The 136,486-nt window shown below is 44.7% G+C and overlaps 3 protein-coding genes across 11 annotated transcripts; all 3 read right to left on the bottom strand.

Moving 5' to 3' along the window:
* Nucleotides 1–3,931: 3,931 nt before the first annotated feature.
* Nucleotides 3,932–4,951, bottom strand: LOC137761996 (large ribosomal subunit protein uL18-like). The gene has a single exon (XM_068539229.1). It carries the CDS (start codon nt 4,894–4,896, stop codon nt 4,006–4,008), a length of 891 nt encoding a protein of 296 aa, XP_068395330.1. The 5' UTR covers nt 4,897–4,951; the 3' UTR covers nt 3,932–4,005.
* A 6,410-nt stretch (nt 4,952–11,361) lies between these two features.
* PIGV (phosphatidylinositol glycan anchor biosynthesis class V) lies at nt 11,362–21,645 on the bottom strand. Of its 8 annotated transcripts, none has more exons than XM_068539235.1 (5): nt 21,595–21,645; nt 20,508–20,592; nt 18,320–18,454; nt 14,014–15,135; nt 11,362–12,185 (listed from the first exon to the last, which is right to left on the bottom strand). In XM_068539235.1, exons 3-5 carry the CDS (start codon nt 18,395–18,397, stop codon nt 11,904–11,906), a joined length of 1,482 nt encoding a protein of 493 aa, XP_068395336.1. In that variant the 5' UTR covers nt 18,398–18,454; nt 20,508–20,592; nt 21,595–21,645; the 3' UTR covers nt 11,362–11,903. The 8 variants fall into 8 exon arrangements, with proteins under 8 accessions (XP_068395336.1, XP_068395335.1, XP_068395331.1 ...); XM_068539234.1 differs by having other exon boundaries at nt 20,508–20,597; nt 21,595–21,621; XM_068539230.1 differs by lacking the exon at nt 21,595–21,645 and adding an exon at nt 21,115–21,570 and having other exon boundaries at nt 20,508–20,597.
* A 6,813-nt stretch (nt 21,646–28,458) lies between these two features.
* Nucleotides 28,459–97,862, bottom strand: ARID1A (AT-rich interaction domain 1A). 2 transcript variants are annotated; one of them, XM_068539228.1, is made up of 20 exons: nt 96,643–97,862; nt 71,699–71,911; nt 69,951–70,403; nt 68,826–68,942; nt 46,374–46,614; nt 46,019–46,108; nt 45,305–45,472; nt 44,253–44,565; nt 42,394–42,539; nt 42,197–42,306; nt 40,799–41,008; nt 37,940–38,147; nt 36,308–36,440; nt 35,958–36,130; nt 35,492–35,642; nt 35,259–35,405; nt 35,078–35,174; nt 33,711–34,602; nt 33,215–33,345; nt 28,459–31,458 (listed from the first exon to the last, which is right to left on the bottom strand). In XM_068539228.1, exons 1-20 carry the CDS (start codon nt 97,777–97,779, stop codon nt 29,728–29,730), a joined length of 6,861 nt encoding a protein of 2,286 aa, XP_068395329.1. In that variant the 5' UTR covers nt 97,780–97,862; the 3' UTR covers nt 28,459–29,727. The 2 variants fall into 2 exon arrangements, with proteins under 2 accessions (XP_068395329.1, XP_068395328.1); XM_068539227.1 differs by having other exon boundaries at nt 28,460–31,458; nt 35,958–36,133.
* Between the last annotated feature and the right edge of the window lie 38,624 nt (nt 97,863–136,486).

Below are 136,486 nucleotides of genomic sequence, written 5' to 3'. Positions count from 1 at the left end.
CCAGGGCCAGGCTTCACCCATCTCTGATGACCTACTGGACAGGCATTTTGGGGGGCCAGCAGGGGTGGGGATGGGGACACAATCTGCTTTGAAAGCCAGGGGCCTGTTAATTACTGTCTTGAAGTTCAAAGTGTCCAAGGGGTATGTGTGGCACATCCTCTGTCCTCCCTCACCCAGCTCTGTGACCTGGACCCAGACCCAAGCTTCCTATCACCTAATGCAAGGTTGATGCCACAGGGCCCCAGTGGTTTTTTGTTTGTTTGTTTGTTTTTTAATTTATTTTATTGATTTATTTTTGGCTGTGTTGGGTCTTTGCTGCGCGTGGGCTTTTTCTAGTTGCAGCGAGCGGGGGCTACTCTTTGTTGCAGTGCGCGGGCTTCTCATTGCGGTGGCTTCTCTTGTTGGGGAGCACGGGCTCTAGGCGCGCCGGCTCAGTAGTTGTGGCACACGGGCTTAGTTGCTCCACAGCATGTGGGATCTTCCCGGACCAGGGATTGAACCTCTGTCCCCTGCATTGGCAGGCGGACTCTTAACCACTGAGCCACCAGGGAAGCCCCAGCCCCAGTGTTTTTCAGGAATTCTGGGTGTATTAGTTTTCTATTGCTGTGTAACAAATCACCACAAATTTAGTGACTTAAAACAACACACGTTATATCGCGCAGGTTCCAGGTCAGGAGCACTGGGACTGCTTAGCTGAGCCCTTTGCTTAGTCTCAGAAGGCTGCAATCAAGATGTCAGCAAGGCTGCATGCTCGTCTGGGGACTCAACTGGGGAAGAAAATACCTGCAAACCCACTCAGGCTTTGTGGGCAGAACTTATTTCCTTGTGACTGTCTGACTGAGGGCCTGGCTGTCACCTGGAGGCCTCCCTGAGTTTTCAGAGGCCATCTGCAGTTCCTTGAGGTTACCACAGTTTCTTGCCACATGGGCTTCTACAACATGGCCTCTTACTTCATCAAGCCCACAAGGAGAATCTCTAGCCCCAGTCTGCTAACACAGAGTTTTACATAACGTAACATATATGTAATGGGAGTGGCAGTCCAACACCTTCACCATATTTTATAGGTTAGAAGCAAATCACAGGTCCCACTTGAACTCAAGAGGATCACACAAAGGTGTGAATACCAGGAGAGAGGAATCACTGAGGCTCACTTTAGGGTCTGTCCACCACACTGAGGTTACTGGAAAACCTAAGGAAAAGTATAGGAAAAGAGAGAGCTGGAGACTAGGATAGGAGAGAGTAAGAAAAGAAGTCAGAATACACGATGCAGAGGGGTAGAAAGACAGCAACAATGACCTCAAGGTTCTGTAATTTTTACACATGACAAAGGCCACAGAACCACGCCCTTGGTGCCAAAGATTCTGGATTTGATGAGTCCCACCTTGGAATGAACCATATTGTGGACCTCCTCCCCTCTTGCTCTTTGGCTGTGGAACAAATCCACAAAACTAGGACATACTGGTTCAAATACAGATTGCTGCCCCACCTCAACTGGATCTTCTTGCAACCCTAATTCTTGCTCCTTGTCACTTTATAGAAACCAAAACTATCCTGCTTGACTGTTAGCTACCCTCCTCTTGACCTCATAATTTCTCTCTATTTGTATCAATCCTTTCCTCTCATCTTAAAGATGTGGGCCTCATTCTGTCCATGGCCAACCCTCCACTCATGTCCTATCTCTCTTCCTGTTCTCTGAGACTACAAATGCATCTCAATTCTCCTCTATCAATTAAAATGCAAAACTAAACTAAAAAACCAACAACAGAAACTGCTTTCCGTGTTTGGCTACCTCCTCACTCTAGCTTCAGGTTTATCTTTTTCTCTCTCATTAGCCACTCTTATTAAAAAGTAGCTACCACTTCCCTGTCACTTAATCATTTCTTAACTTTTTACAACTTGGCCTCTGTCTACATCACCCCCTTAAGAATTCTATCTTAAATGTCACTAGTGACCCATTTAGTGTGGCATACACAACCCATTCTCACCAAAACCCACAGTTCCCAGCCTCTCTTACAGAGAGGTACTGAATCCTGGCTAATGGAATGTGAGTGGAAGTGACAGACTGTCCCATAAAACTCTCAAGTGCTGATCTCCACTCTCCTTTCCATCTGCTGGCGGAATGGAGGAGACTCTGAGAACCTAGAAAAGAGTCAAACCACATGTCTCCATTCCAAGTTTTAGGGTCCCACTTCTTCTCAATCACAGGAAAGGCTTAGTTAGACTGAATTCAACTGATGAAATTCTACAACATGCACCATATTTTTGTTTTACTTGTAGCAAATAAGGCTGGTGGCCACAAGAAATAAGAGATTCTTTTATGGCTATCATGGAAGCTCTGTGACTCTCTGACCATGTCTTGAGCCGAGAGTTTAAAGACCCAAGCTTGGGACTTCCGTGGCAGCCCAGTGGTTAAGCCTTCGCCTTCCAATGCAAGGGGTGTGGGTTTGATCCCTGGTCGGGGAGCTAAGATCCCACATGCCTCGCAGCCAAAAAAACCCAAAACATAAGACAGAAGCAATATTGTAACAAATTCAATAAAGACTTTAAAAAAATTGTCCACATCAAAAAAATCTAAAGACCCAAGCTTGTCATTTTCTTTCTGCAAGGACTCTGATGCACTCAGAAGAATCCCTCCCATACAAAGCCCCTGTAGTCATCATCACTGCCATAACAGTCAAGTGCAACAACCACCTGGGCCCCCAAGGCACTTGCTTTAGCTGGCACTTCATCACAAATAACCACAGGTGATAATTTAATTAATCATGTCGCCACGGCATGCCATGGCTTAGCAGCATCACGCTTCTCATTGACAAGCAGCTTTAGCACATTCAAACCCAATGACACAACCGAACCAGTTCCCTAATCCCATCTTTTGAGGTCTGTTTCCTGGGATCCCTCCTAGCGCCAATTTCTGTGTCAGTCAGTGTCCCGCCAATGAGACAGAAACCACACCAGTCATTGGAGGAAATTTAACATAGAGAATGGTTAGAATGGTTAACTAGGTATAAAGTTGTTAACTAGACAACTGAAAGGGTGAAAAGAAAACTGAGATACCATGGAGGCAGCAACAGCAGGAAGCATCTATAACTCCTAGGGCTAGGAGAACAAAGGAAAGAGTTTGGAATTACTAAAACTTAGAAACTTAGAAGACGGGCCCTGGACTTCCCTGGCGGTCCAGTGGTTAAGACTCTGCTTCCACTGCAGGGGGTGCAGGTTTGATCCCTGGTTGGGGAACTAAGATCCCGCATGCTGTGTGGCGCGGCCAAAAAAAAGAAGAAGAAGAAGAAGAAGAAGAAGAAGAAGAAGAAGAAGAAGAAGAAGAAGAAGAAAAAGAGGGGCCCTACAGAGCTGAAACTCAGACCTCTAAGTCTAGTGCTGGTGTCTGGTGTCTCTGAACTTAGAGGAGCGACCAACACTTCTCAGAAAAAGGTGCTATCCAGATGGTGCTGGTGTCTCTGACTGGGACACCATGAAGCTGGGTTTGTAATTCTTGGAAAAAACTGCAAAGTGGATTCAGCTGTTGCTATAAAGGCGCTGCTGCTGCTGGGGTGAAGGAGCATTGCTAGGGTGACCTCACACGAACAGGAAGCAGAAGAAAGGAGTCCTTTCTTCCTCCTGTGACCTCACTATCTCCCTCTAGTGGCCCCTATTGGCAGAGCCAAAAGTAGAGTCAGCTGACAGCAGAAAAGTGATTTGCAGAGTCCCAGCTCCACTATCTCATAGTAGAAAGTAGAAGGGTGGATTTGGAGCTGAGACAATAACTTAATAACTAGCACAGGTGTCTTTATAAAGTATTAGAAGAAAGAGGTGAAATTAGGTGAGAATTAGCTGATTTTCAAGCAGAGGTGGAAGGGAAATGGAGAAAGTCCAAAAATGATAGGCCTTTCAGGGTCAGAAAAGATGACTGCTTCTTTTTTTTTGTTTGTTTGTTTGTTTTTTACTTGTTCAATAAGTTTATTACTGTCGTTATCTGAAAAATCTTCATATAAATTGTGGTTTGGTTTATTAACTCTCAGCAGCCCGTTCCTGAGCTCTAAGGAAGCTTGCCTTCTTCTGAGCTACCCGATCTTTCTTCTGGGCAAGTGACATTTTGGCACGGTTCCACCTCTTCTTTTTAACTTCTCTCTTAGGCTTCTTCTCATACACTGGATTCTCTCGTATTGCAGCATGAGCTTTCTTATACATCTCCTCCATCATGTCTGCAGTTACGTTGTTCTTTATGTATTGAGAGAATTGTTTTTTGTAAGCATCTTCATCTTTGTCAATCAGGTAACGCATATAATCTGCAACGTTCTGCCCCATGATGTGCTTTCGGTGTACCTCAGCATTAAATTCTTTGCTTTCTGAATCATAACCAGGGAACCGTTTTGTACTGTGAGGGATAGACAAGCCTCCATCGACAGCTCCCTTCAGGGCCCCAAAAACTTTATTCCCAGTAGTCCTGGCAAGCCCTGCATCCAAGTAACAGGTGAAGGCACCAGGTTGACCATCAATGCTTTCCACATTGTATTCATCTCCAGTCACCTCGACTTGGCCTTCATAAATTTTGTCCATACCAAACCTATTAAGAAGCCTGCGTGCCAGCAGCAGGCCAGTACAATATGCTGCAGCATAATTTGTCAGGCCAACCTTCACACCATACTTCGGGAGTTCGTGAGCATAAGCTGCAGAAACTATCATATCTCCTTCTATACGGGCATAAGCAATCTGACAAATGATATCTCTGTTAGTTACACGAGCTATCATTCTGTATTTGGGTGTGTTGTACTTATTTTTATCTTGAATTACCAATCGTTTCCGAGCATAGTAGTCAGTTTTGCCCTCTCGCCGTCTTCTAAATTTCACTTGGTATCTCTTGAAGTAGGCCTTATTCTTGACAACTTTAACAAACCCCATCCTGTAGAACAGAAGCTCTAGCCGCCACTGAGCTGCAGAACCAGCACGGCTCCGGGGGTGGGGGGTGGGGGTGGAAAGCAGATGACTGCTTCTTGACTACAAATTGTGTAAGATCGAAAAAGGTCTTGAACAACATGAGGTGAAAGATGTGATCACCTCTAAGGCAAATAGCAGGTGAAGAGTGTGGCCTTTCCACTTACTTCATATGACTTCAATGTAGCCACCATTACGTTGAGAGTGAGGCAAGGGGGTGATGAGGATATAAATATATCAGCTTGAGAATTCTATCTATGAAAGAACTTGAGTGTGGTTAGTGTCACATGGATCTGACTAGAAGCAGATAGAGCAGAAATCTGTTGTGTTAATTATGTGTGTCAACTCAGCTAGGCCATAGTACACGGATACTTGGTCAAATAATCTAGATGTTTCTGTGAAGGTTTTTCTTCAGATGAGAGTAACATTTAAAACAGTAGACTTGAGTAAAAGCAGATTATCCTCCATAAATTGAGTGGGTCTCATCCAATCAGTTGAAGGCCTTAATAGAAAAAAGACTGACTTTCCCTGAGAAAGAGGTAATTCTGCCAGTAGACTGCCTTCAGACTCAAATTATAACATCAGCTCTTCCACTGGGTCTCCAGCTGCTGGCCTATTCAGCAGATTGTGGACTTGCCAGCCTCCACAATCATATGAGCCAATTCATTAAAATCTCTCTCTCTCTCTCTGTACGTATATAGATACATACATACATATAGATATAGATACACACACATGTACATCCTATTGGTTATGTTTCTCTGGAGAATTCTGACTTATATACCAAAAATATATATATATTTTTAAAGCTTGTGTCTCATTACTTCTTTTTTTTTTTAATTTAATGTTTATTTATTTTTTATACATTTATTTATTTATTTATTTTTGGCTGCGTTGGGTCTCTGTTGCTGCACGTGGGCTTTCTCTAGTTGCGGCGAGCAGGGGCTACTCTTTGTTGCAGTGTGTGGGCTTCTCATTGTGGTGGCTTCTCTTCTTGCGGAGCACGGGCTCTAGGTGCGTGGGCTTCAGTAGATGTGGCGCTCAGGCTCAGTAGTTGTGGCTCGTGGGCTCTAGAGAGCAGGCTCAGTAGTTGTGGTGCACGGGCTTAGTTGCTCCATGACATGTGGGATCTTCCTGGTCCAGGGCTTGAAGCCGTATCCCCTGCATTGGCAGGTGGATTCTTAACCACTGCGCCACCAGGGAAGTCCCTACTGTCTATTTTTTATTGAAGTAAAGTTCATTTACAATGTTGTCTCTTTTTAAAAAATATTTTTATTATTTATTTATTTATTTATTTGGTTGCGCCGGGTCTTAGTTGCAGCGGGGGGCTCCTTAGTTGTGGCATGCGAACTCTTAGTTGTGGCATGCCTGTGGTATCTAGTGCCCTGACCAGGGATCGAACCCGGGCCCTCTGCATTGGGAGTGCGGAGCCTGAACAACTGCGCCACCAGGGAAGCCCCTCCAAAAATACTTTGAGGTAATTGTATTGCCAAAGAAATTATGAGCCCAAAAGAAAAAAGAAAAAAGCTTTGACTACCTAAATTTAATATGAAATCTCAAGGGACCCTGAATAGCCAAAACAGTTTTGTACAAGAAGAATAAAATTGGAGGTCTCATACCTCCTGTTTTCAAAACTTACTACAAACCTACAGTAATCAAAACAGTGTAGTATTGGCATAAAGAAAGGCATATAGATCAATGGAATAGAATAGAGAGCCTAGAAATAAACCCTTGCATATACAGTCAAAAGATTCTGACAAGACCTCCAAGACCTTTCAATGGGGAAAGGACAGTCTTTTCAATAAATGGTGCTGGGAAAACTGGATATTCACATGTATAAGAATGTTAGACCTTTACCTTACACCACATAGAAAATTTACCCCAAATGGATAAAAGACATGAACATAAGAGCTAAAACTATAAAACTCTTGGAAGAAAACATAAGGCAAAATCTTCATGATTGGATTTGGTGATGATTTCTTGCATATGACACTGAAGGCATAGGCAACAAGAGAAAAATAGATAAATTGGACTTCAAAATTAAAAACTTTTGTGCATTGAAGGGCACTATCAACAGAGTGAAAAGGCAACACATGAAATGGGAGAAAATATCTGTAAATCATATATCTGATTAATATCCAAAATATATAAGGAACTCCAACAATTCAACAACAAACAAACAACCCAATTTAAAAATGGGCAGGGACTTCCCTGGTGGCACAGTGGTTAAGAATCCACCTGCCAATGCAGGGGACACGGGTTCGATCCCTGGTCTGGGAAGATCCCACATGACACAGAGCAACTAAGCCCGTGCACCACAACTACTGAGCCCGTGCCCTAGAGCCCGTGAGCCACAACTACTGAGCCCATGAGCCACAACTACTGACCCCACGTGCCACAACTACTGAAGCCCAAGCGCCCAGAGCCCACGCTCCGCAACAAGAGAAGCCACCGCAATGAGAAGCCTGCGCACCGCAATGAAGAGTAGCCCCTGCTTACCACAACTAGAGAAAGCCTGCGTGCAGCAGTGAAGACCCAAAGCAGCCAAAAAAACAAAGGGCAAAGGGGGACTTCCCTGGCAGTCCAGTGGTTAAGATTCCGCACTTCCACTGCAGGGGGCGCAGGTTCATCCCGGCCAGGGAACTAAGCTCCTGCATGTCACGTGGTGTGGCCAAAATAAATAAATAAATAAAGGGCAAAGGATCTGAATAGACATTTCTCCAAAGGTATACAAATGGCCAATAAGCACATAAAAAGATGCTCAACATCACTAATCATTAGGGAAATGCAAGTCAAAACCACAGTGAGATACAACTTCACACCCACTAGGATGGCTAGTATTTAAAAAAAAAGAGAAGAAGAAGAAAAAAAAAGGAAAATAAGTGTTGGTGAGGATGTGGAGAAATTTGGATCCTTGTGCATTGCTACTGGGAATACAAAATGATGCAAATGCTGTGGAAAACAATATGGCAGTTCCTAAAAAACAACAACAACATAGAATTAACATATGATCCAGCAATATATACTTCTGGGTATATACCCCAAAGAATTGAAAACAGGGACTTGAACAGGTATTGGTACACCAATGTTCATAGCAGCATTATTCGCAATAGCCAAAAGGTGGAGCTATCCAAGTATATCCCTCAACAGATGAATGGATAAACAAAATGTGGTGTATACATACAATGGAATATTATTCAGCCTTAAAAAGAAAGGCAATTAAAAAAAAATTTTTTTTTATTGAAGTATAGTTGGTTTACAATGTTGTGTACAGCAGATAATATTTGTTTCTGGTTTTTTAATGACGACAATAACGATGATGATGATGATAAAAATAAGCTACCATTCATTAAGTTCTTACTATGTACTACGTGCTATGCTAGTGTTTTATCTAGTGCTTTATCTCATTTAATCTTCATAACTACTCTGTGTGGTAAGTGATGTCACCCCCCATTTTAGAGATGAGAAAACAGGTTTAGAGAAGTTGAGTCACTTGCCCAAGGTTTTACAGGCCCTCCTTCTCTCTCTACATTTTTTCTTTTTGACAATCCCATCCAATATCATGGCTGCTATAATTATCATGTCTGTGTGGATGGCTCCCTGACCCCTCTCCTTGTCTCCTGGTCCACATTTCCTGGCATATGAATGTGCTGATGGCATTGTAAACTCAACATGTCCAAAATGCAGCTATTCTTGTGTTAGTACTGTTCTAAACATTTTTCATTTAATTCACATAACTCTGAGAGAGATAATATTATTATTCATATCTATGAGGTAGATAGTGTTATCCATGTTTTACAGATGAGTAAACAGAGGCCTAGAGATTCAGTATCTGGCTCACCTTTACACAGCTAGTACACAGTGGAGCTGGGCTTGGGGCTGATTTCAATGCTTAGACCACAATAATGACAATACCTCAGTTCCACTCAAACTGAGCTCTCCCTGTCCTGTTCTGTTTCCTGCTTCCTATATTCATTCTCTGCCCTTAACTTCAAATCCTACTGTTCTTCAAAGTCCAACTCAAAGGCCATTCCCTACAAAGTCTTTTCAAGTATTCCAAGCTGGGAGGGATCTCCATCTTGTGTGAATTTACAGAGAACTTACTCTGTACCACACTTACCTTTTCCAAAGCATACAAGTAAAATTTTAATTCATCCTCACCATAAAAAGTTCAAGTAGAGAATATTGAGCAAGAAGTTTAAGTATTTCTTCATTCCCCAGAATTTATTAGTTTTTTCCTTGACTAACGTTCCTGTGTTTCTGCTAGAAACTCTTATCAGGCAGCTATTTGAGGACAGGAGGCAGGGCGAGTCTTCTTTAGTCCCCTAAAACAGGCCTTACTAAACAATTGCTGAAAGAATCAATCAGTTGCAAATCCCATGAGCCTGCACACACTACATTTTTTGGATGAGGGTGAGAGGGTCTGTTTAAGAAAAGTGATTTTTTTTTTCCAGGGGGACTGGTAAAGCCATGTCAAAGGCTCCCTCTCCTCCCACCTTCATTAAAGAACAAAAAAGCATCTACTTCTAGGTACATAAAGCGTCTGGTTTCTGTTTTAGCTGGGTCTCAGAAGGAAATGACTTTTCTCTGAAATTGTAGCCGCCCAACCCAGCTGCAGCATTGTTAGACCTCAGGGTAAACAGGAAGCTTCCTGCCTTGGGCCCTTCATATCCCTCTCGCAGGCTATTAAAGACTGTTAATAGGATAGTAAAAGGACAGCTGCTGGCCATAAAATCAGCCCATTCCTTAGATCCTTAGAGAACTAGACCCCTCCAAGGTCAGAGAGAAAACTGTGTCCATCTCCAGGTCACACCAGGTATGTCCACCTAGCTGGGGTCCTCACTTAACTCCTCTATGATCAGCTGTAACTGATCTTTGCAAAATACCAGAGTGATTTAGTTCCTTGTTATTCGTTGAGAAATGAGAGGTTCGCACTTATAGGGTTTCCGGTCCTTGAAATCATTCGTTTCTGGGGGTGACGAGGTCTAGTGTGAACGTTAAGCTGAGACTGCCAAAGCAGTGAAATCACCCCCTACCCTGCGGAGTTTGAGTCACCTCTTCCAGTAGGGAAACAATCAGTCCTGATTATCCCCCCAAAAGAGGCAAAGAGGTCAATCCATGAGAGCAAACAGTCTAGTACTCCTACCTCTGCAATAAAGAGCTGAATCAGGCTCTCAACTCTTCCTGCACACAGGGTGGAAGTCCCCAGATTTGCAGCTGTGGGTGAGGAGGGAGGGAACAGTTTCTGCCAACTGGAGGGACACTAGGGCAGGGGTGATCATCTTTTGCCAAGAAGGGCACTCGGGTGTCTTGGCAGAAGGCAGAGGGCTGTCCCGATCTGTGTGTACATTTTCAGAAGCATTTGACTCTGGACCAAATTCTCTCAGCTGTGCTAAAGCTGGGGCGATGGATGGGAAATGCTTATTGGCCAGGCTGACTAGGAGCTCCAACAGAGGGTGCTGGGGCTCAGCCAGGAGCTTCCCTTCAGCTGGCAAGTTTAGCTTTCAGTCATGGTCAGAGGGAGCGTGTCAATCCATCTATTTCCAAGTTTCTGCTTGTTGGAATTTTTGGCTCAAACGGGGAAAGAGTGGTGATGAGGCAGAGCCTCTTACCTGGCTCAAAGAATGAGAAAAAATAGCTCAGCAGGGGTCAAGATTTCACTACAATTATAGAGACAAGCCCATTACCAAATGGGGACCAGGAAGATACCATTTCATTCAACCCTGGACTTACCTACAATTTATCAATTCCTGCTGCTGTGTTGGCTCATCTGACCCTTACCTACCAATCAAGAAAGCACAGGCACTCGGGCAGGGCAGGAAAACCAGTCACTGCTCACACATTGAACATTTAGTTGCCCCTGGGCAAGCTTACTTACACAGGACAGGGAGCCTTATTTGCCAAGTGTCACTGCTTTCCCTCATTCAAAGGAAACATCACTGAAGTTACTCCTCGGAGTGCTGAAAAGAGGAGAACTGGATATTTTTTCCAGTAGGATAATGTAATTTTCCCCTAGTTTCAGGAGAGGTAACTAAGGCTCTGAAAACTCTCCCAAGGTCACACAGCTGGTAAGTGGGGCTTTACGGGGAGGACCAGAATCCAGGCCTCCTGCCTCCTCATGCAACGTTCTTCTTACCATGACTTTTTTCCCCCAAGTAACTTGTATTAATTTTTTTTGCATCAATTGACCTTTAATATCCAAATGAAGTGTGGATGCAGAGTATGTGGCAGGGTCTCAGCCCTTAATTTGTATTATTTTTTTAAAAAGGTAATTTATGGGAATTCACTGGTGCTTGCTCCAGCTCGGTGCTTTCACTGCTGTGGACCGGGTTTAATCCCTGGTCAGGGAACTAAGCTCCTGCAAGCCGTGCAGCCAATAAAATAAAATAAAATAATTTAAAAAATAAAAATAAAAAGGTAATTAATCGCAGATATAATCAAAAGTTGTTTAATTTGCATATCTTTGTAAGGTTTTTCATATAAATAAGTGAACAAATCATGAAAAAAGTCATCAGAAACAATGTCCCATTTAGGAAAGATGGTCCCATCTTACTTAGGCTACACTGTCCAGGCCTCCACCATCACTGCGTGGATGACCAGCTTGTCACCTAGAGCCTTTGATGAAATTCACATTTAAATAATTTACATTTAAATTTACGTGTGGGTGGGTGGTAAGTTTAAGACTATCTCTGCTATGGTTGATTGACAAGACAGATCCAGGTATGCTTTAGACCTGGAAGAATATTTCTTCATTTACAGAGAAAATAGTTACTACCTTAAAATCTGCCATAGCCAGGACCAGAAGGGGCTCTCTAGAGGCTCACACTTCTCCCATTCCTAACCAACCTTCAAGGAGAGAGAGGTTCTAACAGGGCAGAGTAAGGGTTCCAGGGCAGCTCAGGCAGCCCCAGCATGTATCTGTACTTTCAGACCCTGGTTAAGTCTGCTTCAAGCCTGTCCCCTAAGTCTCCAGGTCATGTCCAAGGTAGGAAGTTGCAATGCAGGAGTAGTCCCAGGAGCCAGTAAGTCAGGAAGTAGCCTAGAATGCATCGTGTGACCAGAGAACAAGTTTTCCAGTTGTACAAGAGTCCCATGATAGAGTTTCTGGGGACCTTTTGTCCTGGTGGGGAGTCCCCTGAAAGAGGCTTCCAAGGCACAGTCTCTAGGGATCTCAGCAGCGGTTCTTGATCCTGAAGCAAGTGAGCTGAAAACCAGTACACGATAGGAGTGGAGGAGCATAAAAACCTGGTGAGAACCTGGAAATCATAAGAGGGGGAAAACCCACACAATTACTGGAATGTTACTGCCTCAAACTGGATGAGCCTGGGACTTCCCTGCTGCTGGGTGAGCTATAGCTCTAAGACTAGAAATGTATTACACTGGAAAAGATATTCATTCAGCAGAGCTTAGGATCTGCCTTATAAAGAAAGCTGTGCATGACACCAGCCAGGTGCTGCAATGTTACAAATAAACATGGCTACACACTAATTACCACAATAATGGGCCAATTGATACTAAAAATTCTATGGGGGTTGTGGTCAGGGGACTTCTCTGGCGGTCCAGTGGTTAAGATTCCGCGCTTCCAACGCAGGGGGCGTGGATAAGATCCCTGGTTGGGGAACTAAGATCCCACATGCCACGCGGCATGGCCAAAAAAAAAAAAAAAAAAAAAAAAAAAAGTCTGTGGGGTCCACTTTTAGCCCAGGGCCAGGACTCTTATCCCCTGCCCCGTGAAACGGTTCCCTCATCCCACGGGGATGGCAAAGCAGAGAGAAAGGGGGCAGGGGATCCTGTGGTTCAACACTGTCCCTCTAGGGAAAGTCAGAGCCAGGTCTCCAAATGGTCTCCCTCATCTATCCTTGAAACTCTAAGCTTCACTGGCATTCACGCTACTAGCTCATCCAGCTACAAACACAGAGTGCTCCTTTCTATTTCCCCTGTGCCTCTTAGTCACACAGCTCAGAGAACTGCACAAACAGCCAATGTGCGCCTCCAAGAGGCAGCAACTGCTGAGGGGTGGCCAGCATGGAGACAAAAAGACTTCCTCAGGGGCTTCCCTGGTGGTGCAGTGGTTGAGAATCTGCCTGCCAATGCAGGGGACACGGGTTCGAGCCCTGGTCTGGGAAGATCCCACATGCCGCGGGGCAACTGGGCCCGTGAGCCACAACTGCTGAGACTGCGCGTCTGGAGGCTGTGCTCCACAACAAGAGAGGCCGCGACGGTGAGAGGCCCGCGCACCGCGATGAAGAGTGGCCCCCACTCGCCGCAACTAGAGAAAGCCCTCGCACAGAAACGAAGACCCAACACAGCCAAAAATAAATAAATAAAAAAAATAAATTAAAAAAAAAAAAAAAGACTTCCTCAGGGTTTATGGTGGACCTGGGGCCACAACCAGGAACCAAAAAAAATCGAATGTATGATCAAACCCTTCCCATGCCTCTCTATCCTCCCCACCAACCGAACATTGCACAAGATCGCTCCTCTGAAAATGGAGCACCTGCCAGAGCTCAGAGTACCTCAGAAAGTCGACATTCAAGCAGACATTCTGGGTATAGTTGTATGTTAGGGGAAGGTCCCAGAGATACCCTCTGTGCTATTCCTGTAACTTAGTCAGATCAGGTCCTTTCACAACTCTCGTTGTCTTCGCACGTGCCCTTCCATTTGCCCAGAATGTTCTTCCTCTGCTTCTTAAATGGAATTCCTTCTTACTCTTCAGGACCCAGCCTAAATATGATGCCCTCCTCACCTCCTTCAGCCAGTTAGCCACTTATTCCTCTGTGCTTTCACAATACTTTACCTCAAAAGTATCTCCAATTCCATCCCACTATACTATAATTTAAGCTGTTAAATGTCTGTCTCTCCATTTTGACCACAAGACCTACTAGGGCAGCAATCTTAGCTTATTTATGTTCTACCCTCAGTGATCTGACCCAGGAACTCACACTAAAAACATCCCCAAATAGTTGTTGAATGAATAAATTAGGTACAGGTCACTCAAAGGGGAGAAGTTAAATGTCCTCCCTGTCCCTGACTAAGGGGTTTGGCCTGTGTTCCCACCTTTTCCCAGCCAGGAGTCCACCTCACCTGAACATGCATGCACAGACTGCCGAACAGCAGCAGCACTGCAGCGTGGACTAGGTACACAAACACCCGAGGACTGAGGAATCCAGGACCAGGCTTCTCTGGGGTCTCTTTGTTCTTGCTCCTTTGCATCCCAAGTGTAAGGCAGAGCCAAGGATGGGTGGTCACATATGTCCAAGTTGCCCAGGCAACCAGTATAGCCATTGGTGCAGCCAGTAGAAAATTGGGCACCTGCTTGAGTTCATAGTATCTCAAAAAGCCAACATTCCAATAGATATCCTGGATGTAGCTGTATATTAGGGGAAGTTCCCAGGAGCACCAAGGCGGCTCATTTCCCTCTATGATTCGGTAGCCCTTGTCCACAGCTAGTTGCAGCAAGGGCTCAGGAATGGGGTAGGCTGAGCCTGGCAGACAGAACTGGGTATAGGCGTAATATTGAAAGAGGGCAAAGGGAAGGCTAAGTGTGAGCACTGACAGGAACACAGAGCCCATCAGCTTCAAGAGCTGTCTCAGGGGATTCCGCACCACGAGAGAAGAGAAAAAGGCTCGGCACTGAGAATGCACGAGGAAGCCAACGTTGACCAGCCCGTTGGAGCGCACGCCAGTGGCAAGGGCAAAGAGGAGTCCACTAGTCCAGCTTCGGCCCCTTTCCAGCTGCCCCAGGGCGCTGAATGTCAGGAGGGCAAACAAAGCTTCTGAGTAGCCAGCCGCCAGGAAGACATTGGCGGGGCTGAGGCAGAAGAGCAGCGCTCCATAAAAAGCCTGGCGGGGACAGCGCAAAACCAGACAGCCCAGGTCATGAAGCGCAAGTGCGGCCAGCACGGAGAACAAGGAATTGAGCGATGCTACTGAGAGTAGCAGGCAACTCCGCAGGCTCAGTAACCCCCACAGGGGTCTCAGCAATTCAGTCCCCACAAACAGGACCAGGGGGAAACCAGGGAAGAAGGCAAAGTTGTGCTCATACAGGTAGCCATGCTCAGCAATGAACAGGAAGTGTTCAGCATCCCAGTGAGATAGGCCGCCCAGGAGGCTTTCCACAAGTTGGTCCACAGAGCCGGAGGGGGTGAGGCGAGGAGGAGAGAAGGCTTCTGCATGATGGTCTGGGATGATGGCATTGAAGAGAGCCTGTGGGATGAAGGAGAACTAGGATTTTGGTTGAGCCAGTGGAAGAATTACCATTTAATAAAATGAGGAGGAACAGACATGTTGGGGAAGAATCACAAGTTAAGTTTGAGATGGACATTCCAGTGCAGAGGTCAACGAGACAGTGAGATGAGTCTGAGGGTCAGGAGAGCAATCAGGGCTAGAGATACAAATTTGGGAGTCATAAGTGTATGGATGATATTAAAAGGTGTGAGACTGAATGAGATCACCCAGGGAAGAAGTGCAGATAGAGAAAAGAAGAGATCCGAGGACTGGGCCTCAGACATGTCAACATTTAGAGGCTCGAAAGAGAGTGAGGATCTAGCAATAAAGGTAAAGAAGGAAGGTCAGTGAGGTAGGGAGGAAACCAGGAGAGCATGGTGTCATAGAACCAAGTAAAGCAAAGGAGTGATCGGCTCTTAAATGTTGCTGATAGGTCAAGTAAGATGGGGACTGAAAACTGACTGCTGGCTTTAGCAATGGGAATGTCATTGGTGACTTTGACAAGAGCTACTTCAGTGGAGTGGAGGAGAGAGAAGACTGCCTGGACTGGGTTCAGCAGAGAAGGGGAGAAGTGAGACAGCAATACAGACAACCGTTTGGAGGAGTTTTCCTGTAAAGGGAAGCAGAGAAATGGGGTAGTAGGTGAATGACATTGTGGGGTCAAAAGAAATCTTGTTGTTTTTTTTCCAAAGGTGGGAGGTAAGTATTTGTTTGCCAGTGGGAATATCCAGTGGAAAGGAAACCACTGAGTATGCAGGCGAGAAAGGGAAGAATTGCTGGAGCAGGCAAAAGGGGATGGAATCTGCTGTGGAGGTGGAACTGGCCTTAGAGAGGAGACAGACAGTTCATCCACCCTTCAGTAGTGAAGGCACAGAGGTGCAGATGTAGGTATGCTGATGGCTGTGGTGGAAGTATTCAGAAGGTTACTTCTTCTTGCTTCTACTTCTGAATTTTCACTCAGGAAAACAAGCTGGGGAAAAGGTGCTAGAGACTTGAGAAAAGAGGAAAATGTGTAAAATAAGTCATCTATGACCCTAGTTCTCAAAATAGGCTGTGCACTGGAATCGCCCAAGGAGTTTCAAAAATACTGATGCCTGAGTTTCCCTCCTGCCACAACATTGATGACTTAACCAATATGGGGTACAGCCTGGGCGTTTAGATTGTTTTTAGCTCTCCCAGCTGATTCTGATGTGCAGAAAAATTTGAGAGAATGGGTGAGCAACTGGACCAGGGAAATACACTAAGATTGCCAGGTAGCACTAAGGACTCACTTGGGTTAATGATATTGAATACAAAGAGACTAGTTAACACAGTTGTGTGCTTTTCTCTGGGCAGATGCACGCGTGGAGTAGACACAGAATTGAATTTAACCAAGGTTGGGCTTTTGTCTTGTGATTAAGACATAGGGAGAAGGGAGCGAGTGAGTTGTACGTGTATGCATGGTGGACCATGGAATCTAAGCTGGGTAAGAAGTGGAGCTGAAGCCATGAGGTAGGTGAGGGACAGTGAAACCGTGGTAGAATCAATGGATAAGTCCTGAGGGAGTGGAAGAATCGTTAGAACTGGGGTAGTGGAGGGAGTGAACTGGAAAGATAGGAGATAGTGGTTAGATGTATCAGCTTTATTAATACTGAAACCACCAAGAAATATACAGTAGTGCTGGAAAGAGCAACAGTGAATCAGGAGCTAAAACCTTCAAGGAATGAGGAGGAATGAGTTGTAGCTAACAGAGATGACAGCAACAACAAAGGGTAACTGGGGTATAACCTGATGGCATGAGCTTTAAAGCTGGAAGGGGGGGAGGGGAGGATAATGAAATAGCATTATTATTAAATGTCTTTTTGCCCCATTAGATTTGGTCAGCTACTTAAGGGAAAAGAGATCGTGACTTTTTATACTCCCACCTAGCATAGTTCTTTGACCAGAGCAGGAACTTAATAAAATTTGGTTGTTGAGCAAACAGTATAGAGGAAACATATTTGTTTCCAAATCACCATCTGAATTAGAACCCAGCTGTCCTGGTACCCTATCCCAGATGCCGAGTCACAGTATTGCTCCCTTAGTTCTGTCAATCATTCAGCTGATGCTGGTTCAAAGACATCATCAAGTCAGTTTTCCAGCCTAGCAACAGGAGTATAACCTCATTTTTAAGGCTCTTTCCTTTTTCGGTCAGTTTCTTTATCAGGCCACTTCAAACAGTGAAAACAAGTGGGAAAGGAGTGACAGTCACAGGTAACAGCCCTAGTCTCCAAGCTGAAGACACTTCTAACTAAACCTGGGACCCAGCAGAGGCTGTTATGCCTCATATAGTGGGGGAGGAGAGAAAAAAGGAGTTTTCCACAAAGGAACCACCGATGAGCCTCAGAGAGAATGTGCTTGTGATGAAAGGCACATATAATATGCTAATAGAACATCCCTAGGGTGTTGACATACATTCAACAATAACAGATACTGAAGACCTACTAAGCACTGGGCACTGTGCTAGGCACCATACATAGTTCATATATACCTGAAATTTGATTAAAATATGTATCAAGGGAAGCCTTGGAGGGGAAAGGGAGTTGCAAAATGCATTCTGGGGGTTGTGTGTGGGTGAGACAGCAAGGGGACACAGCTGGGGGAAGAGTAGGAGACACTGCTGACTAAACAAATATACACAGATGGTCTCAGGACAGTGCCACCTCTCTCCCACTCAACTGACTGATGCAACGCTCAGTCTCCTGGTCAGGGGACCCAGGGCAACGCTTTGAGCTGTCACACCCTAAACCAGAACACACCTGTTCTGGTTACAGAACATCATGGTCTGCTGGAAAGACCACTAGCCCAAGAGTAAGGAAACCTGGGGTCTGATTCTGGTCCTTCTCTAACTTGCCTTGTGACTTTAAGGAAGCCATTTATCCTTTCTGGGCCTCAGCTACTTCATATGTAAAATAAGAGATTAATAGATCAAAATAAATAAATAAATAAATATAAAATAAGAGATTAATAGGTCATATCTAAGAGTCCTGTCCACTTTTCAGCTATGTGGTCTAGGTCTCTATAGTTCTAACCACATGGTCGGGGGGGGCGCATCTGGGAAAGGGAAAGAAGATGAGGCCTATTCTTAACATCTAGCCCAGTCATGTGGCAATAGCATGTTCAGGACAAAAGATCAGAGACTGACCTGCAGCACCAGAGTCAGGACACGGCAGCTGACTGCAAACCCCAGGACCTCTTTCCGGGATGTGTCCAGGGGCCACATCCTCTCACCACCAGGAATTCAGGGGGGCTGCTGCCAGAGCTGAACTCCCTCAGGCTTCTAAACTCCAAAACCCAAGGAGGAAATGTCACACATGGGCAGAAAGTAAATTCTTGAAAGCATTTTTCATGAAAACATCACCCCTGCTTCAGGACTACTATGGCAAACTTAACCACCTTACTTTCCAGATGAGGGAAAAGCATCTTAAAGGCAGATGGAACCTCTTGGTGTCACTCTGAAGCACTGTATTGTTGTAGGGGAAGTTCCACACAGGTAGGCATGAAGCTGGACAGCTAAGCTCACAGAAAACCTTTAAAAGCCTGTTGAGTGCCCCTATCCAGGAACTAAAGACCTGGGTTCAAGTCCTGACTTTGTCATTCATAAGTTCTCATTTTGTTCTTCTAAGCCTCAGTTCTCTGTGTATAAAATGAGATCGGGGGACTTTCCTGGTGGCACAGTGGTTAAGAATCCGCCTGCCAATGCAGAGGACACAGGTTCGAGCCCTGGTCCGGGAAGATCCCACATGCCGTGGAGCAACTAAGCCCACGCGCCCTAACTACTGAGCCTGCGCTCTAGAGCCCGTGAGCCACAGCTACTGAGCCCGTGTGCCACAACTACTGAAGCCCACGCGTCTAGAGCCCCTGCTCTGCAACATGAGAAGCCACCACAATAAGAAGCCCGCGCACTGCAAAGAAGAGTAGCCCCTGCTCACAGCAACTAGATAAAGCCCGCGCGCAGCAACAGAGACCAATGCAGCCAAAGATAAATAAATAAATTTATAATAAATAAATAAATTAATTAAAAAAAAATGAGATCGGACTATTTTGCCTGTCTCATGAAATTGTCACGGTGGTGAAATGGACTGAAGTGTGAAGAAGTACTACCAAATCTATATTGTGGTTGCTGTTATTTAGTGTGTGCCCTTTCTCTGTTGCCCAGAATAATAAACTAGGTCCCAAACCAGAGTCCCAAAAGTGGGGCATAGAACTGAACTGGAAGACCATAATGACTACACACTCTAGTTAAGCTCTCTGATGTGTGTTCAGCTGGTCTGTTAAATTAAGTGGAGAAGGAAAAGAAAACCACCACTCAGCAGGACTTCAGCCAGCTCACATTGCTAAAACAAACTTAGGGGGACGACAGAGTCGACTACTAGGGATGGGGAAAACTGTTATTTCCCATCTCTTTGTTGGAATGGCAGCAATGTATAAACAACTGCAAAGCCACTCTGAGGGAAGGAATGCACATTAAGGCTTTTTTTTTTTTTTTTTTTAACAATTCCTTGTGCTAAAAGAAGTAGCAATGGCTCCTACGGAACCAGTTGGAAATCAGAAGGAAGGGCAAGAGCATCAGAGGCAGCTCCACAACTCGGGGTGAAGAACTAACCCTAAAGGAAAAACTACTAGAACTGAGAAATTAACAGGGAGGCCTGGAAGACTTTTCTTTCTTCTCTTATCTGGCTAACACCTATCAAACCTTTAGGTCATCACTTGTTTCTGGAATTCTCTGACTCTCACTAGACTATGTGATATGCTCTCATTACACTCTGCCTTGTCGTCTTTATAGCTATTGCTTATTTAGGTTGTTTATGAGGGCAGGGCCTAGCACTACAAACAGGCATTTTAAGCCTGTGTTCTAATTGAGTGGAAGTAGCAAGCACTGGATATGGCTTCACCAGTTCATTGGCTCTGGATATAAAATCCCTGCTCCGGGTACTCCTCCCAGCATATCTCATGTTGAGAGCAAAACGACAAAGTCACAGAAGCCACAGGAAAACAGTTTCTCCAGAAAACTGGCCATAAGCAACAGTTCTCTTTCCTCTCAGCACAAGGGGGCGCCTGTTGCTTACTCCATCACCAGGAAGCCTGGAGGAAGGGAGGGGCCACAAACGCCACACCGGTTTGCTCATCAAAATTCAGTTCAAAGGCAAGCTTTTGAAATCCCCCCAACACTGCCAACATCTGACTCGCCGAATCGAGAGGAATCGTAGAAACAAGCACAGCCAACCTTACACGGCCGCTAGTTCTCCATCCTAGGGTGAATTCACTTTTTCCCTTCCTTCATTTCCCACCCACATGCAGAAGAGTTGGAAAAAGAAAAGCACGGAACCCACCTCTGCCTCTTCACCAGGCTTCCATTCTTCCTTTCCTTTCTCCAGAGTCACGCTCTAGACCCAGCGATCACAGAAGACTTGTAGCCTACACTTAGTTTACAGGTAAACCATGTGAAAACAAAAATAAAGCCAGTGAGCTCTCCCTGTCAGCTAATTGCGGGCATCACTTCCCAACAACCCGTTTACGAAATCACGGACCCTCTGAACTGGCAGGACACTTACAGAGCAACTAGTTTTACCCTATTATCCCGTGAGATAAATATGCCCCAGAGAGGTGAGTAATAAAACTCTCCAGAGTTTTTACATCAGAGATCTCATTAGACCCTGTGTAATTACCATCGCCATTTTATGGATGTGGAAACTGAGGCTCACTGGGGTCAAGTGGGACTCCCAAGGCTATATTTAAGGAGAATGTCTTTTTTTCTTTTGTCTGAAACATCAATCTTTCCACCAGCCGTCACTCCTGCCAAAGGGGATGCGCTCTTTCAGAGCCAGAATTACAACCTGGGTCTCCCAACTCCCAGCCCAGGACTTGTCCAATGACAGCGCATGCTCTTGCTGGCTATGCTTAGGTCAGGGAGGGCCCTATCTGAGCAGATAGGAAAACCTGTTGAATCGGAGCCCAGGACTCTCTGGGTAAGACTAACATCCTCGGGGGCGGGCGGGGGGTGGGTGGTGGTGTTCGGACCCAGGGTCCTCAGGACCAGAGGTCTTGTTGGCCGCCGCGAGGCAGGGGCCGCCTTCTGCCAGCCTAGCCGGGTCCGAAGCCCGTTCTAGCCCTTTCCTTTCGGACACAGTCCCAAGCGGGGATTGGGCATCTCCTCTCCCCAAAGGGGCCACGGCTCAGAGGTTACTCTCGAGGGGCCCAGCGAGGCCCGGCCCGGCCTAGGGCCGGAAGGCAGGGGAGGGCGGGAGGCTGTAACGGAAGAGGCGGCACTGGGAGGCCGCTATGGTGGAGGGGCGGGGCTCCTCGCTTCTCGGCGGCCTCCGCCTCATTTCCCTCGGCCTCCGTTTGACAACTTCCCTCCCCCCAGAACTCCGAGGCTCCCAAGCTGGCGCCGGATCCCCAGCGCCCGCCGGTCTCTACCTCCCAGGCGGGGCCCGAACCATACTTCCTCCATCCGGGCCCCCGAGCGGCCGCGCCTGCGTACTGGCTCCGCTGATGGCGGCCCCGCCCCGCTCCTGCCGGGACTCGGAGCTGCCCCGCCCCCCGCCGCGGCGGCCATGTTGAGTCCTGGCGAGCGGGGTGTGGACGGCGTAACCTGGAGGCTCCGCACCCCTCCGCCTTGGCACTTTCCCGCTTTGGTGACACCAGGGGTTCCTCAGCCCCTTCCCCCCGCCTTCAGTTAGTCCGCCGGGACTGCTGTCTCCGAGTCGGTGCTCTTGCCCCAGTTGCACCCCACAAACATCCACTGAGTTCCCGTGTGGGCCAAGGCCCTGGGAGCTGGGGGCTGCCCCGCGGCCTCTTAACGGAAGGCAGAGCCGCACTTTCCCTGCTGTCAGGCAACAACAGCTCAGTACAGGGCCTGGCACACAATAGCTGTTCTCTGAAGGGAAAGAAAAGACTGCTTGGGGCTTCTGTGGCCAGGAGCGGCCCCCTGCGTCCTGGGCGTGAAGAAAGTGGGGTTTCCCCCCGACTTTCCCCTCCTCCGGCTGCCCGGGACCTTCGCTCCCGCTGCAGCCCGCAGCCCCACCTCCCGTGGCTGACGAGGGCGATGAAGGAAACTTCAGAGAACGCCCCCCAGGACTCCTCTCTCCTTCCTTACTCAAGCAGTTTCTCTCTTGTAGAAAGTGGGCCCAAAAAAGCAGAAGAAAGAGAGAAGCTAACTCAACAGAACTGTCTGTTCGGGAGGAGCGGCCCGTTGGGACCCCTGTAACGGAAACTGTTAGAACAACTTTGCACCCTCCTTAAAGGAAATAGATAATAAATCCTTCTCCGTTGGTGGATTTCTCGTTTCTCAGGATTCCAAAGCCTTCTGTGGTTTCAGTTATCTGCCCTCCAAACGAAGCTAGGGTCTGGGTTAGCCTCCGGCCACAGCCCTGGCGGAGGGAGGGCTTTATCTTCCGCCACAGCTACTACTGTGGGTGGGAACAAAAGAGGTGGTTGCTCTCGCTCCAGGCGAAGACAGCGAGCCCACAGCAGTTCTCTGGGGGCCGGGGACTGTGCCTTTTGATTCTTTATAGCTCATTTCAGGCCCTGGGGCCTGAACTGCCCTCAGGTATTTGTTGTGTGTAAGGTGGATAAATCACGTTTTAGTTCTGGTGTGTTGGAGGAGAAGGGGAAAAATGGAGTTTAGAACCCCAGGTTTTCCGGTGACACACCCTTGTTCTCAGCTCCGGAGGGATGTGAGTGAATCGGCAGAGCCGTGGGGCACACTCGTGCCTGGGGCCTAAGGTTGTGGCTTGAATCTCTAGGAGTCTGTGAGGCTCCAAGCAGTACTGTGTTTGCAGAGACAAAACTGAGAAATGAACTATCCTTCCTTTGTGAATTCACAAGGGAAAAAGACATGCATTCTTAAGGTTCCCTCTGTTCACAGCAAATTCTCTCAAAAATCTGTTTGTAAAAAGGACAGGGGTCTCTTTTGACACATCAGAATGTTTTTTAAAAGCTCAACTGTCACCCTTTAGAGGTAGAACTTTGTCCAGCTCTTCAGCTCTACTTTCTTGCAATCTCTCCTTCCTTTCCTTCTCTACTACCCACCCCCCTTCTCTTCCGCTCTGTTTCCTGTTTCGTTTTCTGGCTGCTGCTCCAACTGGAAAACAAGGAAGCTGAATCTTGTGCTCTCAAAGCTCTGGCTTGTCAGAATGGAAGAGGACTAGGTGGGATGGGAGGGGTTCTGGGCCTTCAAGGCTGTGAGTAAGTAGTGGAGGAGGCAGCTCTCTCCAGTCTGCTTTTAGAGTCTGCAGCTAAAATGGAGCCTGCATCTACACAGGGAGCCAGCTGAGCGGCCAGCACTGTGGGAGAGCCGGAGAGACAGGGACGTATCCCAGGGCTCCCAAAAGATTCTACACCGCCCAGCCACTTCCATAAAGAAGCAAATATGCCACACCACCAAGAAACGGTTTCGTAATACAAATCCCAGACTAAATTAAACAATGTAAGCAGTGCATTGCTGTTTCTAGACTCCTAGAATGTAAGAGACTTACAGCATTTCTGTTTCTGAACTTGCCTGGCTCTGCTCTTGCTGTTTCCCCTGTTTGAAATGCTTCACTGCCGACGACTCTTTGGCCAACGCACTATATTCAGGTCTCAGCTGAAATGTCACCTCCTTGGAGAAGCTTTCTCTGTCTACCCAGCCACAACTGCCACCCTGTACTATTCCATCACCCTGTTCTGCTTTCTTCATAGCACTTATTATCACCTGGTTGTCCTGTCCATGAATTTTACTCATTTCATTGTTTTCCTCTTAGGGAATGTAAGCTCTATGAGAGCAGGGGCCTTGTTCACCAAAGTGTTACCAGCACCTAGAACAATGCCTTGCACATTGTGTGTACTCAGTAAGGAACTAGTGAATAAATCCGTTTGTTTAACCTGATACCTGCACTTTATGGATGAGGGAACTAAGGCTCGGAAAGAAGTGACTGGCCTGAAGTTACACAGCTAGGGGCAGAGGTGGGATTTGAATTCAGGTCTTCAGCCTCCCTGGCTGTTTTGTTTTGTTTTGTTTTTTACCACCCCACAGTATTTTAATCTGTCTCAGGTTTACCTCTTTCCCTCTCTTCCTTCTTTTTCCACACAACTAAGAGTCTTTACGGGCTATGCTGAGAATTCTACATAAGGCACACCAAGTCTTAACAGCTCCTACCTACTCTTTCCTCCATTAAATTAGAGTTTTATCTTTTTGATTTATTCAACGAAATAGGAGTGCCTACTATGTGACGGGGATGAGGCTGTAACACCAAGCAAGACAGACACAGTCCTTGTCCTCATGGAGATGATAATATCATCCACCTTATGGATTTTATAGTGCTTGGCACAAAGTGCTTGATAAACATCAGCTGTTAGGGACTTCCCTGGTGGTCCAGTGGTTAAGAATCCGCCTTCCAATGCAAGGGACACGGGTTGAATCCCTGATTGGGGAACTAAGATCCCACATGCCGCGGGGCAACTAAGCCCGTGCACCACAACTAGAGAGCCTGAGTGCCGCAACTACAGAGCCCACACGCTCTGAAGCATGCACGCCACAACAAGAGAGAAGCCTGTGCGCCGCAATGAAAGATCCGGCGTGCCACAACTAAGACCCGACGCAGCGAAAAATAAATAAATATTTAATTTTAAAAAAAGGTGGGCTGTTACAACTCCCTGAACAAAAAAGGGGAGCAAGTGATTTTTCCCACTGAAGATGTGAAGGAAGTTTGGGAGTTCTCATGGAGCACTCACTTTCCCTGGAGCAACCTGACGACTCATTTTTTTCTGTAGCTGCCTTGCTCTGCTGCCACATCTGGAGATGGCCTTGGCCATCTCTCAGTAACTCAGTTTCCAGACACCAAACTTTCCGTGGTCCTAATCCTAGGGGAATGACGGAGTAGCTGATCCTGATCTTGGCTTTGAGGCCAGGCCATTATGGGACAAAAGTGAGCACACTGGCCTCTGATTCTGTCACTGCCAGCTGTTGTTAGCAGGCAGGGCTAATGCCTGTGATGACAGGCAGCTGTACCTTACCCAAACTTTATGCTACTTCTTTTCGTGGGCATTCGTTGGCAGTTTCCAAGGATGCTAGATGACACTTAATCCATCCTGAAACTAGGGGTGGCACCAATCAGGTCTTGGACATTTACCAGAAGCATCCTTTTTGGCTCTGGCCATACATATCACTTGAGGATGCCCATCCACCCTGGGACAAGGACCCCGCCCTTCTTCCCAATTTCAGGAGCCAAATGCTGATCATTTAAAGGCCACGGATACTAGGTGTTTTTCACCCTTTCTTCGGTGTTTGCCTTTCGGTAGTTAGAAAACCTTGACCCCACCGAGAGGCCCAGTGGGAAGGGCCTTAGCCACTTGGGGGTGGTAGTGGCCGCAAGGCAAAAGAGCCAATGAGGTTGAGAGTATTGTTTAGGCTGGACTTGGCTGCTCTCCAGCCTTGAAAGAAGGTTACGGTCACTTGCGGGGCTGGGGAGGGAGGAGCCTGGGAAAAGAACTACTTACTGGCCACACCCCTGGGTTCTCTACTGGCGAGGTTCTATTTACTTCTCAAAAGCAAATTACTCACAGCTCAGTGGCTAGCAGCTCTTTCGGCCTGCGGTAACTCCAGTCAGAAACTGGACACCAGGCTAGGCTCCTCCTGCATTGCAGGAGAGCAGATGAAAAGAACCCAGGAAACCAAACTCCTAGGCAATGCTCCACACACAGCCCAGAAATGCAGTTTCTAGACTAGAAATTGGAGTTTCAGAAGCCCAGAGCAAAAATAGCCAATAGCAGTATTACTCACCAAAATATAGATATGAAAAGCTTGCCATTTAGTTTTTTCCAGAAGAGTCCTAGGAAGGCATCTTAGTTGACAAAGGTTAGCCAGTTGTCTCTATTTCCCCCTCTCTCAATGGAGAAGTATGAATTATTCATTCCTGTCCCTGACCCAAATATTAACAACCACACTTAGTTTGATGAACACTTGACTGAAATTCCTGGGACAATTTTACGTCATGCTAAACACAGCAAAAAACCAATCTTGCCTGCTGTGCTCCACAGCTGGGTCCAGTTACTCCTGGTTGTCCTTCAACCCAGGAAGGAGGTGGAGTGTGGTGTATTAGGAAGAACACGGGCCTTGGAGTCAGAGGGACCTTTGTGTTTGAGCTCAAACAAGCTGCTTTCCTCAGCTGTAAAATGGGAGCCAGAATACTGACCTCACAGGCATGGGACTGTTGTGGAATTATTTGATGTACTATGTCTGGTACACAACTAGGTACTTAATAGAAACCTTTTGTTTTGTTTTGCTTCTAAGTGTCCACAATAATAGCATTTTCTCTGTTACTGCTTCTGGTTTCTCCATTGTTTCCCTAAGGAAGGAGATGAATAGAGAAGCTATATATTGCAACATTAGCCTTATAAATGTAACTGCATCTGGCCAACATCTACCATTTCATTCAACAGCTTCTTAGTAAGTGGCTACTATGTGCCAGGCTGTTCTGTAGGACAGGGATATAGCAATGAACCAAACAAACCCCCTGCCCTCAGAGAACTTACATTAGTTACAGTGGAAGACAGTAGGTAAGTACAATATACAGTAAGCCAGATGGTAACAAGTGCTATAAAGAAAAATCAAGCAGAGAAGGGAAATGAGGCAGGGGAACAGATTGCTATTTTATTATTTTTTCTGGCCGCACCACGCGGCATGCAGAGCTTCCCCAACCAGGGATCGGACCCGTGCCCCATGCAGTGGAGGCGCAGAGTCTCAACCACTGGACCGCCAGGGAAGTCCCAGATTGCTATTTTAAATAAGGTGGCCAGGGAAAGATTCACTGAGCTGATATTTGAGCAAAGACCTGAAGGAGATGAGGACTTGAGCCATGCCGTTATCTGGTGAAAGAGTATTCTGGACAGAGGGAACAATAAGTGCAAAGGTCTCAAGGTGGAAACAGCTCTGTATGGTGGAACAAGCAATGGGGAAGAGAGAAGACCAAAGAGGTAACAGTAAGATAGGTAACTGAGGGCAACGTAGGTCATTACAAGGATCTGGACTTTTACTCAGAGTAAGGCTGAAGCACTGAACGATTCTGACCTTAGGTTTTAAAGGGAGCATTCTGGTTGCTATGTTGAAAATAGGTTCAAACACCAGGCAAAGCAGAAGCAGGGAGGCCAGTTTGGAGGATATTTTGAGTTCAAGAAAGATATGATGGTGTCTTGAATTACAGTGGTAGTAGCTGGACTGAGGATTATTTTTTGAAGAGAGCTAACAGACTGGATGTGGAAGTGAAAGGAGTCAAGGATGTTTTTGTCCAAGCGATGGAGTTGCCATTTCCTGAGAAAACTATGGGAGAAGCAGGTTTCTAGGGGAAGACAGGGCATCTTAGGCATATTCAAATTAAAAACTTTCAAGCAGAGATGTCAAGAAGGCAGCTGAGGGCTACCCTGGTGGCACAGTGGTTAGGAATCCGCCTGCCAATGCAGGGGACACGAATTCGAGCCCTGGTCCGGGAAGATCCCACATGCCATGGAGCAACTCGGCCCACACGCCACAACTACTGGGCCTGCACTCTAGAGCCCATGCGCCACAACTACTGAAGCCTGCGCGCCTACAGCCCATGCTGTGCAACAAGAGAAGCCACCGCAATGAGAAGCCCGCGCACCAAGATGAATAGTGGCCCCGGCCCCGCCGCAACTAGGCAACTAGTCCACACGCAGCAACAGACCCAACGCAGCCAAAAATAAATAAATAAATATTTTAAAGATTAAGGAAAAAAAAAAAAAGGGCAGCTGAATGCTCTAATCTGGAATCAGGGAAGAGAGCTGGTCTGGAGAAATAAATGGTTAAGTTGGAGGCTGACTCCAGATAATAGTCTTTTTAAGTATTTTTAAGAAAAACAGAGATCCTCCCTTTGCCAACTATTTCCAAAAGTTTTTTCCTAGAGTATCATCAATTTCTTTGGCTACTTAAACCCACTTTACTTCAAGAGGCTAACAAGCTTTTTATGCCTAGAACTTCTTCTTGCAGGTAAAATCATCTCTAGAGCTTTCTTAAAGTCAGACTTACACTGTGGAAGGTCAAGTGAATATGGTGCAGAAATGACAGGGCCCAGGATGCCACCATTTAGGGAGAGAGTATACCAAGGGGGACTCGCAAGAACAGGACTAGCTCCCCAACACCCCCAAAAAGGGTCAAGATTTTAAACAGTTTAAAAATAAAAAGCTTCACAAACGTCTTACCAAGATTTAATGTACATTTATTCTTAACACGTGGAACATATAGTATAAAGATTTCATACTGAATAAATGATATTCATTAAGCCAAAAAAGGAAAAAAGGAGGAATTTACATCAAGTTTTAGCTACATTGTTTGAAATACAAATATGCAGATTTTATCACTGAAAAAATCTCAATTGTGTTTCTTCATCAGGAACTTCAACTGAACCTAGAACTTTTTCACACCTCGATTAGAAAGAAAACAAAACAAAACAAAAACCCAGAAAAAAATAAACTATAAGTTGATTGGCTGCTGAGACAGCAAGGACTTTTTACAGAGACCTGTACAGCATCGCACCAAGAGGGGCGATGTCTGGCAAGAGATTAAATAGCTGTGTCTCGCTTTGTGCAGGTCACCAACTTGTTAACTCGTCATACTATAAAGGGGTAGCTGGGAGGGGGACCAAACTGTGGGGATCCAAGGGTATGTGCAATGTACAACGTCATATATATACACACGTGGCAGCGCAGCCGCTGCAGCTAAAGGTTAAAACCAGTTCTAAGAGGTGATCTCAGGGTTATTCATACAATCAAGGAGGAGAGAAAGAGGTCAGGGTGTTGTAGGTTCACACATGATACTTTGGGGGAAAAGCCTTTTTTTTTTTTTCTCCTCAACGTTTAACTAAAAACATTTTTAAAAACTACAGCTTGCTGCTGACCCAGCGTTTTCTCTTGTTTCCATGTGAGACATTATTATTACAGTATGTTTACAGTATCAGGTGTACAGTACAGTACATGAAAGGGTCTACACTCTACTGCACAGGCCTCTCCAGTGAACAGGGCTTGTCCACAACTGCGAACTTCTCGGTTCCTGCAAGATTGTGAATGTACAACGATAAACCATACACAGTTCAGCAGTCACCATTTTTGTCCTTCAGGGTTTTTTTTGTTTTTTTTTTTCCTTTTTTTTTTGTTTTTTTTTTTGTTTTTTTTAACCATTAAAAACATTATGAAATGTGGCATCCCCTTGATGCAAGGACTGGGAAAGCCATTTTTATTTTTTTTTCCCCAAACTCACTGTAAACAACAGTAACTTTGGTTAAAATAAAAAAAGTCTTCTATGTAGGCAGAGCTTTGTCTTTTCAAATAGGGCAGGGTCCTGAGGGGAGTAAAGTGAGGACGGGGAATAGAAAGATGGGGAGGAAGAAGGGGCGAGAAGGAAGAGGAAAGAGAAATAGGAGAGACTTTTTTTCCAAGGGAGAAGCTGGACAGCACAGGGTAAACTGGATTCTGAGGTGGTTTTGCATAAATAAAGGGCAACAGTCAGTTTCTAAGTTCTCCACACACGCACACGCACACAGGGAGGGAGGTGTCCCACGGCTGTCATGACTGGCCAATCAAAAACAGTACATCGCAAATGACTTGTGAAACCAATGAGTTCATCAACGGTGATACCGAGATGTCCAACAGCCGTGACTCGTACAGCGTGAACTCCGAGTGGTTCTCGTCCACCTTGGCCAGGGCCAGCAGCGCACGGGCAGCCCGTCGCATCATGTCCACACTAGTTGGCTCAAAGGGCGGGTTCTGCATGTGGAGCAGGCTGGCCTGGCTCTGCTGGAACTGTGTGGCAGCAAGGCTATCCTCCAGGAAGCCCAGGAGGTTGCCGATGCTGCCTTTCTGCACTGCAATGGCACGGGCTGCCAGGCTGTCACCCTGTGCCAGGTTGGCTAGCAGTACTACAGCCATCTCCCGGCACACCGGGTTCTTTCGGTCACTGAGGAAGCGCACCATGGTGCTATACAACTTCTCCAGGCGGCTGAAGGGGGGTGTGGCCAGGATCAGGTCCACATTGTTGTCCTGGATGCTGAGTTTGCTGAGGGTTTCCAAGACCAGTCTCTGGGGGGAGAGGACGGCGTTGGGGCCCAGGGTGGAGAAGGGGTCCTGGGCTTCAGCTGAAGGGCAGACTGCCCAGTGTAGGAGTCCATCCAGGACAGGCAGGCAAATGCTCTCGGGGTATGGGGAGAGGTCCAACTGCCCCGAAATGTTGGCGAGCGTGACCAAGGTGTTTTCCCGAAGCATCTCCAAGCAGTCCCACCACCACTCCACTTTGTTGCAGCTCACCCCTTGGTCCTGCTCCTCCTCCTTCTCGTAAGTCAGTGGCGCCTGCTTCCGTTCTGGGTGCTTGTGGTGCAGAAGGATGAGCTTGCCCAGGATCAGCAGCAGCCCCGGGTGTTTGGACATCTCGAAGTCGTTGCCTGGTACAAATGACAGACTTCGGATGGTATTGGAGACACAGACGCAGCGTTTGGCAAGGGAATCCTGCCAGTCCAGAAGGGTACACAGTGGGGTCTCATCTTTACTGTGGGGTTCATCCTCTAGGATCTTGATGTTCCGATGGCTCTGTGCTGGGCTGATGCCAAATGGGAACTTGCTGCTTTCCTTGGTGGCCTCTACACTCTTAGCTCCCTCCTCGGTCAACGTGCTAGACCGGGTGGACAACATGTCATCCATAGTGGCTGTGATCCGTTTTTCTGGAGGGCCATCGGTCGGGGGGCCCTCCTGCTCTGTTGTCCCTGGTGTACCCGCTACTGCTGTGACATACTTCCGAGTGACTGGTGGGCAGGGTACATGAGGCCGGGAAGGCAGCAGCTCTGTTTTGCTCTCAAAGTGGGTCTGGATATGCTCAGTGGTGTCCCCCCCACCAATCCGCCAGTGCAGCAAGCCACTGTCAAACTCCTGCACGCGCCCAAGCTTATCTGAGCAGTCCACCACAAACGGGTCATTCTTTTGCACGATCTTTACTGGAAGCCTGTCAAACTTACTAATCAGTTTCTCCTCACTATTCTCTGAGGCGGCTTTGTCCTTGCCCGCAAAGGCCATCTCCTCATCATTTTCAATTACTTCCTCCTCTTCTTCCTCCTCTAGTTTAGGACCTAGAAGGTCTTCCTCCTCCTCCCCCTCCACAGGAGCTGGACTAGATGCTTTGCTGAATCTCCCAGGGTCCAGTAGTGTTCTCTGTCCTGGGTCACCCACCTCATACTCCTTTAAAATGCCAAAGATCTCAATCAGGCAACGTCGGAAATATTCCACAAGGAGCTCTAGCAACCCTGGGAGCTAGAAGAGAAAGAATAGGAAATAAATTAAGGAAGAAAAGTGGGCTAAGAAGAGAATCCTTGACTTGAGAGGCCTGCCAAGGTTTTCTATCTAATCTCCCCTCTTCCCTTCTAGGTCAGATGTCTGTATCACTGGGAGAGTCAGAGTTCTCCTTTCCCAAAGGCCCTCCACAAAGCAAGTCACTTGAACTCTCCTCTGCTTAGCACAAAGTTCTTCCTTCTGCCCAAATAATCTTCACACAAGCCTGCCTCAGCAGATGGATCACTGACCAGCAACTCTGCACCTCACCTACCAGTGCCACCCACCTCTCAGCCTCACCTTTCTCAACCAATTTCTGCTTCTCTTCACCAGGCCCAGCTTCCTACCCGTTGGTCACTGCCACTGTCCCTCTTAGGACGCTCTCTACATTCCACTGCCAAGTGGAGCCCAAGGCTAGGCATGATGGGATAACACCTTCCAACACAATGCAGGGTGGACAGATGTTCATCTGCTCTCTTCCCCAAGCTCCCCAACTTTTCCAGGAGGCTGGACCTCTGTGCATCATGTAACATAATGAGTGGGATGAGGCTTATATTCTCTAAACACTGTTCCAAGCTGGTGCTAGACAGACCCAAATTTCAGCTTAGATCCTGTACAGGCCATTTACTACTCCTAGCAGAAAACATTAACCTCCAGTCAGATTAATCTCTTGGCTAAAGAGTATAGCAGAAAGGAAAAAACAGGGCTTTAGACTTAAAAAAAGATTCAGGTTTGAATTTTGGCTTTTCTAGGAACTATCTGTATGATTTAAACTCTCTGAGCTGTAGCTTTCCTATCTTTCCACTAAAAATGATGCACATTCCTAAAACTTTACAGGGTTGTTCTAACGTCTAAATGGAATATGTCAAGTGCCTGGCTTATGGAAATTGCTCAATCAATATTTGTTCCTTTTCCTTCTCATGGGAAGCAGGCTTTGGATTCAGAAAGACTGCTAACAGCTGTGAGAACCTGGGCAAAGATAAGACTCTGAGCCTATTTACTCATCTCTAAGAGGCCACATCTGCCTCAGAAGGCTGCAGTGAGGATAACACAAAAGAAAATATGAAGTACCTAGCACAAAGTGAGGGCACAGTAAATGGGAACTATTTAATAACAATGCCCCCCTAGTCAACTCCTTAACAGATGGGCTGAGTAGGTGCTGAGGATGATCAAAAGAAAGAGTAGGATATTGCAGCAGAAACCCTTCCCAGCTGAGAAAACTCCAGGTGCGTGTCTATGGAGAAAAGGTCTGGAAAACCACCTCTGCATTAACTGCCCCCCCCAGCCCCCGCCCAGCAGCGTGCACTTCTTTACACTTCCCATTCTACACCTTAGGAAAAATGGGATCAAGAAAGACCTCTTCTATTCGGAGTGGATGAAGAAAGAAAGGGAAAATAAAGAAACTGCTCTACTCACTGACAGAGACCATAGGTTCTTCTTGGTAGTCTAGAAAATATGGTGTCCTTACTGACATCAACAGAATCTGCATTTCTTACCAACACCAACAAGTTTCTCTCTCTAAAGTCAATCCTGATTGACTAAATTACACAAATTATTATTGTTCTCAGTATTCTAGGCCCATGGCTGGTGGCAAAGTACTGGCAGAGAAGGTATCAGACAGCAAGTGAGAGAAAGGAGACCATGTTGGCCAGGGTGGCTTAATTCCCTGGTCACTTAGCATCATCTACTTCAAGAAGATCTCAGGCCCTCCCAGTCTTCCCCGGGCTCCTGTACTCACCTGACTGAGGTTGAAAGTCATGATGCTGTTGTCATCATACAGCAGGATGTTAATGGTGTCTAATGCCCACGTGCTCTCTGCCAGCAGCCCAGACTTGAGGGACATCATTACCCGCCATGCCTCCGGGGTTCCTGAAATAAACCTCCACGTCGTCCATCCACCAAGCCCAGGTTGGCAGGAGGCGCCCCCCACCCCAGAGCTGGCTCATCAGTCAGGCTACTCTGAAGAGAACACATGGTGAGAGGCAGTTCCAATCTGGGAGATGACACGCATCTGCCCCTCATGGCTTCTAGGCTCTCTTAGGACATCACTGTGTGGCAATTCCTTTAGTAAAGCCTGACATCAGCTGATTTCTTCCTTACCCAAAGTTCTTTGGCTCTATTTTAGTCAACACTGGACCAGATTTTAATTCATCCAGAACATCAGGATGGAGACAGAACAATGAACAAGAGATAAAGAGGCAGATTAAGCAACCCAATCAAGGAGGTCTCCTTACCGATGTCTTTCATCGTGAGCCGCCTCCTCTGCTTCAACACAGGCTGTGTGGCTTCAATAGAGCCAGGTGGGAAGGTGATGTCCCGCCGAATCATAGGGGGCTGCACAGGGGCAGGTGCTATGTGTGAGGCAGGTACTGGGGGACCTGCCTTCTGCATCTTCATCCCAGAGTGCAGGAATGGAGACTTGCTAGGAGAGGTGCGGTTCTCCATTGGCCGGGGCAGGGGAGCAGGGCTGGATACCTGAGGAATGTGATTCTGCATGCTTGGTGGGGGCTGGTAGTTGGATGGAGGGGGCCTTGTCATGGGGGGCACGGGGGCAGAAGGACCATATGGGGGCTGGCGTGTGCCATGGGAAGGCCATGGGCCTTCATGGTTGGCTCTCTGATCCGTGTGCAGCATTTCCTCTGTTCGGTTCACGCCATGATAGGCAGCGCCTTGCGGGGCAGAGCCCGTGCTCTGCCTGTTGGCGTAATTGTAGGTCATGTCATTACGCCCCTGCCACATGGTGCCTTGCTGAGCAACCTCAGCCGATGCCTGTATGGGGCCGCCCATCATCTGCGGTGGCATGTTCTGTTGGGCACTGGAGCCAGGGGGTGCTGAGACACGGTCTCGGCCAAACTGGAATGGAAACTGGTTCTGGGGGCCGCCTGCTGGTCGGCGCTCGGTAGCAGCGGCGGCAGTGGCAGGATAGGCATTGCCATACTGGTTGTACACATCTTGCTGAGGGGAAGGCTGAGCAGCTTGTTGCTGGCTGGCAGGCTGGGGCTGGGCCGGGGGCAACTGCTGCTGCTGAGGCTGCCCCTGCCCCGTGCTGTATGGCACACTGTACATCTCCCCTTCGTGCCGCTTGGCAGGAGGGCCGTATGTGCCATCCATCGGCCGCTTGTAATTCTAAGACGGGGACAAGCAGAGGAAAGGTTAATACTCTGCACTCAGGGACACAAGACCCACCGCTGCCCAGATGCTACACCAGACACCTGCTGGGCTTACTTCTGCCCCTCTAGAAGAGAGGACACAGACTCCAAGGGAACAAAGGAATCACCTTTATGAGTTATCTTTTGAAGTTGTTTCTGAAAGCAAGAATCATTCTCTATTCCCTCTGGCTCTCCCTTGCTCTAAGTAGAAAAATGTGGAAAAGTTCAAAAATCAAAATAAGGCCTGTTTCTAACCCTTTTGGAGAACTAGAGACGGGACTAGACTCCAAACAGGGAAGACACTGAGGGCCTGGCTCTTCAGACAGAACTGGCCATCGGGGTGGGAGAAGAACACCAAAGAATCTAAAGTGGGCTTCACAGACTGCACAACTTAGCCTTCTAACTGGCTCTCGGGGGAACCTGTGTGTCAGCTCACCCGCTACCCTCCTCACCTGCTGCTGCTGCTGATACATTGTGGTCTGCTGGCTGGGGAAGGGGCTGCTGGAAGGGGTGCCTTGAGCGGAGAACTGATTGCCATAGGAATCATGTCTGGAGGAAGGAGAGAAACAGAGGATCAGGGTGGGAAGTGGGGAAGCCTGAGCCCCAGTGGCACTGAGACCAGGCTTTACTTACCGTTGCTGCTGCGGCTGCGGCTGCGGCTGCGGCTGCGCGGGGTAACGGCTAGGAGAATACATCCCCGAGTCTGGGTTGGAAGGCATGAGATTCGGCTGTGGGGCTGCAGTGCCCATGTTTCCCTCGGGTCCTATTCCGGGCTCCGTCCTAAACAAAATTGGAGAAGCAGGTTGAGTCCATGATAGCTGTGGGGTGCTGGTGCGGGATGGGGGTGGGAGGTGGGGCGTGCTTACCTCACTCTGTCATAAGGACCTCCATAGGGATAGTGCTGTCGCGGTCCCATTGCCACATTTCCCAGCCCAGGGCCGGCAGCTCGACTGTAGGGGTCCCCCATCCCGCCGTTAGGGCCCTGACCTGAGGACATGAAGGGATCACTCCCTGGAGCTAAGAGCAAAAGGGAAGACAGTGAGCAAACTGGTTGGTCAGTAGGTCTAGCAGCCTATACCTTGCCTGCCCCAAAGACCCAGGCCCTCTTCAGAGCTCAGGTTTGTTCCAACTAACAGGTCTTTAACAGAGATCTAAAAAGGCCCCAACCAGCAAAGAAGACATACTTATAAAGGGATGACAAGGTGAGGCCAGGGAGAGGGAGACAAGAAGAGAGGGTGGCTTGACAAGAAACCTTAAATCACTCTCAAGATTACCCCCCCCACCCACAATTCCCCTGTCCTCAAGGACATAAGGCCAACAGCAGTTGGTCACCTTTCCTCATGCTGCCATAAGGATCCTTATTTGGCTCGTAGGACATGCGCCCCATCATGTCAGAGGTATTCATACTGGGCTGGTACCCAGGGTTTGGAGTCATGGAATTCCGCTTTTGGAATGTGGGGTCACTTCCATCAGGAAAGGCATCCTGGATCCCGACCGAATTGCTCCTGCTCCAGAGTGAGGAAAGCCAATTAGACCCCAAATAAAGGAATTCCTCCGATAATGCAAGGCACATGGGAGTCACTGGTTGGACAGGCAGAGCGGGGACCGCCCTGGGCTGCACAGGAGCTCATGCACTTCTGTCCAGGGCCCCCCAAACCACCTGTCGCTGCTCCAGGCCTTACCTCATGCCTGGCAAGGGGGGGATCTGGCTGTGTGGTGTGGATGCTGGAGTTGGTGGCTTCAGGTCTCCCCCTTCTGCCATGGAACTGCTGGTTGACTGAGGTGTCTGTGGCCCCTGCATTGACCCTGATCCCGCTGTGGACAGAGATGCAGGGTGAGCAGGAAAGTGTTTAACTCTCACAGCAACACACAAATGCCCTAGGATCTCTTTGAAGCAGATCGTTATAAGGCTAGAACTAGGGTTCTTTAAGACCTAAATAACCCTTCTCAAGAGAGGATCTGCAAGGCCAGTAATAAAGAAGGAAATTGGAGAGCGCTATCGTTTTTTGCGGCTGTTCACATTTGGAGACCAGGAGTGGTGTGGCGATGCCATCAACATGCTGGTGATTCCTTGAGTCTGTCAGCTTCCCTGACTACTTTTCTTTACTTCCCCCAAGGACCCTACCTAACCTATTACACCTTGTAATGCTGGTACACAAGCTCCCAGTAAGAGGCCCTGGAATGCTGGGTGGGGAGGTTCCATCTTGCCCCAAACCTGCAGAACACTGTAGGAGCCCAGGAACTCCTATTCTCAAGCATCTAACCCAGTGTCACTGTGCAGTTTCAAATGTTCCCTTAAGCTGATGAGCACAGAACTACCCATAATTAATGCTTCCATTAGCTACCATTCCCAGCAGCAGATATCCCACTGCTTAGGCCTCCCCAGCTGATGAGTCATCTCAGGCACTCACTATACCCTCAGAGGTCAACACCAGGGCGCATGTGTTTACACCCACCTTCTAGGAGCCCTGGCCTTCTTCCCTCCCCATGCTTGTCCAGGCCCCATCCTCCTCTCAGAAAGGAGGGTGGGCAGAGGCACTCCCAGCAGAGAGCTCCATTCATGTTCCCTCCCCACCCCCTCCTTCCCATTCATTACCATCTCAGCTCCCTGGGGAATTCAGGGCTCTAGTCTGAGCTGCATTCTAAGGCGCTGACATCAGTGAGCCAAAGCTCCCAGATGGCCCTGCCTCACTGCTATTTGTCAGATTTCCCAACTCCTTTGGTGTCCCTCCCACTCACTAGTTTACAAACATTTGGCAAGGTGCCAGGTGCACAATGAAAATTAAAACTTAAGGGCTGCTGCAAACTATCTCCCAAGGGAGTCGCCACTGCCCGCTCTTTAGTCTGTCAACCTGTTAAGCTCTGTGGTAGGACAGGGCAAAGCACACATCCCTGGTGGCAGGCACTGGTGAATAAGGAACCTGGACCCTTGAATGCTACCCTTTTATTTTTTTCATTTTTTTTAAACATCTTTATTGGAGTATAATTGCTTTACAATGTTGTGTTAGTTGCTGCTGTATAACAAAGTGAATCAGCTATACATATACATATTTCCCCATATCCCCTCCCTCTTGTGTCTCCCTCCCACCCTCCCTCTCCCACCCCTCTAGGTGGTCACAAAGCACCGAGCTGATCTCCCTGTGCTATGCGGCTGCTTCCCACTAGCTATCTATTTTACATTTGGTAGTGTATATATGTCCATGCCACTCTCTCACTTTGTCCCAGCTTACCCTTCCCACTCCCCACGTCCTCAAGTCCACTGAATGCTACCCTTGAAGGGTGAGCCTTGGTGAGGCTGCTCACCCAATCCTTACCAGGAGAGGGAGGCTGGATCTTGGGCTGGGACTTCTTGGAATCAGCAGCTGCAAAGATGTCTGGGGGAGGGTCTTCTCCCCGTTCGATCTTGCACTCAAAGGCATAGAGACATTGGATGTACTGCTTTTTCAAGGAGCTGGCAGCACTGCTTGAGGTGCCGACATTGAGGTTGGTCGCAAGTTCCCGCCATTTTTTGTTCTTGTTGACCTGTACAACCAACCAGAAGAGTTGGGGTACATCTTCCATCTGGTCTTCCTGCCCACATACCCCAAACCCCATCAGGCTACCAGGTACTCATCCTGTGATATCACAGTTCTCAGTTAACCACAAAAGTTAACCTTGCTTGGTGGAGAGTCCACAATAAACATTAAATCCATGGCTTCCCTCTACCCTCAGCAGGTTTTATCCACAGATCACTGCAACTGTCAGACAGTGCTTATTCAAAATAGGGCAAACTTTACATCACTATTGGAGAGAACGGAATTCAGAAGGTATGGGCTTTCCTTTACACAAGTGTACTGATGAGAAATGATGTGCAAATCACCATCAGATCCAAATCATATTTTAAATGCTCTGATAAAAACTAACATTTTATAAAATGGAGACGTGTGGCAATATCAACGACCACCCTGCTTGACTTTTACTTTGTCAAACTGGGGGTTTTCATATCTGATTTTTTTTCTCAGTGTGGGGCTCCTTGCAAATTTGATATTCTTGCGTCACTGCTCCCTGCATCTCAATGACATAACTACAAGCCCCTTTCCCTCAGCACTGTCTTGATTGTCCGGGAGATGCTTCAGGCCCTATGACTTCTTTGCCCCTTCCCAGCGGCCGGCCTACAGTTCTGCCTCCTCTCCTCAGCTTCAGCACACACTGAGCAAGACCAGTCCCCCAGTCCCTACACTAGGTCTGTCTGCTTTAGCCAGGCAGGTCTCCTTCTTCACGTATTCTTTTTTTTTTTGGCCGCGCTACGCGACATGCGGGATCTTAGTTCCCCAACCAGGGATGGATCCCATGCTCCCTGCAATGGAAGCGCGGAGTCTTAACCACTGGACCGCCAGGGAAGTCCCCTTCATGTACTCTTATGTTTATTCATCCACCATGTGATAAGCCTGTCTCTCAAGGTTAGAAACACTGGCTTTCCAGTCCCAATCCACGAGGAGTTCAATATGTTTTGATACCTGCTGGTCTGGTACCTGTGACACCAGAGAAGAGTGATAAGGAAGCAAAGAAAGGAACAACCTAGATGAACACTTCCTAGAGCAGGCAATATCTGAGCAGAGTCTTGAAGGTTGGAGGTGGCACTGGTAGGGTATACTCCAGACTCTTTCCCATCAGCATGCCATCTGGGCCAGTCAACTGGAATGGCCCCCGCCTCTACCTAAACCCTACTGATCCTTCAGAAAAGCTCAGGGCTCATCTTTTGCCTTCTTGGAGCCTTCAGAAACTAACTTGTAACAGCACTCACTCTTTCTCCTCTGAACTCTGTCTTTAGAGTTCAATCACATCACTGCATCTAAAAGGCTGGCAACCTTCTGCAAACTGGAAGACAGACCCAGGCTTTGGGATTCCCTCTATACCTCATCTTAGGTCCAGTGAATCCAGAAGCCCACACAATCAACAGTTTGCCAAACCTAACCCAATGCCCCCTTTCCCTACAGGTAGAAGAGCCCTGACTACAAGAGCTCAATACCAGGGAGAATGGCAGGAATGAACCCAGGGTCACCTCAGAAGCCTGCTGTGGCTCGGCTTCCCACGCTCGTTATGTGGTGGTGTGCACGTGTCTTGTTTTATTTTGTTTTCCTTTTGTGGGGGAGGGGAATAAAGCCTGAGGGAGAAGGAATTCATAACTGACTGTTGGTTGGCTTCATTCCAATCATTTTCTTTTCTGCTGGTGACAGCTGTTTTCTCTTCTGATTTAGAAGGTTTGGAATACACCCCTCCCCACGACGCCTCCCCCTGAGCTCAGCCACACACTCAGATCCAATAGCAGGCTCCTGGTATGATGACTACAGAACATACATAGGAGGAAAGTTTGCAAGGCACAGTGGGCTGTCTGCCAGCGTTGCCTCACCTGTTTGACTCCTGGGTTGAGTGTAAAACAAAGATATAAGTTATTAGGGCAGGCCCAAGGCTCAAGGTGGTGCTCAGTTCAGAGGCTTCCAGTGGAGATTAACCCAATCACTTAAGTCTCCCATACAGAGTGACTAAACACAATTTCCCACCTACTTCTTCCTTCATAAACTATTTCTATTTAATAGCTCCTGAAATTCCATCTCCATTCGGAAGCTTTCTAGAATGAAAGAATCAGCAACTACTCTGGCTTCCCTTGTACCATCTTGTAGACCAATTTATGTGGCAGAAATCTTGCTGAAAGCTTTGTTTGATTACCCCCAGCTTTCGACAGTCTTAACAGGATACACACTGTCCCTACATTACAAATAAGAAAAACGAGGGCTCAGAGTAGTTTTACACCTTGATTAAGGTCACATGTATCGTAAGTGGCTAAGAAAGAATTCAAAACCAGACCCATCTCTGAACCTTGCCCTTGTCTACTACTCCAAACTGCCTGCCATGGAATCAGAATGCCCACAGACTTGCCCGATTTTTGCAACCCAGGGGGACTCCGGACACATGGTAAGTTAATGCTAATACTTTACACTACCCACGGAGGTCTCAGCCTCCTCCCTTTGCCTTATCTTCTGGAAGGCCCGAGCTCCCTGGTCTGTCAGTATGTGACTCAGAGAGCAGCAGGAGAGGGTGATGTGCCTGTGGGATGCATGGCACCAGTGATGCCACTGAGTACCTAGAGAGAGGCTTGTCAAAACCACAGGGGAAGCCAAGTGCCAGGCACTCACCTGAGTCAATCCACCAATTTCCTTCACAGACACATAGAGGCGGTACAGGTCCAGAGGTTTCCTACCCACAGCAGGCAGATTTGTCATGCCCATGGCCTTCTCCTCCGTGAAGGCCAGATAACGGTCCACCCACATCTTCCTCTCAGGCTCACCACCCAGCTCATACAACTTGGTGATCTTCTCATTGGTTGTAGTAGAAGAACTGGATTTCTGAAAGGGGCAGGTCAAGATTCTTAGGAACTGGTCAGATTCAAAGCCTATGCTAGGGGTCTTAGAAATCCCTTGATTAGGGCAGCGGTAAAGCTTCTCATTCTGGGGTGGTCACTAACATCTGCACTGCCTTCACAAAAACCAAAAGGGAGCTAGATGTTCCTGTAAAGAAAGAAAGCTAACACTGCTTATATATGTTATGTATTGAGTGCTGTGCTAGAGGCCTTTATACATTAGGTATTATAAATTATTCTTCTCTTAAAAGATAAGGTAGCAGGCATAAGGAGGCCATGCCTAAGATCTCATAGCTCTTAAGTAGCAGGACTGAGAGTCAAACCCTTGTCCACCTGACATCAATGTCACTACTCCCATACTACTACCCAGGAGCCTGGACACACTTTTACAGACTGTTTCAGAGAACTCAAGAAACACAAAACATGACCTTGAGACAGACAACTGACTAAACTGAAAATGAACTCTTCCTCCTCTCAAGAAAGGAAGGGTCCTGCTTGAATGGCTTTGGATATCCTATCCAAGACATGAGGATGACTAAAAGAGTCTGGAAGCCAGAGGTGAATGTCCACAAGAGGTGGCAGCTATGATTTTTATTTCCCCTACTTTATAAAGCTGGGGAAAGTGAGGTATGACAAAGGGCCGAAATATTTTAAATGACTTAAATACTGAGCAGGTCCCCAGAATGCCACACAGCCCAACCAATCGCACACTCAGGACCAACCTAAGAGAGGCCAAGGACCCAAACCCCACCTGCCTCGTCTCCCACTTTATAGAACGTAGGGCACCAACCATTCCTGCTGTTCTGAGTAAGGTCCAGGAAGAGAAGAACTAGTGCCCCATGGCATACACCATCTATCAGCGCATAAGGACAGGGGTCACAGTTTCAGAGAGAGCAGTGCAGAGAATTCTACTCTGCAGGTCTGGCACTTCCTCCATATCAGACAGCTGTGAGAACATGTTATTTACGTTAGGACCCCTTAGGCTAATTCAAACCTAATTCAGTGAACTATTATCCTGGGACCCTTCATGGTAAGAAGAGGCGACAGCACCCTTTTCCAAGATTATCTAGTTGGTGTCATAAAAGGCTGGAATCTAATCACCCTCTCTTCTTTTTCCTTCCTATCACTGAAAGGATGGGACAGAAAGTTGAGGGGTCAAGATATAAATCATTACCTTGGATTTAGATTCCGTCTTGGGTGTCCCATCTGCCTTGTTGTTCATTTTGGTGGCTGGAGTTAACTTGACATCCCCAAGACCCATCATCTCTGGGCTGGCTGCCATCCCTATAAAAGAGAAAAAAGTCCAATAGGTTGGTGACATGAAGATCACTTTGGAAGAAATCCCTGGGGTGAACAATGACTAGGACTTACCTGCTGAATTGTTGGCCATGGTTCCACCCATGGGATATGGGGGTCCCTGAGGGTTGATCATGCCAGCCATACTATTAATCCCTTGTCCATAGGGAGGTCCAGTTCCCATTATGCCCCCTTGATTCATATTGGGGTAGCCTGGTGGCCTGAGGAAGAAGATGCAAAGCGTGAGAGAGAGACAAGAGTTAGAGACACTAAGCTTTCAGATTTGGACTTGAGCTAAATAGGGCTGTGTGAGCCAAGATCATCTAGTTAGGCTTACAAGGAAAAAGTTTATGGCTCCCGCAAACCACAAACATGCACAGAGATATTCTTATCTTCTACCACCCACAAACGGTTCTAAGAGGGTTCAAGCTCCCAAAAGGAAATCATAGCTCAATTTTAAAGGATACACTCCTTGAAGAATGGAGTCTTACGGTGTCTCTTAAATACTGCCTCCTTTTAAGGCATCTCCAAAGTCAAGCTGTGTTTGCATTTAAGGGCCCTCACTATGGCAAAAGGCCTAGATTAAATGCTCAATTTTATTACTCTGTCATGTCACTCCAACCAAACTCACAGCATGGCACCTGTAGGGGCTTTGCATTCTTTCTATTTTATTTTATTTTAAAAATTATACCTCAAAAAACCCTTATTTATTTATTTTTTGGCCGCGTTGCACGGCTTGCGGGATGGATCTCAGTTCCCTGACCAGGGACTGAACCAGGGCCACGGCGGTGAAAGCCCAAAATCCTGAACACTAGGCCACCAGGGAACTCCCCTTTGTATTCTTTCTTGATGGGCCTACTGCAAACTTTGTGCTTCCCTCACTCTGAAGTACTACCAAATCCACCTTTTTATAGTCAATCACCCTATTCTACCGTGGTTCATCAACATCCCAGGAAGAGTCACTTTAAGAACTGTAGGCACCAACAATGGGGTACACAGACGGAGTCCTCAAAAACAGTAGAATCACAGTCACTGAAGTCAGTGGCCAAGGAAGAAGAGATGAATCTTGAAGTCATTAAACCAAATCACATGAGCCTTCTGCACTTTTGCACCAGAGTCAAATACACAGGACCACACATAAGAGCAGGAGAAGTGGCAAACCACAACCTCACCATCCTCCATTTCTTACATTGTAGATCCAAATCACGTGAATCATTAAAAATCCTTTTGGAGGGCTTCCCTAGTGGCGCAGTGGTTAAGAATCCGCCTGCCAGTGCAGGGGGCACGGGTTCAAGCCCTGGTCCGGGAAGATCCCACATGCTGCGGAGCAACTAAGCCTGTGCACCACAACTACTGAGCCTCCACTCTAGAGCCCGCAAGCCACAACTACTGAGCCCACGTGCCACAACTACTGAAGCCCGCGTGCCTAGAGCCCATGATCTGCAACAAGAGAAGCCAGCACAATGAGAAGCCCGGGCACCGCAACGAAGAGTAGCCCCCATTCGTCGCAATTAAGAGAAAGCCCGCGTGCAGCAACAAAGATCCAACGCAGCCAAAAATAAATAAACAAACAAAGAAATAAATAAATAAAATTGCATTAAAAAAAAATCCTTTTGGAAACCAAGAAGCTAGACTGGCAGAAGAAATAAACTCTGAAGGCTTATTTTACTAATCAAAATAATGTATACTTTATAAAGTTTTTTACATATGATATCTGGTCATGTGACATTTGATACCAATCTAAGATGCTTACGAATCAGCATTTCTGCTGTATTTTTCACTGTAAAGAAACCTGGTTTTCTAAAGAGCTCTCAATAAAATGCATATTTACCAAGATAACATGATTTAGGTCCAGAAGTATCTCAACAACCTAAATGACTCTACAATGAGTTTCCTAGCACTGATACCCTCCCTCTTCACTTCCCAGGCCTTACCTGTTCTGGATAGAGTTGGCAGCAACGTGCATGGCGACAGCAGTTTCTTGAGTTTTCCGGTTCATGCCCCCTGGTGGGGGACACATCCCTGACCCAACCTGAGGTGGCATATTGGCCATGTTAGGGCCATAAGGCCGGTTGCCCATGGAGGCATGACTCATTCTCCCTGGAGGGAGTGTGCCATAAGGTGGGATGCCAGGCTGCCCATGCATCTGACCTCCAGCACCCATAGGGTTCATGCTTCCAGCCATGCCTGCACTGGGGTAGTTAGCATTGGGCAAGGCATTATAGTTTGGCTGCCTGGGGTAGCCTCCTGGGAGGGGAAGGAGAGAAGATGCAGAGACTTGGTTAGTGACTCACTAGCAACTCACTAATAACACTCAACTCTAAAACTCCAAAGATAACAAACAATGGGAATCGTTCAATATTTGGTCTGGAAAGAGACCGATTTCATGGTCTCTTTAAACAACAACAACAACAACAACAACAACACAAAACTTCATGATCCATTTAAAAACAAAAAAGTGGGGGGGTTGGGGCGTGGGGCCAGGAGTATTTAAAGGCAGGCCTCGGTCGTCCCCTCATCTTAGGAAAGGACAGCACAGCACAGAGTAAGGCTGTCTGGCAGGCAAGGCTGGCTATGCTGCTATCCAGGCCCTTCAACTCCCAGAATTCTTTCCTTTCTACATACTCGTCTTCCATGCTCTGTGTAAGAAATTCAGCTTTAGATCCATCTAGGGCTGATTTTGAGCAAAGATCTACTCTAGTAGGACTAATTTACTCAAAAAAGTTTAATAACCAATAATTACCATTTACTAAGTGTCTGTGCTCAGTCTTGGGCTAAATACCTTATCCCCATTTTACAGATGAAACAGAGGCTCAGAGATAGTCAAGGACTTCCCCATGATGGCAGTCCTGCCCTACTTTAGGGCCTGGCCTTGGTGGATTTAAGGCAAAGGATAGTTCTACTCTAATAACCCAGATAGCAGCATATCAAACAAGGAACTCTTTTCTCGTCTCACCTCCATGTACTCCTACGGTAGTATACTCACCCTGTGGGCCGTACTGACTCCCCTGGGGACCATAGCTCCCCATGGAGTTCTGCTGGTAGGAGCCCATGCCTGTGTGCATCTGTCCTCCAGAAGGCTGACGTGGAGATAAGGCCGACCCGGGCTGGGGGGAACTGTACTGGGGCATCTGGGGGTTCCTCTGCATGTAACCTATTTGTGGGTAGTGTCCATACAGTTAGTACCTCAATACAATGGGAACAAATGCTCTCCCTTACCCTAGGACTTCACCATCTACGTTTTCTTTAGCAAATACTTGCACAGGGGCTCTTATTTGCTGTATAATTATGTGCTCTTTTAGGCACCCTCAAAAGTGACACAGCCATTAACCAGGGCATACCAACTGTTTCTACTAAATGGAGGTTTGAAAAAACAAACAGCAATGACCCCACTCTCCCCCCAAAAAGAGGTAGGATTTAAAGGGTAAAGATTCAGTGCTGAGTATTTAGTATTTGCTGACCAAATTAGGCACAATGTAGGGGGGAAATCCATCAAAACACATGACCAACAAAGAATGACTGTGGGGGCACATAATTCTGGAGCCACCAAGATGGCCAAGCCCATCCTAACTTCACAACCTGCTGCTGAGATTGTCCTAAGCTTCATGGCCATATAGTTCTCCAAAAGCTGTTGCACAGATAATCAATCAAAGGTCTGCCTCTGCCCTGCTCCCCCCTCCCTTGAAGCCCAGCCTCTCACCTCGATCTTGGGCAATGCTTGATTGGTTCATAGAAGGATGCATGATGCTGTCCGACTGGCCACTTGGTGGCCGAGGTGGCATCTGGTTGCCTGCTCCAGACAGAGAAAGAAGTAAGCCAATTATGGCTAAGCCTGGAAATTCTAGCCAGAAGGTCAAGTTAGAACTGGAAATGGCTTCTGAGAAGGCCAAGAACCTCCCAGCATCCCATTCACAAAAGGATCCAGCAAAGGGGCTCCCATCTCCCTTCTTCAAATGCTGAAGGGAAACTCTCTGCCAGTGGAAGGCTGGGGCTCCCTAATACTGCTGGGGGCCAGTCCTCTTTCCCTCTCCCCGAAGGTCAGCACCCGAGGGTACCTGGCACTGCAGCAGGCGAGAGTGGTCCTGAGCGAGACTGAGCAACACTGGCAGGAGAGCCGACTGGGGACGGGGAGGGGCCTCGGATGCCAGGCAGGTGAGGGGAGGTATGGGGAGAAAAAGGAGACTGAGCTGGATTACTCTGCTCCCCTTGGCTGCTTGAAATCCCTGATGTGCTCACTCCAGGGCTCAGAGCTCCTTCTGTCCCCATGGGGAGATCGTCTATTGAACCAGACAGATCCTGGAACATACACACAAGGACATGGATTAGCAGTATTAGGCAGAAAGATTCTTTTTTCAACAATCCTACTACATGATCAACATTTTTCTTAAACAACCCAAAGTAAATACACTGCACACATTTATGCAGTCGTGATACTATAGCTTACATACAGCAAACTCTCTATTAAGGGCCAGAGAGAAAATACTTTAGACTCTAAAGGCCACACAGTCTTTGTCACAACTATTCGACTCTGCCACCAGAGTGCAGAAGCAGTCACAGACAACACATAAACAAATGGATGTGACTGTGTTCTAACAAAACATTATTTATAAAAACAAGTAACTAGGGACTTGCCTGGTGGCGCAGTGGTTAAGAATACACCCGCCAATGCAGGGGACACGGGTTCGAGCCCTGGTCCGGGAAGATCCCACATGCTGCGAAGCAACTGAGCCCACGTGCCACAACTACTGAGCCCACGTGCCACAACTACTGAAGCCCGCGCGCCCAGAGCCCGTGCTCCGCAACGAGAAGCCACCGCAATGAGAAGCCTGTGCACCGCAACGAAGAGTAGCCCCGGCTCACCGCAACTAGAGAAAGCCCGCGTGCAGCAACGAAGACCCAACGCAGCCATTAATTAATTAATTAATTAATTTAAAAAAGTAACTAGCCCACAAGCTATAGTTTGCTGACCCCTGGTCTATCTACCAGAAGCACATCTAGTACTTTTCATCTTCTTTCCCAGCCCCAACTTCTACAGTCATAAGAGAGCAGCTCTTTCAGTGAGCCTTTAGTTCTTTTCCAACGGGGAAACTTAACAAAACACTGCCAGGACAGCATCAGGAGCTATAAGAAAATGTTAACAAGCTTGGGCAACGTTCACAGATCCCCTCTCCATCAAATTATTATAACCTACATTTACCAAGAACTCACTCCAAGTTACCATACTTTAAAACATAAGGGGTAGGAGGTAAGAAAGGGATATATTGCACAGACAATTCTTTAACTGCCAAGAGGGTCTGGAACTACATTCCTAACACCTGGCCAACAACAGGGATGAACAAATGTTTGCCAACTGAACAAACCCAGTTTTTTTCCCTAGTTTTAAGTGTTTCAATGAGAATTTGGTATTTATTTGGAGGTTGTGCTTGTCTTGAATTAATCGGTAAAGAGTTCACTCTAGGTCAGTAAACCCCAAGATTAGCAATCAGGAGCTCAATATGAAAAATATTTTAAAAAAGAAAAAGGGACTTCCCTGGCAGTCCAGTGGTTAAGATTCTGCACTTCCACTGCAGGGGGCGCGGGTTCGATCCCTGGTCAGGGAACTAAGATCCCCTGTGCCGCGTGGCACGGCAAAAAAATAAAAAGAAAAAAAGAAAAGTACTCACCCCAGGAAATGCACCCCCAACCCACCCCCAGCCCCAAGTTCACTCTCTAGCAATACCATGGGCTCAACATCACGCATTAACTTCAGGCTGGGAACTAACTGTACCTTGAAGAAAGAATGAAAGCTTTGGGTATGGGCTCAGGTCTGTGAAAACCCTAATACTCAAATAGTTAAGAAAAGAGTTCTCTTAAAGAGACACATCTGAAGAGGAAGGAAATCCAAAATGGCCTGATTTGAGTCTATTCCTATTCCCACAACAAGCTCACCTTGGAAAGATCAGTTCGAGGTGATTCTGACCCTGGAGTCGGACAGTAACATTGGAGATCAAAGAGCACCTCTTAGGCTCTCCCCTAAGTATCCAGGTTGGTTGGACCTTTTGCAAACCGGTTGGTTATTTCGCTAGGCTGGGAGTATTTCTGCTGAGTTCTGTGGGAACAAAGCTTGCCTTGAAGGCAAGGCAGGTAGGTAGGTGTGCATTTGTGTCTGTGTTCAGCTCTCAGTGTTAGCTGAGAAGTCAGAAAATGCTAGCTTTCCTACAGGAAGCAGACCCAGTACACCATAGCATGCTTTCAAACTGCAACTAGAATTAGTCCCAGCATGGAAGAGAACTCAAGAAGCCCTCCTCTAGGTAACACCAGAGGGCCTCTTTCCTCTCAAAGGACTAAAGTACCTGGAGCTATGAAGAACCCTGAGTTCATCCCGAGAGAGGAGGATTCCTTCCCCACGTTGAGGGCTAAGCTGTACCAGGAACACCTAGCTTCTGAACCAAGGAGAGTAAACTCAAACAGGCAGCAAGATGACAAGAGGAGCCAACTGTGTAGGCCAGAAAAGGCCTTGAAAGCCACTTGTTAAGCCCTGGTTTATAACAGAAACCACAGCCCAATGCTCTGTTTTAGGGACCAGTAGCTTTCCTCAGCATTCCCTCCTGCTGTCTCCATTCCTTACCAAACCACCAGCTTCTAGTAATAAGAGCTACTTGCTTAGAGGAAAAAGAAATCAGCATATTTTGGAACAGAACAGGAATTGAAGGTCTATCCATAAGACAAGAACTCTTCAAATGGCCTTGAAAAATTAAGTGTTTTAAACATTTCTGTTTTTGATTAAACAAGTAAAACATGAACATTCTCATGGTAAAAACAGTTCAGATAGTATAGGTAAACTTAAAGTCCCCTTTGCTCTCTCTCTGCTGCCTTCAATAGAGGAACCCCTATGCCATCTGGTGTACGTCCTTGGAGACCTCCTGAGGAACTGAGGAAGAAAAAAAAAGAGGATGTTCAACCTCACTAACCATCAGGAAAATGCAATTCAAAACCACAATAAGCCTCACGTCTGTTAGGATGGCTATTAACAAAAAGACGAAAAGAAACAAGTATTGTCAAGGATGTGGAAAAAAGGGAACCCTCATGCACTGCTGGTGGGAATACAAATTGGTGCAGCCACTATGGAAAACAGTATGGCGGTCCCTCAAAAAAAAAAAAAAAAAAGGAACTACCACATGATCCAGCAATTCCACTTCTGGGTATTTATCCGAAGAAAACCAAAACACTAACTCGAAAAGATACATGCACCCCCATGTTCACTGCAGCATTATTTACGATAGCCAAGGCATGAAAGCACCCTAATTGTCCACTGACAGATGAATGGATAAACAAAATGTGGTGTACACATACACACACACACATACACAGACGAATATTATTATTCAGTCATAAAAAAGAATGAAATCTTGCCATTTGTGACAGCATGGATGAACCTTGAGTGCACTATGCTAAGTGAAATAAGTCAAACAGAGAAAGATAAGTACCGTATGATCTCACTTACATGTGGAATCTAAAACAAAACAGAACAAAAACCAAGCTCACAGAGAAGATTGGTGGTGGCCAGAGGTTGGGGGGAGAAATCAGAGAAGGGGGTTAAAAGGTACAAACTTCCTGTTATAAAATAAATAAGCCATGGGGGTGTAATGTACAGTATGGTGACTAAAGTTAATAATACTGTATATCTGAAATCTTTAAAAAGTTCTCATCACAAGAAAAAAAAATTCTGTAACTATACAGGTGATGATGTTAACTAGACTCACTGTGTTCCTCATTTCGCAATATATACAAATAATGAATCGTTATACTGTACACCTGAAACTAATATCATGTTGTATATCGAATATATATCAATAAAAAAAAAACAAAAGGAAAAAACCCCACCAACCCACCAACCACTGCTATGGGGTCAGGGCGGGGCCTACAGATGCTCCTTCAGCCACACGTCTGTTAAAAACCAGGCTCTCCACAGATACACAAGCAAACGTCCTAGCCCAGCTGAGGGACCCCAGGAGCCTGAAAATAACACTGGCAGCCCCTGGGGTTGGGCTTTCAGGACCCTGGAGGCACCTGTGGTGGCAATGTGGTAGCTTCCTTCACAGAGGCATTCTGAGGAGAGCTGTCAGTTTTGGAAAAGTGCCCTGAGCCTCATAGAGAAAAAGTACTAAGTAAACCACTGTCAACAGCAGTCCACGTGGGCTGGGATGCCTGGGCACAGAATAACCGGAGGGGAAGAATCAGCATTAATCTTCTTATCTCTCTCATTTGGTTGGTGTGAAGCCAGTCTCTCAAACTGTCATTTTCATCAGATGGCAACTGGTTAGCATGGGGGGAGTTGATTTAAAAAAATATTAAGAACCAGAATGTTAGCATAGGAAGTAACAGATCATTTATATTAATACTAACAGTAACTATCATTTGAGCATCTACGATGTGTCAGGCATTTTATGGAGTTACTTAATTTTCTACAATTCTTGGAAGTAGGTACTACCACCACTAACATGTTGAAAAGGAGCAAGCGGATGCTGAGAGACGGGGTTACATGCCCAAGCCATCCAGCCAGTAAGTGGCAGAAATTAGACTTTGAACCCAGATCTGCTGAACCCCAAAGCCTATGTTCTTTCTCTTTCCACTATGCTGTGATACTATATAGACTGAGGAAAAAGCATCATAACCTTGAGTTAGGAGACCAAAGCCCAGCTCTTGGTACTTATCAGTTGTGACCTCGGGCAAGCTAGCAACAAGCTGGGCTTCAGTTTTCTCACTTATACGACAAAAGGACTGGACAAATCTGAGTCTGTTGACGCCCCTGTGGCATCTGCAAGAAACTCTACCGGCACCATATAGTCAGGGCCATATGGAAAATGCAATACCAGCAGCAATACCCCGAATGAGAGATACAACTGCACATAGCAGTATAAGATGTAAGACATACCCATCAATTTGAGCGGCTAATCACAGTAAATGTTTTTATTGGGAAATGAGAGGGAGTGGTAAAGGCAGAAGACTCCAAAAGAAGTCTCCCTCCTCTATCTACATGAACAGATATTGCTCTGAACTCCACGTCCTTTTATTGCACAGGACACACCTCTGCTTTCTACCCTACAAAAAGCCAGTTTTTCAGGTCTTTTGTTCCACAAAAAGCCGGATGTCTGGTTGTTGAGTCAGACTTCAATGTGCCTAACAAGTACAGCTTTCTACAGCACACATATCACACAGACAAAGTTCAATCAATCCAAGCCCCTCCTCTCTCTCCCTGGTGGGGCGACCTTTAGCATTTCAGGACTCAGGTTCTCAGTTCTCCCAAAAGAGCCCACCTAACAGGTGTCTTCTAGGAGGACTGCTGAAAGAATTGTAGCAATGCCCTGTAAGTGGAAAGATCTCTTTTCCCGGGCTTGCATTCCTCCAAGCATAATCCTGCTGAGAGATAGGAGGTGAGGATCAGCCCACTCAGTGCCCTGCCAGTTCCAAGGAAGCAGCAGGGCCAGGGAGAATTTCCTCACGTGTTTCCAACGTGTTTCATGCATTTTATTGCTCATCTACCATGCAGATCAAAAGCGCTGGAGCAGGTCCAACTATTTCACACAGAATCTCACACTCCAGGCTGGCTACAGCCCCGAAAGCCTTCGTTTCTTCACTTGAAATACTGCCCAATGTTATTTTGGGATGTGACCTGATAGAGGAAGCCCATAGGGATTCCATGACGATAACTGTTCCAGCTGTGATTGGTTGCCCAGCCCCAGCGAGTGCCAGCATGGGTCTGTCAGGCTCTGCTGACAAGGAGAACTCAGCAGCTAACACCTCTTCACACCACAACAAAACCATGCCCGAAATCACACAGTCCATACACCTCACTGGGGGTGTGTGGGGTGGGGGGTGGGGGTGGGGGGGGTGTTTGTAGTGCTCTCACAGGAAGAGCTACAAATTCTAACACGAACTGGCTGCCTGATTAAGTACATTTTCAAGCAGGAAGATACCAGATCACGGTTACAGAAGGGGGGGGTTAAACAGTCTTCTGACAGAGACTCACAAGGATGACATCAGCTCATTTTGCTGAGCAGATTAAGCAACATCAATAAGGAAGTCTAAAGAACGAGCTCATGGCGATGCTCAGATTCAGGGTTTTCTCATAAATTTGGCTGAATCCTCGAGAAATAGAGCTTTTGTTAACCCCCAGATGGAGTCCTCATATTCCTTCAGTTGTGAAGAGCTTTTGCAAAGTTGTGCTGACTACTGGCAGGGAAACCATCCACCCCAGGTAAATTCTACACACATACTTGCTTAGCCTAACAGATCCACGGTCACTGTGGGAGGCTGCTCCCAGGCTGGAGAATGGGAGGAAATCCTGAAGGACACAGAAGAGGTTGGGAAACTTAACCTTTGATGAAAGGCAGATGGTAGGAAAGGAGGCAACAGTTTTAACAAACTTCAAGGAAAAAGACAAACTTAATTACTTCAGAACTACTTAAGGCAAATAAATTTTGGGGAGAGCTGATTTTTTTTCATAAAGCCTTCTTTAAAGCAACATATTTGTCAAGGGTCAGGGGAGGAAGAGGCTACCTCTATCAAACACTCACAAAAAATATTCAGTACAATAATTCTCTCTTTCTTCTCCTCAGTCTTTGCTAAATGGAAAGATGGGCGATCTGACCCACCCAGGCTAGAAGGGACTCCAGAGTTACAGGACTGCTGCTCTGTTGTTCTAATACGTGGTCTTAGTCCAAGAGACCAAATGCCATCCCTCCCTTGAGAGCAGGCTAGCGGTGCTGGCGGAAATGCCAAGAACGAATCAACACACAGAAGAGGCTGCCTCTTACTTCCAAGTCAGGATTTAAGCAGGTGGTAAGGAAGGGGACAGAAAAGACACAGAGGCTGGCAACTATCCTTGCAGCTTCGGACCAAGCGCCATCTCCTGCCTGGACTACACTCACCGTGTGGGAGAGAAGAAACTGCTCTGGGAGAGGCTCAGAGAACTCGTATTTCTTAACCCCCCACCCCAAGTTCCCAAAAACCCCTCACCAAACTCCCACTTCTCTTTTTCTACAAGCTTTTATTTTGGCGATGATGAATCATTTCTTCTTGGTACCTTCTGGCTGCCTGGTGGGAAATGCACAGTAGAGAAAGGTCAGACTCTTCTTGTCTCTAGAATGCTTTTCAGGGGCCCACTTGCAAGACGAAATCCCCTACACATACGCATCAAATTTCATAAAGAAAGCTCTGGGAGACCAAATCTCCAAATTCAAAGGATGTTGGAAAGAGGAATAAAGCAAGTCCCTTCGTGTCTCCCTCTTTAAGGGACTCAGAACTGACACGAATACGTGACTATCATGTGTTCAACCCTAAGGTACGTGGCTGTCTCACATTTCATTCTCACCATCTTCTGAAGTAGGTATCATCCCCATTTTAACAAAGCAGAAAGAGGCTCAGAAGTTAAATGACTTACCCAAGGAGAGAAAGCTATTAAACAGAAGAACTGGGTCTAAACCCATATTTTTGATTCCAAAGCCTGCACTCTTTCCACCATAAGGTGGAAGTTTGCCACTATCAAAGGCTAGGCTCCATGCTCCAAACAAGGTGAGGCAACAGTCAGTCTCCAGACACAGCAGGTGATTAGCTACATGACTCTAAGAGGCTAACCTCACTAGGCATCACTTAGTTCTTCTGCAGAAGGAAAGAATAAAACTAGATAATCCAACTCTACAAGTCTACAATGCTATGTGTTCCTCTCTTTCCTAGCCACTCTTCCTTATAAATCACTCTTCCTTTCTAAACTTTCTTTCATGGTTATTTCAAGTCAGCCCTGTCACCTATAACTCACTTAATCTAAACCTACTTTTTCTATACTAAAGGGTATAGTACTTTTCCTCACCTCTGGGTCCTTAGAAGGATACTTAATGTACAGGGGTGAGGAGGGAGGAGAGAGTGACTTAGAATCTAGGGAGATAAGCAGGAAGTTAAGTCCCATGAAAGTAGGTGTCTGATCTTTGCCGGTATTCCTGTGCCCTAATCTTATTACCAAGCATAAGGGTGTGGCCCAGAGAGAGAAGTCAAAACACTCCTAGCCTCTAGGCGGCCTCATCTTGGATAATTTCACACTTTCTTCCTCACCGGCAGCCACCGTTGCAAACTGCAGAACAACTGGGTCTTGTTTAGGAGCCCCAACTCCCGAACTACTCCTTTCCGGGGGCATGAGCCAAGCAAGCTTCAACCCCCTGCCCGGAGCCATGCTCCAACAATGGGGCAACAGAACTCTCCTCTAACACAACAGCGTAGCCCATTTCCCAGCTATCAAAGAGAACTGGGTGGGAAGAACAGTTGCTTGAAGTTGCACTATAGGTGTAGCAACTATAGATTAAAATTGTTTTCTGCCTTGGGATCTTCAAAGATGAGAACAGCTTTGTGGGGGCAAAGCCTCCACAATCACAGCATAACTACCCTGACCCCTCACCCTCGCTCCGCAGGCAGAGCCCAGAGTCCCTTCAAGATCCTCTAGACCCAATGTTCAGGACTGATGGTACTGTGCTGAATCTGCCTTTTTCCTCATTAGCCCGAGGAGCTATATTCTCCTATGTTGTTAGTGACCAGAAAAATGCTAGGCACACAAAAGACTATAAATGCTTGATAAATATTACTCAAAAGCATCCTCTTTAGACCCAATCTCTATTAGTCTCTTTCCTTTAATAGTCATTCCCCCACCCTAACCCTGCACACCTCCACTCTAGACCTCCACAATGAAGGAGGGACTCTTGGGTTTTGTCATCAAGGGAACTGACTCTCCTGCCTAGAACTGAGAAGTGCAATCCTGAAAGGGCCTCAGCCACTTGATAAGAGCTCTTGATAGAACTGCAGTGCAGGGAAGGAACGTCTGGCAAGGAGGCTGTCGGGAGGCGGGGCTCTGTGTCACTGGAGAAATTTCAATCTAATTACAAAAAACAAGAACCTGCTGTTCTAATCCACCTCAGCAAAATCTCTTGAGGTAGGTCTGACCCTTTGGGTGGAGGCTGAGGGCGCTGCTGAGGTAAAAAGCAGGGAGAAGAAAGAGTGCTGGGCTGCCGGCATTCCTGCAGTGGGCGCCCCTTCAAACAGCAGCTCGGCCACTGCAGCAGCCATTGATTTTCCAGGGGTCGATATTCTGCTCCCACAGATCTGCTCAGCTAGAGGTTTAATCACATTGAGTGCTTCTGCTCAACATCTCCCTTGCACTTCCCCCTCCCCAAGCCAATAAAACAAACACCAAAAACACAATAAGAGTTGGCAACAGATAGATGGTGTTTCCCACAGCTGGCCCCTAAACCCAGAAAAATTGTAAGCACCAGCTCAAGGGAACCAAAGCTACATGGGCAATCCACAAGAAGCTGCAGGGGCAGACCCACAAGCCTCAGAGAACCTTTTAATCCATTGCCCAGCATCCCCATACAGACCTTTCTAATAATTCAGATGTTTTACATAAAAAAATCCAGATTCCCAACTTGTGAAAAGAATAGATCCTAGAACTCCCAGAGGCGCTGATCGATTGAAACCTTGCTTTCTAGTTTGTCACAGACCCCACCAGGTCTGTATAATACCCATGTTACCTACCTGACCAGCCTTCTGACGCATACCCTTCCCCTGCCAAGGTTTCTCACTTAGGCATTTCTCATTAGAGAATGTCTCATTTAGCCAGAAACCACCTCTTGGCCAAAAGTGTACAGAGTGTTGTAAGGGTCACTAGCTGCTAAGACTCAAATCTGAAAAAAAATGAAACTAGGTCAGAGCTGGGCCTGAGTTAGAGCAGTCAAGATCAGTGCATATTTATGGAATAGGGCTATTCTAATCCCAGCAGGAAATGAGTACTGTAAAGCTAGAGAAGGCAAAGAAGTTAAGAACCCCCTACTTTCTCCAAGCTTGCATTCCCTGTTAGGAAGGCCAATCACACAGACCATGTTCCATCATGATCATCAGCTTGGATCCTAGAACTTGAGTAAGGAGAATAGGAAAAGGGGGAGAGGAAAGGAACACAGAAAAGACGGCAGAATTCTAGATCTGAGAAGTGTAAGGGGGAGGGGTACTGCCTTAGGCTTCACCTCATTTGGCTGCTCCTCAGAAATACAGCAACCAGAAAGCAAGGAGGACGTAATGTGCAAAAGTAGGGAAGGTAAAGTTGGCACTGTGCTGAACACAGCGCAGACCAAGGTCTAGGGGGCTGGATGGCCTCCTTGGTTTGATATTTAAAGCCCTAAATTTATATTTGCCAGTGGTCTTCCCTACCATGACCTATGGGTCTAGATAAAATCCAAAGATTTGGGGGGAGGGGGTGGGACAAACAAATCTGAGAGTGGGAAATGGATAGACTCCTAAACCAGAAAAGACAGCCCTGAAGGCCTTTAAAAACAAAAAAAAAACAACAAAAACAACAACAACTCTGTACACAGGGAAAGACATAGTCAAGTCCTAAAAGCAAAAGACGAGGAGGGAAAAAAACGAATATTCTTGATGACAGTTCTTCTGAATACAGATGCAGTGAATTTATTTGGAACTTGGTTTCTCTCCTACCTTCCCTCAAATATCAGGAAATTACCTTCACTCATCTCAGTAAACAACAGTCAATATTCCTCCCACAACACAGCTGGCCTTAAGGGACAGATTTGCTCTCAGTCTGAACCTTCAACCTCTAGTTCCCACCTTCAACAAGGCATGGCTTCTTAGCTCCCTTGGGAAAGGTCAATGGGAAGCAAGCTAACAGCTTGGAGATGAGAATCAGAGATGGTATCACAATACCAGCCAATTCCATGCTGACACCAGGTGGGGAGGAGAAATAGGTTCTGGCCACGGAAGTAGATGGAGCAAGAGATCAAGCACTGGCCCCCAAAGGGACAGCACTAGATCACATACCAGTTTCATCACAACTTTCAGGTAGAACACCAAATATCTTAGAAATATGAGAAAAAGACAACAGAGCTGATTCCATGCTTGATTTACCAAGTATGTTAACACAGTTCACACCATGGGCCCTCCTCTCTGGACCAAGATTCTCACTCTGGTGCAGGGGGGCCCTAGTGGTTTCTGTAAGTATAGCATTTCTGGGAGGACTTTGTTCAAAAAGCCCAAGCTACCCCTCACCCACCTTCCCCGGAAAGACAAGAAACAGCTGGGCAATCCCAAATCTAGGGGCTAGCTTTTGGATTTTGGTTGGTCTTCTTGGAGAAGGACAATGGCAGAACCAGGGCATGTACTTCACCAAGGTAGTCTCCCAGACAGCTCTGCAGGTTATAAAAGCACTAACAAGAGAGAAGGAGAAGGGGAGATAGATGGAGGAAAGCTACTGTCACCTAGGCAACTGAGTTCATCCATATGTTGACTCAGGAATTTCAAGAAATTCTAGCTTTTGAGGTTTCTTCCTTCCAGAGTAAATGCTTCCTACATCTTCCTATGGAGGAGACCCAAATCCAGAAGGTACAGTATCACTACCTTTGCCTAGAAGTCTCAACCCCACATCTCTCCATACCTCCTCCTTCCCTTTCCCCAAAGAGAAGAGAATATGGAAGACAAAGTCTGTTTTGTTTTTTTTCTTTAATTAATTATTTATTTATTTATTTATTTATTTTTTGGCTGCGTTGGGTCTTCGTTGCTGTCCACGGGCTTTCTCTAGTTGCGGCGAGCGGGGTCTACTCTTTGTTGCGGTGTGCGGGCTTCTCATTGCGGTGGCTTCTCTTTGTTGCGGAGCACAGGCTCTAGGCACGTGGGCTGCAGTAGCTGCGGCACGTGGGCTCAGTAGTTGTGGCTCATGGGCTCTAGAGCACAGGGTCAGTAGCTGTGGCGCACGGGCTTAGTTGCTCCGTGGTGTGTGGGATCTTCCCGGACCAGGGCTCGAACCCGTGTCCCCTGCACTGGCAGGCGGATTCTTAACCACTGTGCCACCAGGGAAGTCCCCAAAGTCTGTTTTCTGAATATGGCACTCTTCCTTCCCTTAAAGGAGCTTTTTACTCACCCTTTATAGGAGTTTGTCCTAGTAGTAAAAGCAATGGGCTTTCACTATTAGGGAAGCCCACGTTCTCATTTACTGAATGACCTTGGGCAAGTCCTTTAACCTTTCTGGGTCTTGGATTCCTCATATATGTAAAGAGTGGGGTGAGGGGGGATGGTGGTGTTTGTGTTAGTGTGGTGAATATGCTGTGGAGTAGCTCATGCTAACTTCATTCTACTCTTTTCCTAATTACAGAGGTTAAAAAGCTAAAAACTACATTTCCCAGAATCCCTGCAGATGGGTTTTGGCTATAATTCAGGTTCTGCTAATTAGAATCAGACTCAAGATTAGATCAAAGTATGGCAGTGATCATACTTCTATCTCCTTCACTTGTTTCTACAGGAGTATTTTGGTGTCATCTTCCAGTTAACTGGGTGCTGGTTCTGGTAGCAGCAGCTGCTGCTTCTTGATTCCAGCTTACTGACCCCCTAGATAGCAGATTTAGAGCACTCAGTCTGATAGTGACTCACAAGCAGGAGTTCCCTTGGTGGGTCAAATCTAGGTCTAGATCCCGATTCCTGGAGGACGAGCCTAGAGCATACTCCCCTCAATCCTCCTAACAATTTTTAAGTCCAATTCCCTATATTAAATCCTTCTCTATTAAACATACTTAGGGTTTAGCATGGCCTAGGTTCGGTGTAGAAACCACTCTATCTGACACAGTACTGTCAGATGATCCCAAGAGAGTAGTTGTGAAGGAGAAAGAAGAGAATTATTCACAAAGCATATTCCCTGAGTCAGAGTCTTCTGGGGAAAAATGGGCAAGATGGGGAAGCCTAGAACTTTAAAATACATTTGCCCAAGACAACCTCCTTCACTTCTTCCCTTTTTACAACCTTCCTGTACTTTCTCCCTCCCACTCTAAGCTCTGAGGGGTGTTGAACTGCTCACATAAGTAGGAAGGTTGAGTCAGCACATGCTTTCCTTTCCATCCCTATATTCTCTGTAAGCTTTTACTCTGCTGAGGATAGCATTACCTGCCCAAGCCCAAATAAGTATTCTCTGGGCTTGGGCTAGAAAGGGTACCAACTGTCTTCCTCAGCAGCAGGAAATATGTTTACATACTCCAGGTGGTAAAGAACCAGGGCACAACAGTCCTGACAGCCCTGCACTGCTAATGAGTGAAGACACATTTGGCCTACAAGATCCCAGTTTATCTTCTTATACCAATTTCTGGTTGAAGTAACGAACCACCAGCTTCCTGTAGCAGGACTGGGGACAAACTGAAAAACAAGGTCAAATCCAAGTGACATGCTTGGTGGGAATGGGGTACTTCCCACCAGTCCTCAGTAACGTTAACTGAGCCCAGGAGCCATCACACTAGACATAAGGCTCAGTTAGTTTTCAGAATGAAGTTGTTCCGAAGAAAACAAAAGGTTCCAGCGAGAGGAATCTGTGTGAGACACACAGGCAGGAAGCAGAGCTGAGCCACCAGCAACTAGAATAGAAACAGGAAACGGGCCCAGGAACAAGCATACAGTAATCTGCTGCAAGCAGCACAGGCTCCAGCAGGCGCCAGGCAGTATCAGGGCCAAAGCAGCGTGACTAAGATGGAGAAGCAGATTGGCTAGTCCTGCCAGAGAACCGGCGTTCCAGAGAAGGGACAGCTACTTGCACAGGGTACAAGCTGCTCTGAGCAGTCTGGGCAGATATGTGAGAGGGGGTGGGGATTTCCTTTCTGAGACTTTCTAAGAGCACCTGGATTACAGTTCAAGGGGAGCAAGCATAGATACACAGTCAGATTTAAAGAAAACAGGTCACCAACCTCAGAATGGCCCAGCTTCTCTGGGTACCAAAATTGCTAGTGACATTTTCTGTTATCCCTTTAAAAATAAGCCATCGAAAACCTAGGCAAAAACCGTTGGTCCTGCCTCCTTTTACCATGAAATGTGACGAAAGGAAACACTAACAGTGTAAAATTAAAATCCTTCAAACATTCCAGTTTTTTAAGCCTTTAGAGAATTTCTGTCACCTCCCCCGCCCCTCACCAATAAACCTAGACAACAAAAAGCTGGTGCCCAAGATCAGGTAGGTAGCAAGAACCCAGGGGCTAGTCAACAAAGGTTTACTAAGTATTTGCCTAACACAGGTATTAGACACAGGCCTGAGTGCTCAAGCAGAAGTATCAGCATAATGCTACGCCAACATGAAGAAAATGGGAAGAAGTCCCAGAGAAGGTATTTCACAGCTAGGTTTTGAAGCCAAAGTAGGAGTTTGCTGGGCATTAAAAAAAAAAAAAAAAAAAAGTGGGGCGGGGGGGTGGGAAGCAGAGATCACACACACACCTTAAGCAAAAGGACAATGGCAGGAAGGACCACGGCTTGTGAGGAGCTTAAGGCACACCCGAGTGGCCAGAGATGAGGTTGCAGAGGTATGCTGGGAGCTGCAGATGGCCCCATAATAGGGTCTGGACTGTAGGCACAGGGAGTCAGGGCCCCAGAGCACCCACAAAACAACTGGTTTACTAGACACGGTAAAACTTATTGTATTCCAAAGTCTCTGGCATGATATTTTATTTGAAAATATTACTCTCAGCTTTCAGGGCCTAACTCCTCCTTGCTTCAGAACCATAAGACACATGAATCACCTGGAGATCCTGTTAACAGTGTTGGATTCAATAAAGCTAGTGTGGGGCCCAAGAATCTGCAGTTCTTGCAAGCTCCCAGGTGATATCTGTGCTGCTAGATAATGGACCACATTTTCCCCAGTACCAAGGATCTAACTGATTAAAGTTTTAGCATTAATCAGGACACTGTTTTTATAAAAAGGCACAGGGACTTCCCTGGTGGCGCAGTGGTTAAGAATCCACCTGCCAATGCAGGGGACACGGGTTCTATCCCTGTTCCGGGAAGATCCCACATGCCGAGGAGCAACTAAGCCCATGAACCACAACTACTGAGCCTGCGCTCTAGAGCCCGTGAACCACAACTACTGAGCCTGCGTGCCTCAACTACTGAAGCCCACGTGCCTAGAGCCCGTGCTCCGCAACAAGAGAAGCCACCGCAATGAGAAGCCCACGCACCACAACGAAGAGTAGCCCCCGCTGGCCGCAACTAGAGAAAGCCCGTGCATAGCAACGAAGACCCAACGCAGCCAAAAATAAATAAATAAATAAATATTTTTTAAAAATAGATTTAAAAAAAATTTTAAAAGGCACAGAACAGGCTCCCATACAACACAAGGAAACCGAAGAACCACTTTTGTCAACTTTTCACTGTTTGAGGTGATTCCCTAGTTGGTTAGTTCCTCCAGCAGGCCTGACCTATAGATTTGGCCATCTTCCCTCCCCCACTCCTCCCTGTGCCTTCAGTTCACAATTCATCTATGCCTCCATCACAGGCAGGTCTGGGCAAAAAAGGGAAATGGAAATCCATTTATACTCTTCTTTTAGGACAAATCTAGTAAATGTTAAATGACAAAGGGTTGAGGCTTTTGGCTAAACATTAAGAGAGAATCAGATTGTCCATGCCTTTCCTCTGCTGGGTGGGATGCTAAAGGAAATATTTCATCTAAAATATCAGAGAAAGCTGGATTCAAATCCCAATTCCGAGCCTTAGTTTCTTCTTATGTAAAATAGAAGTGATTATTCAACTTAATACATTTCAATTCCTGCCCTTCCAGGAAGATTCGTTTTGGCTGTAGATCCTTTCCTGGCTTCACTCCTGCCCTCTAAGATTCAGATTCTACAAGAGTTCCCTCCCATTTCCTCTTTCCAGATCACTATAACCCAAGCTCTCAAGATTTGAGAACATCACAGTAGTAAAGCATGAGTGCTAATAGCTACTTTGTTGTTAAGTAGAAATCTAAAGAAGGGCTTGGAAATCCAAGCGATAACAACAATATCTTTAGATAATTTAACAGACATTAAAAATCCTACTCCTGTTCACCTCACTCCTGGCATCAACAACTTCCACTCCTATCTAACCAGAGCAAACAAATATGGTTGAGATCTTCAATGGCAGCCTCCGAGACTTTTTCAGTCAAGGATATAGTGTCCCTTTTAAGCTAACCCAGTGTCCCTGATTCCCTTCTCTCGCAACTCCTGGAAGACGTGCCTGTTTATACCTTCCCTCATGTTCTGCCAGCAACTTCACCATTCTATACCTATCTGCTTTACATACATGTGGGTCTTGAGATGAAGCTGAGGAATTCAGGCCGATTCAGCTGCCTCCTCCTTCCATGCCTTTCAAGAGTGCTCGCCACCCTTACACCTTTCCCTTGCTCATTTCCTTCCCTCCAGCCCTCAGAAATCAGGTCTTCTCCCTACCTCAGAAGGATCCCAATAACCTGCTTCATGACAAATCTAACTTTATATTCCTTGAAAATACTTTAGATGCACACCATCTTTGTCCCTTCCTTGGCTTCCAGAAATATGGAAATATGACACAATCCTGGTCCCCCTCCAATCTCTCCAGCTACGTGTTGGGCGCTTCTACTCAGTGACCGCAGGCATTGTCCAGGGCTCCATCTGGCTCCTCTCTCCATGCTGCATGGTCTGGGAGGTTTAACTATTCCATGGTTTAACTTCATTCCATGGTTTAACTATTAACCACTATGCAGACAACTCTCAAGTTCTATCCAGACTCAGCTCTTACCCAAGTTTCAGTCTCCTATTCTCCAACACTGTTAAATTTTCCAGCCAGTAGAATGCACTTATTCTCAGTTCTATAGATTCTTTCCCGTGCATCTCACAACTAAGACTAGGTGGTTATGTAAATGAGACAGAGGGGTAGAACTCCACTGAACACCAGAACTATTTCAACGGTTTAACTTATCCCCTTGCTTGCAGACTATCCCCTTTTCAAACTATGCTACACACCAATGGATCATTTTTGTAAAACATTAATTTCATCATGTTATTGCCCTAATTACATATCTGCAGGCCTATGAGATCAGATCCAAATGGCTCACTTATCCTACCAGGGCTCCAGCCCCTGTGATCTAGCTTTCCATCCTGTTTGTTACTCCCCACCCCAGGAAGCCTGATCCTGACCAGCCCCCCTAAGTGTTATCCACACTGCATCCCACCCCCACCTAGCCTCTGCTCAGGCTGTACTTTCCTTTCCAACCACCCCAATACATCTATACCTAGTTCATTCTAACTGAACTTCTGCCATGATGTCTTCCCTCTACTATTTAGACATAAATGGATCACTGAGTTCACCAAGCCCTGATAGCACTCATTGTAACATTCAGGCACACATTCTTCCATCTATTTTACTAATGAAACAGAGGAGGATCCTTGAGGGTTGCAACCATGTCATATTCAGAATCACCAACTTAAGAGTTCAGGTTACCTCAGAGGTCATCGAAGTTCAACCCTTGTCTAATGCTTATTCTGCCTCCTCTATGACAACCACAGCAAACAGGGTGCCAGGTTTTACAGGTAAGACAGGGAACTTACCTACTTTTTTCTTTTTAAAATATCCTCAATCCTCCAGATCACAAAGGAACTTGTATGTCACACTTGGGCTTAAACCTATAGGCAACAAGTACCCAGAGGTTTTAAAACAATAGTGTAACTTGCCAAGGTTGATTTTTTAAGATGATCACTCTGGTGATTATGTTGAGGACAGACTTGGAAGGAAAAGAAACAGGTCAGGACTCTAGCAAAACACCTGGTGAGAGATAATGGGGGCCTGAAAGAAAGGCAACGAGGAAGGACAAGGGATTTAAAAGCCATTTCTGAGGTAGACTAGGATTTGGTGAACAACTTATACAAGGGATCCAGCAATGAGTGCCACAGAGCTGAGAGCTCCCAGGGTGTGCTGGCAACGCAAGGGCTGCCCTAACCTCGGAATAAACTGCAGGGGGCACAGCTGCAGGCAGTCTGTCTCTCCCAAGTCTCTCTTCCTTCATTTTCAACCCACAGTCTTCCCTCCAGATCATCAAGAGTCAAACGACAGTGTAAGTCACCACTATTATTCAAGTTGCCACTGTGGCTTCCTAGTCTAGCCATTTTTTTCTTCCCTTTTCAAAGGACTACCAAAGCTCATTGTTATTCAAGTATGGTCTTTAGAACTACAGCACCACCTGAGAGCTTCTTAGAAATGCAAATTCTTGGGTCCTACCCCACAACTACTGAATCAGAATCTCTCTGGGTAGAGGTCAGTAATCTTGTTCTAATTGATCTCCAGATGATTCCTAATGCATGCTGAAGTTTGAGAAGCAGTGATATAGCTAACCTCTACCACATCAAGGCTTTTAATCCTATATCCATTTTGCACCACTGAATGGAAACTCTATCCCAGGTACACTTTCAAGACTAACATGTAAATTTACCAATGCGCTGCAGTAAGAAAAATTTGGGAAGCAGTCATTACTCCAAGGGAACCACATACACTTGAATGAATCACTTAAATCGAAGCTTTTCAAGATGCAACTCCGAGTCACTCTCAAAAATGACTATAATCAAAAGTCAGAAACCAATTTACAGATGACTCCCTTACAGATTTTGACCCAAAATAAAGAAAACTGAAGACTTAATGAAACACCTAGAGATTTGCTCACCCACCCCTTACAAGAACCTTCTTCCTTTCTTTCTTTCTTTTTTTTTGGCTGCACCGTGTGGCATGCAGGATCTTACTTCCCCTGACCAGGGATTGAACCGTGCCCCCTGCAATGGAAACACAGAGTCTTGACCACTGGACCGCCAGCAGGGAAGTCCCAAGAACCTTCTTAACATAAGGTGAAGTGGTAGCTATAAGATAATGACAAACCCCAACCCCACTTCTTCCTAAGGCCACTGTCAGGAAGCACAAATAAATTAATCTATCCTCTAAAATGAAGTTTGGGCATTCCCATAACAGTCTGTGATAACCGCCTTGCACTAGCAGTTAAAACAACAATCTGGCAATATGGTCATGCTGTCCCCTGTCAGCCATACACTTTTTGGATGATCAATGAATCTGCTCAGGTTTCTTTGTTCAATGAGTTGGAACCTACTATATGCCAGGCACTATGATGGCACTGAGCAAGACAAAGCAAGTCTACCCTCACTAAGCTTGGAATAAGTAATTGAAATTACCCTTGAGATAAGCACTGACAAGAAGCATGGGCACTAAGATGGTCTATTACAGTAAAGGAACCTGACATAGTTTGGACTAGTGGATCTCTACAGGGGCTGTAAATCAGAATCACCCAGGACAGCTTCTAAGCATACCAAAGCCCAAGCCTCACCCCATATCAAACAAATCAGAACTCTGTGAACCCTTGCCATTTGTTTTAAAGATCATTTGCTTCCCAGGTAATTCTAACATGCAGCCAAGGTAGAGAACCACTGGTTTTAGGTATAATGCGATAGGTGTTATGGGCACAGAGGTCAATAATACAATGCCTACCCTCCAGGAGCTTTCTGTCTAGTGGAAAAGACCCAACAACGTAGAAGTATCAGCAAAATACTCTAGCAAGATGGAGCAAAAAACGCTCAGATACAGGATAGTACTTCTCGGGGCACAAGGGTGGGGAAGTGATCCCATTGGGCTATATAAGGTGCTTTTACCTGTGTCAGCAAGGTTTGGTTTCTAAAGATGGGTACTCAGGCAACTAATTATTTTTTATACCTTTTCATATATCTTAAATATTGCAGGCTTTTAAAAAAATAAAATAAAAACTGCCTTTAGGGACTTCGCTGGTGGCACAGTGGTTAAGACTCCGTGCTCCCATTGCAGGGGGCCCAGATTCGATCCCTGGTCAGGGAACTAGATCTCACATGCATGCTGCAACTAAGAGTTCACATGCCACAACGAAGGAGCCTGCCTGCCGCAACTAAGACCCAGCACAACCAAATTAATTAATTAATTAATTTTTAAAAAACTGTCTTTAGTCAGTGAAGGCATCATAGAAGTTATTTAAGCTGAGTTTTGAAGCTTGATTAGGAAGGAGTTTTCTGAGGAAATTATCTTGAAGATGTAGTCTGAAATATGAACGGGAAAAGTTAGGAGGAAAAGTGTATTAGGCAAAGGGAAGATTGTGTGCAAGGGGCTGGAAGCAGAAAAGGCATGGGGCCTTACAGAAACTGAGAGAGGGCAGACAGCAAAAAAGGATGAAGCAGAGGTTCTCAAAGTGCCATCCTTGGTCTAGCAGCATCAAGAATTTGTTAGAAATGCAAATTCTGAGACCTCACTCCAGACCTACTAAACCAGAAAGGGGGGGCGGGGAGGGGGGCGGAGAATAGCCTTCATAATAATAAGGATTTTGGATTTTATTCTAAGATTAATGAAAAATAATTGAGAGGTTTTAATAGAGGGATAACATAATCAGGATAACAGTAGCTAAATGGTTTGGCATTAATAGCTGAGCAAAAACTCCTCAAAATCTAATTTTTGTAATTATCAGGATCAGAAACCATACTGAGCCTTTAAGTCAAGGGTCACAATCGTAATGCCTTTAGGGCTAAGCCGGAAAGGCGAATGAGTGAAAAGAGGGATGTGGAACACTGATGGGGCTGCCCTCCAGTCAGCATAGCATCTGCTCTGGAGTCAAACAAACACGTGCTGAGTGGAGGGATTCACTGGCGAACTTAGGGCTCCCTTAACACACTTGCTTAAGAAAGGAGTGGGCCCCTTGCAGGGAATCCAGCCTTCTCCCTTCTTCAGATGTGACTATTTCCCCAGCCTGGTTAGGCAAATCTGGCATCAAACCAAAATTTCGAAGAGTAAACCACCTTTTGTTTCTTTGTCCAAGTAGCAGAGGGATAAAAAGCAGTTCAACAAACAAGATGCCAATAACCCAGCCAGCTCACCTCTCACACGGAGCTTCTACTACAAAGCAAATGAACCATTTGTATGAATCTACAGTAGAAGCCTGAACCTGGGAATGCTCCTTGTGATAGGCTAACCCAGGAACAACCCTCTCCTGGGCCCAAGAGGCTACCAGTGTCTTCACTTCGGAAGGTCAAATCAAGCTCTTGGATTCAACAGTATAAGGCTCTCAACCCTTAAAAGACACACTACATGTTTGTATGCTAGGTTTCTCAGGACTGAAAACTATCAAATACAGTTCAATCAAAAGGTCACTAGAAACAAGCAGAAACTTTTTGATGAGGAGCAACTTACAGCACTGGTAGAAATCCACCGATCTGGATTCTTGCCACAATAGTACCTCACCCAGATTCAGCCACAGACCATAGATGATGAGGGAGTGGTTACACAGTTCTGACTGAATCAGGTTAAAAAGCACATTCCAGTGAAGTTCAGGATGCAGAAAAGGATTGCAACAGACATTAATGAGAAGGGAACAAAGAGTGATTGCCTTATTCAGACACTTCCTCCCCCAATTCCTCAGCTGAGAAAGTCAACAGTCTCAGAAGTCCCATCTGACAATAGCTATTCATCCTGGCCTGGGAAGCCTGAATTACAGGTGCTGAGGGACTCCACAGACCTTGCCCTACCAAGGTTATGGCTCACAGATCTTCAGGGGAAGCCATGGAGGCTTCATGATGAAGTGAGTTCCTGCCTCCCACCTATTCCTTAAAGATCCCAAAACCATTTTCTCCAAGGTCAGGATAAATGAAGAGACAAGCTTCAAATCCAAGTAGAATCAAAATTTCAAAAGAATCTTATTTGCACCTGTGGCTGAATTTCCATTTCCTAAACTGAAGCCAGATTTGTAATGAAGGGTTTGCTACCTGCAGTCTTACTAGATTTCAGAACATCCCATTTTATTCCTGTGCCCAGCCTAAGTGACTTGCCCACGTGTAGTGGCAGAGCTAAGACCAAAGGTAAATGTTCCCAGAACCAGCCTACTATTAAATAGTTGGTGTTAACTGCCTTTGAGTATCAAGTATAGTCCCTCTAAGATGATGATGATAACAGCTGACATTTATGGAGCACCTACAAGCACCAGTACTCTCTTTATATTAACTTATTTAATATTAACCTCTCCATGAAGTGGGTACTTAAGAGTTTCATTTTACAGATGCAAAAACTAAGGCATGGAGAGGTTAACTGACTTGCTCAAGGATCCAGAGTTAGCGGCAGAGTCAAAATGCAGACCCAGGAACTCTGACTCTAGAGCCCAAGCTCTTAATCAGCAGACCACACTGTCTTTCTCAGGATACTGTCAGTCCATTCTGTAAACACTAATCAAGCATCTGGGCACCAAAAACTCTACTGGACAAAAGCACCTATTCACACAAAACAACTAGAAAATTTGCTTTTACTCCGCCATGCTCAATGTGACAATCCATGCTGAATGCACCCCAGATCCTACCTCCTAGCTTACCGCTCAGACAAACACCTAAAAATTAAGCCCTCAAAAGTAAGATGAACAAACAAAAAAACTTTAAAACAGTGTTTAGATCTCTAAACAGAGATCACACACATATTCTTCCCTGGGCAGGCAACCAAAACAGACATTCTATAAGGTCAGTCCATAAATTCCTATTCAGAATTTTGAGCCTGAATTCAAGGAATAGCTCGTCATTCATTTAGCTCAATACCACCAAAACATCCAATCAGAAACTGGTTTTCTTTGCTTTTCTCTCTGCCCCCATCATCTTTTAGAGGGTGGCAGAAATACTCACAGGCAAGCTTGAAGGTCTTGACTGAAGACTCAGGTTCATATCTTCTTGCCCTCCCTTACTGGAGGTCATTGAGGGGGCTGAGGATGCCTGAGACCCAAATGAATCTTGAGATAACTCCTAAAACAAGAAAAACAAAAGCCGTGAGAGCCTGGTATTGATAAACCAGGCAAGCTTGCTTCATGATGAAAGGCCTATGGGACTCTCTCAAACAGGGGAAGCTAGGTGTGAGAGACTGCCCAATCACACACAATATTATCCAAAGGCAGAAAAAAACAAGTTGTGGCTCTTAAGAATGTCAACAGTGGACATAAGACTCTCTGATGGCACTCTTGACCATTTATCACCACCCACAGAAAGCTGTTACTTGGGGATAAATGCTAAAGTCTAGCTAACTACAAGTTATATCTAACAAGGAATGAGACCACCTGATTCAAAAACACCAACAAAACACTCACACTAGGACCTCTGCATTAAAATGAGTACTGCTTCCTTTAAAGAAATTTATTCCAACAATGCCACCAATGCACAAAATCTTTAATGGACCTGTCATCACTCAGTCATTCTCCTTTTTTTGCTCCTTAAAGAATAAAGCCCAAATTGTTATTTTTAGACTTTATCACCTACCTTGCTCATAGACATGGCTACAAATGAATTTTAGCTATTTCCCAAAATCAAATCCACTCTCAAAAAAATAAAAGGATTTGCTACCACTGAGAATATTCTAAAGAATGTGATGTCAGCTCTGACAGCAATTTCAAATGAAGGGCTCCAAAATATTTTGAGCAATAGCAGAATGGAATGGCAGTTGGATGAATGTACAGTACAGCCTCCCAAAGCGACTGTTTTAAAAAAGACCAAACTAACTTGGATGCTCAAGTTCTGAATTCTGAGTTAAAAAAAAAAAGAAAAAAAAAAAAAAATCAGTCCCGTTATCTTTATTTCTTTTCTGCCTATGCAACTTTCCATTGCCCTATTTCATGAGTATGGAGAGCTACAGGTTTTTATGCAGTTATATCTTAATTAGTTCAATCAGAGAACCAATTCTGTATGGCAAAGTTCTCATGACACCAACCCCCAAAGTCTGCGGTCACACGTAGGGAAGGGCATGAGGAAGAGGCATCTTACCTGTGGTGGAGGGAAGCGCTGCTGAGAATAGGCAGTTTGCTGTGACTGCTGAGACTGGGGCTGAGGGTACGCAGCCTGCTGGGAAAGCGTCGAGGATGCTGGCTGCTGAGGTGGCGGCTGCTGGTAAGGAGACTGTGCCTGCGGCTGTGAGTAGGGGGGCTGGCTCTGGGGGTGCTGCTGGGTGGTGGACTGCTGGGTGGGGTACGGGGTTGGGGACTGCTGATGGGGGGGCTGGGATGGCTGCTGGGAATACGGAGGCTGAGAGGACTGGAGCTGCGGTGGCTGAGACTGAGGCTGCTGCTGATATGAAGGCTGGGCGTGAGGGGTCTGGGATGGTGGCTGCTGGGAGTAGGGCTGCTGCTGCTGCTGGGGGTGAGGGCTTTGCTGGTTGTAATACGGAGCCTGGCCCTGCTGACCATACCCGCTGGGGCCTGGCTGTCCATAAGGTGGAATCTGTAAAAGGAAAGGATACTTTTAGCACTGACCCTTCTGGATGAAGAAAGGTGATTATGTCAGAAGCCATGCCCTGAAGGTGGGTATACAAAGCCAGCAAGCCAAGCCTCACAGTTAGAAGGCCCAGGGTTTTTCTACCAACCCTGTTAAACTGAGCCAGGAAGGACAGCCAGGCTGGGTTCCTAGTTGGTTTGTTCTGAAGTGGACTACATTCATTCGCAGAAAATTTACACTATTTAATAAAAATCTGGTCAACTTACAAGAGTTCAAGAACAGCTGTTTTCACCAATGAGTCTACTCTTTTTATCATGGCCTAGACTGTTTTTATAAGCGCTAGGAATCTGTATCCCAGCCCCAACGAAGAGTCAAGAGCAGGCTGGCTCAGCCGACTGAAAACCTAGGGTTTAGAATCCAGATGGTATGCCAATCACTAAACTACCCTGGTGCTCTTTTTCATTTAGTCTTCATTCAAAAAGTATCTGACAGCCTACTTGCTTACTTGTACCAGGCACTACTCTAGGCACCAGGGATACATCTGACAAGGAGGGGGGGAAAAAAGACCAATAATATCCTTCCCAACTCTCCTCCATTTTCTCATTGAAAAAAAAAAGTGATTTTATATAAGGGCATACTTTGCTTTCAAGTATTAGAAGTAAAGTTACGTCTTATATTCTATCCCTCACCATTTTCAGTATGAATATCACTCACATATAAATGGTAGAAAATGCTGTCAAAACAAAAAATGGCCATAAAAAGATGATGGTGCGGATGGTCAGATAAAAGGAGATGAGTAAAATCTTAACATCTGCAATAGCACTGTTAGCATCTTTACTGCTCAATCTTCCCTTTTCCTGCTACTCCCAGTCCCTTCTAAACATTCACTTTAAACCAGACAGCTGTATGTTGAAGGCCTTGAGAACATGAAGGGCCTCTTCTCTCCCCAGGGCACATGGTATGAGTGGTTTTTCTTGGTAGCAGTGGATTGGTGCTCAGCCACTGCCTTTTTCTTTCTTCCCACTTCCCTCAGAGATCGCCATTCAGTGGGTACAAGCAGGCCAGCCAGGTCAAAGAAGACAGATACGTATAGCAGGTGGCCAGGGAGCAGTTTTCCTTCAAGCATACATGCGATGGCGACCACAACCTTGGCCTTGTACGTAGCACAGTGAAACTAACTGAGTCAGTTGGCCTATGTTCCTTTCAAGAGGTTTGGAAACCAAAGACACATTCTGATTCTACAGCTGAAGACCACATCTTGGACAGCAACAAGGATTAAGGTAATCGGAGTCAACATCTACCTGCTGTGCGTAAGAGAGGCCGCCCATGGTACTCTGCGCTCGGCCCTGCATGGTCATCGGGTACCGCTGCGGGGTCTGGGACCCATATGGCTGCCCTGGGTACCCATGTCCTTGCTGCGGTCCTGATGGAGGTCCCTGTTGTTGCGAGTATGGGTTAGTCCCGCCGTATGGCTGAGGTCTCATCTTGCCCATCTGATCCATTGGACTGGATGGCTACAAAATAAAGAGCATTTCATTAACCTGAAGCTTTGATGTCCTCTAGCCAATATGAACACAAACCTTGGCATACAGGTCTGTATGCCATAAAGGAAAACAGTTACTATGAAATAAAGTAATGGTACAGACCTAGTAACCCTTGAGCAAGTCATTTAACCTTCCTCAGAACCTTGATTTTGTCATATGTAAAATGGAAACACCACCAGTTTGTGAAAGCATCTTCTAAGCTATATACTACTTTATAAGTGTGGTACTACTTGAGATCCAAGGAACGGGCCAGGTGTGGAGCAATGAATACACGTACTCTATGGTACAGAAAAATGAGAACAAAGGCCCTTCAGTTGGGAGGGGATGGTGCTACTATACTCTGCCATGATCCTGTTCAATAACACCAAAACTGATGCTTTAATACTGTGGTAGGGAATTCAAATACACAAGCATCTAGATGTTTTTATTCTTTAAATAGTGGAAACTTATTTCCTTGCACATCCAGAGCCCAGTTGTGCTATGGCACGAGGACTTAAATTTATGCTTTCTTCCAATTGGGTATCATAGCTAAGTTACAGCTGTTGAGGGAATTGTGACCTTGAATTTATTTAGAGCCTTGTACAACTCAACTGAAAAGCTCACCTCCTTTAATATTCAAGAACTTGAGGGTGTAAGGCGGGTAGAGATTATGTCTCTCTGAAAGACAAGATACAGAGGTACCAATAATGGAACCTCAAAGCTCATAGGTATTTGGCTACAAACATAACTTCCAGCTCTTTGTGGTGCAACAGGATCAGTCAACTCATTCACTTTCTGACATAATTTTATCTTACTGGAGCTACGTAGAACAGAGGCCCAGCACACTTTCCCCTCCCAGAGATGCCTACCTATATCTATTGGTGGTGAGAAGGGAAGGAGGGAGTATCTCTAAGTACTTAAATAGATACACCCAAGTTGCCGAGTAGGCCTGGACCTCACGTAAAACTTGAAAACTGAATTTTAAATTGGGGATAGGGAGTAGATATTAAGGAATTCAGTGGTTCTCAAACTTCAGAATACGTCAGAATCAGCCGGAAGGCTTGTTAAAACGCACACTGCTGGGACCCATCCCCAGAGTATGACTCTGTAGGTTGAGGGGGGTGCCTAAGATATGCGTTTACAGCAGTTCCCAGGTGATGTTGATGCTGCTGGTCCAGGGACCACCATACTTTAAGAACCACTGGCCTCGATTACACCTAGGGTCCCTTCTGGTTCTATCATTCTGTAATTAATAAATTATTCTAACCTTAAAGAAACAACAACACAAACCCCTCCAAAATAAGGGGAGGGGGACACTCAAACAATTGGTTCTCTGTATGTGTGCGTATATATATATATATATATATATACACACACACACACACACACTTTTTTTTTTTTTTTGCAGCACACTACCTAAGTGTTTTATAATAATGAGGAAGTCGAGCTGTCATGAGGAAAATGGATAAGATAAAAAGCCACAGAGACTATTCTTCTAAATACTAACAGAAAAAAAGCAGAAACGAAGTTCTCTCTTAGGCTGCAGCTGAAATCACACCTTAAAAGGTTAACACTGAAACCTCCAAGTTTCTAAACTACGAGAATCATAGTAAAACCGTGTCCCAAATCACTACTACATGTCAATATTATTAAAGTGCTATTTCCAACAATCATAACTAAACAATTTTTGCCCAGACCTGCCTCTGTATCAGAAGCTCCAATAACATTCCCGATCATAACTTTGGAGTCACGTGGATTCTTTTGGGCCTGTTTAGGAAGTTCAAATTCAACAACCGAACTAGTGAGTAATAAATAGCATGTGGTCTTCCCCAGATACACCTGGCAATGGAGCCAAAACATCACCATTCTCTCCTACAAAAAACTCAGGGGCTTACACGGCCACATCATGCCGCAAATAACAAGGAGATTCTCATCTTGTCCTAGACTGCAGCTGCTGCCCATGTGGCCCCCAGGTGAAGAGACTACATTTGCTGAACAGAGACCAGCCCACTCTGGGTATCTCTGTCAGTCTAGATCTCCTCAACACACAAGGGGCAGTCATTACCATGGTTACTACGGAGCTTCTAGAGCAGCAGCTATTAACCACGGCTACAGATCAGATGTGAGAAGCTTCACAAATGCCCGGGCCTCTCCCTAGAGATTCCAATTTAGTGGGTCTAGAAAGGCTTGGGCTCCCTCCCCCTAAACCCCTTAAGATCCTTGGATGATTTGTTTGTGTGTGTGTGTGTGTGTGGCAATGCATGGCTTGCGGGAATCTTAGTTCTTAGTTCCCCAACCAGGGATTGAACCCAGGCCACGGCAGTGAAAGCGCCGAGTCCTAACCACTGGACTGCCAGGAAATTCCCTAGTTCTAATGTATATTACTAGCTGAGAACCAGTGATCTAGAGAAACACTGCCCAATAAAATGTTCTGTGTTGTGTGACTATTAAGTACTTGAAATATGGCTAGTGTGACTGAGGAACTGAATTCTTTTTATTTACTTTTAATTAAATTCAAATAACCACATGTAGCTGGTGGTTATATTGGATTGCACACTTCTAGAGCAATATTCACAAATCATTTTCACCTCTCCCTGCTCAACAACAGCCCCAAACTTCGTACCTACTACATTATGTACAGTATCAAATAGAAAGAGCAAAGAAAGTAATAAATCGATAGACTTGGGTTCAAATCCTAACTGTCTGACCTTGAGCACATCAATTCTTTAACTAAAATGCACATAACTGGGGCCTCCCAGGTGACGCAGTGGTTAAGAATCCACCTGCCAATGCAGGGGACACGGGTTCGAGCCCTGGTCCAGGAAGATCCCACATGCTGCGGAGCAACTAAGCCCGTGCACCACAACTACTGAGCCTGTGCTCTAGAGCCCGTGTGCCACAACTACTAAAGCCCGCGCGCCTAGAGCCCGTGCTCTGCAACAAGAGAAGCCACCACAATGAGAAGCCCACGCACCGCGACGAAGAGTACCCCCAGTAACCCCCGCTCACCGCAACTAGAGAAAGCCCACGCACACCATCAAAGACCCAACGCAGCCAAAAAACAAAAACAAAAAAAACATAAAACGCACATAACACACTTCACACAGTGCCTGGTACTTAAACGCCCAATGAATAGTAGCTATTATCAATAATGATAAATAGTGCTTCTGCCTGGCTCTAAAGTCTGCCACAGTGCTCCGGTTCTACGCATTTTTCAGCCTCATGCCAGACTTCCCACATGTCCAGCTCTACGCAATAGTACCCTGCCCTGCCCTCCTGTCCACAATGGCTTCCACCAGCAGAAACCCAACCCTTCAACATGAAGCCACTTCCCACTTCTTTAGCACATTCTGTTCTTTCACACTTCTAAATGTCCTATTGTAAAATCAGTCAGAATCATAGGTTTAGCACTTAGTTGTCCAGCTAACTGACTGCATCTCTCGAGACTAAGTTCTCGGAAATCGGAGATCAGGTATTTTATCTTCAAAGTGCCCCCAAAGACCCCAAGTGCAGAACTAGGGCTCAGGAACTTCACTGTGCCAGGCTGCCCTACTTTAAGAAGTGGGTAGGGGATACTATGGGAAGAAAGCCTAGATTAAACCACCTAGCCAAAGGGCCAGGGACACCCCTAAACCAGGTTATGACTTTGAGGGTAGAAAAAAATGGGGACTGAACTGAAAAAGCAAAGGGGAGGGTAGAACAAACAGTCAAGGAAGAATGAGCACACCTCTGAGGAGAATCTTAAGCGCCATCCTTAAGTGCCTCTCTCCTATAACCAGAGAGGTCGTCAAACCACACAGGCATCCACAAACACACTGCTTAAAAACAAAAGGCTAAAGGCAAGTTACTCCCCCCTACCAGCCACCCCCGCCCCATCTCTCACATCAGGATGCCTGCACTCCCTATTGAGGACAGCTACTAAAGGGTTCAAGGATTCTTCCATTAACTTTAGAAATTCCTTGCAGACTAAAAATAAACTCAAGTTAAAAAAATTCTTATTCTAAAAAATGAAATTAAGACATTTCCCTTTCCTGGACATCAGATTTCTGACCCCTTCCCTTCACTAAAGGGTTATAATAAACGGAATACACAGCTTAGCAACTAAAATATATTCAGTTCAACCAGATTACTCTGGTCTCATGTCAAAGTTAAACATCTGCTCATATCAGAAGGGGAGGTAGGCAGGGACTGAACTCACACTTCTGACACTTAAAACCGCTGTGAAAGATTTGTGATTTGCAGTTATAGATGAAATGTCATCTTCCAATCTTTCATAACAGAGAAGGGGCCTTAAATCTTCACTAATCAGTTTTTTTGGAAAGTAGCAATTTCAGACCAGAAAAATCCCTACTACATACAAGACAGAAAAACCAGTATCAGCAGTCTGCAGGCACCAAGGAAGAGGCAGAGGATGGGAAACACCAAAGAGCCAGAGATTCCACTCTGGGAAAGACAGAGAGGAAATCCCTTCAATGGGAAACCACAGGAGTAGATTACTGTGATTACACTTCAAAAGCAAAGGCTCTGCCACAAAGACACATAATTGAGAGGAAAATGCTGCCCCCTTGATCAGGGAAGTCGGGCCCCCTGCTATATACTCTCCTGCATTCATAAAAAATAAAAATAAAAAAGAGGAAAAGAGCCATAAGAAAACCCCCATCTCTATTCACCACTTATCTCTTTCCAGATCACTGGACGTGTTACAAACTGCCTGCCAAATGAAATGCATCAAAAGTTGCAGTTTCCCTAGGCATCAAAGGCAAGGATGCCTAGCAGGCTGGTCCCTTTGAATATATTCAGAACAAACAGCTTACAGACTAACCACTTGCACAGAGTTTCCCTGCTCTAAGCAAATGGAATTAAAAGCCCCTCCAGATCAGAGGGCTAATGGAATCCCTTACAACTTCTTATTGCACCAAGGAAAGCCATAACGACCTAAGGGGTTGCTGAGATATAACACACTGGACTTCAAATTCTCCAACGTCTGATCACAGCTGATTGAGAAGAGAGCAGAGAAGACGGGGCCAGGGACTCCAACCTCAAAATGAGAGATACTGTTCATCAAAACGCACCACACCACATGCAGTGGCACCAGGAAAGAGAAACTTCTTAATTTTCTTGAAATAAAAGTCCAACTGAGGAAAGTTCCAGGCTTCAGTCCCAATCCAAAGATGCAGAAAGGAAGTGACCGTGTAGCAAACCAAAGGAGCCAGATTTGGTACCCAAGGACCAGCAAGAACATGACTGGAGAGAGATGGACTGGGCTGCCAAAAATGTGTCCATCAGAAAGCAGAAGTCTTGACTACCACTTGTCCTGTCACCCTAAATGCCAACTAGTTGAGGCCAGTAGAAATCTAGAATGTTATTTCTTACTCATTGCGCTTTCAATTTATTCCTGGCCAGATTTGTTGTATGACTTTTAATAATAACAATTAAAAAAAGCAACCCTGGCTCTTTAACCAAAAGAACCACCTAATTGATTCCCACAGTAATTAACCTGCATTTTACCTCAGAGAGCGGTAGTTAAGGAAGTCGGCACTGCTATTTATAACTCATCTCAAATTGAGGGCAGACTGCCTAAAATCTAACACATCCCAGCTGTACTCCTGTTTGAACTGGGGCCAAGGGAATTTTTTAAAGCAATCTTGGCACCGAATGAATGACACCAACAGTATGAGAGCTCGAGCGGTTGTGTTGTGGTGACGTAGCACTGGAGGTGGAATGGGAGGGGGCCAGTGTACTGTGATCCCTCTCGTGCACGCCTGCTGCTTGCTGAGTCCCAGTACAGTACGCTGGGAACCGCCCACTGAGAGCCAAACACAGGAAAAGGCTTTTCCTGTGGAACGCCTTGAAGTGAGAAACACATGGCTAATCTGCATAAACGCGAAGCCACACCACCCCTGCCAGGAAGGTTAGTGCTCGTAATCTCTGGCCATGAAGCTGGCTGCCTGGGAGGACTTGGACTGGCGCCTGATAACCCAGAAAGAGCCGAAAGAACAGATGGGTAAGGACCCCGGCAGAAAACAGCCCCAGGTCACGTGACTCGCCACATGGCCCCGCCAGCACAAACTATTGTCTGGCTGTGGAGCTCCCATACAAAGGCACCCGGCCTTGGCTTCCTGTGATTACAGGGACAGGCGGCAGCTGTTGATCCAGTTCCCCTATGCGACGCTCCCCTATTGAGGAGCATTCCAGGGAGGGATAAATTAGTAAAGTTAAGGCCTCTCCCAACCAACGTGCTCTCAGCTTCCTGCAAGCTCCACGTGGCCCCACACTCAGTCTGAGGAAGGACAGAGTAGATTCCATAGAGAGAACCACCCTTTGCACCCCGATACACGTGAGCTGACCAGCATAAATCATTCTCATAGTGCCCCCCTCCCCAGCCACACAGACATCTGTATCCTCATCCTGTTTTTTCTCACTCCTCCAGTACACTTCATGGCTTTGAAGACTGGTCTAGGGGCCCAACCCCAATCAAGGAAAAACTGCCCAGAAACCTGCGTTTAGTTCTATCCCAGACCCTGCCTCCTAAAATAAGGAGATTCCTTCCCTTCATTTTGTTTTGCATTTAAACAGTCATGTGCCCACTGTTTATGTGACCCAGGATAATAAGAGATTCTTCACTTCCTATTTGGCCTCACCAGAGACATCACTAACGATCTCCTGAAGCTATACTAATGATAAGAAAATAAAAATCTCTCATCAGATGTACCAACACCTGACCCAGGAGATCAACCCACTCAGCCTATGTTTCTTATCATTCATAACCTGAGAATAACACCCCATTTTTCTACTTCACAAGAGACTGAAAACAATTCTTTCATTTTAGTTCTAGTTCATTCCAGTTCTCAACAAACTGGTCATATGCCTGTGGTGAGAGAGGAATTACCAACAACTAGTTTACAACTACCACCCGAAAGAGTTTTTTAAAAAATTCTTTCAACGTTCCGTAAGTGTCCAAGTTGAATATAAATAAAAAATCCAAAGTCAATTAAAAGTTCTATCTACCCCATTCTGTTTACAGAAATGATTCTTGAAGATCAGGGCACATTCCCCTTTGCAGCCTTAAGTAAGAGCCCATTTCAAAGACATTACCTGAAGCATCAAGCTGACCGAACTCCTAGGAGGGGCTGCAACCTGACAACAGACTCAGGACCTTCCAACCCACACTGTCTCTAAAGTGATAGAGAACAAGACAAGATGCCTGGCTCTCTCCCTGGCTCAGAGATATTTAGGCTACTGTGCTCCATCCTTCCAGACCAGAAAGTCAGAAAAAAACTCACTAAGGGTAGAAAAAAGAGACCAAAGGGGGAAAAGTCACTGAATCGTCCACAAAACTCAAACAAATGATGAGAGCCAACCGTAATAACCACCTCGCAGCTGTCCGCCCAGAAGAGGCGTGACAGAAAAACCACAACCAGGTGGCTGGCATTTCTTTATTTCTTCGTTGGGTCCTGAAAGAGCTCTTCAAATAAAGCAAGTAGAGCACTAAAGTAATAAATTCCCCAACAAATGATAAAGTTCTTCTCATCCAGAGCACGTTCATTAGCCACCTTTCAAAGAGAAAGTGCTCTTCCAAAAATGATGATCACTTTTTTGGAAGACCAAACTTAGCTAACCAATTTTTCCCGATTTCCAATGAATTACAAAAGCCTCTAAAAAAGACACATACCTTCTTGAGAAAGAATTCTTCAGGTACTACTTAAAACCCAGGGATATAATATATAAAACAGTAAGGCCCCAAGACAATGATTAAACAAGAATGAAATGCCACTTGATAAAATTAAACATCCCCTTGTTTACAGCTTTTTAATCTCAAGAGTAAGGCCGCATTACAACATGGTGAAAAGAGTACACTAGACTGAGAGAATGCCTGGGTTTCAATCCCAGTTCTCTGACCAGCTGGGGAGAGAGGGGTAGGCACTAACCAGGTTGTACCTTAACCTCCTCAGCTACACACTTGAATCCCGCCCTCTAGATTCTGAATCAGCAGCTCTGGGATGGGGCCAGGAATCTCCTCAGGCAATTCTCATGTCCAGTCTGGGAGCATTTGGGCTGCATGGCCTCCCTCCAAATCTCCTCCCATCTCCAGCACAGAATGACTCTAGAACTCAGATGCACGTTCAGCTTCCTTAGCCAAACTATGGTCTGAAGAGGGCAGTGCCTGGCCAATAGAGAAAAACCAGGAATGGACCTCAGATTCCCAAATAAGCAGCATTCTCAAAGCCAAGATTTCCCAAATTCTTATACTTAATCCCCGACTGTCTTGTTCACCTGACCACCTATTACTAACAATACTATATGCTTTACTTATTTACCTTGTTCACTGTCTGTATCCTAGACTAGAACATAAACTCCGGGAAGGTAGACATCCGTGTGTAAAACAAACTTTCCTACTTTAAAAGAGGAAAAGAAAGGGGACTGTGAAAGAGAAAGTGGAATTCTAGAGGTCTTGGCAATTCCTAACCTCTTTCATGCTGAGAGGAAATGCTTTGGTTCAACACAGTAAGTCCTAAGAGCTCTGCCTCCACAATGCCTTCAACTTCTCTGTCCCTCAGTTTCTACATCAACAGAATAGAGACGGCAGTAGTAGCACCCTCAGGGTTGAATGAAGTAAGTTAATACATTAAAACGAAACAAAACATTGTTCTTCAAACCCGCTGGACATGCTCCAGCCTCAGAGTCTTTGTATTCACTGATCTCTCCACCTGGAATACTCTTTCTTCTCTCAGGTATTAGTATAGCTCTCTCACATCAAATATCACTTCAATTTGGCCTCCCCTGGTGTACCCATTTAAGATTTCAATCCTGCACACTTCTTACAGTTGATCCCTGATTAACTTTGCTCCTGAGCACATATCACTAAGCATACTACTATATGCTAAAGTTTACCTATTTATCTCATTTAATGTCTATATCCTAGACTAGAATATATAAGCTGCAAGGCTAGAATACAAGGTATGTGTCTGTGTTTGATCGCTATATCCTCCAGCACCCAAAATGTTAGCTATTATCATCCTACACAAGTCCCAAATTTCTAAGCAATAAAGCTTAGAAACCAGACCAAGGTCTGGTCCCACACACTCAAGACCAGAAACCCAAAGTGGTCAACTAGAAGTTAACTAACAAATAAATTACTTCCCCCTCTCCATACTCAATAGGAGAAAAAGCAGAATGGAGCTGAAAGAAGTTTCAAAATACCCACTTAAAAAACAAGAATACAGGACTTCCCTGGTGGCGCAGTGGTTAAGAATCTGCCTGCCAATGCAGGGGACATGGGTTCGAGCCCTGGTCCAGGAAGATCCCACTTGCCGCGGAGCAACGAAGCCTGTGTGCCACAACTACTGAGCCCGTGAACCACAACTACTGAGCCTGTGTGCCTAGAGCCTGTGCTCTGCAACAAAGAGAAGCCACCACAATGAGAAGACCGTGCACTGCAACGAAGAGTAGCCCCCATGTGCAGCAACGAAGACCCAACGCAGCCAAAAATAAATAAATATTTTTTAAAAATAAAGAAGACTTAAACACAAACACACTCACACACACACACACACACACACACACACAAGTTAGACACCAAAAGGGTTGACCAGTCCAGTTCTCAAGCTCTACCTACTTTCAGTCTGTTCTCCCAAAGGAATCTGTTCAATAGCTCCTTCCAAGAATCCTGGCAGTAAAGCCCAATGGTTTTCAACCATGGCAATACTAGCCCTGAAAAGTGTTTGGAAACAAAGTACGAAAGTGCCTTTTTGGTTATCACAGCGATTCTGTGGTATTACTGGCATTTATTACCTGGGGAGCAGGATGCCAAATGTCCTGCAATGCATCTCCACACAAAGAAGAGCCTCACTGAGAAACAATGGACTCTAGCCCATTACAAGTCCAATCTGAGATGGAGAATTTCCTGTAACACTTGACCCTGGAGCAGTGATGGGAAAGGGAATCAGAACTGACTGGTACCTATCCCAAGAGCCCAACAGTACAAAGTCACCCACTAGCCAAGGTTAACCATAAATAAAATTTACTTTATAAAATAGTTGGAAAATAATTTACTGAAGGCAGTACTTCCCCAGTGCATTAATTACAATTATAATTATATAGTTATTTGCAATTATTTATTTATGTCTTTCCCTACTAGAAAGTACTCCATGGCATTATGAATCCTGTTGCCTGATACATTGTAGAAGCTCATTAAGTAGCTGTTACATTACTGTAAGCAACTGCCAAATGGTAGGTAGGTACTCATGTGTTTTTCAAAAAAAAGTTTTGCCACAAGACTTCTTACCAGACTGGCAAGTCCCAACTATTGTATGCTTTAAATTAGACAATATTTCAGTAACAGGACTGGACAATTAAGTGAGCTAAAAAAAAGTTCTTATCCTGAAAATTCTTGAGAAATGGGGCATATGATCAAAGTCCAAGAAAACTTGATGGTATACAAGGAAAATAGGTTGGTATACTGCCTTCCAGTATATGCTTAATAATTAAAAACTTAACAATATACAGACCTTACTACCCACACGAGGTGTTACGGGTTGACATCAGAAAAAAGTATTTCCTCCCGCAAACCATCCTTTGGTGCTTCTACTAGGGAAAGGACCTTATTGTGGATGGACCACAGCCCAACTGAGTAGGTTAAGAATGAAGCACTAAGTAGGTTTAGACATTTTCTTCCCTACCTATTTGTCATTAATCAGGAATTGATACGGTACACTTAAGGGATACATGGAGAGGCAAGGGTCACATAGCCTTTCAAACAGAGCTTTACCCAGGAGAGTATATATCAACTTTTCAGTAAAGACAACACTTCTAAATCACACCTAGTTCTTTTGACCTAGTTTCTAAAATACTACTCCCTCTTCCATATGTTAAATTGCTTTACAGATAACTGCTCAAAAATAGACAAAAAAGGCAAAGGCAAAAACTGCTTCTAGCCAAAAAACTTTAAGGCCTCCTTGCCTTCTCCTTTAAAAAGCTCTCTTTTCCCCCATTCCTTTTACTTTATCTATAATTCCAAACTTGGTCTGGCATGGGTCATATAAAAAGGTTCTAAATTTCTCTAAGTGCACAGTTCTACATTCTGCCAAAGTTTTTCCTTCTATACTAAAAAAGGTATCTGTGACACATCACTTAGCTGTAGGAACTAGATTTACATGCAGTAGGGGAATCTGTTTGCCATCATGCTTTGATTGTAATCAATCCAGTCAAGTACTATATTTTGATAAAGACACTGAGAAGCAGCAGCCATGGCACTTTCATTAATTCCTAGGTCTGCCCTGGACCACTTTCCAAAAATGCCAGCCTTTCCCTTGGTCCCCCTATGTCCACTATAACAGGCACAATAAAATACGTTAAAGAATGGCCAAGGGCACAGCCAACCTTGTTAAGATTATAGATGCTTCCAAATCCTCAGGTTTTTTTAAAGTCAGCAGTTCCCCGAATGAAAAGCCATAGAGTACTATAGATTCTCCTATTCTTTTCAGAGCTCCAAAAGTACATTGGTACCAACCTCCTCTACACCACTGTCCACACAAATGTGTACAGAAGAGCTGGCTTCATCATTTATACCAGAAATGCATGAGACTAGACCAAAGTCACCAGCTGTCTTTCCTGCTATCTCTGGCCAGTATAATCAAATTGGGATGAATACTTGGCACGCTAAGCTACGGAAATCTAGCTAATATTTATCCGTACCCCACCCCCAACCAAGTCTGTTTTGGCTCATACACTCTTCTGAGATTGCTGTGTTCACTCACCCAGACACATTTACCAAAGGGAAATTCTGTGTGCCTTGAATAAGGCAATCTCAATCTCATTTTATTTTAACCCAAAATACCATAATGAGACCACATATTGGTCACTTGAGGTTTTATGTAGGGGTTTTAAAGAAGCCAATTCAAAGCTGCACTGGGAAAGCAGAAGATTCAAATCACAGACTAGAAAGAAAAACAAGAATGTTACAAATCTGTCTTAGACCAACAGAACCCCCAAAACAGATTAAGGAGGGCTAAGAAAGTCTCCAGACCAAAGGCAATAAGGTGAGAAAAGAGAAGAGGGAGAGATCATCTAGGAAACTTCTGTTCCTGCCTCTTGTTAGCCAGGCCATTCCAACAGAGGTAAGCAGATACCAGGAATCTTCACTGAAACGATGTTGATCTGAAAGTGGTATAAATTGCCTCTCCGGTTCTCTTAAGACATTTTATCAGCTCTGGTGTGTTAAAGTTACTGAAGTCTCCATGTGCTTTGCATTCTACTAACAGAGTTAGAAACCAAAGGAAAGAATGAAAAAGGAAAGAAACAAGAACAGAGAGAAAATAAAGCTGAATGGCAGAGGGATGACAAAGTGAGTCTAGAACACAAAAACACACACACGGAACATATGACTACCAGAGTATTGTCTGTACATACAAATATCAAATCACAGATCAAACTGTCAGCATTCTGCCTCCTGGAAGCCTCTGCCTTCATCGCAGCCAGGTCACAGTGATCACAGCTTCCCTTCTCAGGCAGGAGGGAAAAGAGGTCTGGTACAGGAAACATGTTTTCAATGGGAAGGATTCAGAAACCACATCAGGTTTTCAGAAAGCCCCCATGAACTACAACACTGGTTCTCCACTTGGTCTTTGCATTATTAATGTTTATTATCTGACCATTTCTGTAACTTCCATTTCTGTGCCAAGCACAATCCTTATTAAGTCATACAACTAGGGACAGGTTTTGGCTCAAATGTCCATTCCTCAAAGAGACCTCATCCACTTGAGAGATGGGGTAACTTGTCAGGAGTCTTCTTAGAGGGTTTATTTACTAGGACTTCACAACAAAGGACACAAGGAAAGGAATCACAGCAAAACTCAAGGTGGCCACTGGGGCACTGAGGGGTGGGGGATGAGAGACAGAGGGAAGTCATTAAGAATGGTCTACTCAGAGACCACCAGATTCTCAGATCAGCTGGCCATCAACGAGCAGAAAGGATATCATGGCATTTAATTAAGGTTTCCAATACTAGCCTCTGAGGAGCATTTTCAAGAATGACTTTTTGGGCAGTTTTCTCAACTGGTCATACTTGGAGGCCACCACAGGCCATCATCCTAAAATGAGCTTTTCCACCTTCATCAAACCAGAACCATCCTCATGCCACGCCACCAAAGAGCTAAACGAAAGAGAAACAGAGGGCAAGGAGTCCCCAGGTCCTATAAACAAATAGAGTTTGTCATTACTGTATAGAAGATCCATCTCAAAAGTATTTTCTTTCTTCTCCCCCAACCCCTAGCACTTTTAACCTTTTCTCCAACCAATAACACACTTTCAACATCATGGGAAGGGCAGATACATCTGAAACATTAGCCTCTGGTATAATTTGGAAGAAACCCCTCAGGTATTTCAGATATATTCTGTAGCCTAGTTGAGCATAAATCCAGTAGTTCTCAAACTTGAGTGTGCATTATAGAGGCCTGGAGGTCTTGTTAAAACATACTGCCAGAGTTTTGGATTCAGTAGGTCTGGATGAGTATTTGCATTTCTAAACAGGGCCCAGGTAAAAATGCTATGGGCCCAAGTAAAAACTATGGGATAGGGCTTCCCTGGTGTCGCAGTGGTTGAGAATCTGCCTGCCAATGCAGGGGACATGGGTTAGAGCCCTGGTCTGGGAAGATCCCACATGCCGCGGAGCAACTAAGCCCGTGAGCCACAACTACTGAGCCTGCGCGTCTGGAGCCTGTGCTCCGCAACGGCAGAGGCCGCGACAGTGAGAGGCCCGCGCACCGCGATGAAGAGTGGCCCCCGCTCACCGCAACTGAAGAAAGCCCTCGCACAGAAACGAAGACCCAACACAACAACCAAAAATAAATAAATAAATTTATTTAAAAAAACAAAGAAAACAAAACTATGGGATAGCTTTTAATTCAGCACAGACTAATGTTGTCTGTCTTTTAACCACTCAATTCTATCCCCCTCTCAAGCACGGGCCTCTACCAACTAGGAGCTGTGTTCGAATTTTATTGGGTAACAAGTAATACTTTCATGTATGTTATTTAACGTTTACTACAGCTGCAAGTAGATATTTTTTCCTTATTATACAGTTGAGGATACAGATTCAGAGAAGTGACTTGCCTGAAGTCACACAGCCTAAGGGAACTTTAAACCTCGCTTTTAGAGCTGACTCTGACATGAAACTGTGTGAGGCACTTAACCTTTACGTGTTCACTTCCCTGAAGCGGAAAATTAAGACAATAATCCTCATCTCTCCAGTGAGTGCTCCAAGTTCTAGAAAGTAAAATCACTCTGCAAATATTTTCATAATGCAAGTTACTCTCATTTAGGCCACAGTGAAGGGCTCTATCTTTGAGCCTGAATCCTACCTCTATCCCCATTCTCAAAGAGAAAAGGGCCTAAGGACCAAATCCTGCCAATTCTTACCATTGGGATCATACAGACATTCATCAAAAACCTAAATAAAATTCTAAATGGAAGAGATGGATGGGACAGAAATCTAGGCATAATGTCAAACTGTAACTAAAGGCTTTTCAGTCTTTCACCCCATTTAAGAGTTCTAGGGACTTCCTTCGTGGTCCAGTGGCTAAGAATCTGAGCTCCCAATGCAGGGGGCCCGGGTTCCATCCCTGGTCGGGGAACTAGATCCCACATGCACGCTGCAACTAAAGATCTCGCATGCCGCAACGAAGACCCGGCACAGCCTAAATAAATAAATAAATAGTTTTTTAAAAAAAGAGTTCTAGACTATTGCAAAAAATAATGTCCCAACGAGGTCTAGTGCTTGAATAATTTATTTTGGAGAAGCAAACTTAGTATTGTATAATGTTTCACAGCTCTGGAGAATCAGACAAACCTTGATTCAAATCTGAACTCTACCTTTTACTAGTTTTTTGTCCTAGGGCGAATTTCTCATTCTTACTCTACTTCCTCATCTGTAAAGTGGGAGGAATAATTCTAGAACCCATCTCTCATGATTGTGAAGATTAAATAAAGAAATTCCTGGAGAGACCCAAGCTTAGTGCTTGGCACATAGCAAGTACTCAACTACATGGTAATTATCATTAATATTCACCCCCAACACACCATCACTTGAAAACAGGGAACTCAGTGAGGTCCTTGGCCTACCCCTGGCCCAGGACAAAGTTGTGGACAAACTACCTACAGAATTGATCCCCAAATCCTTATTAATATCTTTGGCAGCCCAGATTCCTAAACAGGTAAAAAGTTAGACGTCTGGAAACGAAAGGCAGGTTATCCAAATCTGAATCAAGAGTTTCACACTCCTAAACTAATGCCATGAAACTCCATCACCTTCCGACCAGAACAGAATCTTGTCCAAAAGGCAAGAGAGAAAGCCATCTGTATTCACCAGAAAAGATGTAGTAACAAAGAGCAACCAATTCCTAGCATTCTGCTCAGGTGATTTGTTCTCTAAGAACAACAGAAAGCTGTAATAAGGTCTACCCCAGAGAGAGGGGAAATCACTGGGCAAGAAGAGCCCAAAGACATATCTGTTTCCTCTAAAAGGAAGCACCCAGCACGATGTAGCCCTTAATCCTCTACCACGTGGCTGAACTCACACTCTTCTTAAAGTCAAAGTACACCAGGCACCAGTCAGTTGAGAATAAACAGCTGGACCCAGATGCACTCATGCAAGTTGTGACCTCAAGGAAAACAGGAGGCAAAATAAAAACACTAGGCACACAGCAAATGGGTTTTCAAATATCACACCAATCCCCAAACTCCCCTGCTGCCGTCATGCTGGTGCTAGATCTTGAGGGGGGAGTTCCTTTTAACAGAGATGTCTATAAACAAGCAAGCTGAAAGCTAACAAGTTTAAGAGGGAAAAGCATACAAAAATCTTGGCTGCTGGTGATGAGCCACAAAAAAAATCATGAATGTGCCAGTGCCAAGGGAGGAGGAAGTCTAATACCTAACATTGCAGACTTAGGAACCCAGAAGCAGTGAAGCCATAAGGAAGCCCAAATGCAAAAGAGAGAAAAAAAAGCACATGGCACATTTCCTCTTCATATTCAAGCAGCACTCTGGGCCTGCAGAGCACACAGCCCAGTGCCCAAAGCCCCTTCGTATTTCATACCAACATTAACTTCCTGGAGGACGACAAAAATCTGTCCTGGATTACTGAGTGATTTCTAATATGTACCATAACCAACACTAAGTCAACATTTTAGGGATCAAATTTCCTACTCTGCAGCATGTTGGAATGCATTCTTGGCATTAGACTTCTTCCCACTGCAGTCCACCCTTAGAAAATGCAGAAGCCACTGGGAAATACAGACTCAACCTGTCCCAAGACCATCTTCTAGTATGCACAAATGACTAACAAAAATAAAAGTTCACTCAGATGTCCCTTCAAATTCAATAAATACTAATGCCATCCATTTAAATAGGGGGAAGAGCAAGTTCAGGGAAGAATACTCAAGGCAGTTAAGTCAACATTCACCCCAACTTGGATTCTTAAAACCTGGACTGACTAAGGAGTTCATCTCAAGCCCCTACACACTTGCTGGTGAACCACTGTGCCCAATTCTGAGTTACTGGAAACTCACTTTTGCAAAATGCCAGAATGGCAAGGTAAAGATGGTGGAAGAGACATTTCCAAACTAGAATCTGCATTCAAGACTCCGTATGTTTATACTGGAACAGTGCAACCCACCCTCCTCTTCCAGGTGGAAGCGCTGCACTAGCCTGGTACTGGACACTCCATGCATCTTCAGCTGTTAAGCATCCACTTACCATTTGAAAAGGGCCAGAAACCACATGTGATCCAATCACACATGGACTAGCAGGTAAAGAGAAACCAAAATCACTACATTTCAGAGGCTCCCATAAGGAATAAGCATGTGTTTGCAGCATTTATGAGCTTCTTGGCCACAGGCAACCTAATCAAAAACAATATTAAAGGCCATTTCTGTGAACAGATGGGCAAACTGCATATGTGCAGGCTTACCCACCCAACAACCCTCAATATAAGGTCTGATCCAAGCAACTCAGCTTGAGCACAGCTCCCAAACCTTCAGAAACAGCAGCAGCCTGAGTCCAGACAGGTACCTCATGGCTCCTGTTTTAAGAAAGGTCAATTAACTTTGCCGGAAAAGAAAAAACTCAGGCTCTCTAACCAAAGTTGAACAACTGTCACTGTAGAGTTGTCCGGGGCACACAACTCTGAAGGTGACACAACCTTCCAAACCCAAAATTACTACAAAAGAGCCTCTGAACTAGCCAAGAACTTGGCAGGTTGTACTAAAGGCCCCACATAACCACAGGAACCACTAAGACCCTGAAACCACTCTCTTTCATGGAACTGGTTACAGTCCAAATTCTCAAAGTCACCAGAATGAGACAACTACAGGTCTCGGGGTGGATGTGTAATTTGAATTCTGTAAAGCCCATGAAACTCAGAGTAGCATTATGAAAAAGCAAATTAATATTTTAACTTTCCCCTTCTTGGACATTTAACTTCACAAATCACTGCCTCTGAAAAGCTGTCCCAGGTTTACTCTGCCCAAATGTGATTGCTCCTTATTCTCAGATTCCTTCAGCCCATACACTTAGTTTGGTCTGTATCCATTTGTAAAACCCTGCTTTGCAAGTTTTCCAAATGTGTACACATAAGCATGCTTCCCAAGAAAACTAAATTCCTCTGAAGCAGATATTGCCTCTATCTTTTAAGTCCCTCCCTAGTATCTAGTAGGTATGTTCACAAAGAGCTACTTCCCACCCCCCTTTGAATCTCCAGATCCCCCTGAGCAAGAAATCATGCTCTCAGCAACAAGCTTGAAATTCTAATACCCTCCCTACCACCATACTGGGGAAAGGCCTGGGCAATCAATGTCAGTGTCAACCCAAGTTTTTGTATCTTGTTTTAAAACAAGCTGATAGCCTTTGGTAAGTTAGCTGAACCTAACTAAAAATTATGGTCAGAGCCATAATTACATTCATACTCCCCTGCTACTATGCTGAGTCAAAAAGGCACTTCCAGGACTCTGGTCTAAAAGACATTTCTTGTGAAGAACACTGGTGTCAGAGTCAGTGGATTACGTTTAAAAAGAGACTTTGAGAAAGTAAATCCGGTCGTCTCACAAGGCTACCAAGGGAGAGTACGATAGGCAGACAGATAAAACACTTCTAAAATACCTCCTCCTCCATAAAAAGAATGTTTCACCAGAAGAACCAGAAACGTTTTTAATCCTAAAATGGCAATTTTAAAAACAAAGATTGAATCTACCCACATAACCCTTCAGGCAGGACTTAGCGAGTCCGCAAACACTGTACTGACCCAGGAACCTGGGGCATTAATTTTAATATAAAATTAAGTGATGCACAGGAGTCCAGTAAAAGCTATATAAATTAAACCCAGCCCGGGCTTCCCTGGTGGCACAGTGGTTAAAAATCGCCTGCCAATGAAGGAGGGGACACGGGTTCGAGCCCTGGTCCAGGAAGATCCCACATGCCGCGGAGCAACTAAGCCCGTGCCACAACTGCTAAAGCCCGCGTGCCTAGAGCCCATGCTCCCCAACAAGAGAAGCCGGCGCACCACAACGAAGAGTAGCCCCCTCTCACCACAACTAGAGAAAGCCCACACGCAGCAACGGAGACCCAACGCAGCCAAAAATAAATAAATTAATTAATTTTTTAAAAAAATTAAACCTGGCCCTTGGAGGAGTGGGCTTATAATCCTGAGAGCCAAAGCAGAACAGAGGCTGAGGACAGCACTGAAGTTGTAGTATCTTTTTTTTCCTTTTTGGTATTCCAAAAATGCAAACCCAACCCTAAAAACATCTCACCGAACTACAGAAACGTTCTGAAAGAACAATGCTTTAAATTTAAAACTCACAGTCTCATAAACCAAGCCTTAGGAGCACACTTACTTCACTAACTGAAACTTAGGAGCTTCTTTCCAAACTTCTGTTTATTTTCACTCTGAAACTGCAACCGATTTTAAACAGGGCTCCACGTGCCCTGAACTCAGCATGGAGCCAGAACCAGGGAGGTTTCTCTCCCAGGGCATCATCTTTTCACTTCAAACCTCTTTTAGATCATATCTTCTCATCTCCATGCTCTCCACCCCCACCTCTACCCCCCAGCGTTACCCTCTCTTCCCTACCCCCAAGTCTTTTTCTCCAATGTTATTTTATTCCACCACGTGAGAAGAAACGAGCATTATCTTTGCTTGAAAACTGTTTATTAATTTGCCTGTCAAACATTCTATAGAGCCGTTTACATCTTACTATAGAAACCTCCTGGGTACATATTGACAGCTCAGCAAGTATTTACACAAAGCTCTGAAACACTTGGTTCCTTCAGAGAGAAGAAGCTGCTGTGTCAAGCAGAGAATTATCAAACACCTTTCCCTCTACCTTTTTCCCTCTTTCATAAAGGGAAGCTTCCTTCTAACACACCTCTAAGAGATGCCTAAATTACACTTTTTAACTACTAAACCAGGAGGAGAAAAATTGGAAATTCTGGTATACTGGAGAACAGCTGAAAGAACAGCATTTCCAGGACCAACTGCAAACCACACAACACAGTTTAAAAAAAACAACAGGGGTATGAGAAATGGCCATACACCTATGAAGTTGACCCTGAGACGCTTAGCTTTTCCTGTTCCTGTTCCAGTCTCAGGAACTTTTGCTCCTCTCTCAGCAAAACTTACAGGGCAAGTTCAGGCACTCAGGTTACAACCAACTGCCCAAACCAGACCTAGACCTGCCCAAACACCAGAAGAGTCTGGAGAGCTTAATACTACCTCTCCCCACCTTCCTATTCACCCCCCACCAAAGAAACAGTGTTAATGTTGAATTTATGAATAGCCACTCCTCACCCCATCCCTAATCTACCCAAAATCCCCTCATGGAGATTCTGAAGGAACTATTTTTCAAGTCTTGCTCTAATGAAGTCTAATTTTTCAATTACTGTTTAGTGTATTAATACCACCAGCCAGGTGAAATGACTAATGACAAACAGACTAACAGTCTCAAAGCAAAACAATCTGGTAGGGCTTTTTCTGTGAAGGACCACAGACCACAGTGGCACCCAACTATTTAGAGCTTGTTCTTGTAAATCCTCAAGAGAAAACAGCCTTGAGTTCCTTGAGCCCAGGGAAAGAAAGATGGTCTCAGGATCCCTATTGAAGAAGGTACAGGAAGAAGCTGCCCTCCTAACAAGCCAGATATGGAAGCACAGACAGATGTGTAGCATCAGAGAAGGTTATGCAGTTCACCAGCTTCACTTTACCAACAAAGAGAAAATGAAACAGAGGAGGCAAATGCCCTGCCCAAAGTCACACAGCTTAATCCAGAGCTGCATGTGGAACCAAAGCTCCTCTTCCTTCTGAGTCCTGTGCTCTTTAGTGCTCACTACTATACCACACACAACTCGATGTACATCAGTAATGATAATGACCAACCTAAACAGGGAAAAACCCAGAAATGAAAGCCAAGGGAATCAGTACTCCATTTCAGAGACCAAGGTATCATCCCATCTCACTGGCAGGAAAGAACTATTCAGTGCCAATTTATTTTGAATACCATATTTTAGCCATATTTGCATGCTTCAATTGCTTCTAGAATTTTGGGATTTGAAGCCAATGAATACAAACTTTTAGGGGATGGGAATGGGAAAAGACCCTGACCATTACTTTCTTTGTTAGCTTATTTCCACGTTTTAAAAAAGGTTCACTGGGACTTCCCTGGGGTGCAGTGGTTAAGAATCCGCCTGCCAATGCAGGAGACATGGCTTCAATCCCTGGTCCAGGAAGATCCCACATGCCATGGGGCAACTAAGCTTGTGAGCCACAACTACTGAGCCTGCACTCTAGAGCCTGCGTGCTGCAACTACTGAAGCCCGAGCACCTAGAGCGTGTGCTCCACAACAAGAGATGCCACCGAAATGAGAAGCCCACACACCACAAGGAAGTGTAGCCCCTGCTTGCCACAACTAGAGAAAGACCGCACGCAGACCAACGCAGCCATAAATAAATACATACATACATACATACATACATACATACAATAAGGTTCGCTAACTTTGCAAAAGGGTGACTGTAGACTTCACACCCTACAGGAGTCAATCTAACATATGAATATTTAATGCAATCCAACTCATCTTGTTACAGCAGGTGCCACTTGTCATGGTTACTCTGTGTCACACACAAGGGAAGGAACCTTAAAAAGTCCCCACAGGGCCCAATACAAAGAAGCCAGCCTTGGTCCTGACTGCTTTCTCTCTTCTCTCACCATCATCCCAACCTTCATCACAGCAGTTCTCTCATGGAAAGCAGAGAAACATGAAGCCCTCACAACTAAGTGCCATCTCAGTGTGGTTTTCCTGATCCCTCCCCTACTTGAGAGAGCTCCAAGAGTCCTGTGTTTCAGCCAGCCCAGAATTTCTGCCAGTAGGAATTCCCATAAGCCCAGGATTCCTGTATTTGTTTCCCAGGAGTCGGAAATATCATTTGATATTTCCATAGCAGGAACTAACAGCCAAGCTTCTACAATCAAATCCACCTTGATCCTGAACTACATATTCCATTGGATTTTTTACTTTGATGAGCGTAGTCTACCAGCTCAAGGTACTACAGCTGAAAAAAAAAAAAGCTTTACACGAGGTTCAAGAACATAGGTGACTGAAAAGTATTTCATCAGTAGCAGGATTCAACACCTTGAGATACAATACTACTTATGGAAAGGCATAAAGAAAAAGTTTGTTTGATGGGATCCAACCAGCTCCTGTGAAAAAGACAGAGCCACAATACACACACATACCTAATCTTTATTCCATAAAGATTCAGAATCAAATGAACATTACCACCTTAGCTGTGTTAATCAAGTCCCTGCAAAAAACTTTTTTTTTAACATCTTTATTAGAGTATAATTGCTTTACAATGGTGTGTTAGTTTCTGCTTTATAACAAAGTGACACTTGCAAAAAACTCTCAATTCAAGACTGAGTTAGGGAAAGAAGAGGACAAAGCAAGATCTTATTATTTAAGAATGCTTAAGAATAGGGCATCATGGTCTGACAAGTAGTTTATCCTTAAGTAACAAAAAGGAATTCAGAACGAAATTTACCCACCTACAACCTTCATCTAGATGACACACCTGAAGCAACCCACAAAACTGGAAGTTGCACTGTCTCTTCTACAAGTGAATGCTCACCAGCCCATGCTCTGGGTCTCAGGAGAACAGGCAACTGAACTGAAATCCAACAGGAATCTATGTTGTGTGAAGTGCTAGGCCTGTTAACGTTAAAAGGGAATAAGAAAATTTGCACAAAGGCAGCACAGACAAGCTTCCAAACAGGGACTGTATCTACTTTCCTACCATTTATCCAGCACAGAACATAGTGCCTAGTACATAGAAAGTGCTCAAATATTTGTTTAATGACTGAAAAACAGAAAAAAAAAGAATTTGCTTGAATATCTCCAAGCTGAAAGAATTCAAATTAATTTTTGTTTTTAAATGAGCCATGACTTACCCCAAATTATTTCCTCTAATGGTTTAAGAAAAGTAAATTTCTTAGCCTCCTTTCCCCCTCACCCCCAAAAGGGAAAAAATGAGGGGAAAGAGATAAACTATAGAATGACCCAGAAAGAAGATGTTCTAAGACAAAATTTCTCCTCCAGACACTAGGAATCTAATTTAAAATTCCCCTATTTCTTGCCCAGATGTAGAACATCATGGAAGACATGGAGTCAAGGCACAGACCTCTAAACCTGCTACCTGACATAAATATTTTCAAAATTCCCAGCTCAATGTAAGAGTAGAAAAGCAGTTCTAAGATGGGGAGGGAATACATCTAATTAGGCCGCCGAAGTGAACAAAATGTGAACAAAATCTCATAGGACAAAGGTACAACTGGGTACTGCTGGGAGAGGGGCAGACATGAAGGAAGATTTTTTCCTGCTTTGAAAAGATAGATCACTCCAAAGAATACCCAATATTCCTGACCAAAGCACTGAACACAGAACATGATGAAGAGGAAGAGCAAAATAAAACAGAATGCATAAAAACACACCTAAAAGTTGTAATTTCTAAGCAAGTCTTAAGTATCATTGTAGGTCATATCTTTGTTATCCTGGAAGATAGAAATAAATGGAACTTAAAATGCAAAGAAAAAAACTGGTTGACCTCTATTTCAAAGCTGTAAAATGAATGACGACAAAATAGAAAACTAGGCTTTTTGATATTTCCGGGAACAAATGATAAATTTCACCAAGCCAAGCCTTTACAAAACAGCCCCTCTCAAGATCAAGAAAGATGTCCTTCCCTTTAAATTGAGCTGCTCTCCCAAAGTTCAATTAACAAAAGTGTTAACATGTAAACAAAGAATGAGGCCAGCCTTCCTTAAAACAGAACACCTAAATATGAAATTCTCTTTCAGAAAGCTTCCAGTTCTCAGAAAGTTTTTTCCTACCCCCTCTGATAAAGATCCCACATTTGCCACTCAATAAAAAGGTCAGTAAAATAATTTCAATTCTGCAAAGCAAACAGGGTCAAAATTACTCAAGACAAACGCATCTTCAGAGCCATCAAAGAAGTCATTTATACCATCAGGAAAGTCACAAAACCAAAACAAACAGCAAACCCATTGTAGAGAAAAACTCAGCTACTGTTCTGACAACACAGAATCTATTTCAGTCTGCATAAAACATAGCAAGCAAAATAAATCCAAGGTACAAGCAAAATGCCACTGCCTCCTCTTTTGTTTCGGACACAATGTAACAAGGGCAGCCTGTCTTGGGCTCTGCTCCTGCTGATACAGTATTGCTGCTTAAACCTCCCTCCTCAAGGTCACAGCCAATTTCAACTCTGGAATAAAAGGCAGATAGTGGCAGCGATGGTTTGGGTTATCACTGGCAGAAAAGCAGAGTGTAAAAGTTTATGAGCTCATCAGGATTGTTGTACCATTACATCAGAGGCAATTATAAATGGCCAAGAGCAGGAGATGGGGAGCCAATCAGATCACAGATAGGATGTCAACCTAAGACCAACTGTCTCCTGGCTTTGACAGAAGGATTTTACCTCCATAATTCAAATCCCAAACCAAAGCAATCTGCACTTACTACTCCAATCACTCAGCTGTTTACCAGCACTTCCAGGGAGAAGCCCAGGCCACTGGGCCGACGGAGACTAAGACAGGAGACGGCCCGGGCTGCCCTGGGTGGACCGCAGCCGGCCTCTAGCTGCTCCCAAGCAGGCCCCGGCCCTCCCTCGAGGTGCCCCCGAGCCCGAGGGGCCCCTCCTTGAAAACACAGATGGGGACCGGCCTAGAAGAAAGTGGGCGGGGGGGGGGGGGTGGAGCAGAGAGGAGCGGCAGGTGAGCAAAGAACTGTTCACTCAACTCCAGACCTCCTAGCACTGCCTATACCCCTAACCTGACCCCCCAGCACCCCGTCACCCCGGGCCGGGCCCTTTCCCGCACACTCTGCTCCGCACCCCCTGGAAGACTCCCAGGGCTGGAAGGGACCAGGGTAAAGGGAGAAGGGGAGCAGACACCTCAGGGAAAGCCCCACACAAAGGCTGAAGGAGGGAAAGAGAGGAAAGCAGACAGGCAGCCATTTTAAGAGAGAAGAGCGAGACAATGGCAGCTCCCCAGCAGTGGGGGCCCCGGACTGGGGGTAGCCCACGGCTGTGGCCTGCTCCCCGCCGCCGCCCCCCACTCCCAGGACCCCGCTCGCCCCAGCCCCCTCCCCACTCAGCCGTGTACCTGCGGGGTCCGGGCGAGCGGCTGACCCCCGCCGCCGCTGCTCCCGGGGCTCATGGGCGCGTGGTGGCTCCTTTGTTGGGCTCCTCCCGAGGCGGCCGCCGCCGCCGCCGCCGCCGCAGCAGCAGCCCCCCAGCACTGCGAGGCCATGTCCGCCGGGCCCTTGCCGGCGCCCCCGTCCTGGGGCCCGCCGCCGTAGTCGCCCCCGGGGTAGCCCTGGTAGCCCCGGGCCGAGCTGGGCGACGTGAGCAGTTGGTTGAGGGTGGGGGTGGCGGTGGGCTGGGGGGTTCCCCCTCCGGCCGCTGTGGGGCCGCCTCCCCCCATGGCCCCGAAGCGCTGCTGAGCGAAGGACGAAGACGACGAGGAGGCGGAGGCGCTGGAGGAGGGAGGCGGCTTGGAGCCGGCGGCCGCCGCCGCGCCGGACCCCGGAGTGCCACCTCTCGGGGAGCTCAGCGCGTAGGCCTGGGGGGGCGGGGGGTAGGCGCTGCGGTTGGGGTAGTAGGAGTTGTACTGGTGGTTGGGGAAGCCGTGGTCGTGCGAGTTCTGCTGGGGCCCCGCGTAGGGCTCCAGGCCCCCGCCGCCGCCGCCGCTCTGCAGCGCTGCCAGGCCAGGGCTTTGTTGTCCGCCATGTTGTTGGTGGAAGACGGCGGCCGCCGCGGCGGCGACGGCAGACGGGCTCCGGCCGTAGGGTTGCCCGAAGCCGTAGGCTGGGGGCGGCAAGGCGGCCGCGGCTGAGTGAGGAGGCGCCCCCACCCCGTCGCTGCTGCCGCCACCACCGCCGCCGGGCGGCTCCGTGAGGTTATTGTTCAGGGCGGGCCTAGGGCCTGCGTTCCCGTTCGAGTTCTTCAGGTCCGGCTCCGCGCCGGGCCCGCCACCGCCGCCGGCTCCGCCGCCGCCGCCACCCCCATTGCTCTCAGCCCCGTCCTGCAGCTCCTTTCCCAGTGGCTGCGGCGGCCCCACGGCGGGGCCCTCGCTTTCCTGCCCGGCGGCTGCCTTCATTTCCCCGCGCTCGGCCGCTACCGCCGCCGCCTCGCCCCCCGCCTCCTCCCGCTGCTGCTGCTCCGCTTTCTTCAGCTCCGAGGGCGGCGGCGGCGGGTTGCCCAGGCTGCTGGCGGCGGCGGGGGCGACCTGCGCGGCCATGATCCCCGCTGTCTCGTCCGCGGAGAGACCCGGCCCTGTCTTCGTCTTCTTCCCCCCTCCCACCCCGCCCCGGGGCCGAATCCCCCGGGCTGCCCTCCCCTCTCGCCCGGGCGGGCCTCGCGGGGCTCCGCTACTGCGCTGCGCTCGCTCGCTCCTCTCCCCCCCGCCCCGCCGGCTCAGGCTCCGGGCTGGCGGCGGCGGAGGAGGAGGAGGCGGCGGCGGCCGAGGCGCCGGCGGCTCAGCTGCTCCCGGCTCTGTAGGCTCGGGACCCGGCTCTCCCGGCTCATTCCCCCCAAGCCCTTGCCTGGGAATGAGGGGGGCGGTGGAGGCTCCGCTCCCCAGGGCCTGGCCCCGCTGTGACTCTCCGCTTTCTGCTGCCGGAGAAAGGAGGAGGGAGGGAGGGAGGGAGGGAGGGAGGCAGGCGAGGGGGAGGGGGCGGGGAGGGAGGGAGGGAGCGGGGGGAGGGGGACCCGGGACGGGCGGGCTGGAGGGCGCGCGGCAGCAGCCCAGGCGCCGGGAGGTAGAGTCGGAGCGTAGGCCGGGCCGGGCGCCCTGCCTCCCTTCCCCGGCCGCGGCGCGGGCTGAGGTTGCTGCGCGGCAGCGGGCGGGCGAGCGGGCGGGCGGCCGGACTGAGCGGCTAGAGCGCCCTACTCTCCTCCGAGTCCCCCTCACTCCGACACGAGGCTCAGCACTGCCATTTTACCCAGCGCCGTCGCGGCCGCCTGGCAAACCCGGAGCGGAGTGCGGAGCGGGCGCAGGCCGTGGAACGGACTCGCTCCCGTCCCTTCACAAAGGAGGAGGGGAGAGAACCAGCCGCGGCGGCGGCAGGCCCTCTGCCGCTTTCGCTCGGCAGCGCCGCCGCCGAAGGCTTCGGGGAAAACCCGGCCCGGAGCTCGCGCCTCTCCGGAGCCTGCGCCGCCTCCCTCCTGGCGTTCCTACGCAGGTCGGTCCCCTCCAGGCCGCGCGTAGGGGAGCGGGCAACCGTGAAGTTTACTCGGGGCTGCAAAACTGGCCTGAGCCCGAGACCGCGGCCGCCTCGGCCCAGGTCTGACCCCCTGGCAGCGGGCCTGGTCTCTTGGCTGCTACTTAGCACCTCTACAGCACTTTTCTTCTTCAAAACCTTTTACAAACCCGCTCCAAAGAACCAGCTGAGCCTTACAGTTTATCCCTTTGCAAGCTGCAAGGAATGACAGATCATTGTTTTAGACTTTCCGTTTTCCCACCCTTCTGCCCTCATTAGCCAGTCCTCACAAGGCCCTGGGGGCATGAGGTCTATTATCTCTATTTTACAGAATCAAGACAGAGTGTTAGGGGACTGCCCTGTCATTTAAAGTCAGAGCAGAGGAGGGTGGCTTTAAAAAGCAGCAGAGTCCCCACAGCTGCCCCTAACTACTTAGCATTAAAAACAAACAAAAAACAGTGGTCAAGGGCTTCCCTGGTGGCACAGTGGTTAAGAATCCACCTGCCAATGCAGGGGACACAGGTTTGAGCCCTGACCCGGGAAGATCACACATGCGGCGGAGCAACTACCCCCGTGGGCCACAACTACTGAAGCCCGCGTGCCTAGAACCCGTGCTCCACAACAGGAGAAGCCACAGCAATGAGAAGCCCGCGCACCGCAACAAAGAGTAGCTCCCACTCACGGCAACTAGAGAAAGCCCGCGCACAGCAACGAAGACCCAATGCAGACAAAAATTTAAAAATTAATTAATTAATTTTAAAAAAACAGTGGTCAAGTTGTGCCATATTCAACAATGTGATCAGAACATCAGAATGGGTTTGCGATCAAAGCTGGTCATCTCAACACTGACTTAAAATAGTCACCACTGAAGCTACTTTGAGGGCATATGACAGCCTTCTAGCGGGAGAACACAAGCCCCACCTTTGCCCACAATGACCAAGAGCCCCAGTCTCCAAAGACAGTACCTGTAAGACTGTAAACAGATCACAGAAGAGGCTTCAGGGACTGGAGGAACCTAAGTGTTCAAAGAAACCACTGCAGAAGAGGGATGACCAAATGGAGGAAACTGTTTTCTCCTTAAAGAGAGAAAAGGTGCAGTCTAACAGGTCACTTAGAAAATAGATGCAACCCAAATTTGTTTTCTGTCCTACACTGTAAAGAATCATCAAAGTTTACCATTACATTCTAAGAGATGCTGATTGAGCTGGAGGCATACATAGAAAATTCTAGATCCACAGGCCCCAAATCCCAGCAGCAGCCTTTTCCTCCCCTGGCTGACTTGGAATGCTCTGACATGACAGGCTTCAAAAGCCAGAGAGGATCCCAGCTCCTCACCAAGCCCAAGGCTGCCTTGGGAGAGGCCAAGCCAGCTAGTCACTAGACACCAGGGCCTTTTTCCCCCTTAGATTCTGTAAATGGAGACTTCATGGCCACAGAACCATTACCTTAGAACTTCCAGATTTTGCAGGCCCCTGGAGTTTTGGCCATGCCACTGGTCACTGTGAATAATTCCAAAAACCTGAACTCATTCTTACCCCCAAGAAAACCTAAGAGCATCTTACACTAAAAAAGCAAAAACTTCCTACTGGTGTTTTCTTTCCCCCCAAGCCAAGAACCAAACCGGCCTACCAGGATCTGACTGACTGGAATGGACCAGTGCCCTCCTTTCACTCACAGTCCTCAGGGGCAACAACTCGCCGAGTGCATTAGGTCCTAGAAACCAGATTATAGGCTGCCTCTTAACTGGAGCTTGGCTATTTAATCAACTGCCTCTGAGCTGGCAAACAGTCTTGAGTCCTGCGCACAAATGAGGAATTTTTTACATGCAATTACCCTGCCATTTCCCTCAGAGGTGGAGTATAATGAGAAACCTGGAGCCCAGTGAAAATCTGGAAGCCAGAATGAATTTGTCTCCAGAGGAAATCCCTCATCCCCTTTCTTCAATGGCTGTGAAATTTGGAAAGTGCCAATATCCCTGTCCGACACGTGGGCAGGCTGTTTTGAAAACAGCCACCATTTTTGTCTAGCAATAAAGTGCACAAAAAATCTCTCCACCTGGGTTGAAGGAGGTAGTAATGTCGGATTTCTCCTTTCCCACTTTTTTTTTTTTTTTTAATCTCAAATCCTTTAGGGTCCTCTTCCACCCCTACCCTTAGAGCCCCACATCGCTATCCCGAGTTGACGGGAACTTTCTCAGAAACTGGCCCATCAGCTTTCCCTAGGGGTAATGGCTGCGGGAAAGGGGGGGAGGGGAGGAACTGGGCACGTGGCTGGCCCGAGCTCCGAGACCCGGGTTTGGGGCTGTGGGTCCTCCCGTTGGTGGAGTTTTCTCCCCCACGGCCCCTGCCTTTTAACCCCACACCTAGGCAGCTCAGGAATCCCGGCGCCGATTGGAGAACTAGGACTAGGACAGCGCTACCCGCACGAAAGCTCCTTTGCCACCAACAGCCTGATGGCAAATATGGACCGAATCGTTGACATGGAAACCGGACTAAAGTCTCGCTCGCTCCGTCACAAGAGAGTTCTTATCGCCGTCCCCGACCGCACGGCACTTGGCAAACGTGGACTGGATCCCCGGCCCGGAGGATCAGGCGGAGTTTTCTGCGCGCAGCATTAACTCCCGCGGCTGCCGCAGCCAAGGAAGGGGGCAGGGCTGCCAGGACAAACCGACTGAAAATGGCAGAGAATGTGCTCTCATTTTATCTGGCTACACAGTGTGCATGGATTGGGCCCGAGAGTAAGGGAACAGCCTATTAAAATCCACGCAGTCAACTGCAAAATGTGGAACCGAGGCCTGGAGGGTTTGCTAAGAGAGGGAAACGTTTGCAGGGAGGACAGCCCTTCCTCTCTGGCAATTTGCTTCCCCTAAGTGTCCGAAATACAAAATTCAACAAACAAACAAAAGATCGGGCCCGGCTCCTTCCTTTCCCCACTCTTTTTGAAGGAAGACGTTTAAGCCCAGGGACCCAAGTGAAGGTTTGCCTCGGTTCTGCACTAGGGCGCGGCGAAATAGGTGGAGCGCCGGCTTGTAGCCTCACACGCGTCCCCGCCGCGCCGAAGCAAGCAGATACCCAGCGGAGCTCTCCCGAGTGCGAACTGGAGCTGCGAGTTTGAGCAAAAGGGCAACTATGTCAGTTGACGGAAGCCAGAAGCAGAGCTCAAAGCCTGGCGTGGATTTCCGTCTGGAGCTGTCTGTTTCTTAAAGTTTGTAACTCCGTGTTCTGAAACAGCCCCAGCGGAGGCTTTGGGAGCAGTGTGAAAGTCTAGCAGTACCATCTGACAGCGAGCTGCAAAACTTTGGACTGCATATTAAGCGAGGGAAGTGGATTGAAGCAAGAGTCAAGGCAATTCATTACATTACCGGCTTCCAGGCGGGAGCTGTAAGATACGAACTGGATCGCCACGGAGAAAAATGGAATGGAGTCCGAATGGCGCTCAACAGCCCTGGTAAAATTGCGCTTGCCCAGCACCTAGAATTCCAAAGGAGCAACCCCAGAGGTATCAAGCATGGTGGGCGCTCAACAACTGCTTGTCTAGATCCTTCTTCCACTCATCTCAGAGTTTTAAAATAAACAATTTGAAGGAATTTACATTTCAGAATAATAAGGAACACATTTTGAGAAATGTTAATTTCGGAATGAGGCTTTTTTTTTTCTTCACCAGAAGAGTAGCTCTGCAAAAAATCCCTTAGGTATAAATCAACTTGCTTTTTTTGTACCAAAATAAAATAAGAACTACCCTCACCATCACCTACCCCAAAACTGAAATCTAAAATAAAATTAAATAAATAAAGGTCCAGGCTAGTTTGGTTTGTGGTGGGTTTCAAACAAAGCAAGCACCCAGAGTCAATCTAACATGAGGGAAAAGGCACAAACTCTCTCACACTAATACACACATTTTCCTTATCCACTTATCTCATTGGTGAGCTTGTTGACGATTCTTTTGTAGAAGATAGAGTAAAACTATTAATAATATTTTAAAGACAAACCAACCAACCAAGACTGGAGTTTTATAAAACCACTGGGCAGATGAGGAATTTGGCATTTCTGCTGAGCCTCACTGAAGGTTTGTGTTCACCAACTGACACAAAAATAGTGCAGATATGAAAAACCTACTTACAAAGAAGCTTGAAAGCCACTTTACAGTCCATCAGAAGAGACAGGACAATTTTGTGTTTGGTACTTATTACACAAAGCTGTTTTTAGATTTGAAGAGCTAAACACTAACAACACTACCAAGGAAAGATAAGGTCACCAATCTTAATACTGAAGGTATTGCTCAGGAACAGTAAAAGTCTGTTTTCTTTGACTTCCCATATTAAACCAATACAGGCTGCTTTTGTTCTGCTTTATTCTTTAAAACCAATCTAGAAAATTTCACACATGTAAAATGATTGTAGGGGAAATTTTTGAAAGTTGAGAGTAGAGAAGAAAATCAGAAGGAAAATCAAATATTCTAGGTGGGTATTTCTTTCAGCCCTGATTGCATAGAGCTTTCTTACACTGCCATTTTACTGAGATAGGAAAAAAAGTCAGAGAGTGGGGAAGTTTCTCATAGTAACTCTGGAATGGATCTGGAATGGAGTCTTTTGCTCCAACACAAGTCTGTAGAAGAGAGGTGGAAAGAGAAGGAAAAACCCAGTGAGCACTGACAAAATGGAGGGAGGTAGGCATGCAGTCCTGTGAAACAGGATAGGAGCCTAAAACAGCAAGTGTGCAACGCAGCCGCCTCAAGAGAATACTCCAGCATGATCATCCCAGGCTTTTTATGTAAGCATCAAGGAAAATCCAAAGGAACTTATTAAGCATAAGGCAGGAAGTGAATGACCGTTAAGGGAAAGCATTCTGACTAGCTTTAATAGAGTGTAAATCCGTCTATCCCTACTGAAAAACGGCTTCTTCCAAAGATGAAAGTGGACCAAATGAAAAAGTCTGCTGAGGGGTACTGTAGTAGTAGTGGTGTGGTACTCCAGTGAAATGCAGAACTTACCAATGACACCAAGGGAAAGCTGCCAGGAAAAATTACAGTGGGTTTTGGCACTTTTCCAAATTATCACTTTCTGCACTGAAATTTAACAACACTGAAACTGGATTCAGAAGCTACCAGAGTGGCTGGGGGTGGGGACCAGCAGGTTGGTTCTAATTGGCCTACCCTTCCAAAGAGACTACTGGAGGCCTGGGTATAAGTGTGTTGTTCTTCCAGTCTTACTGTGGAGGGAGAGAACAGGAGACAAAGGTGAAATAACCTAACACATTTCATCAAGCCTACCCAACAGGCCATTTAAAAACAGCACTGAAACACACACACACACACACACACACACACACATTCCTCTCCACCACAGTGTGTTTTCATTAATAGAGTCCATCTACAAACTATGTTCAAACAAAAGAATACACAATATCACACTACATTAGGTACTATTTTTGCCCCAAACACCAAGATCAGGATATAGAATACACTTTTTTTTTTTTTAGAATACACATTTTTTAATGCGGTCCCTTTTGACCTCAGAACAAAGTCCAAGAGCCCATTTAAGTATTTTTTTTTCCCATAGTCAATCACGGTTACTTAAAAATATGGCACTCTGTCCAGAAAAACCTGGAGTTCATGGCTGATGTTGTTCCACTTTAGCCCAGCTAAAGTTGGAAGTCCAAAGTATCTAGAAAAGAAGGATTCTAGTTGACTCCGCACGTACTCTCTGGTTTTTTATGAACTAGCAGCCAGTATTTCCAAGATGCAATCATAGGAGAATTGAGATACTACATAGCCTTCATAAGATATTCTCTAGGAAGATGCTTAGAAGTAAGGAGGTCGCAACCTGATTGGCTACTGAGGATTTTTAGTAATCCATTATTAGCACAATTGGTAGCTATTACAGAGAGTTTAGGCAGAAACTGTTTTATAAACCTAACCAATGGCGCACAGTCTCCACGTTGAATATTCACCTTTCATGATGAAGCAACTTTATGCACCTGCCCTTCTTCAGCAATCCTTGAGTTGCATGTGCTGTTCTAACCCAATTTCCACCAAAATGAGTCTTCTACTTAGGCTCAGTACTCCTGTGAGCATGTTATTCTTTCAACTAGAAATTAATAGTATGACTATTGCCAATAAGATCAGTCCAAAGCCATATTTATAAACTTAATTAAGTAACTTGTTCCTTGCTCTAACTATCAACTGGAATACTTATTAATGCTATCCTTGGCAGTAGACATTTCTAAAGTCCCACAATAAAATTCATAGGGGAGCCCTGCAGTAGCAATAGTGCTAGGAGTAAATACAGTAGCAAACAGAAGCAGTCATGCTGAGCCATAACCATTCACTGACATCACCTTTTGACTGCCAGTGAGTGATTCATATCCTCAGTGATCTTCTAATTGAAGATTAATTAAATTTAGTAAATTCTTCACCACTGCACACATTGTACTATCTAACCTAGTCTTTCCCTCACCTCTACCTGCTCAACCCCCCACACACACCTCTGACATCATGTTTTGGTGTGTGATGCCAAAATATGAGAAATGCTTAACAGGAACAATACAAGAAACATTTTCTTTTTTTATTTTTAATTTATTTATTTATCTATTTTTGGCCACGTTGGGTCTTCGTTGCCGTGCGCGGGCTTTCTCTGGTTGCGGCAAGTGGGGACTGCTCTTCGTTGCGGTGCGCGGGCTTCTCATTGCAGTGGCTTCTCTTGTTGTGGAGCACGGGCTCTAGGCATGTGGGCTTCAGTAGTTGTGGCTCACGGGCTCTAGAGCGCAGGCTCAGTAGTTGTGGCGCACGGGCTTAGTTGCTCCACAGCATGTGGGATCTTCCTGGACCAGGGATCGAACCCGTGTCCCCTGAATTGTCAGGCCATTCTTAACCACTGTGCCACCAGGGAAGCCCTCTATTTTATTTAAAGTTTTTACTTCTAGGGAATTCCCTGGTGGTCCAGTGGTTAGGACTCTGTGCTTCCACTGCAGGGGGCAAAGGTTTGGTCCCTGGTCGGGGAGCTAAGATCCTGCATGCTGCACGGTGTGGCCTAAATAAATAAATAAATAAAGTTTTCAGTTCTATACTTTCAACCGCAGAACACACACACACACACACCCGTGTGTATATATATATATATATATATACATATTTTTATATATATTTATTTATATATTTATATATTTTTTTTTTTCTTTTTTTTTTTTTTTAAAGGGATGAAAAATGCTGGCCAGGACTAGGGTTATACCAAACATATCCTACACTGTCATTTTCCAAACTACATGAAACAGAACAAAAACATGGAGAAGAAGGAATTTACAGGAATGAGGTACTACAAAGACATTGCAAACTCTGTTAGAGATGTTCTTCTTGGGAGTGATTGGGGGTGGAGGATGAAGAAACGGAAGACAAGAGTTAAAGGAGGATAACCTACCTAATATTCAAGGCAAAGAGCCTACAATTTGATAGTCTCTCAACCTTTGAGACAAAGGTCCAGGCTTTCATTCTAAGTCAGACTTCCAAATGGCTATATCCATTTACAGACCGTAATGATCAAGATTTCAGATTTACAAAATCTAATCATATGGACTATGTATGCTCTGAAGCATCAGAGCAGAGGTTCTCCATGAGTCAAATGACTGTCCTTTCACTGTGATGCTTTGAAACCAGTCTAGAAGTTTCCACTTTTTGATTTTGGATGTCAATCCTCTCATTCAGTTTACTGTAAATGGAAGGTTCTCTGACAATTACCCTGCTGTGATGTACAACATTGTAATATACACTACTTTTGTACCTCCTATAAAGTACAGTGTAGGATGATGTCTAACTAACAGGAAAGATAGGCCTTTTTCCTTCAAAATTGATAAGTTCCTAACTCTCAGGGCAAGATCCCTCATTTTCTAAGAAAGTTGATGAATAAAGAGGAAAGAGGAACAGGGAAAAACTTAAGACATGGCAATTCCCATTCTATGGGACCTTAAAGAAATTTTGGTGAGTACAAAGAAAATAATGGATGTTAAAAGTACTTTGAGATCACTGGCCTAATTATCAAAGATATTATTATTAATATTACTAATGCTTTTACACTCAGGTTATATTTTAGTCATTTTCCCCCCTTGGGGAGAATAGAATTAAGATAACTTCTCTCCTCCTGTTCATCTTCTCCTACTCTCTTTCTGTTTGTGTCACATAGGCTCTCACGATGGGTAATTGTACTTGGACTAAATGGCACAAAAATGTCCACAAGGCACAATCTATGCCACACCGGCTGCTCTCAAAGCTCAGGCTCCTGTACATAACAGTGCTCATGCCAGGGATTCCTGCATAGACTAGAACCCAGTCCTCCTAAGGCAGCTATGTGGAATTATGAGATATTTGTTTTACCTATTTGGCTGACTCTGGGTTTAGAATGGTCTTTGGTCTTTATAACAAGAGAAACAACTGTCCACAAAAATGAATGGCTAAGATGCACCAAATGAAATAATGTCCTTAATTGGTCGGCTAAGAAAGGAAAGAACAAGCCGACTTAAGAGTCCACTTCATTGCAACTCTTCACCAGAATCCTGGTGCTAGATGAGGAGACAGGATACAGCCTTCCAACCTTTTGATCCTTGCTGTTGAAGAGAAGAATTTGATCTTTAAGATCAGTGTTTAGGGGGTTTTTCAAAATTAGTGACCTGGGAAGTCCCCAGCCAGCAGCTAGCACTTCCTCACTCCATGAACACGTGACTGTCCCTTTCAGGGGGCTGGTGTTTCCAGTCCAGCCTTTCTGAGGCCCTCATGCAGCAGTGACACAAAACAGAACAGTTAACAGAAGAAATCCTAAATATTCAAAGCTGCACTGAAGACATAGCACCTCTTGTTTCCTTCTTCAAATTTCAAAATATGTCTTCAACACAATTCTCCCTAAAACAAAATTTTTGATTTGTTTTTGCATCTCCAAAACCAGTTTTCTATTACAGTGTTTACAAAAGTTAGAGTGATGTTTACCTTAAATTCTAAACATTTACCAGCTGACAGCATTACAGTCTTCTATAATTTAAAAAACAAATAGAGAAGAAAACAAGTTCTTAAGTCTCCATACTGCTTAGGCCTTCATATAGCTAATGCTGAGTACACAGTGATAGAAAGGTGTTGGCAAGGGGTTAACTTTACAAAAGTGTTTAAAAAAAAAATTTTAAAAAAACACAAGAATGATTTAACAAGAAGGAAGAAATGAATTTCACTAATGCTGTATGCCAGGAACTTGCCAGTAACAATTAGTATTCGCTACATATTCTTCCAGAAACTAGGAAAATCAAGGAGATAAAGTCAGCCTAAAAGTCGAAAGAATATAGAAACAAAAGGAAGCAAATACATTGAGCAGCCCCTTGCAAGTCTACAACATTCAGACTGTAGCCTAAGTATAACATGGAGGAACAAGGCACCTGGGTGCTTGCCTAACACTGTAGTCCATGGACCTCCCAGGTCAGAGCACCACAAGAAGGAAGAAACAGCAGTCCTCACTCTAATCCAAGCTGTGTGCCTGTGATGTCCTGTCATTTGTGGCAGGAATCCCTCTTCCATGGGGAGCTATTGAGGAGTAGCCTTGTTCCAAAACAGGGTTTTCCAAATTGCCTCTCTCTGTAGGCTTCCCTGAGGGCCAGGCATTAGAAGAACTTGCCTGCTGTACCTGTAAAGGAAAAGGAAAATAGCAGAGGCCCTAAAGTGAAATTGAGTAACTCAGTTTGAAAATTTTTTTCAACAAAAATAAGTCATTGATGTTGAATTATTCCAGCTTAACACTAGAGAATCAGGGAGACCAAAATTCCTTATTAAATATCCTGCACTTTTTCTTTGAATCTCTTAATAAAAGAACAAATCCTCCCACAAAAAAGAAAGCACACATCTACGTATTAAAAATTATATTCCATATGGATTTTACTAGAGCTCCAAACAACGCCTTCTTTAGGCAGATAAAGAAAAATAATCTTAGAGAAGCATCTCCCACACAACCAAAATTTCAAGATCTAGGAGATTTTAAAGAAAATATGGAGTGATGCAGATGCGAGAAGGAAAGTGTGGTAGCTCTCCCACCTCACACAAATATGATGACAATAATAGTAGTTATCTCAAGAGTGAGTATAATGTGTGTGCCATGGTCTCCAGCACTCACAAAAATCCGCTGAGATAGGTATTAGTATCTCCATTCTATACACAAAGAAACTGAAACTCAGATAGTCCAAGGCCATGACATTGGTTAATGATAGAGCCAGGATTCAAACCCAGTTCTCTTACAATTCCAAATCCTGAACTTTTCAATAAAAATGGATAATAAATCCCATAATGTTAGTAATGTACTTTTTCAAGATACCTGTATTAACTGTTGTTAATAGAAGTTGTTGTTAATAGAACTGTTGTATATAGAAGCATCATATATATGTTAAGCCACTAGCAAGTCAAAACAAAAATATTTACTTGGCATTTTAACTTCAGTACAGAGCTGACATAATACTAATCCCAATCAAAGAATAAATATAATTTCAATGAGTCTCTTAGAGTCTCTCTATTCAAAGTGTAATTCTAGGACTAGCAGCTTCAAGATCACCTAGGAGTTTCTTAGAAATGAACAGTCTGGGCTTCCCTGGTGGAGCAGGGGTTGAGAATCTGCCTGCCAGTGCAGGGGACACGGGTTCGAGCCCTGGTCTGGGAAGATCCCACATGCCGCGGAGCAACTAGGCCCATGAGCCACAACTACTGAGCCTGCGCGTCTGGAGCCTGTGCTCCGCAACAAGAGAGGCCGCGATAGTGAGAAGCCTGCGCATCACGATGAAGAGTGGTGCCCGCTAGCCAAAAATAAATAATAAATAAATAATAATAATTTTTAAAAAAGAAATGCACAGTCTTAGGCTCCACTTTAGACCTTCTGAAACAGATTCTGCATTTTGACAAGATCCACAGGTGATCTGCATACAAATTAAAGTTTAAGAGGCATTGGCTTAGAGACGGGTGATTCCAGGAAAAGGCATGCCTCTCATCCCTATTGAAACCATCGGTATTCAAAGCACCAGGGAGGGAGAGAAGGGTTAAGAATGCACTCACGTTATAACCTTTCCTCTCTGGTTTTAACTAAATATTCATTTTTAAAAAAGTAACAGCTTTATTGAGGTTTCATTACAATTCCTCCATTAAAGTGCAAAATTCAATGGTTTTTAGCTTATTCAGAGTTGTGCAACCATCACCACAACCAATTTTAGAACATTTCATCAACCTAAAGAGAAACCCCATACACTTTAGCAGTCACCCCCTCTTTGTCCCCAGTCTCAAGCCCTAGGCAACCACTCACCTACGTTCTGTCTCTATAGATTTGCCTGTGCTGGACATTTCACGTAAGCAGAATTGTACAGTACACGTCTTTTGTGATTGGCTTCTTTCACTTACCATGTTTTCAAGATTCATCCATGTTGTTCATCTGTCCATCTTAATCCTTCCTCATAAGTGGCAGTTATTCCTTTAACAGACGTATGGGTGCCAGGCAATGTGACCTCATCACCCATTCCTCCCAGTGGAGCTCCTGGTGCCACTGCTCCCCCAGGAGAAGCCTTTTTCCTTCCATCACTAACTACCCTAATAAGGAGGTCTTTAACAGAGTTCCCCTTTTCCGTCTTTTCCCTGGGACTTAGCAGCTCAAGTACAGCTGGCCCTTGGCCAAGTTTCTCTCCACAACACCTGCAGGCACTACCAGTGCTGCCACCTTATGCCCATTTCTTGAAGTAGTGGACACTGGGTCAGGCACTGTCTTCCTCCCCGAGAGCCCAGCTCTTTGCTGTTTCCACAGCACTCAAGGTTGTGACTCATGACAGAGTGTGACCAGGAGAGGTCGAGGGTGTGCCATGTGGCAACGCATGCCTGGCACCTCCAAACAACCAAAAGGCAGAGAAAGAGGCAAATGCAAATGCACTTGGGGCTAAAGGGGGCATGTTTTGCAATCTCTCTTCCTGATTCTTGGCTGTTTCTTCAGCTCCCATTTCTCTTCCTCTCCTCAGTTCACTTTCATTTCCCTACGTTACTCTTCACAGAACAGGGAACCTAAACATCTTTTCCTGTTCATTTCTACCTGGATTGTTTTCTCTTGCCACCTCCAGCAGCATAACAGTTGTGTACTTAGACATTTGGGTATGCTAAGTTACTTCTATAAAAAAGAGAGTCGGTCTAAACATTCTGCCCTACTGAACAGCAAAACAAGGAAAACGGTTTTCTGTTCTCCAAAATCATGATGTTCTTCTTTAATAAATGAAGCTGCCCAAAGCCAAATTTCTGTTATGAAACATAAATTATCAGTCCCAAAGAAAAACTAGCATGGTAACAAAAACATTTTCCCTAGATGCCTGTGCCTGGATTTGGGACCTTGTCTGAGTTCATTTGGGGGCATATAGTTCCATTACAGATTGTTGTACACTGCACTGTACTCCTTGAGTAGCTTATATATCCCCAGGTCATGCCGTTATGCCTGGGAAATGCTTTCCAAATTAAGGTTCCAGTTACCTCAAGTTCTCATTGCCACTCTATCATGTTCATTTAGGAAATGGTTGGATACTACTACATGCCAGTCCTGTGCTGTACGCTGTACGTAAGACAGACAAGGTTCAGCTCTCGTGGGGTTTTGCCCTGGAGGGGATGGGAGGGAAGATATACAATGGTAGACTGCAGCCCTAACCAACCTGTCATGTGCTTGGCTGATTCTCTCAGTGTGTCTTGAAGAGTTCTGCTCTTCCTGAGTGAATCAGGCAAGAAAGACCCTGCTGTCTTGGACAGTAAGGAAGAAAAGCAGATAGATTCATGTGTTCCTGGCTGGTAGTCTTGCAGAACCTTCTGCTTTCAACTTACTTTGACCCTTGAATAACAAACAACCCCCTAAGAGCCACAGAGGTATCTCAAAAGGTGAGAACAATAGCATTAATGGACTTCAAGATATTATTGAATTCTTAAACAATAGCTTATATGTATTAGGAATTACTTAGAAATTGTTCTTATATATAATCTTTGTTCATTTATATAATTTCATATTATTCAACAGTATAAATAATTTACACTGTGGGTTTGTTCATATGATCATCCTTTAATCCTTGGGAACTCAGAACAAGGTGTTACATATCTTTCCTATTTTCTACTCTTTTTCTCTTCCACAGGTCTGGACATACCAATGGGAACTTGTTACACTTTTACCATTAGTCAGCTTGTAGAGGAATGCATTATTTATTCTCTCTTGCTTGGGGGTCAAAGCAACCAACCAGATCTAAAGACACATTTAGAAGACTTGTCAACATAAACAGGTGTGTATTTATTCTGACTTTGCTATTACAATTTAGAAAATCTTCATTTATCTAACACCTTTGAAGGACGTGAAAATTCTGAATTAGTTTTCTAATTAATCTAAACTAATCCCCTTAAGTATAAGATGTTTAAAAATCTGCCTTTAATGAAATATTATTTTAGGGACTTCCCTAGTGGTCCAATAGTTAAGACTCCACGCTTCCAATGCAGGGAACATGGGTTTGATCCCTGGTCAGGGAAATAGGATTCCACATGCCGCGCAGCGCGGTCCCCCCCCCCCCAAAAAAGTATTTTAAATAAAATAGATCCCTGCCTTCTTGAAACATATAGCAAATATACTTTAAACTCTTCTTATTTTCTTGGTCATTGTTAGCATTAAGAAATAGAGTGCAAAGTAATGCATTTTGGGAAATATCAAAATATACTAGGGACTTGCCTGGTGGAGCACTGGTTGAGAATCCGCCTGCCAATGCAGGGGACATGAGTTCGAGCCCTGGTCCAGGAAGATCCCACATGCCACGGAGCAACTAAGCCCGTGTGCCACAACTACTGAGCCTGCGTTCTAGAGGCCGCGAGCCACAACTACTGAAGCCTACGTGCCTAGAGCCCGTGCTCCGCGACAAGAGAAGCCACCGCGATGAGAAGCCCACGCACCACAACGAAGAGTAGCCCCCGCTCAATGCAACTAGAGAAAGCCCGCGTGCAGCAACGAAGACCCAATGCAGACAAAAATAAATTTAAAAAAAAAGTTTTAAATTAAAAAATAAATAAACAAAAATAAAATTGAGTGTCCACTATACGCCAGGTGTACATATTTTCTTTCCTATACCTTGAACAGTGCTGTGAAATATATAACAATCTTACTTTACACCTATGGAAAACTGAAGCTAATAGATATTAAAGGAACTTAACTGGGTCACAGGAGTGTTAAGTTTAAGAGCTGATATTCAAATCCAACCCTTAATCAAGAGTCTGTATTCTGACTAATAAGAACCTCCTGTATAAAAAAATAAATAAAATAAAGTTTAAAAATTCAAAAAAAAAAAGGAGTCTGTACTCTTTTTTTCTTTTTTAAAATGAGAAAACAGAAGTTTATTTCTCAAATAACAGTGTGGAAGATGCTGAGCAGCAGGTAGCTCTGCTGCACCTGGTCAATCAGAGACTTGGGTTCCTTTCATATTGTTGCTTTGACCTCTCTTAGGATTTCACCTCAATTGCATGGTCAAAACTCAGTCACATGCACATCTGGTCCAGCTTGCTCTGGAATGGCGGAGGTCAGACTGGAGTGGGTAAGGGACCCTTCAAGTCTTGTGTATTGAGGGAAAGGAGAGATAGGGAATCTGGGTGCCCCTGGGTAAATAAGGAGGGTTAAGGACTACGGGTGCCCATCTCTCCACCTCCACTCACCTCCCTCTCTCTGGTTCCCAGATCTAGAAAGCTACTCTCAAATTCTGCATCCTTTCTATTAAGTCAGGTTGTCTTCCTTATACTGTTGCTAAGAGGTAATAATAGAGTATTCAGCATGTATTCAGCAGGGTAATTGAGGCCAACTTGACCATGGACCTACTGGTAATAAATGTAACCAACCAGCTGTGTTTGTAATCATCAGTTATCATTAGAAGATAAAGTGGAAGTGGTTCTTCCCAGTTGCTAGAATCTCCCTCTGAGGGAGGGGTCAGGAGACCTGGACTAGCCCAGCTGGGTCCAAAGGCCAACTTGTTTAAAGGCCAAGGTTGGGTTCCATAAGAGCAGATCTAAAGCCACCTGATGGGGGACTTCACTGGTGGTCCACTGGGTAAGACTCTGGGCTCCCAATGCAGGGGGGCCGGGTTTGAACCCTAGTCGGGGAACTAGATCCTGCATGCATGCCACGCAACTAAGAGTCGGAGAGCCGCAACTGAGATCCCTGGTGCTGCAACTATGACCTGGCGCTGCAGCCTAAATAAATAAATAAATAAATAAATAAATTTTAAAAAGCCACTTGATAAAAACCAAATGGCCAAATATTAGGCAGTTAGGGATATGAACACCCCATCCAGAGTGCAAAGGCAAATGTTGAACTGATATAGTACAGCGTTTAGACTTTGGTGAGAACAAGTACAAGCGTAGTTCAATAAGAGGAAATCTTAGGCGATTTCCTAAAACAATTGTTATTGAAAGATATGTAGAGGGGTCAACCTTGCTTAAAGGGGACAAAATCTTCTGTGATGATACTAAGAGATGATTTGAATCGTAGGAGCCATTTACAAGCTTTGTCAGTCGGTCAGTGGCATAGTCCATAATGAATGAATGACAATGAGAACTGTGCTTTTCTGAGTTCTTATTTAATATTTACAGCAACTTTTAAAGTCTTTAATTCTTTAGTTTTTCTTCCTTTTTTCCCTTTAATTGTGACAAACACCAATTCTAGTGTGCCTCAATTAATTCATGGTCTTTCTTCCATTTTCTGTTTCTGCTTTAGGTTAGTTTTATGCTATAATTAGTTATCTATCAATATATATCTATGTCTACTGTATTAGAGTTTCTGCTCAAACTGCTTCTACCCAGTTGGCTATGCCATTCCATGATTCTCTGGCCAACTCCATCCTTGGGTGGGTTTTTTTACTACATTGGGTTCTTCTGAAAAGTCTGATTTCAGCAAGCTTGCATTTGAAGATTCATACATGTGGTAGTCAGCCTCCAAGATGGCCTTCAATGGTCCTTACCTCCTGGTATTCGTGCACCCCTCATGCTGATAGGGATGACCTCTGGAACCAGTAGGGTAGTGTGGAAATAAAGATATATGAGTTCTTTTTTAAAAAATATTAATTAATTAATTAATTTACTTATTTGGCTGCACCGGGTCTTAGTTGTGGTGTGGGGGATCTTCGGTGCCACGTGTGGGATCTTCGTTGCGCATGAGGAATCTTCAGTTGTGGCTTGTGAACTCTTAGTTGCAGCATGTGGGATCTAGTTCCCTGACCAGGGATCAAACCCTGGCCCCCTGCATTGGGAGTGCAGAGTCTTAGCCATTGGACCACCAGGGAAGTCCCAGGTATACGATTTCTGAGGCATAAAAGACTTGTGGCTTCTGCATTACTCTCTCGGATCACTCTCTTTAGAGGAAACTAGTGGCTATGTCTTGAAGACAAGCAACCCTATAAAGTAGTCCATGAGACAAAGAACTGAGGCCTCCTGCCAACAGCCAGGTGAATAAGCCATCTTGGAATTGGCTCTTTCTGCCTCAGTTAAGTCTCAGATGACTGCAGTCCCGACTGACACTTTGACTACAAAACTCATGAAAGTCTCAGAACCACAACACTTAGACATTCCTGAACTCCTGACCCGTAGAAACTATATGGAATAATAAATGTTTATTGTTGTCTGAAGCTTCTAATTTTGGAAATTATTTGTTATATAGCAATAGATAACATACAATATGCTTGGTGGCTTTCCTTCTTTTTTTAAAAAAATATTTATTTATTTATTTATTTATTTGGCTGTGCCAGGTCTTAGTTGCAGCATGCGGGATCTTTAGTTTCGGCATGTGGGATCTAGTTCCCTAACCAGGTACCAAACCTGGGCCCCCTGCATTGCGAGCACTAAGTCTTAGCCACTGGACCATCAGGGAAGTCCCGTTAGTGGCTTTCCTTCTATCTAAATTCCTTGTAGTTTTGCAGGACACCTTGAACTTCTCTTCTTAGCTTTGAAAAGATTGAATTCTACATTTTAAAATGTCTGTCTATCTCCTTCATTGGGGCAGAGACCACATGTAATTTTTCATCCAGCACAACTCCCAGCATACAGAAGGCATTAAAATATGTTTTAGTAAATATCTAAAAACAAACAAAACAAGGAATCCTAAACCCAAGAATGATTTGTTCCCAACATTTTGTATCCCTAAAATATATTATAGTGGTCTTTCCCAAAATCATTTTTCACATAATATTAAAACATTTATGTGCCTCTATTGTAGCATTATCACACATAGTAATAGTTGGCAGTCTGTGAGCTCCATGAGGGCAAGGACCTTAGCTTATTGCCTTTGTATTTCCAGCATTTGCAAGTGCCCGCCACAAGGGTGTTCAATAAATGCTACTGAGTGATAAATTAAGAGAAGCAAACGGGGACTTCCTTGGTGGTGCAGTGGTTAAGAATTTGCCTGCCAATGCTGGGGACACGGGTTCGAGCCCTGGTCCGGGAAGACCCCACATGCCGCGGAGCAACTAAGCCCGTGCGCCACAACTACTGAGCCTGCGCTCTAGAGCCAGCAAGTCACAACTACTGAGCCCATGCGCTACAACTACTGAAGCCCGCGCACCTAGAGCCCATGCTTCGCAATGAGAGAAGCCACCGCAATGAGAAGCCTGTGCATCGCAACGAAGATTAGCCCCCGCTCGCCGCAACTAGAGAAAGCCCGCACACAGCAACGAAAACCCAACACTGCCAAAAATAAATAAATAATAAAATAAATACATTTTTAAAAAATTTTTTTAAAAAAAGAGAAGTGATCAATCTGTGGAATGACTAAAGATGGACTTCCCATGATACTATTCAAGATTTGAAGGTATGCCATCTCACTCAATATTGCAGTTTTGGGGATTCTTTGCTTTGTTGTGGAATCATCACTTATACTGAATTTTTTCAAAAGCCTTATTAGAAAAAAAAAAGTCTTCTAATAATGCCCCTTGACCAAACCAAATTTAAGTAAGAGGTTCTATTCAGAGAGACAGTAAATCAGAGGAAGGATAGTAACATCTTCTGGTCCAAATGCTGCTCCAATTTGGCAGATGGCGAACACAGGAAATACACATTCCATAAGACATGTGGATCCATAGACTAATCAATTCATGTTCATGCTGAACCAGCAAATCCAAGGATACTAGGCACAGATTCTGCAATTAGAAGGGCTCCCTCGAGAGAGATTGCCATTCAAAATACTAGAAAGTCCAAGCGATAACTGGGGAGTTGGATGATTCATGATACATGGAATAGTAAAGCCCAGAGCAAAATGCCTTGAAACTGTATAGTATTTACAGTAATACTCATAAACAGCTATGGGTGCAAATACCATTATTACGGTGTCAACAAGTCAGCAGACACTTTTTAAACTAATTTTTATTTTATGTTGCTGTGGAAATTTACAGTAGAACTGTTAAAGTCATTCTCAGTGGAAAAAGTACATCTAGGGCTTCCCTGGTAGCGCAGTGGTTAAGAATCCGCCTGCCACTGCAGGGGACACGGGTTCGAGCCCTGGTCCGGGAAGATCCCACATGCTGCGGAGGAACTAAGCCCGTGCGCCACAACTACTGAGCTTGCGCTCTAGAGCCCGCGAGTCCCAGCTACTGAGCCCGCGTGCCACAACTACTGAAGCCCGTGCGCCTAGAGCCCGTGCTCCGCAACAAGAGAAGCCACGGCAATGAGAAGCCTGGGCACCACAACGAAGAGCAGCCCCTGCTCGCCGCAACTAGAGAAAGCCCACGCACAGCAATGAAGACCCAATGCAGCCAAATAAATAAATAAAATAAATAAATAAATTAAAAAAAAAAAAAGAAAGCCATTAAGAAAAGTTAAAAAAAAAAATGTACATCTAACGTATCATGTTAGGGACTTCCCTGGTGGTCCAGTAGCTAAGACTCTGTGCTCCCAACACAGGGGGCCTGGGTTCGATCTCTGGTCAGGGAACTAGATCCCACATGCCACAACTAAGAGTTCGCAAGCCGCAACTAAAGATTCCACATGCCGCAACAAAGATCCCGCACACCACAACTAAGACCCAGCGCAGCCAAATAAATATTAAGAAAGAAAGAAAGAAAGAAAGAAAAATAAAGTATCATGTTATACTAGAACATATCAAACATGATCTGTCCTGACTGCAACCAAAGCTGCTTATACAAATTATATAATAAGTATACTCACTAATTAAAACTAGCAACAGTATCAGTTGATTTAGGGATGACTGAGAGTTGAAACAGTTAATTTTCTTCTGTTACTTACAGTTCCTATTGCAATGACTACTAATATAACTTATTCATACTAATGTATCCATGTAGAGTTCTCATCAAAATAATGAGGTCATGTTTTTCACTAGTGGTCTTTCTTACTATTGATGACCTTCTCATCCCATGTACAAAGAATTGCCATAAAGCAATAACAAAAACAAATCTATCTTATATTGCCAAAGTATAATGACCAGCATGAAACACAGATCTTGGTTAAAAAAAAAAAAAAGCAAAGATAACATTTAAGCTGGTACTCCCATATTCAAACATTTTCGTTTAGATCATATTGTATTTAGCCAAAAAGAAGAGGCCATAGTAATGCCAGCAATGGATCACACAACTTTGAAGAGGATCTCTCAGCAAAGTCAGAGGAGCCACCAATGTACACATGGTGTTTAATGAAACATAAAAGCACAATGTTCTAGCACTGGGCTATGTTTACACGGTGTTGATATAAAGACCATCTCAGCTCCAATTATGGCTTGCTCACCAAGAGTCTTTCGTTGCAATGGTCATGAGGGAAGGAATTTTGTTAGCTGATAAAGCTGACAAAGCTGTTAATTAACAGTTCCTAAGAGGTAGGAACCATGAAGGCCTAAATTCTAACTTTCACAGAAGTAGCCAAGTTGATAATATCCCAATTTAATATATCTAATTTCATTATATACTCTCAAACTACAATGGCAATCGTTCATTCATATATTTTTTAAAAGCCTATGATTTGCCTGGCAGTATTCTACGTATTAGGGAAACAGAGGTGAACAAAGTGGACAAAAGTCTCTACCCTTAAAAACTTACATTTTAGTGATGGGAGCTAGACAGTAAAAAATAATTAAAATATAGGTATAATACGCCAGATGACTTACTGGAGAAAAATAAAGCAGGAAAGGGGGAAAGAGAATGCCAGGGTTAGGCAGGATTGCAACGTTAAATAGGATAGAGAGGAAATACCTCAGTGAGAAGGGAACATCTGAGCAAAAACCTGAATGTGGAGTGTGATAGTCAATTCCGGCTGCCTAACAAAATCCCATAGGCTGGTTGGCTTAAACAATAGACATTCATTTTCTCAGAGTTCTGGAGGCTGGAAATCAGAGATCAGGTACTCAGCATGGTCCAGTTCTGAGGAGAGCTCTTCCTGGCTTCCAGAGGTAGCCTTCTTGTTCTGTGTGTACATGGAGACAAAGAAGGAGAGAGAGAAGGAGGTGGGTAGAGGGAGGGAGAGAGCTCTCAGGTATCTCTTCTCACATAGACATTAATCCTGTTAGATCAGGTCCTACCTTCATGACCTCATTCAACCTTAATTACCTTCAATAAGGCCCTATCTCCAAATAGTTATATTGGGGGTTAGAGCTTCAACATATAAATGGGGGGGAGGGCATGGGAACAAAACAATTCAGTCCATAGCAGGTCATTAGTAATACATATATCTGGGGGAAGAATGTTTTAGGCAGAGAGTTTGGGCCAGAGATACAACCTAGGGAGTTGTCAGCATATAGATGATATTTGAAGCCCTCAGGCTGGATGAAATCACCATTAGAGTAAAAGTAGAGAAGGAAAACAAAGCCAAGGGCTGAATCTTAGACTGAAAGGAGCAACCAGTGAGTGAGTTAGGAGAAAACTAAGAGAGTGTAGTGTCCTGGAAGCCTAGTGGATAAAGCATAGTATTTCAAGAAGGAGGAGGTAAGAGCTCTGTCAAATAAGAATGAAGGCTGAGTCTTGACCGTTGGATTAACAACATGGAGGTCACAGGTGACCATACCAAGAGCAATTTTGGTGGCGTAGTAAGGGCAAAAGCCCGGCTGGAGTAGGTTCAAGAGAGACTGAGAGAGGGACTGCCCTGTTTGGCCCAGTGGTTAAGACTCCACGCTCCCAATGCAGGGGAGGGGCACAGGTTCGATCCCTGGTCAGGGAACTAAGATCCCACATGCTGCATGGTGCGGCCAAAAAAAAAAAAAGAGAGAGACTGAGAGGAGAGGAATTCAAAACATTGAGTAGACAAGCAACAAAAGAAAAAAATAGATAAATTGGACTATATCACAATTAAAAATCTTTTGCTATGAATGATACCATCAAGAAAATGAAAAGACAACCTACCATATGGGAGAAAAATTTTTACAAATCTAATAAGAGACTTGTATCCAGAATATATATTTTTAAAATTTTGTAACTCAACAATATAAAACCAAATGACCCATTTTTTTCAAACGGGCAAAGGACTTGAATAAACATTTCTCCCAGGAAGATATGTAAATGGTCAATAAGGACACGAAAAGGAGTTCAGTATCATTAGCCATTAGAGAATTGCAAATCAAAACCACAATGAGGTACCACTTCATACCCACTAGGATGCCTATAATAAAAAAGACAGATAATGTTGGGGAGGTTGCAGAGAAACTGGAACTCTCATATGTTGCAGGTAGGAATATAAAATGGTCCAGCATTTTGGAAAACAGTTTGGCAGTTCCTCAAAAAGTTAAACATAGGATTACTCTATGACCTAGCAATTCCACTTCCAGATATATATCCAAGAGAAATAAAAATATATGGCCACACAAAAACTCGTATGCAAAAAGATGTACATGAATGTTCACAGCAGCATTATTCATAATAGCCAAGAAGTGGAAACAATCCAAATGTTCATCAACTGATGAGATCAATGAAAGTGGTATATTCAAACAATGGAATTATTATTGAGCAATCAAAAGGACTCAAGCACTGATACATGCTACAACTTGGATGAACTTCAAAACATTGTGCTAAATGCTAGGATCCAGTTAAAAAAAATCGTGTAGTATAATTCCTTTATATGAAAAGTCCAGAATAGGCAAATCCATAAAGACAAAAAGATTAGTGTTTGTGTAGGTTTTTTTTTTTTTTAATTTTATTTTATTTATGTATTTATTTATGGCTGTGTTGGGTCTTCGTTTCTGTGCGAGGGCTTTCTCCAGTTGCAGCAAGTGGAGGCCACTCTTCATCGCGGTGCGCGGGCCTCTTACTTTCGCGGCCTCTCTTGTTGCGGAGCACAGGCTCCAGACGCGCAGGCTCAGTAATTGTGGCTCATGGGCTTAGTTGCTCCGCGGCATGTGGGATCTTCCCAGACCAGGGCTCGAACCCGCGTCCCCTGCATTGGCAGGCAGATTCTCAACCACTGCGCCACCAGGGAAGCCCTCTGTAGGGTTTTATAGGATAGGAGTGATTAATGGACGGGGGGGTTCTTTTTGAAATTATGAAGATATTCCAAAATTGATTGTTGTTGCACAACTCTGTGAATATGTTAAAATCATTAAATTGTACACTTTAAATGAGCAAATTTTACGGTATGTGAATTACATCCCCATGAAGATGTGGTGGTTTGTTGTTTTTTTTTTTAATTGCATAGTGATGACTTCAGGAACAGAGAAATAAAACTCTAGTAGATACTTAGCATCACCATTTGGGATCCAATTCTAAGTGTATCTGACTCCAAAGACTGTGTGTTCTTAAGCACTCTGCTATACTGCAGATAACCTAAGGCTTATTTCCTTAGGTTAGATTCCCAGAAGCAGAATTAATTACTGAGACAAAGGATCTGAACAATTTATTGTTAAGGGCTGAAGGAGTCCACGCAGCCATCTGGGCTTGCCAGGAACATGGACCCCTTCTAGGCAAAGTGATCCAAACTGTTCTTTCCTGCTCAGTTGTAGGACTCAAACAACCTGTTTTGAATGAAATAAACCCTACCATCACAGCTGATTAACCAGCGGCTAAGACACAAGCCAAAGGCAACTACATACAGGCTAGTCAACTGCCACTGAGGCAGTAGCAGTAGCTTAGAAGCTTAGTAGCTTAGTTCAAAAGCAGCACTTGGGACTTCCCTGGTGGTCCAGTGGTTAAGAATCCGCTTTCCAATGCAGGGGGCGTGGGCTCGATCCCTGGTAGGGGAACTAAGATCCCACATGCCTCAGGGCAATTAAGCCCCCAAGCCACAACTACAGAGCCCGCTTGCCACAACTAGAGAGAAGCCCAGACGCCACAACGAAATATCCCGCATGCCGCAACTAAGACCCAATGCAGCCAAATAAATAAATAAATATTAAAAGCAAACAAACAAAAGCAGCACTCAATACTGAGTAATGGCAAATCAACCCAATCAAATTATCTCTTTAGGGATGTGCCAGGTGAACAAAGAGAAGGCAAATAACTCAAGCCCAAGGTGTTAAGCTTTTAGCAGCTGTGTGCTAAGTATAGAAAATGAATTATTTGTGGAGAGTTTTCAGTTGTTGTCCAAAGAGTGAGCCCAAACACCTCTTGAAGAGAATCTTACCCCACTAGGAACCCATGCAAAGCACACTGATACCAAGTTAATTTTACTAATATAATTATATGAAGCATTTTCTAAGGATAAAGGAGTTTTCAAAGGGAAACAAAGTCATTCCATCAGATTGAATCATTATATCAATAAGAATTTTAAATAATAAGTAAATTATCTTTTGTTCCAAGGTGGGGAAAACGAACATAAGCTAGAACATCTAATCCAACAAGGCCTCTAAACCTTCTATATCTTCATCTGTCCTCAAACCTTAACACCCCTTTCTGCCCTGCACTCAGCTAATAAGTTTGCCTTTATGCCACTGGAAAATATAGGCAACCAGATAAGACTTTTTCACCCTCTCACCACAAATCCACCAACCTATCTGCATCAACACATATATTCTCTGTTTTCTCTCCCACGACAAAGGGAGGAGTGTCCCAGTTCTTATTAAAGGCCAATTATCCCATTTAGGCTTTGTATCCCATTCCCTCTAGCCTAGTCATAGACTTTGCTCCTAAAATTTTCCTTAATAGCTCCTGCATCATCAATTCCTCCCTTTCTATTGAAAACATGCAAACATGCTCTAGTATCTCCTACCCCATACTTTAAAAACTCTCCTGGGAAATAAAAAAAAAAACTTTTGGAGTGGGGACGGTTTTCAAAGTATGACACAAAACTCAGAAAAATTCAACTATGTAAAAATTTAAAAATTTCTGCAGAGAAAAATCAACATAAAGTGAAAAGACATATTTGCAATTCGTATCACAAAGTGAAGCCTAATGTGCTTGATATATTAAAAGCTCCTACAAATCAATAAGAAAAAGACCAATAACCCATCAGAAAGAGGAACAAAAGTTAAGAAGAGACAATTCAAAGAAAAAGAAATACAAATAGCTTTTAAACTTTTGAGAATATATTCAACCTCACTGGAAGTAAAAGAAATAAATGAAAATTTAAAATACACCAAGAGGGGGACTTCCCTGGTGGCGCAGTGGTTAAGAACCAGGACACGGGTTCAAGCCCTGGTCCAGGAAGATCCCACATGCCACAGAGCAACTAAGCCCGTGCGCCACAACTACTGAGCCTGCGCTCTAGAGCCCACGAGCCACAACTACTGAAGCCCGCGTGCCTAGAGCCTGTGCTCTGCAACAAGAGAAGCCACCGCAATGAGAAGCCTGTTCACCTCAACGAAGAGTAGCCCCCGCTCACCACAACTAGAGAAAGCCCGCGCACAGCAATGAAGACCCAACACAGCCTCCAAAGAACACCAAGAAACCATTTTTCACTTACTAGATTGGCAAACATAAAAAAAAAATTAATAACATGATATGGGGAAACAGGTCTTCTCATCATTGCTGGTGGGAGAGATATTGGTAGAAATTATATTGACGCATTCTGGAACCATATCTATCAAACTCACAAATGTACTTACTCTTTGACTCAACAATTAATAATTTTACCCTACAGATATGTTGCCACACATGTGAAAAGACTTATGTATAAAATTATTCATTGCAGCTTTGTTTGTAATAGCAAAAGATTGAAAACAACCTAATATTCATCAACAGGAATCACTAGGGGGTTGAACAAATAAATTATGGTATAACAACACAATGCAACCATCAATAAACTGGAAGACCTTTTTGTATACCTATACGGAACAATCTCCAAAATATGTTGATAGTAGAAAAGTAGGGGGCAGAAACAGTGTGTACAATGAGCTACCATTTGTGTATCTGTTTAAAAGGAGGGAAAGTGGAAGATATATTTGCTTGTACATACACAGATTATTTCCAGAAGGATTCTTAAGAGACTGGAAACATTGGAATGAGGGAGGAAAACACTGTGACTGGGGGAAAGGTGTGGGAGTGAGACTTTTCACTATATACCCTTTTGTACCTTTACAATTTTGTACCATGTAATGTAACCTATTCAGAATTTGCTTCTATTAAAAAAAAATTTTAAAAGTTTTCCCTGACCTACCTCCCCTCCCAACTATCATCCTAATTCTTTACAGAACCACTCAAAGGGTTTGTCTATATTTGCTGTCTCTACTTTCTCAACTTTATTCTCTCTTCAATCCATGCAAACCTAGGTTTTGTCCCCACCATTCTACTGAAACTGCCTTCTTCAGGGCATTATAACCTCCATCTCTACCTTCATCTTAGCCTCTCAACAGTATTCAACACTGTTGACTACTCCCTGCTTGAAGTAATTTCTATTTATCTATTTATTTTTAAATTTATTTATTTATTTTTAATTTGGCTATGCCGGGTCTTAGTTGCAGCACGCGGGATCTTCATTACCACGTGCGGGGTCTTCCTTGTGGCATGTGGGATCTTTATTTATTTTTTATTTTTTTGCTTTTGCTGTGTATAGGGGTTTTTTTTTTTTGACATCTTTATTGGAGTATAATTGCTTTACAATGTTGTGTTAGTTTCTGCTGTATAACAAAGTGGATCAGCTATATGCATACATATATCCCCATATCCCCTCCCTCTTGCATCTCCCTCTCACCCTCCCTATCCCACCCCTCTAGGTGGTCACAAAGCACCGAGTTGATCTCCCTATGCTATGTGGCTGCTTCCCACTAGCTATCTATTTTACATTTGGTAGTGTATATATGTCAGTGCTACTCTCTCACTTTGTCCCAGCTTACCCTTCCCCCTCCCTGTGTCCTCAAGTCCATTCTCTATGTCTGTGTCTTTATTCCTGTCCTGCCCCTAGTTTCGTCAGAACCATTTTTTTTTTTAGATTCCATATATATGTGTTAGCATACGGTATTTGTTTTTTTCTTTCTAACTTACTTCACTCTGTATGACAGACTCTAGGTCCATCCCCCTCACTACAAAGAACTCAATTTCGTTTCTTTTTATGGCTGAGTAATATTCCATTGTATATATGTGCCACATCTTCTTTATCCATTCAGCTGTCGATGGACACCTAGGTTGCTTCCATGTCCTGGCTATTGTAAATAGTGCTGCAATGAACATTGTGGTACATGCGGGATCTTTAGTTGAGGCATGCAGGATCTTTTTTAGTTGGGGCATGCAGAATCTTTAGTTGCTGAAGTAATTTCTTTTCTCAGCTTCTAGGACACTTCTTTCTCCTAGTTTTCTTCTTGCTTCCTTGGCCACCCCTCAGTCATCTTGGTGGGATCCTCCTCTTCCTCTATCTAATTTCTAAAGATTGGTTCTTTCTTTGGCTCTTCTCTTTTTTTTTTGAATTTTATTTATTTTTTTATACAGCAGGTTCTTATTAGTTACCCATTTTACACATATTAGTGTATACATGTCAATCCCAATCTCCCAATTCATCCCACCACCCCCTCCACCCCCACCCCTGCCACTTTCCCCCCTTGGTGTCCATCCGTTCTCTTTGGCTCTTTTCTACTCCATCCACAGTCTGCCCTAAGTGATCCCATCCAGTCTAACAGCTTTAAATACTACTATTGACCACCTAATTTATAATCCAGTCTCGCCTGTCTCCCTGAGCTCCCAGGCTCACATATTAAATATACACTTGAAAATTCACTGGGATGTCTAGTAGACATCTCAAACTTAACATATGGGAATTCCCTGCTGATCCAGTGGTTAAGACTCGGCGCTTTCACTGCTGGGGCTGGGTTCGATCCGATATTGCAAGTTGCATGGTGTGGCCAAAAAAAAAAAAAATAGGACTTTACTCCCTCAAACCTCTGTCTACTCAGTCTCCTCCAGCTCAGTAAAAGCCTCTTCTGGATATTCACAGTTACTCAGATTCAAAACCTAGAATCATCTTTGATTCCTCTTTCCCTGATACCTATATCCAATCATCAATAAGTTCTTTCAGTTTTACCTTTAAAACATAACCCAAATTCATTCACTTCTTTTGTCTACAGCTTCCTAGCCTGAGGCACCATCATCTTTCTAGTGTGTTACTCATCTTTTTGCTACTATTGGTAATTTAACATTTCTACCTCCTCAAATACAGCATGAGCCTCTTAAAAGTAGGACCCACATCTTAGTTATTTTTGTATTCTGTTATAATGCAGTGCTTGGTACATTACAGCTGCTTAATAAACGTTTGTTGAATGAATAAATAGATGACTGGAGGAACTAATGAGTGAATGGTGACAAGTAAACCATGACTCAGGTAACTAACAACACCCACATCTAGTGCCTCCTGTCATTTCCTTGCAGTTCTTTGCTGGAAAGGCCACATCTTTATAAAATTTCATATAGTAGGCATCCATTAGGTTTTCTGTCCAGCATCATATTTTCTGTGAACTGCTTTCCCCACCTCCCACAGCACTAAATTCACCTTATAATGGTAGTGGGTCCTTGGTACCATTTTGTGAGATCTTTATACACCAAAAGACACCATAAACTAAATCAAATGGAAGAAAAACCACTGTAGACAAAAGGCTAATACTATTAGTGTAAAAAGAACTCATATAAATTAATAACAAAATGATAAACAACACAGCAGGAAAAATACTGGGCAAAGAATAAGAACAGGCAATTTATTAAAGATGAAATACAAACATCAAAAAACAAAACAAACAAACATACAGAAAAACCCAGAAGATGCTCAACTTTACTCGTAGTCAGGGAAATACAAAATAGATTTATTTTATTTGTTTTATTTTTTTTAATTATTATTATTTTGGCCATGCTGAGCAGCTTGCAGGATCTTAGTTCCCCAACCAGGGATTGAACCTGGGCCAGGGCAGTGAAAGTGCCGAGTCCTAACCACTGGACCACCCGGGAGTTCCCCAAAATAGATTTATTTTAATTGTGGTAAAATATACATAACATAAAACTGATCATTTTAACCATTTTTAAGTGTACAATTCAGTGGCATTAAGTACAAGTACAATCACATTGTTGTGCAACCATCACCACTATCCATCTCCAGAACTTTTTCATCATCCCAAACTGAAACTCCCAAACCCTTTAAGCAATAACTCCTAACTCCCCCTGCCCCAAACCCCTAGTAGCCACTCTTTTACCTTCTGTCTCTATGAATTTGACTATTCTAGATACCTCATATAAGTGGAATCATAAAATATTTGTTCTTTTGCGTCTGGCTTATTCACTTAGCACAACATTTCAAGGTTCATCGTGTTGTAGCACGTGTCAATACTTTATTCCTTTTTAAGGCTGAATAGTATTCTATTGTAGGCATATACTACATTTGGTTTATCCATTCATTTGTCAGTGGACACTTGGGTTACTTTCCACCTTTGGCTATTGTGAATAATGCTGCTACAAACATTGGTATACAAATATCTGTTCAAGTCCTTGCTTTCAATTATTTTAGGTATAATATACCCAGAAGTGGGATTGCTGGATCATATGGTAATTCTATTTTTAATTTTTTTGAGGAACCACAAAACTGTTTTCTAAAACACTGTAACATCTTACATTCTCACCAGCAATATACGATGGTTTTAATTTCTCCACATTCTCACCAACACTTGTTATTATCTGTCTTTTTGATTGTAGCCATCCTAGTGGAAATGAAGTGATATTTCATTGTGGTTTTCATTTGCATCTCCCTATTGATCAGCGATGCTAAGCATCATTCATGTTCTTATCAGTCATCTGTATATCTTCTTTGGGGAAATATCTAATCAAGTCCTTGCCCATTTTTTAATTGGGCTGTTTGTTTTTTGTCATTGTTGAGTTGTAGGGTTTGTTTTTTTTAACATTTTCTTTTTATTAATCCCTTATCAGATATATGATTTGCAAATAGTTTCTCTCATTCCGTAAGTTACCTTTTTACTCTGTTGAGAGTGTCCTTTGATGCACAAAAGTTTTAAATTTTGATGAAATTCAATTTATTTTTCTTTTGTTGCCTGTGCTTTTGGTATCATATCCAAGATATCATTGCCCAATCCAATGACATGAAGCTTTTCCTCTATTTTTTCTTCTAAGAATTTTATAGTTTTAGTTCTTACATTTAGGTCTTGTATCCATTTTGAGTTAATTTTTGTGTATGGTATAAGGTAAGTCTTTTACATGAGGATATCCAGTATATGAGGATATCCCAATACTATTTGTTGAAAAGACTGTCCTTTCCCCATTGAAAGGTCTTGACATCCTTATTGAAAATCATTTGAACATCTATGCAGAGGTTTATTTCTGGACTCTATTCTATTCCCTTGGTCATGTTTTTCTTTATGAAAAATAGACTTTTAATATACCATTTTTAACTCCTCAGATTGGCAATATATCAAAACATTGATAACATTCAGTACCGGGAAGAATATGGGGGGATGAGAACTCTCATACATTGCTGGGGGAAATGATTAGTGCTGTGACCGTTTGGGAAAGTAATGTGGCAGTATCTTTTAAAATGTAGTATACCCTCTTATTTTTTTTTTTGGCTGCACTGTGTGGCATGCGGGATCTTAGTTCCCCGACCAGGGATCGAACCTGTGCCCTGTGCATTGGGAGTGCGGAGTCTTAACCACTGGACTGCCAGGAAAGTCCCTAAAATGTAACATATCCTTTTCATGCAGTATATGGGATCTTTTCTATAGAAATAAAAATACCAGTACATAAGCATACGTGTACAAAGATATTTATTGTGGCATCATTTGTAGTGGGAAAAGGCTGAACTGGAAAATAGTCAGGTAGCTTTCTCTCCGTTCATCTTTCTTCCCTGGGGTCACATGCTTTCTCATCTCTCTTTCTCTCTGTATTTCTTCCTGGACTTACAGATGGACCAACAAGGTCACCAGACTTGAATCTCTGATCCTACAAATTTCAGTGCTCACCATGTCTCAGTCTAGAGTTTCTATTTTGTTCATTTACAAAGCTGCTATTTTTTTTTTAATGTCACTTTTTATAGTTTCCAGTTCTCTGCCAAATTTTTCAAGTTTAGCTTTTATCTCCTGGAACATAGTAAACAGTTACTTTATAGTCTGTGTCCTGTCATTGTAACGTCAGAGTCCCTGTGGGTCTGTTTCTATTATGTGTTATTTCTCTCCTTCCTCATGGTGTCTTGTCTCCTTATGTTCCTGGTTATCTTTGTGCTGGACACTGTATTTGAAAAAAAAAAAATTGGGAATCCCCTGGCAGTCCAGTGGTTAGGACTCCGTGCTTCCACTGCAGGGGGCATGGGCAGGGGCACAGGTTTGATCCTACGATCCCACATGCCACATGGCAAATATATATATATATATATATATATGTAAATAGTTTGATGCCAACGATGATGATATTTTCCTCCAAAGAGGATTTTTATTTGCTCTTGCCACTAGCAATTAGGGACAGTTTAATACAAGTTCAGGCTTTTAGATTTTTCTGGGCCACTTAAGAAGATATGAAGTCAGCCTGCAGTCTGCATGAGGGTTAGTTAACTTCTAGTGCTCCCTTATACCTACAGTGCAGTGTTTTAAAGTCCTGAGCCAAAGCAGAGGGTGGTATATCAGAGTTACCACATTTTATGGCTCCTAGACTCCAAATTTTGTTCCCATAAACTCTCGAGACTGCCAAAAGTACACTTTAACTTCCCAGTCACTTCTGAATCAGTAAATGTCTCCAGACAAAAGCAGCATGAGTGCCAGGCTCATCACTCCAAATTCCTTACCTATTGAGAATTTTGGCCGAGTAATTCCTCACTGTCTTGTTATTTTATGAGATGTTTCTAGAAGATGCTTTTTAGGTTTCATCCAGGTTGTTTAGCTGCCTTCAGTAGGAGGGTTGACTTGAATTATATAGTCTACCATTACTAACAGTGAAAGTCTATTCAGTTTACCTTATTCCTGCAAGAGAAAATTTCATTAGTTCCAGTCAAGGGCTGATTCCTGGTGATGTGGCCAAGGGTATAGGGTCATTCACTATATAGAGTATTCAATATATATTAGCCTTGAGAAGGGCAGATTCCTAAGAAGAGGATGTGAGCATAGGAGAAATGATTGACATCTCTAATATAACTAATTACTTGCTGTTCTCTAAATATACTCTCCGATGTCATATTCCTGTACTTTTTCATATGCTATCTCCTCAGCCAGCATTTCATCCCCTCCTGTTCACTAGGCAAACTACCATTTCTTTTCAAGTACTGATACCTCATCTCAAAAACAAGCAAACAAACAAATAAACAAAAAGGCAAAGACAGACATCCCTTCCTCTGCATGCTCTTTGTAATGTGCAAAACTTTTTCATAGCAATTTTTCTATCCTTCAGGATAGGAATTATTTTTTCACCTATGTGACCTGACATTGTATCAGGCACATTCAACAAATATTTGTTTAATAAATGAATGACTGTGAGTAAAGAACAACTCTTTCTAAGTTCCCTCAGATCTTACGTTCCATGGTTCTATAAAATTCCAACTCCAAAAAATAACTTACTTCAGTGGTTTGTCATTCACAGGACCTTAACACTTACAAAACCCTTTTTCTCCTTTCTTCTAAGAATACAGGTATGTTTTCAGAAAGAGTAGATAATGATATCATTTTAGGGACTTCCCTGGTGTTCCAGTGGTTAAAAGTCTACCTTCCAATGCAGGGAATATGGGTTCGATCCCTGGTCGGGGAACTGGGATCCCACATGCCGGGGGGCAACTGGGCCTGTGTGCCACAACTGGAGAGCCCACACACCACAACTAGAGAGAAGCCTGCACCCCGCAACGAAGATTCCACGTGCAACTAAGACACAAAGCAGCCAAAAAAAAAAAAAAGAAAAGAAAAGGTATCATTTTAGAGGCAATTTCTTAACTACTTTTACCCTACTAGATTTGGTTCTCTCAGATTCTTAATCTTTTTCCTTATTTTCATGCCTGAATGACAAGGCTTCAAGCTCATTAGCTGGCTTTATGACTAATTCACACTTTATCCACCTCCCTCTCCATTCCCACAAAATCCTATTTTTTTTCCTTCCACATTTTCATCCCTTCTCCCTTCTAACATTTCATTCCTTCTTCCATACAAGGACCATTCACCATCACACTACTGGTCAAATGCAGCAAAAGAAACACACAACTTTATATCTACACAATTCTGTAACTTCTATGAAAATCAGAGAATAAGGAATCAAAGCAATTACTAACAAATTTAGAGCATTCCTCTGGGACCTGTATCAACCAGTTCTAACAATTGCACTGCAAGGGAGAAATGGCAAAATGTTTGTGAGTACTAAGACGCCACCTTTTGAAGATTTTTTTTTTTTTTTTTTTGTTGCCACACATTGTGGCATGGAGAACTTCCCCACCCAGGGATCGAACCCGCACCCCCTGCAGTGGAAGCATGGAGTCATAACCACTTGACCACCAGGGAAGCCCCTGAAGATATTTTTGAGAAAGATAAGGAGAGCAGTGTGACCAAACAGCCCTCCCATTAGCAATCACCTTCACCAGGACAAGGAAAACAGAAAGCATCTGTTCAACCATACTCCCCAAATGGAAGAGACTAGGAAGAAAACAGACAGAAAACTAATAGTAGCTCTTTGAGGAGGAACAAAAACAGAGGTTGACGTATGACCAATTGTACAAAGCAGGAAGGATGCAAGAAAACAATACCATTAAGAAGTTGCTTTGGGGGCTTCCCTGGTGGCGCATTGGTTAAGAATCCGCCTGCCAGTGCAGGGAACACAGGTGCAAGCCCTGGTCCGGGAAGATCCCACATGCCTTGGAGCAACTAAGCCCATGTGTCACAACTACTGAGCCTGCGCTCTAGAGCCCATGAGCCACAGCTACTGAGCCCGCGTGCCACAACTACTGAAGCCTGCGCGCCTGGAGCCTGTGCTCCACAACAAGAGAAGCCACGGCAATGAGAAGCCCGCGCACCGCAACAGAGTAGCCCCCACTCGCCGCAACTAGAGAAAGCCCGCGCGCAGCAACGAAGACCCAATGCAGCCAGAAATTAAAAAATAAAATAAATAATTTTTTTTAAAAAAGCCATAAAGTAAATTATGAGGACAATTGGGAAAATTTAAATACGGATCATATATTAGGTAATCTGTGTATCTGTGTTAAATTTCTTGAGGATGACAATTGTATTGTGGTTGTGTAGGTGTATTGGAAAGAATGGTAGCCCCCAGAAAGATATACCCATGTCCTAATCCCCAGAACCTTTGAACGTTATTTGGAAAAAGGGTCTTTGTAGATGTAATTAAGGCTGTTGAGATGAGGAGATCATCCTGGGTTATCTGTGTGGTCACTATATCCAATGAGAAGGATTCCTATAAGAGATACACAGAGGAGACAGAGAAGAAAAAGAGGTAATGTCACCACAGAAGCAGAGACTGGAGTGATGTGGCCACAAGTCAAGGAATACCAGCAGCCACCAGAAGCTGGATGAGGCAAAGAGGATTCTCCTGTAGAGTCTCCAGAGGGAATGTGTCTCTGCAAACACTGTGATTTTAGAATTCTGGCCTCCAGAACTGAGAAATAATACGTTTCTGTTGTTTTAAGTCACCAAGTTGTTGTAATTTGTTACGGCAGCCACAGGAAACTAAAACAGTAGAGAATGTATTTTTTCTTAAGCAATGTATGCTAAAATATTTAGCATATTTAAGAAATGCCATGATGTCTACAACTTGTAACTTACTTTTGAAAGGATCATAAAATAATATTATTAAAGTATGTATGTATATATTTTTAAGATATATATACACACACATATGTAGTAAATAAGACAAAATATTAATGTTATCAATTGATAAATGGATGTTGTACTATTCTTTTTTTTTGGCTGCGTTGGGTCTTCGTTGCTGCACGCGGGCTTTCTCTAGTTGTGGCGAGCAGGGGCTACTCTTCGTTGCGGTGCGCAGGCTTCTCATTGGGGTGGCTTCTGATGTTGTGGAGCACGGGCTCTAGGCGCACAGCCTTCAGTAGTTGTGGCACACGGGCTCAGTTGTTGTGGCTCATGGGCTTAGTTGCTCTGTGGCATGTGGGATCTTCCCGGACCAGGGCTCGAACCCACGCTCCTGCATTGGCAGGCAGATTCTTAACCACTGCATCACCAGGGAGGTCCCCTGTTGTACTATTCTTTCCATTTTTATGTAGAATTGAAATCTGTAAAAAAAAAAAAAAATAGAAGTTTGGAAAAAATAATAAAAGAGTACTTCTCTAGCTAAGTAAGAAAAAAAAGAAATTTTCCTGGCCACGGGGCTGTCAGTTCTTAAAAGCAGCATCCACAGGTAGAAGGACAGTTATTTCAGAAAGCTTCTTGGAAATCTCAAATCAAAATCAGCAAAATCTGCTGCCTTATACCCTCCACCCAACCCTCAAGATGGAAGGGCTATGGAAACTATCTAATGCTTCTGAATGGCAGAGCTAAGCAGGCTCCATATCTTACTTATAAACTGGGATGACAAGGAAAAGGTAGAGTGGCCAGTTTAAGTAAAACGAGAAAGAACTTAGAAAATGAATTTGTTTCTCATCTTCCTTTTCTTCAGATTCCTGATATGAAGCAATAATTCCACCTGCACATATGGGTTCTTCCACATCCTGCCTTTATGGTGCTAAATACAGAGACCATTAACTTGAATGGTGCTAATATGATTAAAGCCCTCTGAGGAGGAAACAAACCCAAGGTAATTGTTTTTTAAAATAATGTAAGTATTATAAGCAGTAATCAGACAAAACAAATTCAGACACCCAGTTAAACTCTTTGCTCTCAAAGGTGAAAGTTAATGAGAGAAATTTTTACAAGTAAATCAGGAATATAAATACTGTGGAAATGAGGAGAACATGGACTAACCAGCTCAATTCTGTAATGGTATATGACCAAACGGTACCTGTACAAGTGACAGATCACAAAATAAACCAACAAAAGTGAAAATAATCTTTGAATATAATATACTTTTTAGTTGCAAAGATGTTGATCTGCACTCAAGCTAATTGAGTGCATTACTAATTTAAGGAGAGAACTAAGCAACTGTCTTTCTGGAGCTTAAAGAGAAAAATATTATCAATTATTTCAATTTAATTTTCCACTCATTCATTCAAATATTTTTTGAGCACCTGCTATGTGTGAGGCACTGGGGTTGGTGGCGGGTGGTTGTTGAAAATACAAAGGAGAAAATGAGCTCTTAACTTCAAGATATATATGAATACATATTTTTTAATTGATACAATTCACAAACCATAAAATACACCATTTAAATTTAAGTGTATAATTTGGTGGTTTTGAGTATATTCACAAAGTTGTGCAAGCATCACCACTATTTAATTCCAGAATATTTTCATCATCCTTAAAGGAAACCTTGTATCTATTAGCAACCATTCCCTGTTTCCCCCTTCCCCTAGCCTCTGGTGACCACAAATCTACTTTCTGTCTCTATGGTTTTGCTTATTCTGGACATTTCATATAAATGGAATCATGCAACATGTAGCCTTTTGTGACTGGCTTCTTACACTTAGCATAATGTTTTCAGGTTTTATCCCTGTTGTAGCAAGTACCAGTACTTCATTCTTTTTTTATTTCTGAATAGTATTCCACTGTATGGATATACACATTTTGTTTATCCATTCATTACCTGACAGATATTTAGGTTGTTTCCACTTTTTGGCTATTATGAATATTGATACTATGAACATTCGTGTACAAGTTTTTGTGTGAACAAAGTTAATACAGAATGATTAATTAATGTACTAATTATGTATTAATTAATACAGAAGTAATGGCATGTGGTAAGCATCATGTAGTGGATTTTTTTTGGTTTTGGCTGCCCAGCATCTATTCCTCCTTCCCCTTAGAAACAGTACCCATATTCTCTTACGTATAATCATAAAAGGAAGCTTCCAAGGAAGCTGACTTCACACCCAAAACCAGGATAGACCCTATTTGGCTTAAGCAGAGTACATCCTATCTCCATGGACATTGATTAGTTCAGTGATGGACAAGTGATTTTTTTTTTTTAATAAATTTATTTATTTATTTTATTTATTATTTTTGGCTGCTTTGGGTCTTTGTTGCTGTGTGCAGGCTTTCTCTAGTTGCAGCGAACAGGGGCTACTCTTCCTTGCAGTGCGCGTGGCCTTCTCATTGCAGTGGCTTCTCTTGTTGCGGAGCACAGGCTCGAGGCGCGCAGGCTTCAGTAGTTGTGGCGCATGGGCTTAGTTGCTCCCCAGTGTGTGGGATCTTCCTGTACCAGGGCTCAAAACTGTGTCCCCTGCATTGGCAGGCAGATTCTTAAACACTGCGCCACCAGGGAAGCCCCTGGACAAGTGATCTTGATTCAGGACAATGGGATACGAAAAGACCTTTGCTGGGGCTCCTGGAAAAGGTGCTTCCTTGTTATTCTGAAATAGCTTCCTTGAGAGATGTTCTCTTCCCACTAGAGATGAGGGAAGCACATGCAGCCCTCCTAGAAACTGCTACAGCCATACTGAGATCACGAAGGAGGAAACTTTAGAAAATCAAATATTTTAGAAGATGAAATGGAAAGAAACCAAGTCTTTAGTAGTATCATTGAGCCTCAACACTGAGGACCAAACTTTGAGTTTTCAGTTGATAACTAGTAAATTCCCTTAATTAAGTTTGAGATGAGTTTTCTGTTGCTAACAATCACAAGATTACATCATAATATGAACAGGAACTAAATTTTTATAGCACTTATAGAGTGTAACTTCAAGCTGTGTGAATTCAGTGGTGGACACACTGGCTACTGCCTGTGGGAGTCCTGAAAGGCTTCATGTGGAATGTAACATTTGAATTACAACTTGCAATTAACAAAGTATTTATTGAGTACAATGGGCTAAACAAATTTAAGCAGATTTCTCTTACTGCAGATGTTCTCAGAGACTTTAATATTCATTCATAATTATTCATAACATGAATCATAAATATCTCCAAGAGAAGGATATAATATACAGTGTTTACTAAATTTATCTCACCCGGAACACCTAGTAATATTTCAAGGAATTGGCCAGCTTGGGAAACACTGGTATGTTTAATGTGTTAATGGATGGCTAGAAGTGAAGAACAAGAGCATCTTGGCCACCTTATTAGGAAGTTTTTATGAAGATGAGGGCATTTGAAACAAATTTTAAGAGATTGATAAGTCCTGACCAAGTAGAATGGATTTAGGTAGCTTCTTGACTAAGTCAAGTTCATCAGCAAAGCTCTTTAGTCAAGAGGAAATCTGAAAGGTTAGCCAATGATGAGTCACTTTAAAATTTATCAGTAACACTCTTTTTTTCTGGAGTCCTGCAGCAAATTCAACAAATAAAAGATAATAACTA

Source organism: Eschrichtius robustus, chromosome 3 (genome assembly GCF_028021215.1).
Source record: "Eschrichtius robustus isolate mEscRob2 chromosome 3, mEscRob2.pri, whole genome shotgun sequence".
Classification (NCBI taxonomy): domain Eukaryota; kingdom Metazoa; phylum Chordata; class Mammalia; order Artiodactyla; family Eschrichtiidae; genus Eschrichtius; species Eschrichtius robustus.
The sequence above is the reverse complement of the archived record's forward strand: the minus strand, read 5'-3'. Positions and strand labels throughout refer to the sequence as shown.

Bases quoted from the DNA above. Each gene is read 5' to 3' on its own strand.
- LOC137761996 (XM_068539229.1), bottom strand. From the start codon at position 4,896: ATGGGGTTTGTTAAAGTTGTCAAGAATAAGGCCTACTTCAAGAGATAC.
- ARID1A (XM_068539227.1), bottom strand. From the start codon at position 97,779: ATGGCCGCGCAGGTCGCCCCCGCCGCCGCCAGCAGCCTGGGCAACCCG. The intron at 70,404-71,698 runs GTAGATGTTGAC...TTCCTTTTACAG, and splicing joins GCCTCTCTTACGCACAGCAG to ATTCCACCTTATGGACAGCC. The intron at 42,540-44,252 runs GTAAGGCCTGGG...CTTCTTCCTCAG, and splicing joins GCCAACTCTATCCAGAACAG to GCCACCAGGCTACCCCAATA.
- PIGV (XM_068539235.1), bottom strand. From the start codon at position 18,397: ATGTGGCCCCTGGACACATCCCGGAAAGAGGTCCTGGGGTTTGCAGTC. The intron at 15,136-18,319 runs GTCAGTCTCTGA...TTCATCCCACAG, and splicing joins TCCTGACTCTGGTGCTGCAG to GCTCTCTTCAATGCCATCAT. The intron at 12,186-14,013 runs GTGAGGTGGACT...TATGATTTCCAG, and splicing joins GTCTGTGCATGCATGTTCAG to GTTCTCACCAGGTTTTTATG.